The sequence below is a fragment of the Cryptomeria japonica genome, chromosome 7 (assembly GCF_030272615.1).
Source record: "Cryptomeria japonica chromosome 7, Sugi_1.0, whole genome shotgun sequence".
Taxonomy (NCBI): Eukaryota; Viridiplantae; Streptophyta; class Pinopsida; order Cupressales; family Cupressaceae; genus Cryptomeria; species Cryptomeria japonica.
In genome coordinates, this window is record NC_081411.1 from 559,604,390 (window position 1) to 559,748,568 (window position 144,179).

At 38.1% G+C, this 144,179-nt stretch overlaps 1 protein-coding gene across 1 annotated transcript; it reads left to right on the forward strand.

The window, feature by feature from the left end:
* The first annotated feature begins 27,779 nt into the window (after positions 1-27,779).
* Positions 27,780-112,267, forward strand: LOC131031136 (putative RNA polymerase II subunit B1 CTD phosphatase RPAP2 homolog). The gene is made up of 6 exons (XM_057962175.2): positions 27,780-28,536; positions 39,854-40,390; positions 40,482-40,675; positions 40,796-41,053; positions 67,798-67,956; positions 111,833-112,267. Exons 1-6 carry the CDS (start codon positions 27,927-27,929, stop codon positions 111,935-111,937), a joined length of 1,863 nt encoding a protein of 620 aa, XP_057818158.2. The 5' UTR covers positions 27,780-27,926; the 3' UTR covers positions 111,938-112,267.
* The last annotated feature ends 31,912 nt before the right edge of the window (positions 112,268-144,179 follow it).

The window sequence follows — 144,179 nt, forward strand, 5'->3', positions numbered from 1 at the left end:
AACATCTAAGTGCCAAAAATAGAATGTCAAAAACCAACAATCTCCCAAAATAGATCAATACAAGGTGTAGTCACACAAATCTGTCCAACTTAATTAAATAAATATTCGCTATTTATTTGATTAAAAATCCACTAGCCACTAGTTAATTAAATTTTAATTAATTCATCCCCAAACATTCTTCTATTAATTAAATAAATTATTCAATTTATTTTAATTAATTCATTAAATCAAATTCCAATCAATTAAATAAATAAAATCCATTTATTTAATTAAATCCCCTTTTTCCTCTTTTAAATAAATTAAATAAAACATTTATTTAAATCATTATCCCCCCCACTTGCATTTTCCTACAAATACAACTTGCACACATTTATTGAAATAAATGAATTTTTATCTTAATAAAATCCTATTTTCCCTCACCCACCAAATCCACTTGCAAAAATCTAAACCCCTTCTAGATTCGTCTAACCCCTTCCTAATTAGCCTAATCCATCCCCTACTTATTGTCACATTCCTAAGCAAAATGGAGTCACTTCTCAAAGACTCCAAAGTCTTTGAAAAGCATTTAATGCTTTGTGTGTTCAACAAATTAACCCCCAAAGTCTTCCAAGACCACTAATGGCTCTTACATGACCATTTATGGCTCTTACATAACCATTTATGGTTATTTCAAACTTGTCTCCCCAAACATTTATTGTTTTGACCATATTCATCCATTTCACATTTGCACAAGAGTTTATCCATTGGATAAAAGCTTTATTCTTTGAATAAAGAGTTTATTCATTCAACCAACCTTGACTTTAACTCCCAAGGTCATATCAAACATTTAATGCTTATTCCCTCCCCTCTCAACCTATCTCACATTGACACTTGTCATCCTGGGATTGGGTTGAAAGCCCTCACATGGATTTGAAATCATTCAATCCAGACCCTTGTTGAGATTACTCAATCTCAACCATCCATTGCTCCATTTTTCCTATAAATAGAGCCCATTTCTTCATAATCCAGATCCTGAAAACTTGTATGCATTTAAGCTATAGGCATTTTAAGAGAGCATTTTAGCATAATTAACTAATATCTTGTCATTTTGGATAAAATCAATCATTTTAGTATCAATAGCTTAATATTAGTTTTTCATTTTACATTTGAAGCAAAATACTCAAATCTCAATCCTCCATAAGCATCCATAGTGCAAAAAAGTTGCTGAGAGCTACACTATTTTGGAACTTGGAGAGGAGAGGAACAAGGGAGAAGGAGCTAAGAGCATGCTAAAAGGAATTTGGAGATGCCTCGTTATCTTTGTTTCATTGGTTAGATATATTAGCATGATTTTAGTGTCTCTCTTGATATGCCTGTTTAGATTAGTTTTTGATTGAATAACACTAACGGTTTCTTGTGTGTTTTGTGTTGTTTCTCTTAGACTAACCTTGTCCATTTTGTAGGGCATCATTTGGTGAACCCGACGTGAATCGAAACACCAAAAAATATCATTTTTTTAGCAAACTAACATGTCTGAATGTTGAAAGTGTCACACAGGTTGCACTTTGGCGCTATTGAACACGTTCTAGCGCTATCAACACTTATGTTTTTAGCGTTGTTGTTCTTACAATAGCGCTATTATCCAAATTTCAGCGCTTTTGGACTTGTTTTGGTGCATTTGTCATTATTTTGGCACTATTGCAATCTTTCAGTGTTTTTGCCTCTCTGTCTTTCCCATTCTTTCAGCGCTTTTGTGTTAAATAGTGCCTCTGTTCAAACATAGACTAGCGCTATTGTAACAAAATGTCGTAAAAATCACCTTGTAACCAAAAAAGTGGAAATTTTAGGCTTGTGGAAGACCCCCCTTGGACATCGATTTTACTAACACATTGTTGTTTGTGCAGGTTAAAACTCACCATTAAAAATCACAAACTTGTCTTTTGGTGCATTAAAACTTGAAAAAAAATAAAAAAATTCATTGCTTTCTAGTTAGGATCACTTGTCTTTTGGTGCTTAAAATCAACAAACAAATTTGATTTCCTTGCATCAAACTAAAAAGATTTACAATCCACACTTCCAATTTTGGTGCACATAAAATACACAATCCATTTGTTTTGATTTTTGCAAACAAATTTTACTTCAAGCAAACATGTTTTTCATCAAGTTGACCAGGATTTCCAAATTCTAGATTACAAAACACATTGCCTTTGAAGGTTAAAAAGAACACCATGACTACTGGAGCAACATCTCAAAATAGTTAGAACAAGTGTCTTTCGTGCTTGGCACACTTGTGCAAAAAGTCAGTTGAGTGGTCCTACCTCTAACACACACTATCCTCTCCCTTGGCTTTCGTGGTCCTAGGTGCAAGAGAAAAGTGTTAGTAACACTCAAATTTTATCTTTTTAAGAGAGGCCTGCCAAGGGATCGATACTCTTGGGAACGACCTCGAGCGGTAAATCCTTTGAGCCGCTATAGAAATCAGGTGAGAGGGAAAGCTGTAGCCTTGGATATAGCTGTTCCTACAGTGTAACTGGCCGAAAGGACAAATGGGCCCCACCACCAGTTACAAGGCTCTTAAGTGAGTCACTGCAGAATAAACTTATGTCCAAAAACATTGAACATGACTAAACACCTTTAAGTATTAGCCCACCCGTTCTATTGATTGAGGATATTTGCGATATAATTTAGTGCAAGAGCATAGATGGTTTTGCTCCCAAGATACTCATCATACATATTTCCTTGAGTAGAAACATAGCTTTTTGAAAAGTCACTTGTGGCTTGATAAAAGTGGTGACTCCCCCATCATAGGGATCATCTATTTGTTATGCTTGTGCAAGACTTAGTATATCACATCCTTACCTGCCACGGTGGGATTCATAAGGTATGTAGTACCAAAGTCGAAGAAATATCAAGATGTGGGCTAAATTTATCACAACTGACCATTTGACCTTAGGGATAAAAAGTGTTTGAAGTGTGTTCATTTTAAAGACCAAGTGCAAATTGAGCTGACTTCAGGCTTTGGAAATACACCTTAAAATACATCTAAAGGAAGGGTCATATACAAGTCCAAGGATTGGGTTGATCAAGACCCATACTCATTTGTGCCTTTGAGGCTACATTCTTGTGTTTGTGTATTTTCTTTGTTTTCTTGTCAAAGAAAAATCAAAAATCACTTTCAAAACAAAGTATTCATCCAACCAAACATTTTTCAAAACAACCAAAAATACCAAAAACAAAGTGCAAACAACAAAGAGTCAAAATTTTATGACCATTCTTCACATCTTGCAAAAGAAGAAGCGTCATTAGAATATCAACTTGAAAAGAAGACCATTAAGCTCAAAGGCTTTGATCAAAAGGAGGAAATTCTTTTATCTAAATAGACAAATCTTTGTCTCCCATAGAGTTTTTTTTGCGTCACATGCGTCTCTACCTTCAAGGCAAAACAAACGAATTTGATTCAGAATCATTGAACCACAGAGCTTTTATGCAATATAGAGCTCTGAGTTATCACAAAAACCAAGGAGGTAAGATTAATCCCAACTTTTTCCCAAACGTCTGTATCACATACAACGTAGCTCGAGAAATACCACCAACACCCGAAAGGGAAGAGGTAGAGTTTGTCCCATTTGTAACACAAAGTTTTTATTAAAGTTGAAAACATTTTCATCCATCATCTTATTCATACAACATCACTTCATCATCAATTCATTCCAACTCTCAAAACATTAAGAGGTTCTTGTCCCAAGTTCTCTTTTAGATATTGCTTGAATCAAACACTTCACGTCACTTTTTAGATTGTTTCTACATCTAGGATAAGCTCATCCTAAGAAACACATCTACGCAGGTTAAAACTAGTTCATGAGTGAATCCTCTCATTACTAGGTAGTTAAATCTGTAACACATCTCAGATTTCTCTACACCTCATCACATCAAAACTTATCAAACAAGCAAGCAATTCAAAGAAGGAATTTCGGTTACATCTACCTTAAAAGTGCTAGAGATCCACATGCAACACAATTCACCAATCATCAATCTCTCATTTCACCAAAAACTCATCATCATTTTCACACAACTTCAACAAAAGCTTGTAAACAAAATGGCTCAAACCCGATCACAGTCAAGGCAACGAGAAATAGAAATAGAAGAAGAAGAAGAAGAAGAAAATCTCAATGAATTTCAAGAAGCACTTGGAGGAAATGCGAATCATGAAAACCCAAGTACTCCCACTCCTGCAACAATAGAAAGGGCTCAGCATAACCCTCTCTTTAACAGACTGTTTGACGAAATACTCAGGAGCAATGCGGATGCTCGATTCTTAAAACTCACTCGAGAAGGAGCAAAACTCCCCTCTGACTTTGATCTTGCCCAATTAAGACAAGCATCAGAAAGACAAAGTCGCCATGAAGAGGACAGAGGAAGAGATCCCATCAGATATAACATTCCTCGAGGTAACCCACCACCTCCTCCTCCAAATGAAATGGAGATGTTGCGGCAACAAGTCGAGAATCTCGCCCAACAACTTCATAGTGGTGTCAAGACTAACCAATTCTCACTCAATGACATCTGTCCCTATCCTTTTGATAGAAATCTTTATATGCCACCCTTTCCCCAAGGATTCGAAACACCCAAATTTGAAAAATATAGAGGAAAGGGAGATCCTCGTGATCATGTCAGAGAATTTCATTCCGCTTGTCTCGAAGTGGCATATGAAGACACCTACCTAATGCGCCTTTTTCCCCAAAGCTTGGGAGGAACAACCACATCATGGTTTTCCCGACTACCAGGTGGCATTAGAACATTTGAGGAACTCATCCAGAAGTTCCTAGCTCATTACTCTCATAACATTGAACACGACATTACCATGGCTGATCTGTGCAACACCAAACAAAAACCAGGTGAACTATTCTCAGTATTCGTGCAACGATGGTGCCAAATGTCTAGCAGACGTTCTCTTCAGTTACCTGAACGAGAACTAGTGGAAATATTCATTTCCAACTTAAACGAAGAAATGGAATTTCACCTGAATGTCAAAGACACAGACTCTTTTAATGATATGATCACCAAGGGTTTGAAATGTGAAAGGGCACTTATCAAGAAAGGACTCATAAAAATCTTTAATGAACCAAAAGATGGTCCTCGCCCACGCTTCAATAGCGATAAACCAAACTTCTGGAATAAAAACAAGAATATCGTCAATGATGGGGTTGTGGATGCCCGGACTATCCAAAATGCACAACCTGTGGTTCGGTTTGCAGGACAAAATCCTCCACCTCAGAATACCACAAATGTTCCTTCCAATCAAGGTCGCATCACATCTCACGATGAACCAAGACCTCATCAGCAAAAATAGAAATGCACATACACTCCCTTAGGGGAACCCATTGAAACGGTATTGCGACAACTCATTTCTCAAAATTTGGTCACTCTACCTAAACTATCAAACTATGAGCCTCAGATCAAACCGGCATGGTGGAGAGATACTGAACATTGTGAATTCCATCAAGGAAGAGGACACAAGACAAGTAATTGTCACCGATTAAAAGATCTTATTCAGGATCTTATTGACCGAGGAGAAATTGAAATTGAAGGACATGACCCAAAAACAACAAATAATGATCATCTGATGTTCAAAAATCCACTTCCATCACAAGATCAAAGGGGTCCTTCCACTTCCAGGCAAGGCACTGATACCACTGATTATACACAAGCTGCGTATAATTACACTGTAAATCACCTGTATGATGCCAGTGAACAAATTGCAACAATAACCTTCAAAAATCCCAACTCAAATTGCAATGTTGTTACACGTCGTGGCAAGATCACCATAAAGGCAGCTCCACAAGGCACCACCTCCATCCCAAAGCAGTACAATCTTGTGGAACAATTAGACAAAACACCTGCGCTTATATCCATTTTAGAGCTATTGCGCCTATCACCCTCCCATAAAACTATCTTGGATCAAACACTCCAAGAGGCGTCAGTCCCTGCAAATCTGAATACAGACCAATTTCAAGCCATGGTTGGAAGTCTAAAGTCATCACCTTGTCTCACTTTTTCCGAAAGTGACAACTCTTCCTTCCAGCAACCTCATAACGCTTCACTCCACATCGAAGGATTTATTAACCAGCATAGGATCAAATGAGTCTTGATCGATAATGGAGCAGGCCTAAATATTTGTACACTACAGTTAGTCACAGCATTGGGATATGCAGTAGAATCAATGGATCCTCGTAAGATCACAATCAAAGCCTATGACGATGCAGAGCATTCATCCAAAGGAGCTGTGGTACTACCAATCCAAGTGGGGCCCGTGGTAAAGCACATCATCTGTCAGGTTCTGGACCTTCCTCTGCCATATAATCTTTTGTTAGGGAGACCCTGGATACATGCCATGCAAGTCGTTCCATCTACCTACCATCAATGTATCAAGTTCCCACATAACGGTGTAGAGATCACAATCCTGGGCGATGCAAATCCCTTTGCATATTGCCATAATATCAGCCATCAACCAGAGATTACCGTTCCTAATAATAGAGAAGCCATTTCCTCCACATCATATATAAGTCCCGCCTCTCTTGCCAGTTCGAACACCACTATACCAAAGCAAGAAAAGCTTAAGATGAAGATAGCAGAGGAAGGTCCTGGGGAATACAACTTGAGTGAACTCTTTTGTGTGGGACAAATGCCCATTTCTCCTAGAACACATGGTAAACCACAACAGTTACTCCAGCAACCACTAATCACACCAGCATGTGCTTTGACGCCTTTCATCCTTGGAAAGAGTCAAGAAGAAGAAACCCAAGATGAGGACTTAGCGGACTGGATCTATAAAGATCCCATCACCACTGATATACCGCAAGTTAGACTTCCTACAGATCAGTATGGCAAAGGCCTACTCATTATGTAAAGAATGGGATATGATGGTCAGAGTGCTTTGGGATATTGCAAACAAGGACGACATGAACCTCTGCTGCCGGAATTAAAGCCCAAAGGTAATACAGGCCTAGGCTTTGAAAAAGAGATCTTTCCTAAACTCAAATTCAAAGGAAAACCCAGCAAACCATTATGTCAGCCTATTGCAAAGAGGACACCTTTCATTATCAAAGTAGTATCAAGCACCATCCCAACTGCCCCACCGAGGCTCAGAATTCCAACACAACCATCACCAATGCCACTCATCCCACCAAACGAACCCGTAATCTCATTAGCAACACCATTAGCAGCAGCAACTGTATCAAAACCCGCAGCAACAACTATATCAGAACTAGCAGTTCCAGCAGAAGCCACTGAGTCAACACTACCGATACTCCCCGTACCAGATTCCTTGATCCCCATCAACCTTCCTGCAGCACCAATCACTACAAAGGTACATCAACCAATCACACCTGCAGTATTTAACTCCAAAGACATCCCAGTATGGTATAGTAATCGGATGCTGGAAAGTGACTCAGAGACTGACTCACATGAGTGGGAATTTGATTCTGTACAGCTTAATACTTCAGATGAGGAAGACACATCACCACCTCCACCACGCAAAGACATCCCTATTTACGGAGAAGCACAGATAAAGACCACTTGGGTTCCTGAACTGGAAACATCTTCCACAGACCCTACGTCTCATCCTACGCCTGATTCTGACAGCGAGAGTACCATTAACGACCTTCACCATAACATCTTAACCCTCACTGATACATCTAACACACTTAACCTAATCGATGAAGTAATGCCCATTATCCACCCTGAACTCATCGAATGGAACCAACCAAATCCCCCATGTCTTGACTTCTTCCAAAACGATGAGGCCATTGTTGACTTTTTGGAATTAAGGGATAACCTACCAAGCGGGGTTCACAAAGCTGGATTCGCCATCGAACTTAATAGCGCGACATACTTTGGGGTGGATGCCAAACCTTTCAGCTGCAAAAACATAACAATAAAACATGGATCTTCCAGTGAAAACCACACTGTGGCACTGTTTGATCCAACAAAAGTAAAAAGAAAGAGTGTATCCAACGATGAAAACCTCTCTGAGGCGCCTGAGGATGAAAGGTTTAACATTCTCCCTGCTAGTACACAACAAGAACGATCAACGATTCTCATCGAGGAAACCAAAGAATACAATGTGGGGACTCCTGAAAATCCTCACCTCATACATCTGGCATCTCTTCTCACTCCAGAAGAACAGCCTAAGTTTATAGAGTTCTTCCAGAAGCATCAGATCAACTTTGCATGGTCATATGCAGACATGCCTGGGCTTGATCCTGATTTAGTCATGCATCACCTCACTGTAGTAGAAGGAGCCAAACCTGTCAAGCAGAAGCTTCGTAAGATGCATCCTCAAATTGCAGTACTAGTCAAAACAGAACTCAAGAAACTCCTAGATGTTGATTTCATTAGACCAATTGATTATGCAGAATGGATCTCCAATATTGTGCCTATCGGCAAACCAAAAGGGGGCATCCGCATTTGTACTGACTTCAGAGATCTAAATAAGGCCTGTCCTAAGGATGACTTCCCCCTTCCAAATATCAACATCATAGTGGATCTAACAACAGGACATGCCATGCTTTCACTCATGGATGGCTTTTCAGGATACAATCAAATAAAGATCGCACCAGAAGATCAACATAAGACAACCTTCACTTGTCCATGGGGCATATATTGCTGGAATGTAATGCCTTTCGGTCTCAAGAATGCAGGAGCAACCTATCAAAGAGCAATGACCACCATCTTCCATGACATGATGCATACTATGATGGAAGATTATGTGGATGACTTACTAGCAAAATCACTCACCAGAGAAGGGCATCTCCACGTCTTAGATAAAATCTTTGATAGACTGGAACAATACCGTGTTCGACTCAACCCAAAGAAATGTGTCTTTGGAGTAACCTCCGGGAAGCTTCTAGGATACATTGTCTCAAGCAAAGGTATTGAGGTCGACCCAGCAAAGGTAAAAGCAATCATGGACATGCCACCTCCAAAGAATATCAGTCAGCTAAGGACATTACAAGGACGACTTCAATCCATCCGAAGATTCATTGCACAATTGGCTAATAAGTGTCACCCATTTACATACCTGCTACACAAGAACATCCACTTTCAGTGGGATGCCCGATGCCAACAAGCATTTCAGATGCTTAAAGACTATCTCATGAATCCACCATTGCTGATGCCACCAGATCCAAGTAGACCGTTGTTACTCTATATCTCAGCAACAAGTACAACATTGAGTGTACTACTGGCACAACATAATACAGAAGGAAAAGAGTGTGTTGTTTACTACATCTCTCTCACACTGGTGGGCTATGAACTCAATTACACACCTATTGAGTGAGCTTGCCTAGCAGTAATCCTGGCAGCCACTAAACTGAGGCATTATCTGTTAACACACAAAGTACAACTCATTGCAAAGATTGATCCACTCAAGTATTTACTCAGCAAAGCAGCATTGACAGGCCGCTTGGCCAAATGGGTGATGATTCTAAGTGAATTTGACATCGAGTATGTGGACCGTAAGGCTATCAAAGGGCAGGTCACTGCAGATCAGTTGGCCGATGCACCACTCATAGGCGAGCATCCTCTCATTTCCAATTTTCCAGATGAAGAGATATTCATGATCACAACAGCACAACCATGGAAACTATACTTTGATGGTTCATACACTAGGCATGGCTCGGGGGCAGGCCTTCTGTTTATCACACCTCAAGGTGACAGCATCTCGAAGTCTTACGGGCTCACATTTCCATGCACTAACAACATAGCAGAGTATGTGGCCTTGATCACAGGACTCAGGCTAGCCGTACAATGGAAATTACAAGAACTGCAAGTATATGGCGACTCACAACTGGTCATTCGACAAGAAACTGATGAATATCAGACCAAGGATGATAAACTCATGCCATATAAGCAAATGGTGGACACTCTAAAGACATAATTTACTACTATCACTTTTGAGCAGATACCAAGAGATCAGAATCGAGCTGCTAACGCCATGGCTACCATCGCATCTCTCTTAGATCTTCCACAGAATTCAACATGCTACGAGTTCTTGGTCGAACAACTTTGGATCCCCGCTTATGATATCCTCGAATCCGAAATGATATGTCGCCTTGTCGGTTCTGAATCCCCATGGTATGGTGAATTTTACACCTATCTCCGCGATCACACCCTTCCTCCCAACCAATCGAATAACCAATGTAAAACCTTCATTCGCCAAACTGCTCGATATACCATTATTGTCAAAACCCTATCCCGACGCAATCTTGATGGTACTCTCCTTCTATGTCTGGAACAAGGTGAGATAACAAAGGCTTTGGAAGAAGTCCACGAGGGAATTTGCGGGACTCACTCGAGTGGTCCGTCACTAGCCAAGAAACTCCTGTGCAATGGATACTATTGGCCATCTATGGAAAAGGATTCCTACTACTTTGTCAGAAAATGCAAGAAATGTCAAGTTCATGGCGACCTGATACATTCACCAGCCCAGGAACTGCAACCAATCACAACACCATGGCCTTTTTGTCAATGGGGCCTTGACCTTGTGGGTAAAATCCATCCATCTTCATCCAATGGCCATAAATTCATTATTACCACCACTAAATATTTCACAAAGTGGATCAAAGTTGTTCCACTTACCCAAGTCACCGGCAAGCAGATCGCCTCATTCATCCTCAACTACATCATCTACCGGTATGGTGTACCCATGTCCATCATCATAGATAACGGTCTTCCTTTCAAAAATCAGGATGTCTGTGAACTCTGTGAGAAATTGCATATCCAACATCGCTTTTCCACTCCCTACTACCCACAAGGCAATGGTCAGGCCGAAGCATCAAATAAAAACATATTGAGGATCCTCAAGAAGACCGTCAATGATGCCAGCCATGATTGGAATGTTCAACTAAATCCAGCGCTATGGGCATATCGAACTAGCATTCGAACCCCTATAGGTGCAACTCCTTATTCATTAGTCTATGGTGCCGAAGCTATCTTACCTATTGAGGTCGAAATACCATCATTGCAGGTTTCCTTGCACAATCTCATCGATGATGAAACATACAGAGTATCCCGTCTTTAGGACTTAGAGTTACTCGATGAGAAACGACAAGCTACATATAATCACCTCAAAGCCTATCAGCAGCGCATGAGCAGAAGATACAATCACCGAGTTAGACCTCATACGTTTGAGGTAGGTGATCTTGTTCTCTGAGAGAATCCTCGCAACCAACCAAACAGAGAACATCAGGGCAAGTTTGAATAAAACTAGCTGGGCCCATATATTGTCACTGCTATGTTCGGGTCTAGGGCATATCAGTTGGCTACATCAGAAGGAGAACCGCTTGCAGATCCAATCAACAACATGCACCTCAAACGGTTTTATACCTAAGTTGTACCGAGCATCAGGCTCCCCTGTATACCAGAAAATACCAAAAACATTCAGAAAAATGTCCTGAAGAAAATACAAAAACATTCAAAAAAAAAAAAAAAAGTAAAGAAAAATCATGCATCCAAATGGTGAACAACCACTCCGGTGACACCTTGGGTAAGTGCGATGGTGAAAACCTGGCAACCAGGCGCCACTCGTAAAGACAATGGCTCTAGTATCTTTCAGGCTCGTTGCGATCACATTCATACACACATCCATCCATCCAAAAACCATGGCTTGTTATTTGATCTGTAATCAAAGAAAGTACTTCATGCGTCTAGCATCCCGCTTTATCATAGTCATGTCTACACTTGGGGGCAATGCCCTTAAATCTAGTTGATGGAAGTGGATTCTACATTACTGGTGATTCATTGGGTAAAACATTCAAAAATGTCTCAACAAAATACCAAAAACATTCAAAACAATACAAAATCCAAAAACATCAGAAAACATTGAAAAATCCAACAAAAACATGGCAACACCTTGTACATACTCATCCGCGCAGATACAAAACAAAACATTGACATAATACTCACACAATGACTATTTGCCAATCGACCACACAATCAAACATCAACACTCAAAATTGTCTTCAACAAGGATGCATCCTTCCTTACCAAAACAAAGACAAAAAGTGACGTTTTCTTTGACAAGAAAATTATGTTAAGCTATCAAATACTTGGTTGATTTGTGAGTACAAACATTCATTTATCTATATCGGGATCTTTCAGCATTGTTTTGTATCGTTTGCACATTATTTTCGATGAAGTTCTGGGGCATGTACTAATGGTGTCTACGTGGGAAGTTCACCAAGCTACGTGATCTTATGCCAGATACAATCATGGATCATTACGGCTTGCTGACTACAGCGTATACCTTGACCATATGGGCATGAACCATTACCAAGGATCCTTATTCTTTATTCTTTATGTATATACTGTTTGTTTGCAGGTACAATGCTCATTCTTTGGTTCCTCCTCATCCAAATTGGATAAAGGTTTCTATCTCTTAGTACGGTATGCACTTGTCTCAGGATATGATCAACCTAAGATCAAGGAGGATGATCCAAGTCACGCATGAACGGAGATAATCATTGTCTGTTCCGCAAGCAATACTCTAGTCGACTTGACCCTTATATCAAGTCGTTTGTATTAACTTGCTATATAAAATCCATGTAAGGAATACTCAGGTCATCTTGAATCATTATGTCAAGATGCTTGTATTCTCTTCCAACATTTTAAAGCTCAATGATGAAAATAGAGCACTATGGATCGTCATTTCATCTCATCTGTTTATATATTGCATTCCGTTGCATATCACCCATCCATTCACTCATTCATATATAGGCTTTTTATGCAAAAAGTGACCATTAAAAGCTGGTCTTGGATACAATCACGACCGAGTACTCTGATACATCATCAATGCATCATGCAAAGTCTCAAAAACCTTGCATTCCTCATGGTCATATCATCATCGCATTTAGTTGCATCTTGCATTAAGTACATTCATGTCATTTTTAACTTAACATTGCATATAGTTCATTTTTTGACATTAATTTTTTCATTAAATCATTTTGCATCATTGCATCAATCATAAATAATTAGATTCATTCATGGGATCAAATTGTCTTTGATTATATTAAGCCATTTACTATGCATTCCTTTAAGTGTCGATTATCCATCATCATTTTATCATCCTTTATCATTTATTATTTGCATACATTCATTTATAGTTAAAAGGTGCATTCATTCATTACTAAGTATCTTATTATGCTCATTTTAGGATTCATTCACATTGCATTCATTATCCTCTTTTTTAATTGCATTAAGGTGCAGTTATTAAAACATAAGTTATAGTATCATCACATTATCATTTGTACTTACATCATATTTAAGCATTTAGAATCATAAATCCATTTGTTTACAAAAACATTGGTTCTTAACATTTTATATCCATTATGCATATGCATTCATTTAAAACATTATCATATAAACATTTGTACTTTACATTTTGTTTATCCATCTTACATTCATCTAAAAACATCTAGATGCATATCCATACATAAACATCATTCATTCAACCATTGCATTAACATCATCACATAAATCATCTCATCATTATATCAAAATAGGAAACACCAAAATCCTGTTCATAAATCATCATAAGCATACATCATCATCATGACATTACATATATAAAGCATTACATCAAAAATCAAAACAAATCATACATATATAAACCTGCATTCATATGTCAGTATCATCATCAAAAACATGCATATAAGAAACATCTCATCAATGCATACATATACACATATCCATCTAAGCAATAAACTCATCATCCTGCATAAACATCCATACATAATCAACTGCATATCATCCAAATATGGGATCTCCTCATATATATCTCATCTCATATATCATAGTGCAATGAAGTCTACAAAAATCGGCTACCAAGAGCCATCCAAGATACAGTCCAAAAAATAAACAATGATACAAATACATATATGCATGAATGCTCTCTCAAATGCCACTCTGGCCAGATGCTGTCCCAACACCTCCACCTGCTCCACCACTGCTTCTTGCACCACCTGATCCATCTCTCCGTGGAGGCCTCATCGAACCACCACTCACTCCTGCATCCCCTGATCTCTCCCTCCGCAGCGGACCCATCACACCCCCACTACTCTGCACCCTCTGCGATCGCTCTGATCTGGCCTGCCGCATCTGCGAATAGCTAAGAGCTCGCTGACTAACTGGCACCACCTGCTCATATAAACCCCGCCAGTACTCTATCTCCGCCTGTGCTCGTCGCATCTCCCTCATCACCTCCCCCGTAGGCCCCTGTGCTCCTACTCCAACCCGCACTCTCTCCTGCAGCTCCACCAATCTCTCCACTACACTATCCCTCTCCCGCAGCACCACCGCCAGCTCTGACTCTCGTGCAAATAGCTGCACATCTCTAGCTACCACCTCCGCCTCCAAATCCTCTATCTGAATCTGCAAACATACTATCATATGCTCTCACAGATCTCCAGTAGCTCCCTCCCCGGTATCCATGGCCACCTCACCTGCACCACCCTCTCCAGTAGTCCCCTCCCCTCTGTCCATCGGGATCTCCCTCTCCATCTCCCTCCCACTCAGCTGAACTCCTCCCTGTATCAATGGTCCCTATGATATCTGTAGAGGCAGTCCACCTCTCCCTCTTCGCTGACTCTGCATCCCCAACCCTCCTCCTCCTCCTCCTCCATCTCCTCCACCTCCTGCCCTCCTCCGTCTCCATCCCCTCTCATCCTCAAAAGCTGGGATCGACTCTGCTGGATCAGAGATCCGTAAGATCGGGTGCGCTACCCGGTACTGCGTGTACTCATCTGTAACACCTGCATCCACGACCCTCGGTCGTATGTCCCACGGTCTCGCCTGCAGTGTCCGGAACTCTGCGAGTGCTTGATCATATGGTAGCACTGGCCCCTATGCGTACCTCTCCCGAATAACTTGAGCATACTCTCCTAATCCCCTAGGCAATCCCTGCTGCCGCCCAAACTATCTTAGCACTCTCCCAAGCACCTGTCTCTCCACATGGTATGCGGTCCTCCCAATGAGGAATCGGGTCATAAAAACATACGGCAGTGCCTCTGCACCATCATCCCATGGCTCACACTCCAAGTATGGCCGCCATATAACTACATCCAGATCGTTCAACGCCCGCCGCCACCACTCTAACTTCCCCAGGTGGGGCTGACTCATCATACCGCTATACATGAACATGTACGACTCATCTACTACCCGGAATCTCAGACTCACCGGTCGCGTCACTAGTAGGTGCTCTCAAGCCCAAATATGCAGCAGCGTCATGCCCACTGCTAAGGAACCCCTCCCCCGGTAAACCACCTCATGGAGCTCCTGGTACAGGTGCGCCAGCACGCACGACCCCCACGCAAATCGGGTCCCCTCGGTCATCATCATCTCGATAACCTGTCCCCATCCGACGACCAAACCATGTGATCGCCTATCTGGACAAAGAAGTCCTCCCACAATACCTGACAAAACTACTGGTAGAGGCTCATATAAAACAACTATATCCTCCTAAGCAATGGAGCCATCATCAATAAACACATCCTCATCAAAAAACCTCTCCATTGCAAGAGTCCCCCAGGATCTATCATATGTGATCAGCTCCCCCCGAATCGGAATCCGTAGGATGCGCCACACATCCTCCAAGGTCACTGTCATCTCCCCCTATGCCAAATGGAAGGTGCACGTCTCACTGTGCCACCGCTCTACTAGTGCTATGATCAAACCGTGATTCATACGAATCACGGGCATGTGCATCACCTCATATAGTCCCGTCGAGGCAATGCAATCAATCTCCGCTTGTGTCAATCGATCCCGCAACCTCTGTGTCGCAGGATGGCGCTCGCGTAACTGCAATACGCGCAGCTCCTCCTGCACATGGACATTCATCAATCACCATCAGTTGTTTTGTTTTCAAACTTTCTTAAGTTTAAACCTAGACTATCAACAGATACTTTGATCAAGTATCTTCAGGTCTCAACAGGTAAGCAATCATGGCCACCTAGACTTCAACGGACATTTATCCTAACAAATGACCTAAGTCTCATCAGGCTGCTATGGTTCAAAAAAACTCCCACTTCACCTCGCCATCCATCCATCATTGGCATCGGGAGATTTTCTTCATCCAAACTAGGGCATCTCTTTATCCTAAGGCAAAAGCGCTATTTTACTATCAAAAGCGCTAGTTTCCCTAACACAAGCGCTACAACCCTAACACAAGCACTCAATAAGCTATACAAAAATGCTCAAACTACAATAGCGCTAAAACAACTACACAGTAGCGCTACTTGAAATCAATAGCGCTCAATTAAGCCCTCAATAGCGCTTCTTAATCAATAGCGCCCAAACTTGCATACAATAGCACTACAACAAAACAAAAGCGCTCAAACAATGAGGCAATAGTGCCATTGTGGAGCAAAAGTGCCAAAACCGTAGTTCCAACGCTCTTGCTCCAACTTGACTTGGACTCAGCTAAAAACCTATCCAAAATGCATAAAAATTAAATTTTTGAATTTGCGTACTGTTGGTCCATAATCGTCTGGGCGCTGGAACCGTCGAAATTGCTCAAATCTATGCTCGGTGATCGGTATCGGCATCCTGACTGCTGCTTGCTCCTCCAAACTGTCACTATCAGAGCTCTGATTTCCAACTGGTCGCGGTCACAAATGATCCTGTTTTCATCCCTTTCACCCCATTTATACCCTTCGTCGTCACCGTAACTTCTCCCCGCTCACTGCCGTGGTCCCCGTGAACTTCCCGAGCCCCCCATTTCTCCATTTTCCCCCGTTTTCTTCTATTTTTCACCCGTATGCCTAACTTCTTCTCTTCTACCACCTCGCCAATTTTCATTCTTTTTCGAGAGATCGCCCGATTTTTCGAAATTTTTCGGCCCATCTCTCGAGGGGGCATACCACCCATTAAATTTACATTTTATGGGGCATTTCTTCACACCAGTTTTTCTTTCTTTGAAACGACGTGATAAACTGCACCGTCTCAAAGAGGGGCAAATGTAGTCACACAAATCTGTCCAGCTTAATTAAATAAATATTCGCTATTTATTTGCCACTAGTTAATTAAATTAATATTTAATTAATTCATCCCCAAACATTCTTCTATTAATTAAATAAATTATTCAATTTATTTTAATTAATTCATTAAATCAAATTTCAATCAATTAAATAAATAAAATCCATTTATTTAATTAAATCCCCTTTTTCCTCTTTTAAATAAATTAAATAAAACATTTATTTAAATCATTATCCCCCCCACTTGCATTTTCCTACAAATACAACTTGCACACATTTATTGAAATAAATGAATTTTTATTTTAATAAAATCCTATTTTCCCTCACCCACCAAATCCACTTGCAAAAATCTAAACCCCTTCTAGATTCTTCTAACCCCTTCCTAATTAGCCTAATCCATCCCCTAATTATTGTCACATTCCTAAGCAAAATGGAGTCACTTCTCAAAGACTCCAAAGTCTTTGAAAAGCATTTAATGCTTTGTGTGTTCAACAAATTAACCCCCGAAGTCTTCCAAGACCACTAATGGCTCTTACATGACCATTTATGGCTCTTACATAACCATTTATGGTTATTTCAAACTTGTCTCCCCAAACATTTATTGTTTTGACCATATTCATCCATTTCACATTTGCACAAGAGTTTATCCATTGGATAAAAGCTTTATTCTTTGAATAAAGAGTTTATTCATTCAACCAACCTTGACTTTAACTTCCAAGGTCATATCAAGCATTTAATGCTTATTCCCTCCCCTCTCAACCTATCTCACATTGACACTTGTCATCCTGGGATTGGGTTGAAAGCCCTCACATGGATTTGAAATCATTCAATCCTGACCCTTGTTGAGATTACTCAATCTCAACCATCCATTGCTCCATTTTCCCTATAAATAGAGCCCATTTCTTCATAATCCAGATCCTGAAAACTTGTATGCATTTAAGCTATAGGCATTTTAAGAGAGCATTTTAGCATAATTAACTAATATCTTGTCATTTTGGATAAAATCAATCATTTTAGTATCAATAGCTTAATATTAGTTTTTCATTTTACATTTGAAGCAAAATACTCAAATCTCAATCCTCCATAAGCATCCATAGTGCAAAAAAGTTGCTGAGAGCTACACTATTTTGGAACTTGGAGAGGAGAGGAACAAGGGAGAAGGATCTAAGAGCATGCTAAGAGGCATTTGGAGATGCCTCATTATCTTTGTTTCATTGGTTAGATATATTAGCATGATTTTAGTGTCTCTCTTGATATGCCTGTTTAGATTAGTTTTTGATTGAATAACACTAACGGTTTCTTGTGTGTTTTGTGTTGTTTCTCTTAGACTAACCTTGTCTATTTTGCAGGGCATCACAAGGTTCTGTACCAAAAGCAGAAACAATACAATGAAAACTAAAAATACATCTTTCCTCAAGAATACATCTCTCCCCAAGGTACAATGTTTTTCCATAGACATCTCTCCCCCTTTGACATCAAATGCCAAATCAGTTAAGAATCAAAACATAACATAACATACAACTAACTACTCCCCCTGAGAAGTAGCTCTCTTTCATCAAGACCGGAAAAAGATTTTCTATTAGTCTCTGTCGGTTTGATGCCAGTCTTCATCATTCAAGTCTCTGTTGGTGGGGAAATTACCCCAAGCTGCTCTTTGAGATATTCAAATGTTTCCTTAGGCAAATGCTTTGTAAATATATCTGCAATTTTCTCTTTAGTATTCACATAAACCAATCTCACTTCATTTGCTTCAACATTCTCTTTCAGAAAATTGTACTTAATAGAAACATGCTTTGTTTTAGAGTGAAATACTGGATTCTTTGATATATCTATTGCTGTTGAATTATCATAATAAATAATTATCAGTTCTTTACATTTTACCTTGATATCCTTCAACATTTGCTTGATCCATTGAGTGCAATTAGTTGTTGCTACAACATATTTTGCTTCTATTGTAGATAATGATGTACAAGTCTGCTTCTTGTCAATCCATGAAATTAATCTTCTGCCAAGAAAGAATGCACCCTCAGTGGTACTCTTTCTGTCATCTACATCTCCTGCCCAATTTGCATCTATATATGCACATAACTCAAAATTTTCATCCTTACGATACCATAAACCAAGATTTTTTGTGCCTTGTAGGTATCGGAAAATCCTTTTTACTGCACTTTCATGATTTTCTTTAGGATTGCTTTGAAATCTAGAAACAATACACACTGCATTCATTATATCAAGTCTGGTTTGTGTTAAATACAATAATCCTCCAATCATATATTTGTACCTTGTCGGATTTATAGGAGCTGAATCATCGTTTAATGTCAATTTATCTGTTGTAGTCATAGGAGTGCTTACCGGTTTGGAGTTTTCCATTCCAAATTTCTTCAAAAGTTCCTTCAAGTATTTTGTTTGACATGTGAATATACCTTTATCTGTTTGAGAAATCTGCAAACCTAGAATTTTTTTTATCTCTCCAATCATAGACATTTCAAATTCTTTTTGCATCTTGTTAGTAAAGTCTTTACATAACTCTTCTTCTCCTCCAAAAATGATATCATCCACAAATACTTCAATAACCAAAATGTCATCATTGGTGATTTTGTAATACAAATTATTGTCAGCATTACCTTTTGTGTATCCAAGCTTTAAAAGATATTTATCCAATCTAGCATACCAAGCTCTGGGAGCTTGCTTCAATCCATATAAATCTTTCCTTAACCTGCAAACCATATCCTTAACATCTGTTAATGAAAATCCATCAGGTATTCAATGTAAACTTCCTCTTCAAGATCTTCATTTAAAATGCACATTTTACATCCATCTGATAAACTTTATAGTTCTTGTGAGCTGCAAATGCAAGAAATAGTCTTACTACTTCAATTTTGGCTATTGGTGCAAAGTTTTCATTATAATCAATTCCTTCTTTCTGTGAATAACCTTTACAAACTAATCTTGCTTTGTTTCTGATTACTTCACCATCTTCATTAAGTTTATTTCTATATACCCATTTAGTTCCAATTACATTTTTGTTTTTAGGTCGGGGAACTAATGTCCAAGTATTATTCTTTTCAATTTGTTCCAATTCTTCTTCTATTGCTTTTATCCAATGTTTATCCTGACATGCTTCAACAACTGATGTTGGTTCAACTTGAGAAATTAAACATACCTCTTCATTTGCCAATCTTCCTCTAGTCATAACACCTTGATTTTATTTCCAATTATCTGATTTTCTGAATGATGCAATCTTACATACCTGGGTTTATTCTAATTTCCACTTACAGGCTGTTGTTCTTCAGTCACGGTTGAGTTTTCTGATGATGCCGGTGTGACTGGTTCTTCATTCTATACCGGTGCAATATGTGTCGGTTCATTTATAATCATTTATATTGTCGGTTCTATAGATCTTGATTCTCCTCTAAAATGTTCATCTATCTTCACATTAGTACTTTCAATGATTTTCTGCAGTCTTTTATTATAACATCTATATGCTTTGCTTCTAGTTGAATAACCAAGAAATATTCCTTCATCACTTCTAGGATCAAATTTTCCAATAAACTCATCTCTTCTAATATAGCATTTGCTTCCAAATATTCCGAAGTATTTAAGAGTAGGAGTATGACCAAACCATAGTTCATAAGGGGTCTTACCGGTTTCACCTTTGATGTGAACTCTGTTGAAAGTATAAACCATTGTATTTACTGCTTCTCTCCAGTACACATGAGGTAGATTTGCTTCCATCATCATGGTTCTTGTTGCATCCAGTATAGTTATGATCTTCCTTTTCACAACTCCATTCTGTTGGGGTGTTCGAGGTGATGATAGTTGTCTTTTGATTCCATTCTCCTCACATAACACATTGAATTTCCTAGATGTAAATTCTCCTCCTTGATCAGATCTTAAACATTTGATTTTCTTGTCGGTTTCATTTTCTACCATTGCCTTGTATATCTTGAATCTTCCAAAAGCTTCTGATTTCTCCCTGAGAAAAGTAACCCAACACATTCTAGAATAATCATCAATTATTAGCATAAATTATCTATCACCCTGAAGACTTCTTGTTCTTGCTGGACCACATAAATCAATACGAATTAAATCAAGAATGTTATTGGATTTCTCATAAATGCTCTTAAATGTTGTTCTAACTTGCTTTCCCATTTGACATTCCTTACATACTGGATTATGAGGTTTCACAATCTTAGGTAAATCCCTTACTGTCTTAGTTGAACTTATCTTTACAATGCAATCAAAATTCACATGACAAAGTCTTTTATGCCATAACCAACTTTCATCAATGTGTGCAATCAAACATGTCTTATCGTTGGTATTCAAGTGAAAGATATTACCTTTAGTCTGATTACCGGTTGCAATCTCCAATCTAGTTATGTTCATGATTTTGCATTTTCTATTCTTGAATTGTAATTGAAATCCTTTTTCCACTAACTAACCTACACTCAAAAGATTATGCTTTAAACCTTCAACATAATAAACATTGTCAGTATTATTCTTACCATCCAAAGATACAATGCCTCTTCCTTTGATTAAACAAGCTTTGTCATCTCCAAATCTTACTAGACCTCCATGAATTTCCTATAAAGATAAGAATTTGCTTTTATCACCAGTCATATGATGCGAGCATCCACTATCAATGATCCATTCATATTTTTCTTCAATTTTTGCTGCTAATGCCTGCTCTAACGGTTTGACAATAGGTGTCGGTTGATCTTCTTTTAATGCAACAAATGCCCATCCACTATCTGCTCGATCTTCATCAAAGTCATCTGTAACACCTTCATCTGCATAGTAACATGACTTATCTCTATTTTTCTTAAATCTGTATCTTTGATATTCAGGGTTAGGTTTATATGTCCTTTTTGCTTCCTCTCTTAGTCTTGCATGTCTATCAGGACACCTAGACGCCATATGACCAACTTTATTGCAATTAAAACATTTGAAAGGTGCTTTACCTTCATACTTACTTCCTGCTGGACCTTTAGACATCTTCCTTGCAAATAGTGCTTCAAGTTCTTCAAGTTCTTCATTTTCTCTTTTGATATCTTCAAGTTCTTTTTCATAAAGTGCTTTCCAATCGGATTTGTTAGATGATGATGATGCTTTGAAAGCTATATCAATTTTGACAATACCAAATTCTTCAAGCTCAAATGCTGAAAGTTTTCCAACCAAAGTATCTCTAGAAACTGATGTATTAGGCATTGTTCTCAACTCATTAATAGCAGTCACTTTCATTTTGTAAGCCAGTGGCAAAGCTCTTAAAACTTTAGAAACAATTTCATCTTCACTTAAAGATCCTCCACAACATTCATCTTCACTTAAAGATCCTCCACAACATTCATTTTGTAAGTCGGTGGCAAAGCTCTTAAAACTTTAGAAACAATTTCATCTTCACTTAAAGATCCTCCACAACATTGTATTCCTAAAACAATTTCATTCTCTTTCCATAAATGCAGAAATTCTTTCATCCTCTTCCATTTTTAAATTTTCATACCTAACCCGATAACATTCTAGTTTTGCAATCTTGACAGTGGTATCTCCTTCATTCAATGTTTCCAATTTATCCCAAATAGCTTTTGCAGTAAATCTGTCTGATAATCCCATCATTTGTTGATATGATAATGAGCTTAGAAGTGCTTCTCTTGCTTTACAATTATTCTCCAAGTCTTTAGCCAATTTCGATGGATGAGGATTATTCGGAATAGGACCAACATAGCCATTTTTTGTAACATCCCATATATCTCTTCTAATGCAGTTCATATGTGTTTCCATTCTGATCTTCCATATACCATAGTTAGTTCCATCAAGTTTAGGATTGTCCTTCCTGAAAATATTTGTTGCCATAGGATCTCCTCAAGCTGTTAGGCTTCTGCAAAAAAAGGATTGTGCACTGATACCAATTGTTAGGAACCGGGAAGGACAAATGAGAGGGGGGGGGTGAATCAGTTGTCAATAAATTACAACCCAAAACAAATTATAGCAACTTAAAAATTAGTGCCGGTAGAACAAACTTAATGTCGGTAAAACATATTAATAGTTATAGCAGTACCAGTATAACTTAATGCATGAAACAAAAAGAGAAACAACATCCACAACACATGAAACATAGATTTTGACATGGAAACCCTGTAAGGGGAAAAACTACGGTGGGAAACCTTATCCACAATCAGATGATACTATTGCAGATAGTAAGTGAATACAATAATGGGGTCTGCACATGCAAAAAGGCCAACCGCCTAGAGCTCACTATTCAATCACAAAATAGGAGTCACACTGACTACAATTGGATGGTTAAATCCAATAACAATGTACTGCTTCAGTATAGCATCTGTAATGCTGGATTCAGTACCAGTTTAAGCTCTGACCATGAGTGCCAAACACCTTCAACCTTCAGATAATATCTGCATGAGTTGCACAAGGATCTGCTTATTTTTGCTCTTCAATGATCTTCAATATTCGCACACACTCATAAAATGATCTTCAATAAGATCTTACAATTATTTATACAAAACCCTAAGGCCTTATCATAAGGTTGGCTCACTAAAGATATTACATTTAAATCAATTACAAATAAGTCTTGATGTGATACAATATGTCTGCTCAATACATTTACACATTATCCAATCAATAAACCATTTCCAAAACATGTCGTGCTGATATGGAATATGATATCTTGTACCGGTCCATAACCTAGACCTATCTGTCGATAAAGGCAAATATGTGAACCCAATTAGACCAATAAGCAAAACACCAAATCCAAACATCCAATCCATGTCTTAGACATAACCAAATGATCTCTAAATGATAACAAGTCATCATCACTGCCTGAGTTGTCGATGAACCATATAACCTGTCGGTGAAGCATATACCGGTGACTGTGCTTAAGCCAATATCCATGCCGGGACCACAATGTGACGGTTCAACAATAAACCAATATAACCAGAGTGCCAAATCAATAATGTAGACCTCCAGAAGGATAAGTGTTGACATCAATGACAAAACCAATGCAACACATGACAAAGTCATCCATAATACCAACATAAGAGGCATGGATGGTGTCTGGAATCAGCTGCAGGCATCATGTCTGGAGTGAAGGAGAGCGAATCCGGTGGTTGGAGTGAGATTGGGTCCAAAATTGGGCGCCGATTGAGTAAAGAACATCCTCGACCATCGGGTCGACAACCACCCTGCATAGAGCATTCAAAACTTAACGACCACCGCAAATTCAAACGTCCACCGTCGATCTGAGAGATTCGCGCAAAGATGGACGCTTGAGATCTCTCCATATAGGCATCCAGCATGCCCAATGGAAGATTAAAACATGGTCATTGGATTGGGCCTTTATGAAGATCTGACAGCCGCAGATGTCCGATGTGGCACCCCGGGTCCACGTTTTCCTTACTGTGTTTGATTGCTAAATGGCCCTACATACCACGCGGGATAAGCTTTCATTGTTTCTACCTCACTTTCTTATCCTGCGGGCCTTGTTCACTCTCTTCTCTACCTCGCGGGATAAGCGTCCTTTTTTCCTGCTTGCTTTGCTTATCCCGTGGGTTGCCGTTGTTACCTTTCTAACTTCACGGGACAAGCCATGCATGCCTTTGCTTTACTTGCTTATCCTACAACATCATTCTTCACTCGGCTTCACCTCGCGGGATAAGAGAGGCTGACCCTCTTCCTTGTTTGCTTATCGCGCAAGACCTCCCTTGTCTTTGTTCTATTATGTGGGATAAGGGTCTCTTTTATTTACCCTTATTTCCTTATCCCGTGGGAATGCGCGGGATAAGAACCCTGGCTTCTTTGTTTGCTTATCCCACAACCCTTTTGCACTCTCTGTTGTCCTCTACAAGATAAGGGTTTCTTTGTTTCTGCTTTGTTTCTTATCCCATGGGTCTATCATGACCTCAATTTTACCCCATAGGATAAGACTCCTTCAGTTTGCCTTTTTTTCCTTATCCTGCGGGAATGCGCGAGATAAGGAAGTCCTTCATGCCCTTTGCTCTCTTATCCCATGACATCATCTGTGTGTTGTTCTAACCCCGTGGGATAAGGAGAAATCCTTTTGCTTTGTTATTTCTTATCCCGTGCCATCACTTTTGTCACCATTTTACCACATGAGATAAGAGAAAACATATTGTCTCATCACAAACTCTTATCCCGCGAGATGCCGTTGTGCTCCTCTTCATCCTGTGGGATAAGGGGAAAACTTCCTTGTCTTTGTTGTTTCTTATCCCGCATGATTTTCCTAATGTCTTTGAAAGCATGCGGGGTAGCGGGGCCCTTCGTATTTGAGAGAAAACCGCCATCGACCGGTAAGAGGAAATAATGGGGAACTAACCCATGAATGACAGGGAAACCCTCTAGGCAGTTAAACTTAAGTGAGTTGACCGACCGACCCCATCAACTCACTTATAGAATTGGAGCCCGAAAAGGATGCAAGGGAAAAAAGAGACCCCTTTGCTGCTTGTTGCTCTTATCTCGCGTGACCTTATCCCATGCAGTCAAAACCTCCCAAAGGCTGGCACAAAAATTGCGAATAGAACCATAAAAAAATAAAAGCCTAGTAGAGGGGCTTGAAGATTGCTTTCTTGAGTTTGACTTTTAGAAACATTGCATCTATGGTAGTAAAAATCATCTTATTTTTTAAAAAGTTCTCATAAGTCATTTGGGGTATTAGATATGGTACATTATGCTATCTTTGGTCTAATGAATTTTCCTTTATTTCTAAATTTGTGCATTTCATTTTATTCATCAATGACTAGGACATTTGTGTATTTCCTTAGGAGTAAGTCTAAAGTCTTTAATTGATTTAAGGAGTTTAATGCCTCGACTGAAAATTAGGCTACTAGAAAGGTTAACTGTTTGATGATTGATAATAGTGGTGAGTTATGTTTGGTAGAGTTCAACAAGTTTGTAAAGAGTAGGAGATTGAAAGACATAAGATAAATTCATACACTCCTCAGTAGGATGTAATTGTAGAGGGGGTGAACATGATGTTGATGGAGAGAGATAAGAGTATGTTGTGAGGTATTAGCCTTGAACAAAAGTCTTGGGATGAAGCTATAACCATTGCATGTTATTTGGTCAACATATCTCCTACATTAGCACTTGTTGAAAAGATACCCATGGAGGCATGGTCAAGAAAGATGCCTTTGATGAGACACATTAGAGTATTTGGTTGCAAGGCACATGCACATGTGCCAAGTCAAAAAAGGTCTAAGTTGGAGAACAAGGTACTCAAATGTATCTTAATTAGCTATGGTATCGATGTGAGGAGTACATGCTTTGGGATCCAGTGGTCGAGAAGGTTCTCTATAACAAAAATGCAAGTTTTAGAGAGTGAAACCTTCCTTTGTTGAATTATAGCCAAAGAAAGAAGATAAAGAAAATGAGGTAGTTAAGTTTCCACTTACTTGGATGAAGAATGAACTATGTACTCTATTGGACTCGATGATGATGAGAGCTCTAACAACTTTGTAAGTTTTAAAGAAGAGGAAGAAGAAGAACCTCAATATCAACCATTGAGGAGGTCTACAAGAGTCGGGCGCCAACTAGAAAGGTTTGGTTATTTATTGTTGGGTTCTAGCTATATTTTTTCTTTAATTACTAACACTGTTGAGCCTAAGACTATTAGCTGGGGTATGAGTATGGATGATGCAAATTCTTGGATGAAATTCATAAATGAAGAGATTATTGCTTTGAAGAAAAATAGACCATGAAATCTAGTGCTTTTGCTTAAAGGATGTAAACCTGTTGGTTATAAATGGGTGTTCAACACTATAAGAGATCATAAATTCATTGTTTCCTACAAAATGGTCGAGCCAAAATCTTTGAGGTAGATTGCAACTATCTCGAGGAGGAAGTAGAAATGTAGGTAGGAGCTTGTTCAAGACAGATGTTGAAGGCACAAAATGAGGCCATAATAAAGGTTATAGGTTTGATAAAGTGGTCTAATGGACACTTACATGATGAGAGAGTTTACCAGATATTTCTAACAAATAAAGTGCAACTATTGGGGAGGAAGAGCTAGGGATGAATGATGGCTAACAATTTGATTTATCCTTTCGAAAAGGAGGCAATAAGCAAGGCTATCCCCACAATAAACAAGTCGCCATATGTTGGCACCATTGTAGGCATTTTAAATGGCAATGCTATGTTAAAAATAAAATAACCATGTAGGCATTAGTTCTATTTAGGAAAAGGTTAGAGAAGAAGAACATGGAAACCTTCAAATTTAATACAAGCAACTTTGGGGACTTATTCTTCCCCCCAGATTGAGCATCTCTTAGAGGTCATCGAAGGCCTACTTTGTTTTTGTCTTTGAGATCTCAATGAACAATTCTATGCTTAGATTGAACTGATGTATCTTTTGATCTTTTCAATTTAATATAATGAAAACTACCAATAACAATACTTATCTATAAAAAAAATAGAATTTAGATCAGCAAAAATATTATTATAAAACTATATTCCTATCATTATATAATTTTTTCTTTAATATTTTTTATTTTTGTACTTAATACCTTTTATTTATTTATTTTATTTTTAAATAATTAAATTTATAATCCTACTCACTATTCTTTCCTCATCAATTAATACAACAAAATAAACACAATTAAATTAAAAAATTGTCTATCTTCATAAACTGCAAAAAAAATAATAAAGTATTAAAATTTACCTCTTACAACTGAAAAAGCCTCAATAACCGCAATGGATTAAATTAAAGGAAATAGGATTAAATTAAAGGAAATAAAGCTTGCAACAGTCATGGAGTTTATCGTGTCGGAGGCATCTCCACGGGGTCGTTTCTCGTTAAGATTCAAAAACCCAAAAATAGTTATTTTGTGGAAATCGAAGTATTATGTATTAGGGGTGTTGGGCTGTGTTTGATCTGATTTGTTCCAGTACAAAAACATGGAATTGTGGAGGGAGAGCGTATTCAAAGTGCAAAGCAGGCTGGTGGAGGGCATACAAGCAGAAGCCCAGCTGCAGGCGGCCGCATATCTTCTCTGTCAATCGGACTACGAAGCCGTTATAACAGAAAGAAGCATTGAAAATCTGTGTGGGTACCCTTTGTGTAATAACAAATTGCCGCCCCGTCAGAGGAAGGGTCGCTACAAAATTTCGCTCAAAGACCACAAAGTGTACGACTTGCAGGAGACTTGGCTCTTCTGTTGCTCGCAATGCCTCATTAACAGCCGCGCTTTTTCTGACGCCCTCCAACCAGATAAAGAATTCGTCTTTGAGCAGGATAAGGTTGCCAAGGTTCTCAACGAGCTCGCTTGTCTGTCTATTGATGGAAATAAAAAGCAGGAAAATGTTGCAGAAGAGGGAAATAAGATTTCAATCTTAAGCGCGGAGCAGGAAAAGTTTTCTTCACAGTTGTTAATACACGAGCAAGAAGATGGCGGGGGTAAAAAAATTGCAGTTTTTGACTATGCGAGGGATCCTTCGGATGCTATTGAAGGTTACGTTCCTCGAAAGGACAGGCAGCAAGAGCTACTGCGCACTTCTGAGAAAAAAGGCACGTCTACAATTAATCTGGCTTATTTGATTTCGTTAATTTCCATTGTAACCTTGGGCAGCATATGATGCTTTACATCTTATCCAATGCCAAGACTACTTTTGATAGGGATAAAAAGGATCCTTATAACAGCAAATAGCTGGGTAACGTAAATTGAACAATTCATAATTAGACAATCAACAAAAGCACGATACATAGTGCGTGCAAATATTTTTTGGAGTAAACTGTGTAAGTGCTTTTAACATTAATGTCTCCATCACACTTGGATCAACCTGTGATGGATCACAGAGTGTGATCCTATATGTTGCTGTTAAAATTACTTACACAGTTTACTCCAAAAATACTTGCACATATGACCATGGACTGTGAAAAACAAATGATCTCAATGATGCATGTTCAGTTACAACTCAATACAACTTCATTCTGTAGAGATCATGCCGACTGTTTCCAATTCCTTCCATCCATAAACTTCTCAACCCATTTTCTGAGATGAACTCTATTTTGATTTAACAAGGATCCACACTCATACCACTTATCGACAAAACGAATATGCGATGAATGTCAAATAGAAGGCCAAATTGGTTCCAATGCTGATACAAAAGATGTTTTCATGAATACATAATAGGCACTTGTATCCAAATTTCATAAATGCCATTAAGAAGAGTGAGTAAGGAGAGGTTTCAGAACATTGATACATAGTGTTAAAACTCTTTGACATAAACTTCACCTAAACAATAAGAGGACAGAGTTTAGACCAAACTGCCAGGTGGTTACATGGTACACTACACAGAGCCCATAGACAACAAGCAGGTTTGTTATTCAATCCCCACCAAATGTCCTTATTTATTGTATTCTGTCACATCTTAGTATTCTGCAGTAGCAGCAGCAATTGTCTGAAAACACCAGCCAAACAAAATTAGAAACAACATATATATGCTGACTTATTTATTATCTCACTAAGTACTGCCATTGTGCAATATTTGACAGCAACATCACCGTTCCTTGAAGAATAGAATATGATAATTTCACCAGTCATGTTTTTGTTTGAGCTATGTGTGCTATCAGCCTGCCCTCTTGTGCCTGAAGTGTTCTACTTAAGCAATTCAATGCACCTGAGCTTACTCGTCTTGTTATCTCCTCATGATCGATTGAATATTTCTCCGAGTTTCCAGGATGGGGGGACAAAGGGATTGTAGGGACATGGTTTCAGGGATGTCAAAATTTTCCCTAAATTTTTGAGATGGCAGGGGGATAGTAAGAGGACAGCTATTAAAATAACTTAAAAAAACTAAAAACAGAATTTATTAAAAGAAGTTAGTAATTCGGAATTTGCAATGACAGTCCTTCCTCTTTGAGCATTTTAGGGCTTTTTGGCATTTTTTCCTCCAAAATTAACCTTTTTAATCTTATGCAACAACAAACCAGCCTGTCTGGTCTTTAAAATAGGTGATGTTCCCTCCAAGCCCCCAAGTTGTCAGAACCCCTGGGGATATGCCCCTTTGTAACACTAGATCGTCCCTTCCACCCACATACTCTGACTATTATATATATTTTTGATGTCAGTGAGTACCAAAGCCAATATTTCTTCCCTCTCTTTTTCAATGACATTAGAACTTTCAATAATAACCTTCCCTGTGCTCTTTTTAAAATTTTTAAATGTTTATTATTGGCTGCTTTATTAGTTTCAATATAATGATTCTTCACTTGCATATGAGTACTCTTTGTTTCCATATGATGACTTTTGTCTTCATTCACTTCTTACAGTTGAAACTGATGCAATGCTTGTTATCGCAGAATAGAGAATGCAATTGTTGCATGTGTCATGCCATTGGAATCAATAATGGCATAGGTTCTCCAAGCCATCAATTGATGAAACTCTTATTGATCTGAACTTTCAATTTCATACAGAAATTAGTAATCGTGATTGCTGCTTATGACGGCAAGATCCATCATTGTAAAATATTCTGATCAGTTATGCTCCTGGACCAGATTTTGCAATAATTAGAGTGTGTTAGATGAAACCATGACTCACTTTAATTCATCACTTGCTGGAACTGCAACCAATGGAACCACAACCTTTGCAGTGCCTAAAAGTATTTTCAAACTATTTTGTTCTTTTAGCATTTGCTAATAGAACAATGTTTTATTTGCTGTTATTCACATCCTTTGTTTTCTCCGTTATTGAATCCCCTTGCAACTGTCTGTCATCTTTTCAGCTCCTAAAACTAGTGAATTCAAGCACTCATTTTTCCTTTCATTTTCATACTTGTAAGTGCATCTGCATTTTCTTTACAGAATTCCAGAGGAGCCTTTAATCCTGAATGCCCATTAGATGGAAAAGATCTCCATTCCCCATGTTGCTTGTGCTCTGAAGCTCATCCGACTTGACCAAATGCATCAGTGTCTATGACAGTAGCTCCGACATCTGCAGTTGCTGCAATTGTTTTTTTATAATGACTGCAACTGTCGCATATGACTTTCCAATGTTCTATAGTAACTGTGGAATTGCTGCGATGATTTTCCATAGCATTGTGTAACTGCTGTGATAGATTTTCCATAACAACTTAGTATCTGTAATGAGTGGCTTTCAGTAACATCTACGACTGTAGTGATATGATTTTCTACAGCATAGATGTTATTACTATGGAACAACTTTTGCAGCACTACAAGACAATTGCAGGACAACTTTTTGGAACAATTGTGTTGTTTTTATGAAATAGCTTTTGCAAAAGTACGTGGTTACTGTGGAATGTTGGCAGCAACAATGTGATTGCTACAGAAAAGTTCTGCAGCACTTGCAAGGTTGCTGCAGAACAGCTTCCACAGCAACAGATAGATTGCGATAAAACAACTTCCATCTCTAGCTGCCATTACACAGTTTGCCAATGCCTGAATCTACCTCGCCTTCCATTTAAATCCTTCATTTGTGCCCAACACAGCCTTTGATCAAGGAGAGCTCATCCTATTCTGCCTACATGTACCTAAGAATTACAAATTCGATTTGGGTGATCAAGATTCCAATGCCTTTGCGTCATACACCCTAGGAAAGAGTTTGTGTGCTGAGTGCTCACAAATTTGAGATAGATGGTAGAACTTCCTTTTGATCTTCTAAGGAGGTCTCGATTTGCACTTCCACCATGTGGGATATTTCAAAATCTTGTCTCTCTTTTTCTAGCCACCTGCTGGACCATAAGCCATCCACCTCTACCTAGCTCTGCTTCTCGTTTTCAGTTCCCATCCTTATGTGGGGTTTTTGATCACCTATATGTGTTTGCCTCCACCAATTTTTGTTCTTTCTTTTTCAAGTACTGATTTCCATCACTCTTTTCTTATGCCTGAGCTGATGATTTTGATTGCTTTCCACCCTTCACCTGCATATAATCTTTCCCTTTCTGTTCTTCTTCCTTCCTCCAATGTGTCACTTCGTCTATTGTAACACCACTCTTTTCTTCACTTGGTACCTTCTCAAGGTTCTCATCATGTGTATTCACTGGCACTTCACTCACCTCCACTTTCTTATCTTCTAAAGGACATATTACTGCTACTCCTTCAAACTCAACAACTAGCACCTCCGTATCCTCCTCTGTGAGGTTTCCTAGGATTTGTTCTTCTATGGGCTGCTCACATCCTTCCTTCTTCCCATTTGAATCAAACAAAGCTTCTATCACTATCATCTCATGTAAGAGATGGTTTCATCTTCAAATACTTGATCATATACTGCTGTCACAATTGGTAATTAAATCTCTTCTTCCTCATTTTCCACCTTTTGGGCTGCACCTTTTGCATCATTATTCATGATTGGCTTGATGCCCGCTTATTTCTTCTTTGCTGTCAAAATATAGCACCTATGCTAATTCTTGTTTTATCTCCTCTTCAATGGACTTGAGTATATCTTTGTCCATCCTTCTTGATATACAATGTGTTGATTTTTCCATTATACATCATCTCACTATCCAATTGCCAAGGCCTTCGTCTCAAAACATGCTGTGCACCCATTGGCAAGATATCACACAAGGCTATATTTATATCTTCCAGTTTTTATATCACCTTCTTAATGTTCCCACACAGTGATAACATGTTAAATTCAGCTTACTTACTGTGTTAAATTCAACTTACTTACCATTTCAATAGATACTAAGTTTTTTGTACTTATTTTATCAAGCATAACATTACAGTGCTTTCTTATGTTTTACATGTCTCGAGGATGTCTCTTTTTTCATAATTCTGTCTTCTTAGTCTTCAAGACCCATCTTCTCAACATCAGGTTCTCTCCTTGTTTGGGTACTTCAACATACTCCAGTGATGCCATGAACTTCATATATGCTTGCACTATTGCACAACTTGTGTACTCCTTATTGTTGTGAGCATAAAGACATGTCCTTGATTTCTCTTGAACGTTTCTGGGTTTTCTTTCACTCCATATGACTTAAGCTAAAACAATTTACCAATCTGCAAAGTCTGCAAATCATCCTTTTGAGCCTGACAGTGGTCAATATGGTGACAGGCTGTAAGATAGTATGCTAATGACGTGGATTGATTAACTTTCTTAGTAAGATTTTGCCAAAGGGATGAGGTGAGTTTATAGGTGGATGTTGGTTGGTGTTTACCTCAACTTTTATTCCTACAATGGGTGAGGATTCTTAATTTTCGTAGATTGGTATTGAGTCAATATTTTCCTGTTGACTGCAAACCAAACAAACTTAAGGACGTTGGAGTCAGCCATCCATATATTCATTCAGAATTGTTGTGGATCTTTGGAGTTATCTTTGTGTATTTTTAAACTTGCAGCTATTTTTAACACTGTACTTTCCTGATTTGGTAGTGCCCTAAACTCGAGTGTCCTTACCTATTTCACTAGGGTTTCTACACTTGATTAAGTGCTTGCAATTCCACAGGATCCACAAATTATCTTGTAGTTGGGGTTTAATCTAGCATTCAACTTCTGCCTGTCTTCACATATCCTTGACCCAGGATTCAATCATCCGTCAAACAGATACTGACGAAGGCCTCAGATGTTTACTGAAGGAGCCTCCTTTATTCAAAAAGGAATTGTCTCAGATCATATCCCGGTATGGTTTCCAATTCTAATATTCCATTGTAGGTGATATTTATGCCTCAAAACTTTTATTCTAAAGCTTATCTTTTCAGATTTTCTATATGTTTAACTTTCTATCTCAAGTTTCTCACTCAATTCCACCTCTGACATCCAAGCTATTAGAGGAACTTTGTTCTTCTTGTCTGTCCCTTACCAAAGGAACTTCCTTTGGATGCCTTCAATAGTTTTCTTGATTCATTCAAATGGGGGGGGTCTTGAGATTGGTAGGGTTGGAAAAACAGTAATCTAAAAATGAAGTCTACGTGCTGATTGTTGATTTTATTGTAGCTATGGTTGGAATCCACAGGCCTACTTAAATAACACAAAGCTTGTGATTATATTGATAATATAATATTATTAGTTGTAAGATAATATAATTAATGTAGTTATATTATAATTATTATATTATTAATTGTGATAATTATTGTGATATAATAATTATATTGATAGGCATTATAATTATTATATTGGGATAATATTTGTGATAATATAATTATTATGATATGATAATTATATTATTATTATTATTATTATTGAGGTTATATAATAATATAATTGTAATTATCTTATATTATTGAAGATTATATTATATTAGTATGATACAATAATATAACAATATAATTATGTTATATAATAACATAATATAATTATTGGGCCAAAAGTGGTGACTCCTAGTGAAGGGACACCACCAACATATATATAATTGAATTGATGAACACATACAATAAATGAATAGACAATACGTGTGTGAGCACCCAATTAACATATCTGATTGCTTACATCTCTGATCATCAAAATTCAACATGGTATCAGAGCAGGTTCCTTTGAAGATAGCCTTACAGCTTAAAGGAAGATCCTGAAAGGCACTATGACATGGATAGAGATCTTTGAAAAAAAACCAAAAACAACAAGCCTCCCAAGTGTCAAATCATGCCATATATAGTGCCGTCATAACTGCTGTAAATGGTGAGTCAGAGATGTCACTGTAACTGCATTCAAAGGTTCCCCAAATTGCCTTCAAACTGATCGAATCCCTACCAACGTACAACGCCTAACTCCTTAGGTGATCTTGGGCAATAATACACAACAAATGGTGAAGATCGATGGGCTTCAAGGAGGTTGGACCTGTCTCAGCTCGGCCCATCCAAAGAAATTAAATAGCCACCAAATCCTCCAATAAATGGTCAAAAATATCGCCTAAGTCTCCCATGCAGTTTGCAATCAGCAGCATTCAAAATCGATGCATATATGATGAGATATGAATCAAAACGTGGGAACCAGGGTCTGCAACCTTCTGAGGACAGCGTAATCATAAGCTCCAATTAGCCTCCAAAACTGAAATCACAAGTTAATTGGGATTTCGAGGGTGATCATTGTTGTGTTGCCTGTAATCTGAGTATCATAATCAGAATAAGGCATAAAATGAGGTGTGCTAAGGTACACACTGTCCATCGTTCATTCTTCGATCGGCTGATACTTCAGAGGGTTGAGCAATACGCCTTTAACCATGACCTCCAAGAGGCTCTCTACATTCATCGCAACGTTACCTAGGTTGACTGCAGCGATGCCGTGATCGTCAAAATGCGAGAGGACATTATGAAGAGCACTAAATGGAAGGTGGAAGGCATTCACTTGAAAATACCAGTTTTGTTGTATCAGGGGCAGTTCGATCTCAGGGATCGCGTTGTATCCACTGAAGATTGGATGCGCACTCTGGAATGGAATGCCTTGGCTGAGTTTTGGTGGGCAGAGAGAAAAGTATGGTGAGTGTCAAACGTGCAGGTTGGATATGTGCACGCTTATTCAAATATGACACATGAAACAAAACGGTTACTTGATTGCATGGCACTATGGTTGGGATCCTATCTTCTGCATCTGTTTGAAAAAAAGTATTGGTATATAATAATAATAATATCAAAAGCTGAATGTGTGACATTGGAATCAAGTTTTGCCATGTGCCATTTGTATTAAAATGTGGGGAAATAAACTTGGTGTAAAGACCAACCACTTCTGTGGACATTTCCAACTACCGTTAAGTTCCAGACTGAGTTGCCAATATTGGGAAAGCAGATTGGTGGTAATTTCAGGGGCCATCAATAATTCAGTGGATTAATTGAAGATCAAAACTCATAGCTGTTTGAAATAACAGAAGTCAAAATCAAACAAATAAAATATGGGAACAACTACACTACTGGGAGGTATAGTCATTAGTCATATCACTTAATGGATTCGATAGCGATAACCAGCAAGGCATATTGGTTGTACGCCAGTGATCAGGTCAATATGGTAAATTTTCTAATGGCCCCATTCAAGATATGAAGAGCCTCCATCAAGGACTAGCTTCTATGGAAGGAGCGAATAAAGCTCCTGTTGTGAAGCAACTTAGTGATATTGAGACATCTTTTATCAAGTTTGGTTTGATTGCACCAATTTTTGAAGATAGTTGTGCCCTATGTTCACATATATATATACAACTTGAGCAGTAGAGGCAAATTGCCTACCACATGCATATTAATCTTGAATTACTTGAAACTATTCATCTGATTTGTGCCATACTTTTGGAGGTGCCAAATATGGTTGCAAATGCACATGATGTTAGAAGAAAGGTGATAAGACGGACCAAGAAGCATAGGAGATTGCATTCAAGGAAGGCAAAACTTGATGCTTGCTGTCATGAGATTGAGTTGGTGTTTGGAATCGTTTCTTCGAAGAGGAGGAATCAACATTCAGAGGGAGTCTGAAAATCCATCAGAAACAACCTTGGGCAAGGAATCTTCCATGATTGGAACCTTGTGAAGTAGAGTATGCTTCCGCTTTAGAGGGAGCAGCTAGAGGATCTGCTTGAGTTAACTTCCAAGGATCTTGGTCCTATTGGTTCAGAGGGAGTGGACCATGTCTAGATGGTTTCTCTAGTGATTAGGAAATTGTAATAGTTAGAGGAATCTATGATTTACGAGATAGAGTTCCATGTGATATCCTTGGATGGATGGATACTTGGTGAGCTTGGGATTCACCAAGAGTGATGCAGACTCCAACCTTGTATTTTATGAAAGGTCAAGGCATGCGGAGATCAAGCGGAAAGGTATGTTATTCAATTGAGATATATTATTACAAATGAACAAACTACAGATACCCTCACCAAGCCTCTCTCTAGAATAAAGTTTGCATACTTTTGAGGCAAGCTTGGTATGGTAGAAAATGTAGCCCTAGCTGAGATTGAGTCTCAGCAATATTGATTTGTTTTCAATAGTACTAATATATTCTCTAAGATGTTTAATGTATAATCTGATATGGTTCATGATTATTGTCATGTGTGTGAGTCCATGACTTCATTGGTTAAGTGCTTGATGGGCCCCTGTGAACATCATTGGGAGGTGACGATCTCTCAATGATGAACACTTGTATATGTGATCTTTATTGTAAGGCGACGATCTTACAATATTGATTTTACCATCATGATGGATATCATGAGACGTGATATTTGTGGATATGTCATGATGGTCGATATCCCTTGAAGTAATATTTGCTGATGGTGGATATCATGAGAAATGATATCCGTGGATAAGCCATGATGGTTGATATTACATAAAGAGATATTCATGGTGGATATTATGTGACGTAATATCCGTGGACATGCCATGAAGTAGTATCCTTAAATGCCATAATGGTGGATATCATGAGACGTGATATCTGTGGATAAGCCATAATGGTGGATATTACATTATGTGGTTATGGTGGATATCATGTGACGTGATATCTGTGGATATGCCATAACCTCTAATATCACAGTGAGGTGATATCTTTCTCTCACACAATAAATGGAGCTATTGTGTTTACTATAAGGTGTTATTACTTATTGAAGATGTCAAGTAGGATTCCTCCCTAGCTAAGAGGGAGTGTTGATTTTATTGTAGCTATGGTTGGAATCCACATGCCTACTTAAATAACACAAAGTTTGTGATTATATTGATAATATAATATTATTAGTTGTAAGATAATATAATTAATGTAATTATATTATAATTATTATATTATTAATTGTGATAATTATTGTGATATAATAATTATATTGATAGGCATTATAATTATTATATTGGGATAATATTTGTGATAATATAATTATTATGACATAATAATTATATTATTATTATTATTATTGAGGTTATATAATAATATAATTGTAATTATCTTATATTATTGAAGATTATATTATATTAGTATGATACAATAATATAACAATATAATTATGTTATATAATAACATAATATAATTATTGGGCCAAAAGTGGTGACTCCTAGTGAAGGGACACCACCAACATATATATAATTGAATTGATGAACACATACAATTAATGAATAGACAATATATGTGTGAGCACCCAATTAACATATCTGATTGCTTACATCCCTGATCATCAAAATTCAACACTGATGACATCCAGTAGCCTTGCCACACCTGCAGTCTTATTCAATTTTTTTTGATTGAACTGCTGACATCATTTTTTTACTCTTCCTTGAACATAGGAGCTCCAAAGAATTTACTTAGAAGCTTGCCACATTCAAATTTTAAATCCCTATGACCTATCAAAATGGCATTGCAAAAAACTGTTGATGTACGAAGTTGTGAAGATAGTAACAGGAAGGCCTTGTATGACTACTAAAACCCTAAACAAATTCTTAGAAAAAGTTCAACTTACTTGATCATAGGTCTTTGTCATATCAAACTTTATATTCATTCCTTTCCTCTTGTTCTTGACTTTTGAGTGTTTAAGTTTGCAAATGAGTATGATTCCGCCTAAAAATTTTCTTCTTTCAATGAATTTTTTTCGCTCATTATAAATTAAGCAAGGCAAGTTAACTTTATGCCTTTTAGCCATGAATTTCACAAGGGTGTTATAGATATTATTGTAGATAGAGATGGGCCCAAAAGCTTTGAAGGACAATTCTCTGTTTTCATATTAGGATCAGGAAGGTTGAACTAATTGCTCTTTAAAGCATATTTGCTCTTCTCGACTCTTCAACAGCTTGAGTGATTTCATCTTTAGCATGTCCTAATATGGATGGAAGAAGCCAGCTGGAAAATCATTGGGTGTCCAGGTGTCTTATTGCCTTTGACACTAGAGACAAAGGTTGAAGCCTTGACTTTTTCTTCAATGACAAGAAATGTCAATTTCTCATTCTGAACCTCAGCGACCAATTTCTGAATGTTACCACAAAGAATGTCTTAGTTATTGCACTTCAATCTAGTCGAAGTTTTCCTTGTATGGTAGGGTTTTGAAACAAATTACAGTCTCTTATCTTTACCTGAATCCTGTAGCCTTGAACCATCAGGTTTAGATAATTTGAATTTCTTGATCCTATTCAAATTTCATCTAGCCACAATTGTCTTTTGAAAATTTTCGGTGTTCTGTTCTCCACAACGTCAGTCCTTCAATATGGATTTCAGTCTCTGACCTTAAATGCTTCTCTTTATCTAGTTTCAAATCTTTATCTGAACATATTTTAACTAATCTTAAACACTTCATCGTGAACCCATTTTTTCAAATAAAGAACTTCATGGTGCACATAGTTTACCCAGTTTCTTCATTTTAGGGTGGCCATATTTACCCAATTTTTTCACTTTGTTATCAAGACATTTTATTGTGGAATCTTCTATTCTAATCAAAATTATTTCTTGGAAGAAAAGTTAATATTCCTTCTCTTGCATTTTAAGTTTTTCAGAGGTTTTGGTTTACATTATGGAGATGGACTGAATCTGCAGCATGAAAGTATGCCAGTGATTTGGAGATAGTGCTAAGTTTAGAACTGTGAATGACTTCAATGGTCTATTAGAGAATCCACATGAAATTAAGTTATTTTCTGTGTCATGTAGGAATGGAAGGTTTACTCATTCATTCTTCAATGATTTTAAAATGCTTTTTACTGAAGAACTAAGCAGCTAGAACCAATTTTTAGTTCAATTTGACTGAAATAAAATATCTATATTTTTGTAGATGAAATTTAATAATTTCTTCTAAGATATAACATCGAGGCATTGATACCAACTTAGATGGAAGAACATGCTGTCATCATCTTGGGATTTGGACATAATTGAAGTACATTTTATTATGATACCATTCGGTTTCATGAGTGCAGTTTGACTGGTATGGTTCTTGTAGGAGTACATTATATGTCATGGTTGTTGTCCTTTTGTTTTATTGAAATATATGATATTTTCTTTCAGGGACCAAGAAAACTAAGAGCTCTCCAAAAGGAGTTCCAAAGAGTGAGGCTAATTTCACCAGCACCATAATATGTGGAGAACCATGTGCTGAGGTAGTTTCAGATTCTGCTACAAGTTTAACCTCTTTTAGAGGGCAGCTTTCAGATCAAAGAGATCAAAACTCATTAAGGAATGAGGATTTAGTCACGGAGAACAACTCAGAAGTGTCAAAGTTGAAATCTGCAATGAAGTCTGGAGCAATAAAACAATTGAACCGAAGTGTTACATGGGCTGATGAAAAGGAATTTGACAAATCACTTGAGAATGGCAGTATGTATGATTCAGAAAAGCCACTCACTATTGTTTCTCCCGGGTCAGATAGCAAAAAACAGTCTGATACATTTGATAAGGATGGCATGAGCATGGAATCTGTCAAACCAGAGTTGAGTGGGGAAAGTGATAGTGCTGGCCGGTTTGAATCAGCAGAGGCAATTGCACAGGCACTAACAGAAGCAGCAGATGCAGTTGTTTCAGGAGAGATCAGTGCTGATGAAGCAGGTAAACCTTGGCGTTTCTGTGAATAACTTCTTATATAATCTTTATATGGTACAAGTAAAAGACTCACACACTTGTGTCCTCTGCATATCAGTTGCCAATGCAGGAATTTGCATACTTCCTTGCACTGACCGTAGAAATCCTGAAGAATTGGAAGATGAAGTAGAAATGTTTGATTCATCGCAAACACACCAAATTTGGCCAAGCATACTTTCCAGTGGGGATGAAGAAAGTTACGAAGCACAAAACTGTTGGTATGATTCCCCGCCAGAAGGTTTTTGTTTGGAGGTGAGTGGACTTCTCTATTGGATAATTGCTGTTTTCATTTTCAGTTTTCCATAAAATATACCTAATAGAAGTTTTATAGACTACTTAGATCTATTCATTTTGCATGTCTACCATCTGCAGCTCTCTCCATTTGCAACAATGTGGATGGCTTTTGACAGATGGATTACAGCTTCTTCAGTGGCTTATCTCTATGGTAGAGAGGAAAGTGATGAAGATAATCCCTTAATAGTCAATGGACGAGAGTATCCTCGCAAGATTGTTTCTAGTTTGTCAGCTGAGATTGAGAGAACATTAGGAAGCTGGATTTCACGTGCATTGGCAGGAGTGGTTCAGACTCTAAGATTATCGACTTCAATTTCAACTTTGGAGCAAGCTCTGGTATGACCATTGAAAACTTTCAACTAGGATTTCCAAGTAGGATTGTTATCAAAGTAGCACTGAATGCATTATCACCAAAGGCACCATCTAATGCAACATCAAGGATGAATTAGTATTTTTGTAGCAGATAACAATTTCAGCTTTGGAATTGCTGGAGAAGAAAACTTTAAATAGAAATCCAGTAAGACGAGCTTTCTAGCAGGTCCAATTTAGTGTGATTCTTCAGTGGGATGCTCAATCTTGGATGGTAGAGTAGATGTTAAGTAAATAATTGTCATTGTGATTACAATTGCTCTCATTATACTTAACCACCAAACTTGGACCTTATACAAAATCATAGGAGCCTGATTGTTGCTATTATGTTGGCAATTGATATGTGAATTGAGAGGATATTAAGAAAAAGTAACTCTGTTGGTATTCAACACCATCCAAAAATGCCATTTAGAGGCAATATGAACTTGAAATGTTATTAATTGTGGCTACATTAGGCTTTAGCGAATGAAACATTTTTCTTATCTCGTGCCTTTAATCCCAAGGGGGAAGCACTTTTTAAAGAAATCCTCCCCTATATCTGCATATACAAATGGTGGAGTGCAACATGAATAAGAATATACTTGCAATTTTCTAAGATCTAGAGGGTCTAGAATATCTTAACAAAATCCTTAGGGTGTGGATTGAATTGCAGCCCTAATTAAGCTCACCATGCTTATATCTTCAGCTACTGCTAATGAATATTTTGAATCTAGAAACCCGCATTGATATGCAAATTGAAAGGATATTAAGAAATGCTATCTCCAGGTTGGTATTCAAAAGTATTGAATAAGGCCATTTAGAGCACAATATGAACTTGAACTTGTTATCAATTGTGGTTAAAATAGGCACCCCAGAGAAAGGGACATTTTTCTCATCCCCTCTGCCTTTAATTGAAAGGGGGAAACATTTTTCAAAGAAATCTTCCTCTATATATACATATACACATGGCAGAGAGCAACAAGAGTAATACACACATAAACACGCATACTTCTGCTAAGAAAACTTATGGAACTCTTTAAGATCTAGAAGGGTTATGAATATTTCAAGAAAATTATCAGTTGGGGATTGAATTATGGCCATCACTAAGCTCTCCCATGCTCATATTTGTAGTTACCGGCTTCACTGCCTGACATTTTGATATCATTTCAAATCGTTGTTCTATACCTCTAATCTGTGTCACAGGATTTGTCAAACCTCATGTATGAAGTTTGAATTTTTGCAAATTCCAACAAAATCTAAAAAATTTGTTTAAATTCGCCCTAGAGTTTGTACTGAACCATGCGCAGACTTTTATTAATGAAAGTTTGTAGGGTTCCAACTATCTAGTGGGTTGTACAAAGCAGAAATCAAGAGCTCACGCAGAATATATATATATAACGCAGAATATATATATATATATATATATATATATATATATATATATATATATATATATATATATATATATATATATATATATATATATATATATATATATATATATATATATATATATATAGTGATGTCCCATCTAAACAATCAAAACATAATAATGCTGCTTTAAAATATAATAATAGAATTAAAATATAAAAATAACCAAATAAATGAATGAACTAAATAAAATCTTAATAATAATAAACAAGATTTAATATATAATTTATATTTATTAAATATTAATTTCATATTTATCAAATAATAATATAAATTTTACAATATTTTTTCTGTTTTTAATCCTTGAGCTGATATTTACCTTTGGAGCCTTTGCCCAAGTCCTCGCGGGTCCCACTTCTCCCTTCTTAATGGCTGGTGGCTGAAGATAATAGAAGGACCCAAGAAAACACAAATAAAAATTTATCAACTCACCAGATTCTTTGAGCTTGAGTGCTGCTGCTATTTATAAATGTCCAGCATATTTGTGGCAGACCAGATCTGATGCATGTCAGAATGGTCTCCCTTGCAACAAAATAAAGTCCTTCCAAACTCTTTTAAAATGAAATACGAACCACACCATGAGCCCTTTGAAAATATGAAATACGAACCACACCATGAGCCCTTTGAAAATATGGAATAGAGAATCAGTCAATGCAAAGACAAGGTGTAACTAGCCTCGATCTATCTAAAGAAGGCACGATTAATAGCTATAGTAGTAAAAAGATTCAGAACGACTTGAGGGGATAATTATGAAAAACGACATAAACCAACTATCTCGTTAACCAAAGAAAGGATGCGATTAAGTTAGATCTTTGTTATGAAGAGGAGTGGTTGGAAGGGATATGTCTCTTCCGTATCCAAAGGCTGCAAACCTTTCACCCAGCAAGATATAACTAGGCAAATCGTATACATCAGAAAGGGGATATAGAATTGGATATGGGAAAACAAGAATTCATCGTTAGGAGGACATTAGCAAAAGTGAGAATGGTGTGCAGCATTCGATCTGTCATAGACATCAGAAGTAAAGTAAGGGACTTCAATAAAACTTTAGATTTGTTAGTATTGAAATAGCTTGCCTAAAGTGCTTCGTGGGCCCCAAACAATCAGCAGCTGAATACTTGTTTTTCTGATTCCTATAGTAGAGGGACCCTCAAACGGTGACTGCAGCATTAGGAAAGATTCCACAATTATTGTGTTTTTTTGCAACAGCTCCACTAAAATGGAATGGGACCCACTTGGGAGAGTTTGGAATATTGGTTGTCGTTTTTATTTCAGCCCTTCTGAAGTCTGCAGATTATTGGTTGTGATTTGAGCAATCAGCATTACCAAAAAGGTCAACAAAGGCTTAAGAGGAGTCAACAAACTGTTGAAGATTGAAGATTTTGTTTGGGAAAATTATTTGTGTTTTTTAACCATTCTCCACTAATTATGAGGTACCAATCAGATAAAGGCTGCAGGAAATCATGATCATCAGTAAGAGTCAACACATGGTTTAGAGGGCTGTTGGGAACAGTATGGAAGATCTATATTGAAGAAGAGAAGATGGATTAGATCACACACTCCTGAACATAAAGGATGAATATTAAGAAGACCAATGGAAGATCTATAAATAATTTTAGGATCAGACTTTTGAAGCATTTATAGAAGTTTTATAAAGAAGAATGTTTGCATATTAGAGCATAGCAGAATTCGACATTGCATAAGTCCATTGCCAAATTAGGAGATAAGTTCTATCCTCTAAACTACTCTTAGAATTTTAAGTTAAAAATTATGATGAGATGTATTCAGTTCTGATAAAATTATGTTTATTATTATATTACAACTCACTTTAAGTTAAAATTGTTGTCTCAGGACTACATTAAGGCAAAATTCCAAATGGGGACATTACGTATATACATACACACACACATGTATGTATATGTATATCTACGTATATGCATACACACACACACACATATATGTATGTATGTATGTATGCATATATGTATGTTTGCATGTATATATGCATATATGTATGTAGGTATATATATACATATATATATATGTATATATATACATATATATATATGTGTACATATTAATGTGAATGTATATATATGTGTGTGTGTGTGTGTACGTATTTATATATACATACATATGTATATATACAATTTCTTGGTTTGATCAAGTTTGCAATGTGAAGTTAGTATTATAGTACAATGGATTAGTGGCCAAACAAACTCATTCTCTAATGCAAATGTTGTTGCATACTCCTCATCGATAGAACTACTAAATCTCCTTTTTACTCCGAAATTCACAAGGCAGATTATTTTTTACCCATTTTAAGCTGGTATTTGATAAGAGATAACAAATGCAACAAAGCATATTCAAACGTACTAATCTTAAGTGATAAAAGTTACAATTTCTATGATTAGTGATATGTAGGTAGATTTTTTATTAAAAGGGGGTAAAACAGGTTTCCAAGGGGTCTTGAAAGTCTTTTACTGTTAAATTTGAACCAGAATAAATAGATAGCAGAAAACTAAACTTATGAACAACACAAACACAAGAACTTTATCCTGGGAAAACCCTCCACCTGAGGGTGAAAAACCCAGCCCACTCAAAAATGAATTTTATTATATCTTTGAAAATGAATACAACTATTGATAGTTTCAAGTTACTATCAATCACACTAAGATAAGTTTGATTCTCTACAACTCAATCATGACAATGAAGCCAAATGACACATCTCATATACATTCTGTAAAACTTCATAAGTCTGAAAACTCTGAACACAGAAAACATATAATATTGCTGATCTGACAGACTTCATACACAATACTCTCAACTTGCTACGAGACAAAATGAGAAGCCAACAACATGACTATCCATTTGCTAAAGAAGAAGACCCATGGAAATAGAAGAGTGATGTAGATTAAGAATCGAATAGCAAGTGAAGAGACTCCACAATGGTAGAGGAAGAGTCACCGACAACCACATAGATATTTCACCGACAGCCACATAGACATCTCACTGACAACCACCAAAGCGATCATATAAACAAAGAAGAATATCGAAAGGAAAACGGAAGCCAACGAAACGATGCAAGAAGATAAAGGTAACTGAAGCCACAAAATAAATAAGAGACGATGGAGAGGAGAATAGATATGCATCTTGAATCTCTATCGCAGCTATAACTCCAACACTCCCTCTTAGCAAGAGAGAGATCTTCATTTCGTCATCTCATGACATGTACATACAGCTGCAACCAAAGAAAGTCAACAGAGTCTCATCACAGATTTTATTCAATAAAATTGTTATCTTTGCATAACAATATTCACCATAGCTACTCCTAGAGGGTGAATGAAAACAGAAATAAAAATTATAAAGTCATACACATGACTTCCACCATAGCTACTCCTAGAGGGTGGAACAAGGGATTTCACCTCGAACTTCTCTCGCAGAGAAGAACTCATTAACAATAAGCAAAGAATCAATGAAGCTGAAACTCTCTCTCAGCAAGAGTTTCATTCTCCACAATGCCAAGCTTATCTCGAAAGTAACAAAACTTCACTCTCGGAAGTGGCTTGGTGAGAATGTCTACTGTCTGCTCTTCTGTAGAAATATACTTGAGTTCAACTGCTTTTCGCTGAACCATGTCTCTCAAGTAATGATATTTAATTTCTACATGTTTGGATCTATCATGAAATACTGGATTAGTTGAAAGCTTCACATAGCTTTGATTATCACACATAATCACACTAGGTTCCAAAGGCTGCCCAAACAAGCCTGCAAGTAATTTTCGAAGCCACACAGCGTCTCTTGCAGCCACACAGGTTGCAACATATTCCGCTTCAGTTGTACTCTGAGCAACACAAGATTGTTTCTTGCTGCACCAGGAAATCATAGCTGAACCTAGGCTGAAACAACATCCTGAAGTGCTCTTCCTGTCAAGCACACAACCTGCCCAATCTGAATCAGAGAACCCCTGTAAATTCAGCTCTACGCATGAGGAATATTTTAAACCATATCCCACTGTACCACGAACATATCTCAGTATGTGTTTGGCTGCCACAAGGTGAATCTGTCTTGGTTCACACATGAACTGACTTAAAGTGTTAACAACATAACATATATCAGGCCTTGTGTTAACCAAATGCATTAAAGAACCAATTAATTGCCGGTAAATAGTAGGATCTACTAAATCTGAAGTAGCTACAACCTCATGTAACTTTTTCAGATTTGCTTCCATAGGAGTCACCATAGATTTACATTCTAACATACCAAACATCTTCAAAATATCAATAGCATATTTACCTTGACTCAATATAATTCCATTTGAACTTTGCCATACCTCAAGTCCAAGGAAATAATGCAACAAACCAAGATCTTTCATTTCAAATTCTGAAGCTAACTCCTCCTTGCATTTGACAATGAGATCATCATTACCAGTGAGAAATAAATCATCAACATATAGCACGAAAATCAACACCTTGTCATCACATACCTTGAAGTATAAATTTGGATCAGCATCATTCTTTAGAAAGCCCAAGCTCAAAAGATAGTGATCTATCCTCTCATACCAAGCACGAGGGGCTTGTTTAAGACCATATAAGGCCTTTTTTAGCCTGCATACATGTGAGTTTCTATTATGAATAACAAAACCCTCTGGCTGCTCAATGTAAACCTCCTTTTCAATTTTACCATTCAAGAAGGCTGTTTTCACATCCATTTGATGAAATTTCCAACCCTTAACTGTTGAAATAATAGCTAGCTCGGATACCTATCTATTGTATTTTAATGTTGTCAATGACAATTAAAATACACATGTATTATCTATTATGTAAGTCGAACTTAGGGCTGGGCCCAAATACATGTAACTTGTAATTATGTCTTGCTTGGGCAAGACCTATATATAATGTAACTTGTGGATAGGATAGGTCCTATAAATGTAACTTGTAATTTGGTCTGACCCTAATTGGGCGATGTAACTTATGGTCCTATACTGAATGTATCTTGTAGATAGGGTAGGCCCAATACATATTTTGAGCGATTATGTAATTGGGCTGGGCCCAAACTCATGTAGCATGTGGTAAAGGCAATCAAGCAATAATGTCTTAATAGGTCAAGACCTCTTTGGACGATATACATAATATTATTATTAAATTAACAAGGCAGGCCGACTTGAGACTTGACACCACAAGTCAAGTATATAAGCAAGTCATTTGCATAGCATAATGAATCAATTTTTACATACAAGGCGAATCATTCTTAAGGCTGTCAACACATGTAATCTGCTCTCCAACATTTGGCGATCTCTCTCTCTCTCTTGTGCGAACTTGCTCCTCATCCATTGTGAGAAGGCTGGCTGTTAGGTGATGCTATCAAGATCTTGCGAAGCTAATGAAGACTTGCCTTGAGCGAATTTGATTCTGATGATAAGGGCTGCAATCTCCACTATCATATAAAAAGGAATTCAGATATGCTATCTTGCTGGTTGAACAACAATTTGAGATAAGCACACTTGCCTTGTAATTGCCTACATTTGAGATAATACACATTGCACTTTGTGGCTAGGTTTTTCACCTCCAAGAGGGAGGTTTTCCCAGGGTATTGGTGTGTCTTGTTTTGTGTTTTTATTGCTGTTACTATTCTGTTATAACCTGATTATTTAAGATTAACATCTGATTGCTTAAAATTAACATGGTATCAGAGCTTTAGGTTCATTCTAAATAATCAGATTATTAGTTGTCCTTCACTTTCAGTTTGTTGTTAGTTTTGCAAGATGGTTTCAGGTCTGAAAGTCGAGGATAGACTTGAAGGTGCCTTAAATTTTACATCATGGAAGGTCCGTTACAGTTTGTGAAAGATAAGGATCTGACCGAGCCTTCGGATCTGGATGAGGTAAAGCAATTCAAGAAGACTACCATGAATTAGAAAGTTCAACAACAATGTCTGCTTGACAAATTAAAGGCATTGATGGGACGATAGCAAGAATAAGATTTCGGGTGCTCTCATTCCTCTATTCTCAATTATAGGGTCCACCTGGTTGGAGATTTGCATCTAATTACCTTATTGTTATTGGTGTCTTATCTAGTGCACAAGGTTCTCTTGCTTGTTAACTACTTCATATGAGGGTGCTTTCATATGTCGGTTTGTGCACTTGTTTTCAGATCTTAGTATTGCCTAACTTTCTTCCTAAGGTTTGGAACAAGCACCCTAGTTCGAGCCTTGTTCTTGTGTTAAGAATTTGTTCTAATCCAGTTTGAACTATTGAAGATAGTTATGCCCTACTCTCTATTTTAAGTATGTTTAGCTCTCAAACTATTTGATGTGGTGATCCGAATTGATGCATTGATCTAAATACATCCTCGGCACTTAAGACTTCAACATGTGTATTCATATATAAATCTAGGAGTATCATGATGGATATAACAACAAGCACAAATAGAAAGATGAATAAATTTATAGGAGATTCAGAAACATGGAACCTCAGTCATTGGTGTGATAGACATCCTACTTAGTATCTATGCCCAATGTTGACCTTACTATCTTCATATTATGATCTGATCCCTTATGATACTTGCTGCATAGTTCTGATGCTCTGTATTCTATCTAAGTCTTGAAATGCTCAATAGTCTTGCTGCTCTGGAATTATATACTCTTATGGTGTGTGTCTCTTGATTTGCATCAAATCTCTTAACATCGTATGGATTGCATTTTCTTTCTATTTTATGTTTGGATAAGGTTGTCATGTAGGGCTGTGACTGTGTAACACTTGGTTCTCTTTAGCTCTTCATAATAGGCCCTCATGTTCTTTGTTATGCTGTTATTATAACTTGCTTTGCTCCTCTTGTGTAGATGATTCCCTTTAGCTCTAATGCATTTTCTGTCATGGCTTTCATCATCCTTACATAATATTCATTGCGACACTATCTCTTCAATTTAAGCATACTGCCTATTACATTCTTTGAAGTAAGTATTCTCTTGATGATGAAACCTAAGATGAATGAGGTATCTAACTTATTGAAGTTGGCTTTCGATCATACGCTTGTACTCAACTACAATGTGTATCCTTTTGAGTGGTTGATACTCATATCTGATTTTACGCTTTGGCTGGAAAGACATTTAGGCTTATATACATTGCTTATGTATTTTGTAAAATGTTTTCTGAAGTCATACACTTGCCTTAATTTTCTAATATAAGCTAACTCTCTATTATTCAACTATGGAAAACAATTTTAGAATGTTGTGTAGCTTTACACTATGGTTGAAGTTGATCATAGACTAGCAATATCCTTTTGAGCAATCTTGGCATATGTCGTCAATGGTGGAAGTCTAGATAAGTTACTTTACATTTTAATTCATTCTATTGGGATATTTTCTCTTCAAAGAGTTTCTTGAATTATCATGCCTTCAAGCTTAAGAGGGAGCTCTTGGTTTCTTCACTTGAAGGTATGCCTTGATCATAATGATTGTACTATAGGTCCATTTCATAAAAGTGAAGTAGGAAAAAGATTGGCATTTCTCATCTTTGATTTATGGCTGCCTTCCTTGATTGATTCTTAGTTTATGCAATCTTCATGAGACTTGATTACCACAATTTAATATTAAGAATCAAAAGAGAATTCTATATGAAAGTTTTTGAAAATATGAAGCTAGATGTAGTTAGAAGGAAACATTTGCTTTTGCTGCTAGATATACTAATATTATAACCACTATAGCTAATGTTGCAGGCTGGAAGTTAGATATAAAGACTGTTTTCTTAATGTTGTCTATATTGAACAACCTGAAGGTTATGAGATTCATGATAGAGAAACTCATGTGTGCAGACTGAAGAAAGCTCTCTACGGTCTCAAGCAAGCTCCTAGGGCTTAGTATGAAAGAATTGATAAGTACTTAGTTAGTTTAGGGTTTTATAAGAATGATGCTGATCCTAACATTTACTTTAAAGTATTTAATGGTGAAATGCTAATTCTGGTTTTATATGTGGATGATTTATTTCTAACTGGTGAAGATAGTCTCATCATTAGGTGTAAAAAAGAATTAGCTACTGAATTTGAAATGAAGAATCTAGGTCTAATGCATTACTTTCTAGGGTTAGAAGTGTGGCAAAGACCTAATGAAATTATTCTAAGTCAAGGAAAATGTACTATTGATATATTGAAAAGATTTGGTATGATGGATTGTAAACCAATGTCTACTCCTATGGAAACTAACTTGAAGAAGTTGAGTATTTCTGCAGCTAACTCTGATTTTGTAAATCCTTCAGAGTACAGGTAGTTGATTGGATCCTGGATGTATTTAGTCAACACTAATTTGCTATGCAGTGAGTGCACTTAGTCAATTCATGAACCAGCCAAAGCATGTTCACTCGGTGGTAGCCAAGCACATCCTGAGATACTCGCATGGAACAGTTGGCTATGGACTGAAGTATCCAATCAACACAATAATCAATTTGGAAGGCTACTCTGATTCTGATTGAGCCGGAAGTGTTACTGACAGGAAAAACACTTCAGGAATCTGTTTCAACTTGGGTTCCGCTATGATCTCTTGGGCCAGTAGGAAACAATCCTCAGTTGCATTGAGTACTGCAGAAGTTGAATACATTGCTTCAAGTGTGGCAACTAGAGAAGCAGTTTGGCTTCACAAGCTTCTTGGTGGGTTGTTTGGACAACCTTGGGAATCCACTGTTATTTATTATGATAATCGGAGTTCTATTAAAATGTCTAATAATCCCGTGTTTCATGACAGGTCAAAACATGTGGAAACTCATTATCACTATATTCGTGATATGGTACAAAGAGGTGCCATCCAGCTGAAATATATCAGCACTGATGAACAAGTTTCTGATGTTCTCACCAAGCCTCTAGCTTGAGTGAAGTTTGAGTACTTCAGAGAGAAGCTTGGAATTGTGGCGAACACAATATTGATTGAGAGGGAGTCTCAATCCTAGTGATGCAATTTAGACTGCATCTTTCACCCTTTGCGGGCAATGCAAGGTGGAGTCATCCTTTGCGGGCAATGCAAGGTGACAGTGTATCCTTCTCTGGGAGAAGGCTGAGGTGTAAGACCTCTTCCATCCTTTGTGGGCAATGCAAGGTGGATCCATCCTCTGCAGGCAATGCAAGATGGACATAACCAGTGATAACTAGTGATATGACGAGATGCTCCACTATCTATCAACCACATATCACTGTTAGTAGGAACATTGCTAGAAAGTGCAAAAATAAATAAGAATCCCTCAGAATTTTTACTTGACTCCCTTTGAGGAGAAGGATTCTCAACATTTGCAGCAGCTGCTTGAGGCTTTGACCTTGATACACAATCTCTGGCAAAGTGACCAAATTTGTCACACCTGAAACATTGAATTCTAGAAAGGTCTTTTTTCTTTTTCTTGACATCAGGAGCTAACTCAAAATTCTTGTCTCTAAATCTTTTGAAGTTACCTTTCTTTTCTTTCCCTTTAGATGTGTGAGCAGCTAGCACATGATCATCTTCATGATGAGATTTGCGACCATTGCCTCTTGCTTCTTGTCTGCATTTTTCCTGGATGCAATCTGCCCTCAACCTTGTTGAAATAGTAGCTAACTTGGATACCTATCTATTGTATTTTAATGTTGTCAATGACAATTAAAATACACATGTATTATTTATTATGTAAGTCAAATTTTGGGCTGGACCCAATCATGTAGCGTGGAGAAAATTAATTGTAACTTGTAACGTGGTGACACTAAATATGTTATTGGGCTGAACCCAAATGTAACATGGAAGGCAATTACATATGTTATTGGGCTGGACCCAAATGTAATGTGGGAGGCAATTACATATGTTATTGGGCTAGACCCAAATGTAATGTGGGAGCCAATTAAAATGACAATATAATATAATTCAATAATCAATGCAAGCCGACTTGAGGGTACAATAACTCAATGTAAGCCTACTTGAGGGTACAATAACTCAATGTAAGCCGACTTGAGGGTTGGCACTAAGATGGATATAAATATAACAACAAATGAAGCCATTAGTCAATCATCATTATGAAATGCTATCTGCTCTCCTAGCAGTGATCCTTCCTCATGCGAACTTGTATAAGGCAATTGTGCAAACTCTTCAAGGTTGATTGTGGCGAAGTTGTCAAAGATTCATAAGGTCTCTTGTGCAAATCTGATCTAGACATTTGCTGCTTCTCCTAATCATCTGCTGTTAATGAAGGGCTACATTTGTCACCGATATCTTGAACAACAATCTGAGATAAGTCATTACCTTGTAAATTGTCTACATTTGAGATAATACATATCATATTTAAAGGCTGGGTTTTTCACCTCCAAGAGGGAGGTTTTCCCAGGGTATTGTGTCTTGTGTCTTGTGTTTTATTGCTGTTACTGTTAATTCACAATCTAATTATAATCTAATTGTTAATTTAAAATTAACATGTTATCAGAGCTTTAGGTTCATTCTAAATAATCAGATTATTAGTTGCCCTTCACTTTCAGTTTGCTGTTAGTTTTGCAAGATGGTTACAGTTCTGAAAGTAGAGGATAGACTTGAAGGTGCTCTAAATTTTACATCATGGAAGGTTCGTTACAGTTTGTGAAAGATAAGGATCTGACTGAGTCTTCGGATCTGGATGAGCTAAAGCAATTCAAGAAGTCTACCGTGAATCATAAAGTTCAACAACAATGTCTGCTTGACAAATTGAATGCATCGATGGGACAATAGCAAGAATAAGATTTCAGGTGCTCTCATTCCTCTATTCTCAATTGTAGGGTCCACCTGGTTGGAGATTTGCATCTGATTACCTTATTGTTTGTTAACTACTTCATCAGAGGGTGCTTTCATATGACGGTTTGTGCACTTGTTTTCAAATCTCAGTACTCCTTTAAGGGTTGCATAACTATCTTCCTAGGGTTTGTAACAATCACCCTAGTTCGAGCTTTGTTCTTGTGTTAAGAATTTGTTCTAATCCAGTTTGAATTATTGAAGTTAGTTATGCCCTACTCTCTATTTTGAGTATGTTTATCTCTCAACCTATTTGATGTGGTTTATGCATTGATCTAAATACATCCTTGACACTTAAGACTTCAACATGTGTATTCAAATATAAATCTAGGAGTATTATGATGGATATAATAGCAAGCACAAATAGGAAGATGAATAAATTATAGGAGTTTCAGAAACATGGAACCTTAGTCATTGGTGTGGTAGGCATGTAAAGGTAATATGTTTTAGTCATCCTATTTAGTATCTATGCCCAATGATGACCTTACTATCTTCATATTATGATTTGATCTTCTATGATACTTGTTGCATAGTTCTGATACACCGTATTCTTTCTAAGTCTTGAAATGATCAATAGTCTTGCGGCTCTGGAATTATATACTCTTATGTTGTGTCCCTTGATTTGCATCAAATCTTTTATGGGCTATATCTTCTGTTCTATGAGTGTTTTATGTTTGGATAAAGCTGTCATGTAGGGCTGTGACTGTGGAACACTTGGTTCTCTTCAGCTCTTCATAATAGGTTCTCATGCTCTTTGTTACGCTGTTATTATAACCTTGCTCTGCTCCTCTTGTGTAGAGGATTGCTTTTAGCTCTAATGCATTTTCTGTCATGACTTTCATCATCCTTACATAATATTCATTGTGACACTATCTCTTCAATTTAAGCATACTGCCTATTACATTCTTTGAAGTAAGTATTCTCTTGATGATGAAACTTAAGATGAATGAGGTATCTAACTTATTGAAGTTGGCTTTCGATCATACGCTTGTGCTCAACTACAATATGTATCCTTTTGAGTGGTTGATACTCATATCTGATTTTATGCGTTGGCTGGAAAGACAATCAGGCTTATGGATTTTGTAAAATGTTTTCTGAAGTCATACACTTGCCTTAGTTTTCTGATATAGCTAACTCTCTGTTATTTAACTATGGAAAACAATTTTAGAATACTGTGTAGCTTTCCACTATGGTTGAAGTTGATCATAGACTGGCAATATCCTTTTGAACAATCTTGGCATATGTTGTCAATGGTGGAAGTCTAGATAAGTTACTTTACATGTTAATTCATTCTATTGGGATATTCAATCATGTTGATGCTTCTTTTCAGAGTTTCTTGAATTACCATGCCTTCAAGCTTAAGAGGGAGCTTGGTTTCTTCACTTGAAGGTATGCCTTGATCATAATGATTGTGCTATAGGTCCATTTCGTAAAAGTGAAAAGATTGGCATTTCTCATCTTTGATTTATGGCTGCCTTCCTTGATTGATTCTTATATTATGCAATCTTCATGAGACTTGATTACCACAATTTTATATTAAGAATCAAGAGGGAGTTCCATATGGAAGTTTTTGAAAATATGAAGCTAGATGTGTAGCTCATAGTTAGAAGGAAACATTTGCTCTTGCTGCTAGATGTAGTAATATTAGAACCTCTATAGCTAATGCTGCAGGCTGGAAGTTAGATATAAAGACTGTTTTTTTAAATGTTGTCTATATTGAATAACTAGAAGGTTATGAGAATCAAGATAGAGAATCTCATGTGTGCAGATTAAAGAAATGCTCTTTACGGCCTCAAGCAAACTTCTTGAGCTTGGTATGAGAATATTGTCAAGTATTTGATTAGTTTAGGATCTTGCAAGAATGATGCTGATTCTAATCCTCACTTTCAATAGTGAACTGCTAATTTTGTTTCTTATATATATGTGAATGATTTATTTCTAACTGTTGGAGATAGTCTTATCATTAGATGTAAGAAAGAATTAGCCATTGAATTTGGAATGAAGGATCTAGGCCTAATGCATTACTGTCTAGGACTAGAAGTATGGCAAAGATCTTAACCTTAGTCAAGAAAATATGTCATTGATATGATGGATTGTAAATCTATGTCTACTCCTATGAAAACTAACTTAAAGAAGTTGAGTATTTTTGCAGCTAATTCTGATTTTGCTGATCCTTCAGAGTATAGATAGTTGATTGGATCCTTGATGTATCTAGTTAACACTAGACCAAATATTTGCTATGTAGTGAGTGCACTTAGCCAAATTCATGAACCAACCAAAGCATGTTCACTTGGTGGCAGCCAAGCGCATCCTGAGATACTTGCATGGAACAGTTGGCTATGGGCTGAAGTATCCAATCGACACAATGATCAATTTGGAAGGCTACTTTGATTCTGATTGGGCTGGAAATGTTATTGACAGGAAAAGCACTTCAAGAATTTGTTTCATCTTGGGTTCCGCTATAATCTCTTGGGCCCGTATGCAACAGTCCTCAGTTGCATTGAGTACTGCAGAAGATGAATACATTGCTTCAAGAGTGGCAACTAGAGAAGTAGTTTGGCTTCGCAAACTTCTTGCTGGGTTGTTTGGACAACCTTGGGAATCCACTGTTATTTATTGTGATAATTAGAGTTGTATTAAAAATGTCTAATAATCCTGTGTTTCATGATAGGTCAAAACACGTGGAAACTCATTATCACTATGTTCGTGATATTGCATAAAGAGGTGCCATCCAGTTGAAATATATCAGCACCGTTGAACAAGTTTCAGATGTTCTCACCAAGTCTCTATCTCGAGTGAAGTTTGAGTACTTCAGAGAGAAGCTTGGAATTGTGGAGAACACAACATTGATTGAGAGGGAGTCTCAATCTTAGTGATGCAATTTAGACTACATCTTCCACCCTTTGTAGGCAATGCAAGGTGACATTGTATTCTTCTCTGGGAGAAGGTTGAGGTGTAAGACCTCTTCCACCCTCTGCGGGCAATGCAAGGTGACAGTGTATCCTTCTCTGGGAGAAGGCTGAGGTGTAAGACCTCTTCCACCCTCTGCGGGCAATGCAAGGTGGATCTATCCTCTGCGGGTAATGCAAGATGAACATCATGAAATGAGTTCATGATATTTATGTGTTTTATTGCAGGTATACTCTATGAAGCTTATACATTCATTCTTACAGGCAATGCAAGATGAAAGTCATGAATGGATCATGACAAGTGGCAGATATCCTCCCTAGCTAAGAGGGAGTGTTGAAATAGCAGCTAGCTCGGATACCTATCTATTGTATTTTAATGTTGTCAATGACAATTAAAATACACATTTATTATCTATTATGTAAATCGAATTTTGGGCTGGACCCAATCATGTAGCGTGGAGAAAATTAATTGTAACTTGTAACATGGTGACACTAAATATGTTATTGGGCTGGACCCAAATGTAACGTGGAAGGCAATTACATATGATATTGGGCTGGACCCAAATGTAACGTGGGAGGCAATTACATATGTTATTGGGCTAGACCCAAATGTAACGTGGGAGGCAATTACAATGACAATATAATATAATTCAATAATCAATGCAAGCCGACTTGAGGGTACAATAAATTAATGAAAGCCGACTTGAGGGTTGGCGCTAAGATGGATATAAATATAACATCAAATGAAGCCATTAGTCAATCATCATTATCAAATGCTATCTGCTCTCCTAGTAGTGATCCTTCCTCATGCGAACTTGTATAAGGCGATTGTGCAAACTCTTCAAGGTTGATTGTGGCGAAGTTGTCAAAGATCTTCATAAGGTCTCTTATGCAAATCTGATCTAGATATCTGCTGCTTCTCCTAATCATCTGCTGTTAATGAAGGGCCGCATTCGTCACTGATATCTTGAACAACAATCTGAGATAAGTCATTGCCTTGTAAATTGTCTACATTTGAGATAATACATATCATATTTAAAGGCTGGGTTTTTCACCTCCAAGAGGGAGGTTTTCCTAGGGTATTGGTGTCTTGTGTCTTGTGTTTTATTGCTGTTACTGTTTATTCACAGTCTGATTATAATCTAATTGCTTAAATTAACATTTGATTGCTTAAAATTAACAAACCTATCAAATTTAGGAAGTTCATCTCTTCCACTAATGCCTTGAATGAAGGATTACCAAGAGTTGGGAAGTCCATTCATAGCTAACATCAACAAGTCTTTATCAGCAAAAGTATCTCCAATTGCACTAAGCTGATCCTTTAACTCAGAAATCTTTATGAAATAAGAAGTAATAGATTCTCCTCTAGATATTTTCACATGCAACAGTTGACGCCTCAGGGCTAAAGCTCTGTTGGTGTTGTTGAATTCATAAAGGTCCTTTAGAGTCTAAAACATTTCCTTAGCTGAATCCAACTTAGAGATGATAGGTACCAAATGATCCTTAACAAAATCAATCAAAATTTTCTTAGCCATGATCCTATTCTTTCTCCAGTGAACTTTCTCTGCATCAACAGAAAGTTCTTCTACATCTTTCGAGACATAGTCAAGGAGATCATTCTCTTCTAGAGTAATCAAAATTCTAAATTTCCAAGAAGAGAAATTTGACGACCCATCTAGTATATCTTCTACTTTCATTCCGTTCACCATTATGAATAACTTAGGCAAACAAAAGAAAGAAATAAAGAACTTAAAGATTCTGGTTCTAGATCAATCTTCTAAACCCACTCTGACACCATGTTAAATTTGAACCAGAATAAATAGATAGCAGAAAACTAAACTTATGAACAACACAAACACAAGAACTTTATCCTGGGAAAACCCTCCACCTGAGGGTGAAAAACCCAGCCCACTCAAAAATGAATTTTATTATATCTCTGAAAATGAATACAACTATTGATAGTTTCAGGTTACTATCAATCACACTAAGATAAGTTTGATTCTCTACAACTCAATCATGACAATGAAGCCAAATGACACATCTTATATACATTCTGTAAAACTTCATAAGTCTGAAAACTCTGAACACAGAAAACATATAATATTGCTGATCTGACAGACTTCATACACAATACTCTCAACTTGCTACGAGACAAAATGAGAAGCCAACAACACGACTATCCATCTGCTAAAGAAGAAGACCCACGAAAATAGAAGAGCGATGTAGATAAAGAATCGAATAGCAAGTGAAGAGACTCCACAATGGTAGAGGAAGAGTCATCGACAACCACATAGATATTTCACCGACAACCACATAGACATCTCACCGACAACCACCAAAGCGATCATATAAACAAAGAAGAATATCAAAAGGAAAACGAAAGCCAACGAAACGATGCAAGAAGATAAAGGTAATTGGAGCCACAAAATAAATAAGAGACGATGGAGAGGAGAATAGATATGCATCTTGAATCTCTATCGCAGCTATAACTTCAACATTTACAACAAGCAATATGTCAGCAAACTAATAGCTGACCATCAACAAAAGTACAATTGAGCAACAACAAAATCCAGAAAACAAAACAAAAGACTAGGACAAAAGATTACAACCTTTTCAAACTATTAACAGCTTCCAACTCTTCCAGGTAGAAACCTTCATTGAGATCAACGCAATTGTGTAGCTCATTATTCTCCTCTTGACAACTCTTTTTTCTATTGCTCCACGTCCTAGAATTGGGACATACTCTATCACCTTTCCCAACCACCTTGGAAATAGATTTTGAATCTCTAGTTGTCCTTTGTAGTTTATCACTTAAAATATTTATACTTAGAGCACTATTTTTTATTATCATTTGCTGACATCCATGACCCTGTTTATATTTTCTTTTATAGTGCCTTACCTTGTTCAAGAGCCCACAATCTAGCATTATGCCATGTCCCCTTTTCAATAAATTTCTGTTTGTGGACCAAAGCTCATTTCCTCATTTTGGTGGGGTAAGCTTGATAGAGTCTAGCCTCATAGGTCTCAAATATTTTATGTGTGGAGGCTTTATTGTTCAAATTTATAAGGACATCATCACATAGAGCACACTAATGGTTTTATCACTGCCATGACCATATTTAAACAACTGTATGTTAATTTTAAGCAATCAGATGTTAATTTAACCAATTAGATTATAATCAAACTGTGCATAAACAGTAACAACAATAAAACACAAGACACAAGACACCAATACCCTGGGAAAACCTCCCTCTTGGAGGTGAAAAACCCAACCTTTAAATGTGATATGTATTATCTCAAATGTAGACAGTTTACAAGGCAATGACTTATCTTAGATTGCTGTTCAAGATATCGGTGATGAATGCAGCCCTTCATTAACATCAAATGATTAGGAGGAGCAACAGATGTCTAGATCAGATTCGCACAAGAGACCTTATGAAGAACTTTGACGACTTCACCACAATCGACCTTGAAGAGTTTGCACAATTACCTTATACAAGTTAGCATGAGGAAGGATCGCTGCTAGGAGAGTAGATAGCATTTGATAATAATTGTGTTCAAATGATTTCATCTTGAAGTGGTTATATATCAATCTTTTGGCGCCAATTATCCTTAAGTCGGCTTGCATGTTAATTAAATAATGTTATATTGTCATTGTACATTTCCCACGTTAGACATTTGGGTCTAGCCCAATAGTCATTGAATTGCCTTTCCACGTTACATTTGGGCCTAGCCCAATAACATATGTAATTGCCTTTACATGTTACATTTGGGTCTAGCCCAATAACAAATTTAATTGAGATAATACATTTGAATTTTAATTGTCATTTGACAACATTAAAATTCGATAATCAGGTATCCGAACAAGCTAACATTTTCAACACTCCCTCTTTGCTAGGTAGGATATCTGCCATATGTCATGATCCATTCATGACTTTCATCTTGCATTGTTTGCAAGGATGAATGTATAAGCTTTATAGAGTATACCTGCAATAAAAACACATAAATATCATGAACTCATTTCATGATGTCCATCTTGCATTGCCCGCAGAGGATGGATCCACCTTGCATTGCCCGCAGAGGGTGGAAGAGGTCTTACACCTCAGCCTTCTCCCAGAGAAGGACACACTGTCACCTTGCATTGCCCGCAGAGAGTGACTCCACCTTGCATTGCCTATAGAGGGTGGAAGATGCAGACTCGATTGCATCACTAAGATTAAGACTCCCTCTCAATCAATGCTGTGTTCTCCACCATTCCAAGCTTCTCTTTGAAGTACTCAAACTTCACCCGAGCTAGAGGCTTGGTGAGAACATCAGAAACCTGTTCATCAGTGCTAATATATTTCAGTTGGATGGCACCTCTTTGTGCCATATCACGAATATAGTGATAATGAGTTTCCACATGTTTTGACCTGTCATGGAACATAGGATTATTAGATATTTTAATACAACTCTGATTATCACAATAAATAAGAGTGGATTCCCAAGTTTGTCCAAACAACCCAGCAAGAAGCTTGCAGAGCCAAACTGCTTCTCTAGTTGCCACATTTGAAGCAATGTATTCAGCTTCTGCAGTACTTAATGCAACTGAGGACTATTTCCTACTAGCCCAAGAGATCATAGCGAAACCCAAGCTAAAACAGATTCGTGAAGTGCTTTTTCTGTCAGTAACACTTCCAGCCCAATCAAAATCAGAGTAGCCTTACAAATTGATTATTGTGTTGATTGGATACTTCAGCCCATAGCCAATTGTTCGATGCAAGTATCTCAGGATGTGGTTGGCTGCCACCAAGTGAACATGCTTTGGCTAGTTCATGAATTGGCTAAGTGCACTCACTGCATAGCAAATATCTGGTCTAGTGTTGACTAGATACATCAAGGATCCAATCAACTGCCTGTACTCTGAAGGATCTGCAAAATCAAAGTTAGCTACAGAAATACTCAACTTCTTCAAGTTAGTTTCCATAGGAGTAGACATAGGTTTACAATCCATCATACCAAATCTCTTCAATATATCAATAGTATATTTACCTTGACTTAGAATAATTTCATTAGGTCTTTGCCACACTTGTAGCCCTAGAAAGTAATGCATTAGACCTAGATCCTTCATTAGTAGCTAATTCTTTCTTACGCCTAATGATGAGACTATCTTCACCAGTTAGAAATAAATCATCACCATATAGAACCAGAATTAGCATTTCACCATTAAATACTTTTAAGGAAATGTTAGGGTCAACATTATTCTTATAAAATCCTAAACTGACTAAGTACTTATCAATTCTTTCATACCAAGCTCTAGGGGCTTGCTTGAGACCGTAGAGAGCTTTCTTCAATCTGCACACATGAGTCTCTCTATTATGAATCTCATAACCTTCAGGTTGTTCAATATAGACTTCTTCCTCAATAACACCATTAAGGAAGACAATCTTTACATCCATTTGCTGTAATTTCCAACCTTTGGCTGCAACAATAGCTATAATAGTTCTAATAGAAGTATATCTAGCAACAGGAGCAAATGTTTCTTTATAATCTATGCCTTCCTTTTGAGAAAAACCATGAGCTACAAATCTAGCTTTATATTTCTCTATACTACCATCAACAACATGTTTAATTTTAAACATCCATTTGGAAGAAACAACAGACTTACCTTTAGGTGTAGGCACAATATCTCAAACATCATTCTTGATGATGGATTGATACTCTTCGTCCATAGCTAACTTCCATGCTTGCTGGTTCATAGCTTCTTCTATGCTGGATGGTTCAACTTCAATGATGTTGCATATCATTGCAACATAGTTAGAGAGCTTTTGAGGTCTCTTACTTTCTTTGAAAGTGCCACTTGGAGCTGCAAATTTTTTTGCATCTTGAATTGTGCTTCTAACCCAAAGTGGTCTTTTCTTGCTAACTGCAATATCTCTAAGTCCATCAGTACCAGAGGCTCAGGAGGATCATCATGCTCGATAGGTTCAGGAGGCTCAATAGGCTCCCTCTGAATCTCAATGTTAGTATCAATATCCATATCTTAATTATCATTAACTTATTTATCATTTTCAATAAGAGAACCTTTAGATTTCTTGAAAGCAATATTTTCTTCAAAGGTGACATCCCTACTTACCTCAATGTACCTTTGACCAGGAATGTAGATGCGAAATGCCTTGGAAGATTCACTATATCCAACAAGGATACCCTTCTTCCCGGAAGGCTCTAACTTAGTCCTCTTTTCCTTTGGCACATGAACATAGACAGGACTTCCAAAGATCCTTAGGTGGCTGATATCTGGTTTGACTCCTGTGAAATCTTCCTCAGGAGTTATGTTCTTCAGGACACGGTGAGGACATCTATTCTGAATGTACACAACAGTCTTGGATGCTTTAGCCCATAAGAAGGTTTGTAGGTCTTGATCGTGAATCATAGCTTTGACAGCTTCAACAATGGTTCTATTATTTCGTTCAACTACACCATTTTGTTGAGGATTGTAGGGAACGTAAAAGTCCCTCTAAATTCCTGTTTCTACACAACAGTCATTTAAGCTACTTGAGGTGTATTCACCTCCATTGTCAGATCTTAACACTTTAATCCTTTTACCAGACATATTTTCAGCTAGAGCTTTAAATTCTATAAACCTACTTAACACTTCATCAGATTCTTTAGATTTTAGAAAGTAAATCCAAGTCTTTCTAGAAAAATCATCTATAAATGTAACATAGTATAGAAATCCGCTAGGTGAAGGAACAAACATGGGTCCACATAGATCAGAATGAACAAGTGCTAATTTTCCTTTAGCTCTACTTTCACTTTTATGAAATGGATTTTTAGTGTTCTTACCTAATGCACAACCTTTGCAAGCATCATCATGAGATTGATTAAGTTTAGGCATACCTTTAACCATCCTTTCAAGTGAAGGAAGTGCCTGATAGTGAAGATGACTGAGCCTTCTATGCCATAGCTCGCTAGATTCAAGAGCTTCATGAATGAGTGCTCGAATGGGGTTAGCTGAAAGCTTATACAAACTATCATATCTATTTCCAATAACACGAGCAGATTTAATACTAGATTTCTTAGGCCACGCAAGTACTTTACCCTTAGGTAAAGCTATTTGATAACCTTTATCTTCTAGAACAGAAATAGAAATTAAATTCCTATTAATTCCAGGTACAAATAAGATATCACTAAGATGCAAGGACATGCCAGATTCTAAATTTAAAGAAGTGCTGCCAAAACCTCTTACCGAATACTGAGCATCATCACCAATTACCACATGAAGGTTGGACTCTTTCTCCATCAAGTCTGAGAGATGCTCTCGATATCTCGTGATGTGTCTAGATGCACCACTGTCGATCAACCAAGTATTGCTATCGGTTAGCACATTGCTGGACAAGGCAAAAATGAAGAGGTAGTCTTCATTGTCGTCTAAGTTTGCAACTTCATTCAGGTTGGCCTCTCCTTGCATGGGCGGGTTCTGACATTCTTTAGCATAATGTCCAAACTTGTCGCATCTGAAGCAACGGACACGTGAAAGACCCCTTGGCTTCTTCCTTGAATCATAAGCAGGAGGTCTGAAGTCTCTATCTCTTTTGAAGTTGTTCTTCTTCCAATGACCTCACTTTCTTCTAACATGTTGAGATGCAAGCACATGTTGATCTCCTCCATGAGAGCCTTTATGCATTTCTCTGGCAACAAGGCGTGACTCCTCTTGAATGCAATCTGACCGGAGGCGATTGAAGGAAGGGAATTCAACTCTTCCACTTATGCTTTGAATAAAAGGGTCCCAAGAGTCAGGAAGACCATTCAAAGCAATCATGACAATATCCTTGTCCACAACCTCGCTTCCAATGGTGCTGAGTTGATCCTTCGATTCTGAAATCTTCATGAAGAAGGACATGACTGAATCACCTTTGCTCATTTTGACTTGAAGAAAATGCTGCCTCAATGTAATTGTCCGGCTGATGTTGTTGATCTCATATATCCCTTCTAGATGTTTAAACATCTCTCGAGCTGTCTTCAATTTGGAGATGACTGGAACAAGATGATCCTTTATGGAATCAATAAGGAACTTCTTTGCTTTGATAGCATTCTTCTTGAATTGCTTTAGTTCTTCCGGATTCGAAGGTTCAATCAGATTCATATCTTCCACAAACTGTAACAGCTCTAATTCTTCAAGAGCAAGGAGGACACAAACTTTCCATGATGTAAAATTGAGGGCACCTTCAAGTCTATCCTCTACTTTCAGACCTGTAACCATCTTGCAAAACTAAAACAACAAACTGAAAGTGAAGGGCAACTAATAATCTGAGTATTTGAATGATCCTAAAGCTCCGATACCATGTTAATTTTAAGCAATCAGATGTTAATTTAACCAATTAGATTATAATCAGACTGTGCATAAACAGTAACAACAATAAAACACAAGACACAAGACAACAATACCCCGGGAAAACCTCCCTCTTGGAGGTGAAAAACCCAGCCTTAAAATGTGATATGTATTATCTCAAATGTAGACAGTTTACAAGGCAATGACTCATCTCAGATTGCTATTCAAGATATCGGTGATGAATGCAGACCTTCATTAACAACAGATGATTAGGAGGAGCAACAGATGTCCAGATCAGATTCGCACAAGAGACCTTATGAAGAACTTTGACAACTTCGCCACAATCAACTTTGAAGAGTTTGCACAATTGCCTTATACAAGTTCGCATGAGGAAGGATCGCTGCTAGGAGAGCAGATAGCATTTGATAATAATTGTGTTCAAATGACTTCATCTTGAAGTGGTTATATATCAATCTTTTGGCGCCAATTATCCTAAAGTCGGCTTGCATGTTAATTAAATAATGTTATATTGTCATTGTACATTTCCCATGTTAGACATTTGGGTCCAGCCCAATAGTCATTGAACTGCTTTTCCACGTTACATTTGGGCCTAGCCCAATAACATATGTAATTGCCTTTACACGTTACATTTGGGTCTAGCCCAATAACAAATTTAATTGAGATGATACATGTGAATTTTAATTGTCATTTGACAACATTAAAATTCGATAATCAGGTATCCGAACTAGCTAACATTTTCAACACTGTATGGAGACTTGAACATCCAAGAGATTGTCATGTTCCCTTCGCACACCTGTGGATGAAGTAGAAACAATTGATCCTCTTGATGTCTTGTCTACATTCATTCATACTCATACCACTAATGAGTAGTTTTTGGGACGTGTAGTGTAGTCATTTTGACATGCATTGAGATTCCAATACCTCCTACAACTTTGCCACTTGTTTATACTCAAGCATTTGATGAGTACATCTTATGGAATGAGCTATGTAGTCACATGATATGCACTTTGATTCCACCACCACCTTCTACTGGCACTATAGAGTTCTGAGTAGCTTCATTGAGAGCTTCTAACAATTCTTCGTAGTAGGACATCTTGTGGAATGTGCAGTATAGTCAAATGACCTGCATTGATATTCCATCTTCACCCATTGCTTGTACAAAATTCATAGATGCTCTACTAAGGGCTTCCAAAAATTATTTGCAGCAAATAATCTTGTGGGATGTGTAGTGTAACTGTAGTTAAATGACATGCATCGAGATTCTACCTTCACCTGTTGCTCCTATATAGTTTAGGGATGCTTTACTGAGGGTTTCTAGGGATTCTTTGTAGAAGGACATCTCGTGGGATGAGCATTGTAGCCACATGGTGTGCATTGAGATTCCACATCCACACACTTCTTTGGCACTTGTTGCAAATTTATTTCCAAATGGTTTGGAGTAGACATCTTCTTCAATTAGGCTCGGGACTCTTGATTTGATCATGACATCACTCAACATCTACATGGGGGCCATTGTACAGATTCTGGAGAAGTACATCTTGTGTTTTCTTCCCACATTTTCCTTCATGGATTGGGAGGACCTTCTACATGCAACTTTGGGCCTACTTCTTCCTAAGGGAAGGAATGTTGTTCGGTTCGGAAAACATTGATCATTCTTTCTTCATTGGTGTAGAAGGCATCACATTTGGGGGGCTACCAAATCTCTCTTCACATTTCTCTTTCTTCTAGGGGGTTTCCCTCTCTCTCTCTCTCCTTTGGGGGGTATTGTTGTACATGGGTACCTAACATGACCTCATTGTTAGGACCTATTTCTATGTCCTCCTATGTTACACTTAAGGGACGGTGTTGGTGTAAATATTTTAGTTAACCTAGGATAGTGTCCATCCTAAGTTGAATATTGCACCTAGTTATTAAGTTTACTTAGGATAATAGGAATATTTAATTATTTTCACCTAGGTAGCTAATAACAATTTGTTCACCTTGACTTGAGGTACTTGAGTGCCACCTCTACTTCATCAATCCTTGATTGATGGTAGTTAGGTGCCACCTTTGTTTAGTTGAAGCTGCTTTTGTCTTAGTTAGACTGAGTTAACTCACCTCCCAATTGATAGTGATTTAGAGTTATACTCATACCTCTTGGACATGTCATTTCCTTGATTTATGCTTTGAAGAGGCCTATATATTTTTTTCTTACTCATTGTAATCTGCTTCATTATATTGAATATTTATATTCTATTCACCCAATTTTATGATTAGCTCATAGGCATCAGGTCCTAAGTAGAATTCTTGTTTATGGAAAATTCTTACAGAACAATTATGTATTTTTTCTTTTTTTAGGATAGGCATACTAAATTTGCTTGTCTAGGTACAAGATTTGTGATGAATCAACAGCCTTAGGAATAGAAAATACAAAATTTGTAATTGAATATTTGAGGCAGGTCTGACTGCATGAGGAAATAGGATAAGAAGAGTTAAATGGTCAAAGCTAACAGTTCACTGAAGTTGAAATAAGATGACCAGGCCATGAATGATATCATACTTGACATGAATGCACAAGTCAAGTTGGAATCGGTTAGCTTTCAGTTAATCTTCAATTTTTAAAATCAAGGTTAGTTAGCTTTCAGTTCGAATTTCATATATGTAGTTATGTTAGCAGATTGAGAGTGACTGATTAATCAAAGAAGATAACTGTGAGCAACCTCCTGGACTATTAATACAGCTGATTGTTATCATTTCTCATTGTGCATTTTAGATGAAAAAAGATTCCCTTGGTTCAATTTGGAGAAGTTGGTAGTTTATGTGTGTGAGAATGGTTCATTGAAGAGCTTGGGTTGATCTACGTACATTAGGCATCACCTTAACCCAGATTTTTTATATTTGCATGCTTTTGTCCCAATGTGTTAGACACGTTAATCTATTGTTGAAGATCACTTTGTTGTAGCCTAACTCAATAGCTAGTCACACTGTTGTATTGTCAACATGCAATTTCTGAGCTAATCATCTATACAATTGTGCAGTGAGTTTGCAGTTTGAACATTAGTGAATTTGCATATTTGTGCCATAGCATATTGCAACCTAACTGCTGATTTTTTTAGAATCTGACCTGAAGTGTTTATCCACAATAATTTTGTTTTTATTTTGCTGAAACAAGGCTTTCTTGAATTGAATTTTTTCAAATTTGATTCTAGAACAGCAGTTCATTTTAACAGTCATTTTGATTATGTCTGACAATAATGGTAATAGCATTTTTTTTCCATGAAGATGCTTTATACTGCATTAATTTTTTGTGCTTGCTACAGGGACATTTCTTGAAATCAATGACTCTTGTTGATGCAATACCAGCCTTTCGAATGAAGCATTGGCATCTTATTGTCACTCTGTTCTTAGATGCACTCTCTGTGCATCGCGTTCCCTCTCTTGGGAGACAAATGATGAACAAACGACCATTGATAGACAAGGTAAAGCAATTTTATTGTTGTCATTGAAGAATTTTTGACAACATGCCTATCAAACTGTTCACAAAATAATTATAATATCCAAAAATTTATTTCTGTATTAAATTTTGCTTTGGATGTGTGAAAAAGCAATCCAGGATCTTTACACATTTTCTTTGCATGCGGTGTGGCTTTATTTTGAGCTCTAACGGTCACCTATCAAGTTTCCATGTACTGATTCTTCTTGGATTTTGCATTTGAAATGTTAATTTCTTAGCTCACATTATTATTGACAAGTAGTCACTTCTTTATTTACCATGATTTTATTCTGCTTAGCAGCTATTTTATAGAATCCAATATTGTCGTATTGAGACTATTACTAGGTGGTTCTATTTTAAGCACTCATGGCCACCTATCAAGTTTCTATGTACTGGTTCTTCTTGATTTTGCATGTTAATTTCATAGCTTGCATTACTACCTATAACTGTTTCTTTATTTACTTTGATTTAATCTTTCTTGCTATCTTATGTTTCCCTTCTCTTTTGTTATCTTATATTTCCATGGATCTTAATTAGGACATCTTGTATGTGCAACTGATGCTGATGAAGTTTGTGTCAAATGGAAATCACTTTTTTTTTTCAAAATTTTGAATGCTGCATGTGACTTGGGGTCTTGGATTTAAGTTTTGGTATTGAGATATTTATGGTAAATTATATCTCACAGGTCTTCTAAGTTTGAACAAAGGATATTTGTCATTGACCTTTTATGCATCTATAAGATTGTCTTAGCATATGGTATCAAGATGTCACACAGCTAGGTGGAAGTGAGCAAACAGCATCAGACACAGATGGCCGAATGGTTATTGCTTTTCAATATTACTTAAATAAAAACCTTACAGGGCTTCTCTTACAATATGCAAATCAATTTTTTGATTCTTGAGATCGCACTAAGTGCACAAGAAGAACAAATGACTGCTTATAGACCAAAATATTTAAGAAGACTCTCTAATACTCAACACTTGATGCTCAAATGAGCTTGCGAGCCACATTTATATCAAATATTCTACCTATAGAACTAGTAAAGTACTACTAAGTAAACCGGTTAAACAAAAAGGAGTATTGTGTCAAATTGCCAACATTGTCGGTCTGTTTTCTTTATTATAAAGCTCCTAATTTATTCAAGTGATATGGTTTCATTACTATTGGGGGACAAAGGGTCGCATCTCTTGTTGAGGAAATTGATCCATCACATTTCAGCTTCATCAAAAAGATTGTCCTCACATTTCAGCTTCATCAAAAAGATTGTCCTCACTTATGGGTTGGCACATAGCTCAATATTGAAAATGGCCCTATAAATTTCAGTTTATGTGACCATCATTCAGTTGGTGATCGATAGTAAAGAAAGATTCTTAGCTTAATTTTTGTTGGATAATTGTGGCAACAGCCATTTATTGAAAAAACTCATGATCAGGATTAATCACTGGCAGACTTGCATTCTGTACAAATTTATATCGCTGATTGTGTGGTTAGCCTCCAGATAGATTCTCCATTTGAAGTTTGGCCTTACTACAAGACTAATAAATCTCAAGTATGAAAATAAGTCATTATCCTTAAGATTGTGAATTCTCATCTGTTTCTACTGAAATAAGTGGGATGAGAAATGTAAACGATAGATTCTAGATTGTGTGTAACTTGTTTAAAATATTTTGTGTAACAAGGAATAATCCCCATTTTGAGATTTTGAGACTACATGGGTCTTTGTATGGAATCATTGACCATCTTGAAACAATTAAATCCAGGAAGAGGGTTCAAAGAACTACATCTTCGCATGCTGGTTAATGGAAAATCTTCACTCAACTAGTTAGCAATGACATTATCTTTTCTTGGAATATGTTTGGCAATATAATTGAACTTGTTGGAATAATCCTGCCATCAGCATACTTTCCTACCATGGTTTATTTCTTTGAATGTAGGAAACTTGCTATTGTTGTTTTCGATGGCAAACTTTGGCGGGTGCATTAATTGCAAGACAAAATTTTCTAAACACTTTTTGACACCAAAGATTTCTAATACAGATGCAAAAGCATATGGATTTCAAAGAATTGATGTTGTTCAATTAATCAATGAGACAACTCCTTTAAATAGAGTTACAAAGACGATGTTTCTAAAAGAAACAATCGTTAACTAGAGGCGAAATTAGAAACGACTTAAATGACCATTAATAACACAAAGAGAAAGATATTATTCTAATACCCTCCCTTAATGGTCATCGTTCTAATTACCAAGAGAAATAACAGAGAAGGTTGCCCCCTTCTTCTCAGAACACGCTGCAACAGAAGACAAGAGTCTGCCACTAACTCTGCCACTTGAGATGAGTCTGCCACCAACCCTCCCAGAAACTGCAGAACTTCTGAAGATACAACAACACCAACCGTCCAACCTGATGTTGGAGAACTGTCCCTCCCTGTAACCAGAGACACACCAAGAACAACTGTCACGATTTTGAGGAAAAAATCGGCAAACCCTCCAAACTATTGCAGATGTTCACACAACAACTCCAGGTGCGACGAAAAACAGACTGCAGCAAAGTACAATTTTTGAGGAAAAAATCATAAACCCTCATGATTTTTTTTTTTTAATTTTTTTACAGGGACAAAAAATATTTAAAAATCCATAGATAATTTTTCAGGACAAAATTATTAAAACCCACATATTTTTTCAAGGGAAAAAAAATATTAAAACCCATCAGAATTTTTTTTAGGTAAAAAAATATTAAAAACCGAAACAAACATTGATGCCCATAAGCCATCTTCACGCTTTTCGAGGCACAAAAAATGAGGTACTGAGAAGATGCTAAGTGCACAAAACTTGACTGCCTTCCAACATCAAGCTGGTCAATGATGTCATCTTGCACGTTTCCCAATGCACAGAAAACGAAAAAAAACTGAGAAGAGGTGTTGGCACAGAATTCAAAAAAATTGAATCCCACTGCAGAAATAGAGGCAGATGCAGGTAGATTTCAAAAAATGAAGTACGGTTGGCACGAATTTCAAGAAAAAATTTCCGGTTGACCCCAAAAAATCTAAAGACAACCCAGAAATCCTTGTGAAAAACTCAGAAGGAATCTGTTGTCGGAATCTGGATCCGTTGGCTCGAAAATCGAGGCACAAAAATCGAGGCACCCAGAAAATTCTGACGACGACCTAGTTGAGGTCTCGAAAAACCCACCACGAATTTGTGCTCAGAAAAAATTTTTCGACTGAATCTGGAGGGTCAAAACTCTAGCCGAAAATGCAGATTTCCGTCCAAAAATGGCAGAAAAAAATCTGCAGGTGGGAAAAAAACGCGTTGCGTGGTTGCGCGAAATGCAGGAGAGACGGGTCACGGGAGAGGGCAGAAAATAGCGAGAAAACCCTAGTAGTTGCAGCCAAAACGAACTGCCAAAGTAGCAATTTCGAATAAACAAATAAATTTTTCAAAAAAACTGTTAAAAATTCATGACGAATTTTTAATTGAAAAATTATTTCGAAAATAACCAAAGCTCTTATACCATAATACAGATGCAAAAGCATATGGATTTTAAAGAATTGATGTTGTTCAATTAATCAAGGAGACAAAGCTCCTTTAAATAGAGTTACAAAGACGATGTTTCTAAAAGAAACAATCGTTAACTAGAGGCGAAATTAGAAACAACTTAAATGATCATTAATGTTGGTGTAAATAATTATTCATCATGGATATTACTACACTATACTTAAGTTTACTTAGGAAATGCATTTCATAGTAGTTTGGGTATGAGACACTTGGGTGTTTGTGCCACATTGGGATAGTGTGTGTAGGAGAATTTCCACCTTTTATGGTGTTGATCTTGTTGTTACACTCCACATTCAGTGGGTGATCCACCTCATGTGGACTATTATAATGTTTCTCCTACCTACCCACACCTATTTCCTACCTACCCTTGTTTCTTATTGAGCCACATGTCATGTTTGTGTGCTCACATATCCATATGGCCTTGTCTATATAAGCAGGCTTATATTCATTGTATGTAATGCTTAATGATCCAGTTGATCATATTTTTCATCTTGATAGAATACAGTTTATTTCTATCATCTATTTTGCTCTCTTATTTGTGCTTTCCATTGCCTCTTGATCTTGGCAAAATCTCACAATTAATAACACAAAGAGAAAGATATTATTCTAATAATTTCTTTATGAGAAGAAATACATTTTTAGACATAATCTGGGAAGACACCATTGGCATATTTTGCAACATATTCCTTATTATCTGTTACAAAACATAGGACACTGCCCCAAAAGCATAATTAGATGCATTAGTATAAAGAATAAAATTAGAGATGGATGGCACATGTAAAGTAGGAACATTACTAGTCTTTTGTTTTATCTTCTTGGTGGTTGTTGTATGCTGCTCATCCCATAGGATGATGATAGCAGTCATCTAAAATTTGACTAAAAACAAGAATGTCATCAATATAAATACATAAAAATTAAAAATCAGAAGTTCCTTTACATTTTTTATCAATGTGCCTCTAGAAATAAATAGGAGCATTCATTAGGCCAAAGGGCACGATTGTCCATTCATAATGGCCAAAAGAAAAACTAAAAATTATCTTTGGATGGTCTTCCCCCTTTACTTGTATTTGATCAAAACCACATTTACAGTCAAATTGTGAGAAAACTTTGAATTAGCAACCTTCTGCAACAAATATGTTTTGTTTGGATTTGTATAGGGGAATGACTTAGTTGTAGCATTTAATGGTTGATAATTGATGGCCATTCTCTTTTTGCCTCTTTCTACTCTAAATGTTTATTTACCATAAAAGCATAACAATAGAAAGGAGATTTAAAAGGCTTGATTAATTTTGTTGATTTTTTTACTCTAAATTCTTATTTACCATAAAAGCATACCAATACAAAGGAGATTTAGAAGGCTTGATTAGTTTTGCTGATTCTAATTCCTGAACAGCCTTTTCCATTTTTGGATAGTCTATAGCAGAAACAGGAACTTTTTTAACAATTTTCATTTGTTTGCCTTTTTTGATTTTGATCTCCATGGTATGCATCATTTTATTCCAAAATTTTTAAGGGTCCTCTAAGCATATCTATTCTTCTATTTGCTTCTTTGGCTCAGTGAATTGCAAAGCGTTATCTGATTGGATTACCATAGTAGATCGAAACCTTTCAGATGCATATACTAACTGGCAAACTCTTATTCTCTTTTCACTTAGAGTGAACAAGACATGCTTATTATTAATACCATATGGAGAATATGTATCTGTAAAATTTCCTCCTAAAATAACATGTGTTGGCATCTATTTCAATTCAAAGCGATCACATTTAAATTTCTTTCCTTCAATTATAAGCATCTCTTGATGCTTATATTTATCACAAGGAAACTTGTTACCTTGAACATGTTGCAAGGTGTGCGCCCTTGGTCTCCTTGTGTTGTGCAGTGCAAGCGATGGGTTTGCGACATGGCTTAACTGCCTCCCTTGGATTCTATGTGTCACATAGTTGTATCGGGCATTAACAGGGCGATCTTTTGGTGCAACGACAACCGTGTTTCCAACAAGTGGTATCAGAGCTTGGTCATGGGTTCAAACCCCCCACTTACGTTGGGGGGGATTGTTGCAAGGTGTGCGCCCTTGGTGTCCTTGTGTTGTGCAGCGCAAGCGACAGGTTTGCGACATACTTAACCGCCTCCTGTGGATTCTATGTGTCACGTGGTTGTATCGGGCATTAACAGGTCGATCTTTTGGTGCAACGACAACCGTGTTTCCGACAGAACATCCATACTTTTGTATTCTCGATTTTGTAGGATAGGAAACTTGCAGAATGATAAAGATACTCTAATGTCTATCTGTGCATTGTAATATTTGCCATTTTTATAAGTTATAACATAAATAAATTGAGCATACCTTCTGTGTATCAATCAAAGAAACGGGACTCGGACTCGGCTCGGACTCGAACTCGGGACTTGGCATCAGACTCGGCTCCAAACTCGGCTGGACCCGGGAAAGTGAAAAACTCAAGAAATTTAGAGATTTTTAAAGATTTAAAACTTGTTTCAAGCACCCTTTATTGAATACACCTTAAAGACACAATAGCATCATCAAACTCGGCTCATTTGATTACATACACAAGTATACATCAATCACATAAGCATAAACGCAAATTGTAGCTGAAGGAAATAACAAACATAGATATATAAATATTGTCAAATGTATACAATATTACAAAACTCATGGAATAAAAAATCCATGTCATCATATGATCATCATCAAATGTTTCATACAAATACCAAAGGTAAATACAACTACAAGCCTATGGCTCAGAGGAGCCTGCACCCTCCGGCCCCGGCCCCCTGCGAAGGCGTCTGAGGTAGGTCCTGGATGATTCGACAGCCATAGCCGCTCCCCATGACACCATGCCATGCTCACCAACATCAGGAACATCCGTGTCACTATCTGCCTCTGAATCTCCTGTCTGTGCTCGTGCTCTCCGCTCCTCCTCTGCCATGGCTACAGTCTCAGCCTCTATATCTACCTGGTCACGCAGCCCCTTGCGTGCTCCCTTGTAGTGAACAAAGACGATACCATTCATTTAAAAAAAACTTTTTAAAATGTATTTTTTTTTGTCATTTTACTAACCCAGCCAGTAGCCGAGTTTGAGGCTTGGGACTCACCAAGTTTGGCGAGTTTGAGCCAAACTCACCAACTCGGCGAGTCTAGCGAGTTTGCTCGCCAGACTCGGACGAGTCCGAGTCCGAGCCCCAGAGACTCGGCGAGCATGAACTCGGACTCGGACTCACCGAGTTTAGGCGAGTCCGGGCGAGTCCCGTTTTTATGGTATCAATGCTGTTATGTGTTTAGGCTTCGATTGAGGTTCTGGAGGCAGCAGACTGGACATTACTAATTTGCAATTTGTCAGATCAGGTGTATGAAATTGTTCAGGTTTTGAGAGGAAATTTTCTTCTTTGTTGATGTGGACAATCTTTGGCTTTTCCCTTACTGATTGTTTTCTAGGATTGCTTTGATACAATTATCTAATTTCTGGAGGGACTTCTATTGGTTTTCTTTCTTCAAAATTTAAAAAAATTGCAAGCTGGCTAGTGCTGCATCTAACATTAAATTCTCTGCATATGTCTTCCTCATCATATTCTAATCTTTTGTTCCATTTGGGAGGTTCATAGGTTGGATGCTGAAATGCATCCTACCTCTTGGATTAGAGATTTCAATAGGCCTAAGATTTATTGAAGCTGTAGGCATGGAGGGCTGAGGATTAAATTGAGGAATATATGAATCAAAAGAGAAAATAAGAGATCTACCTCTTCTTGAGAATGCATTCTATGGATAAGGGGATTCTCTTCCTCTTTGCCCCCCATATTGCCACAGGATGTTCATCATTGTTGTTGGCAGCTTTCCTTCAAGTTCATCTACTAGGCTATCCAGTCCATCAAGCTTTCTGTCCAAATAGTCACTGATTACTTCAAAAATTGGCTCATAGATGTCATCCTGCATTTACAAGTCTTCATCTTCATCTATATCATCCCACTACGCTGCTGTGTTAGTGGTGGAAGGAGCTTTGACTGCCTTGTTCTTTACAAGAGCATTTAGGAGCAATGTGATTAGGCTTATTGCACATATAACAAATAATTATTTTTTTAGGTGGTCTAGGTCAAGTTTGAAAAACTCGGACTCGGAAGCCCAAATTTTTTTAAAAACTCGGGCTCGGAAGCCCAAATTTTTTTAAAAACTCGGGACTCGCCAAAACTCAGGGAAAAACTTGGCAATACTTGGCAACTTTATCAAACATTTGAAAATACATTTTTTTAAAATATTATTCAAAAAACACATTTACACCAATTTTGTATAACATATACTGATTTCCATGATATATAAATCAAAGTTTGAGTTAAATACATAGCATAAACCAAAAAACAAGTGCAACATATGAATAAGAGTTCAATACATATCAATGTATCATAGTGACATAGAGTCATAGACCACAAAACAACAACCTCTGAAATTCTGATTACATATCAAGTTCAAGTTTTGGTATCAATGAAAATGAGAAATCATAAATTGCGTCTACAACTAAAGCTCAAAACAGATTGTTGCTGCTGGGGGGGTGGTGCTAAAGTAGTGGCAACATCCTCAACAAGTGCCTCTGCTGCATGATCAACCTCGTGCTCCTCCTCACATGCTGCCACTTCCGCATCCCATTCCTCTTCTGCCCTCTCCAACTCACTTAGCTGCTCATCAGTAAGGAATGGATCCAAATCATTATCAACATCATTAGGAGCAGCAACCCATTCGGCTGCATATGGATCAATGTCATCCAAGTCAAGTGTTTCATGTGAATCTTGCCCTTGCACCTTCTTCTCATGCAATCGAATGTTGTATTGTGCAAGAACCCTACTGGTTCTAACTTCTCTGACAAACTATTGCTGGTTTATTTTGGTGTTTTTCAAGGGTTTTAGAAAATTAAAACAAAAAAAATAACACTTTTGCCAGGCAAGAAATGCACATAAAACTGAACTGGAAAAGAATTGAGAGCAACTGCAACTATATTATGAATAAGATAACTGCTACAATAATTCCTACTGCTAATAGCGTACCTGTAGGTCCTTAGCTTATTTTAAATGAAGAAATTTGGTGTTTGCCAACCAAAACTAAGAAATTGACCAAAATGGACATAAAGACTGGAATGCAATTTCTCTGAGCCAGAAAGTAGCCACATCAACTTGTCAGGGCTAGGCGTTGTGAAATGTATCTTCAAACTGTAGGAAAGGGAGGCGTTTCAGCCTCCAGCCAAAAATGCCTTGTCTGGAACCCCACGTGCCAGGCTGAAACAGTACGGCCAACAAAGAACTTGTACGACTGGTTATTGGAATTGTAAAATGCTGCTAATGAGGATTCTAACTTGTAATGCCTCCTTCGTTATTCAAAATCTGCAAATAACTGAATCAATTAACCTCTGATGAAGCACATGCAAACTCCTGAATGAAGCCCTTCCAATTTGCAATAATTCAGCTGATCATTCATAGCCTCAGAATCACAGATCCATGAAGAATGAACGTTCTTCAATAGCAAACCCTCTGAAACCCTTGTCTCAGAAAATACACAGAGCAAAGAAAAGCAATTTCAAATAATCAATAATGGAGTTTGAATTGCTCTTTTTCCCTTATATCCCCAAAAGCACAAATTCCAAGAAAGTACGCCCAAATACAATTTTAAATACATTAAATGTATTTAAATCACTTTTCAATAGTTTAAATTCATCTTGGACGCACTTTTGCATTTAAATGATTTAAAATCACTTTTAATATTTTAAGTGACCTTTTAACTTTTTATAAAGTCACTTTATAATATTTAAGTGGCTTATAATTTTAATAAAGTCACTTTATGACTTTATAATATCCATATAAGCTAATTAAATAACTTAACCACTAAAATATTAATATCTCCCTCAATATTCAGTCTTTTGACGTGCCGTCAGAAGCTGGGGTCAACACTAAATAACCCCCATGTGTCTAGGTGCCTTGACTAAAAATATCACAACTTCCAGATTGACTTACTATAAATAGTAAGTCCCTCAACTAAGCCCATACACTGGCTGCAAAGGCCCTGGAATTGAAACCAAGACTGAATTGAAGAAGTGGAACTGCCACTGAGTCTCTCTATCCTAAATGTTAGCCTATGAGAGTCCAAATAATAGGCTAATCCCTCGAACTCTGATGCTCACGAAAACGGGGACATTACAATCCTCCCTCCCTGAAATTGCTTGTCCTCAAGCAATCTCTATTGCGAAGCAACTTCACTCCACCAGATGTCTAAAAGATGAACTGTGAAATGTCCCACACATCTCCAATCGACTCCTATAGCACCAACACAAACACAACTACGCAGGGACAAACATCATGCCAACTATCCAACCCCTGCGCACAAGAATAGTGCATCAAAAATAGAACATGTTCAAGAAGGCCAAGGATGAACTGGTATACTCTCAACACATTGAACATGCTGCAATGCTCAACTGTAAACCCTGTCTGGAATCTCAATGTACCCAAAGAATCCCAAACTCTATACTCAATGCTCGGTTGAATGCGAGGATCCCAAATCACTCTATAGAGTACTCCCTCCAAACCATGTGGCATCAACATGATACCATTGTATAGTGCAACTAAGTCAACCCCAACAAAAGGAAGAAGCAATCCACCAGCTAGAACAATCCCTGGATCCCATAGCCAGTATTGAAGTCTGCCATGAGAAACACTCCCAGACCTCCGCTGCTCAAATCTGATTTCAACTTCACCATGCCAGAAGTGGTGAAGCCAACCAATGGGACCCATCCAAACCGCAGTGCCAACCTTGTCAACACCCAAGTCCCAATGCAAACAATACACACATCCATCTGCTCTGTCGAGATAGGAATAACTAAGAGTACCCACAACACAACAACAATCTCCACCCTTTGCAGAATTGTCCTGGATGTGCCAAATCCCCCCCATAGGTGTTGAATAACATGTAATCTCCCCTCTTATGTTGCTGATGTGAAACCAAATAGCACCCTCAAAACTGCAAGACCAACGTGAGGGGATGCTAAGGATACTAACAGGTATATAGGATGATAGAGTATCATCCCCATGCTGCTCTCGTATGATGAGGAAATGATCTAACTCTTTTCCAGCCTCATGTGTAGCAATGACATTAGTGGCTGATCCACTAAGTGTGTATTCAACGTGGTCACACATCTCTAAGGCTTGAACATTTAATGGCCTCTCAACCAAAGATAACTCATGGGTCTCAAGATGCAAGTTATGTGTACCAATAGAATTTTCTGAATCATACCTCTTCTCTTGTTCATACATAATTGCATATTCTTCATGCTTGCTTACCTCGAGAAGCTCCTCCTTTGTATGCCCAACTTTAATATGTTCTTCCCTTGGAAGAATTAGAGATCTAAGGTGTGACTCCCCTTGCTTCTTTGCTTGATCTAGCTGGTTGCAACGTTCTTCGATTTCTTGCAAACGCTGTTTCACTTGGGCAGCCAATAACCTTGCCTTTTTAGCTCTTTACAACCATCTATCACACATGACCTGTGTCTTGTTCACCTCTTCCAAAGTCTGATATACAAAATCAGGCTTGTTGTGACTTGAATTTTTAACGCATAAATCATTTTTAACACCCAAATCTTGAGTGTCATTGCTAGGAATCTTCATACAACCCTCTTCCACACATGGAATGGCTGTTACCTCATGATAGTGCAAAGAATTGTGACTGCTGCTACAAAAATCAGAACTGTTAGAGCTTGTATCCTTTGCACATTTCTCATCTTTGACACTTCCAACTTGCGTGCCAACATTGGTAGATCCTTCCACAACATTTTCGTCATTTACTAACACATCTACATTATAATTATGCTCAAAAGTTTGGCTACAGTTGCAAAAATCAGAATTATTGTCATACCTTTGTGTCATGTTTTCAACATCTCCAAGGACTTCCTCCTTCCCTAATGCATCTTTTGTATTGGTAAAATCATTTGCATTAGCATGTGTTTTCCTTTCTTTTGCAAACAAAGGATCCAATATCTCCGGATGTTGTAGAAGCCTTGTTAGATTCTTATCATAGTTTTGAAAAGCCTGCATGAGCTCTGGCATGAGATTCTGTATAGATTTCATTTTACCCATACTGAAACAATGCAAGAGTGCTGGCCAGTCAAATGTCAACCGAGTGAGCTCAATAATTCCCAATGGAATCTCTACAAATTGATCCTGGTTTACCTATAAACCAAGCCTCCTGCGTGTGTAAAAACCTGTGAGGCCCAAACTGACGCTGATGAATAAGAACTTCTAACCCTCCAGGAAGGCAGGATCAGAGCTCTGATACCACTGTAAGAACCCTGCTGGTTCTAACTTCTTTGACAAACTATTGTTGGTTCGTTTTGGTGTTTTTCAAGGGTTTTAGAAAATTAAAACAAAAAAAATAACACTTTTGCCAGGCAAGAAATGCACATAAAACTGAACTGGAAAAGAATTGAGAGCAATTGCAACTATATTATGAATAAGATAACTGTTACAATAATTTCTACTGCTAATAGCATACCTGTAGGTCCTTAACTTATTTTAAATGAAGAAATTTGGTGTTTGCCAACCAAAACTGAGAAATTGACCAAAATGGACGTATAAGACTGGAATGCAATTTCTCCGAGGCAGAAAGTAGCCACATCAACTTGTCAGGGCTAGGCGTTGGGAAATGTATCTTCAAACTGTAGGAAAGGGAGGCGTTTCAACCTCCAACCAAAAATGCCTTGTCTGGAACCCCACGTGCCAGGCTGAAACAGTACGGCCAACAAAGAACTTGTACGACTGGTTATTGGAATTGTAAAATGCTGCTAATGAGGATTCTAACTTGTAATGCCTCCTTCGTTATTCAAAATCTGCAAATAACTGAATCAATTAACCTTTGATGAAGCACATGAAGACTCCTGAATGAAGCCCTTCCAATTTGCAATAATTAAGTTGATCTTTCATAGCCTCAGAATCACAGATCCATGAAGAATGAACGTTCTTCAATAGCAAACCCTCTGAAACCCTTGTCTCAGAAAATACACAGGGCAAAGAAAAACAATTTCAAATAATCAATAATGGAGTTTGAATTGCTCTTTTTCCCCTATATCCCCAAAAGCACAAATTCCAAGAAAGTACACTCAAATGCAATTTTAATTACATTAAATGTATTTAAATCACTTTTCAATAGTTTAAATTCATCTTGGACGCACTTTTGCATTTAAATGATTTAAAATCACTTTTAATTTTTTATAAAGTCACTTTATAATATTTAAGTGGCTTATAATTTTAATAAAGTCACTTTATGACTTTATAATATCCATAAAAGTTAATTAAATAACTTAATCACTAAAATATTAATATCTCCCTCAATATTCAGTCTTTTGACGTGCCGTCAGAAGCTGGGGTCAACACTAAATAACCCCCATGTGTCCACGTGCCTTAACTAAAAATATCACAACTACCAGATTGACTTACTATAAGTCCCTCAACTAAGCCTATACACTGACTGCAAAGGCCCTGGAATTGAAATCAAGATTGAGTTGAAGAAGTGGAACTGCCACTGTCTCTCTCTATCCTAAATGTTAGCCTACGAGAGTCCAAATAATAGGCTAATCCCTCGAACTCTGATGCTCACGAAAACGGGGACATTACATATCGCACATAGACAAGATCATTCAAGCATTGTTGAGTCAACCTATTGCGCTTTTTTGTGTGGATGGCCTCAAAAACACTCTAGTTGCACTCACAACTAGAAGCACTACAAGGCTGCGATAATATGCGGATGGCAAGCTTTTGAAGATTAGGCGTTGTGGCACCATAATCTTCCCACCACAAATCTGCAAGGATAAAAAATGTTATTTATAACTTGTAAAGATTTTAATAATCTTAAAGAGAGAAATAAATGGTAAAATAAAATTAAGCATATGTTTTTTTTACCTAGTCGTAAGGTGTCTCTCTTACGTTTGCAATCAGGTGAAGAAAACAATGGCCCTGTGGCCTTCTTATAGCCCTGCAACTCATCATGTATCAAGTCTCGAAAGTTCTCATCATCAACAAATCTCCGAATGCATGTGTCAAGGCCAATTCTAACCTCTGCATTTGCTCTGAAACTCGGGGAGTAAAAAAACTTGGGATTCAAGAAGTAGGCAGCAGCATGAATGTGTTGGTGGAGTTGATGGTTCCATCTCCGATTAATTATGCGCCATATGGGTTCATACTTGGTCTTGTTTGATGCATACAAGTGTTGAATCGCCTTTTTGGCCTTATCCATAGCCTCATATAGATACCCCATGGAGTTATGATCCCCATCCACCATTCGTAGCACCCTCACCAACAATTCTGACACCTAGATATAAAAAAATTAACAAAATCAGCAGATTGTAATATTAGAAAATTAAATAATAAATCATCAATTAAAGTTTCAAAACTTACATTGATTATCTCCTCCACCATCTTGGCAAAATTAGAATAAAAAATGGCAACCACAACCTTCTCTTCTTCAGGCTTTGTAGCATAAGGACTCCCCAACCATCTTTCACTCACGAACATTTGTTTCAGGTTGGGCAATGTAGCAAGTATGCTCTGTAAGGTGAGGAAATTGGTAGCAAAGCGTGTTACCCCCGACCGCACAAGATCCTTACCATCAGTGTTCTCTCTCATAAGATTCAAGACCCATATGTGATTGTAGATGTATTTGGTGATATTCCTTCCATCTTCAACCACTTTCTTTACTCAGCTTATGTTAGAGTAATCAGGTCTTTACTTGATTAATTAAATGACATTTGTTTAATTAATTCAGTTCCCCTTTATCTCTTTTACATTTAAGCTAACATTAGGTGCATAATAATTAATTCTTTTATTAATTATTATGTGCAAGCCTAGGGTTTTCCCTTTTAGGGTTACTTGACCTATTAGAGGTTAAAATCTTTCCTTTTGTATTATCATTCTATTACACATTTTGGTGAATGTAAAGCTCTCATCTTTTTTTGAGCATTTCCTGTGTATTTTGGTTTTTCTCTGTTGCTTCCTTGCTTCTCCTTGTAACAGGTTTATTCAGCTTGCAGAGATCATTTGGGCTCCTGTAGTGTTGTATTTATCAACTCTCACATGGTATCAGAGCTTCAGATCTGCAGCTACCTGTTCTTGTTTTGAGTGTTTTGCATTGGAAGCAGATCTGGGGTTTTTCATAAGTTTTTTTTGTGCACCTAGGGATAGGCCTTTTTTCTGAGCACTTTGGGCCTAAACGGACCTCACCATCGTGCTCAGAAGGCCCAAAAACTCCTATGGTCATATAAAATTTGACCATTTTTTACTCCTGAGCCTCTGGGGGTATTTTTTGTTTTGTACATGTCGTACAACCTTGGCATGCAGTTCGAGAAATTAAAAAAAATAATTTTTTTTGCCTTTTTATGACATGCAGGCCGAAATTTGATTTTTTGAAAAAAAAACATAAAAAAAAAATAAAAAATCATCTTTCAAAAATTTTTTTTTTGGCGTGGGTGGATTTGTTTTAAAAAACAGGGGGGCATTTATGACAAGGTACCTGTGGGTCCCTTTGTCCCCTGGCCCCGTGCACCTGCTGCCGTTGTCGGCCTCCTCCGGCCCCCGGCCACCGCCTGCTTCCCAGCCCTGCCGACGCTTCTCGGCCCCTCCGGCTGCCTACCGACGCTTCCTGGCCCCACCGACCTCCACCCGCCGGCGCTTCCCGGCCTCGCCCACCGCCCACCGCCTACGGCCGCCTCTCCTCTGGCCGTTGCCGGCCTCCATTGACTGCAACCTGGCCGTCGCCCTAGAGCCGCCTGCCCGCCACCGCAGCCCCGCCGCTCCACCGCTCTGCCACCGGAGCGCAGCCCACGGGCCACCTCCGCTTGGCCCTGCCACCAGACAACCTCCCTCTTGCCTTTTTAGGGGGGGGGTTGGTTTTTTTGCCATAACTTGAGCATACGGAGTCGTTTTTTCAAAAACAAATAGGCGTCGGAAAGCTGGTTCCGAGCCGGATCTCATGGTGTTGGAATTTTTTTTCAACTTTGCTGTTTGACTGTACTTTTTTCCAGTCAAAATGGGGTCACTTTTCTGCCCTTCCAGGGCCGTAGAATGAGCATCCAAACTCCGTTTTTTGAAAACTTTATATTGTTGGAAAGCTTGTTCTATGTACTTTCTAATCATATGAGTTTTCTTTCCAGATTCTGCTCCAGGACTATTTTATTCAGTTTTTTGCTTTTCAGCACTGGTAAATATCTTGGATGTTTCAGGTCCTGGGATCTCTTTCTCTAAGTAGAATGTGTCGGTTTTGGCTGTTCTTTCTGTTTCCAGTCTTCTTATCATTGTAGCTTTTTATTTATGCAAACGCATTGAGATAAAGTGTCATCATGCATTGTTTACTTGGGATCTTGCACATCTTGTGCCTTATTGTACATGCACTACTTATAAAGTGTCATGGGGGGGTTGATGTTTGCCTTTTGTTTGCCATCTACCTTTGTCCAATGAGTGTTCCTTCCACGACATTCGCCTCATGATGTGTGTCAAGCGAGTGTTCCTTCCACGACACTATGTACTTTCTCAACACCTTTGATGTTTCTGGTTCTTCATCATGCAGTTCTTGTTGGCCGTTCTTTTCAGTGTACCTGTCCCTCTCCCTTTTTAGCATTATGGGGAGGTTTGTCCTGTTGGTTCTAATGCTTCTGTGGTTCGATTGATCAGCTCTTCAGGCTTTGGTTTCTCATGCCATCTGTATCTTCGAGTTCAGTTGTTTGCCTTTGTTTGCCACCTGATTCGAGTAGTGTCATTTAAGGGCACTCATGCAGATTACAGTCTTCTCTACCTGGTCATGTTCTATTTCAGTGGAGGATCTTTAGATCAACAGTTACTCTTCGACAGTGTTTGCAGCTATTTCTTGCTTCAGTGGTGTTCTTCTTGCTTTTCCATCTCTGTTTGGAGTAGAGTTTTTTCCCACGTGGTTTTCTCTATTTCTCTGGTTCATAGAGATTTGATTGTATTTGCGTACCTGATTAGGCTTTGTTGTCGGGACCCATCTTTCTTGCTTTCAGTAGCTGTTCTAGGTTTTAGCTTCTCCCTAAGTCTATCTTAAGGGGGGGGGTGTTAGAGTAATTGGGTCTTTACTTGATTAATTAAACAACATTTGTTTAATTAATTAAGTTCCCCTTTATCTCTTTTATACTTAAGCTAACATTAGGTGTGCAAGCCTAGGGTTTTCCCTTTTAGGGTTTCTTGACCTATTAGAGGTTGAATTCTTTTCTTTGTATTGATTATTCTATTACAAATTTTTGTGAATACAGAGCTCTCATATTCTTGAGCATTTTTCTGTGTTTATTATTTTCTCTGTTGCTTCTTTGCTTCTCCTTGTAACAAGTTTATTCAGCTTGCAGAGATCATTTGGGCTCCTGTGGTGTTGTATTTCTCAACTCTCACAACTTAAGTCAAGACAATGGACAGCACAAGGGCTCCAAAATAGTGTCGGATGTCTAGCCATTAGAAGTTTGCTGACTGCCACATATGCAACTGCATTATCAGTCACAACCTGTATGACATTCTACACTCCCACATCCATCACCACCTCATCCAACATGTTGCACAAGGTCTCTGCATTCTTCACTTCATTGGAGGCATCAATTGATTTTAAAAATACTAATTGTCCCCTTGAAGTAACTAGAAAGTTGATGAGTGTCCTATTCCTACTATCCGTCCACCCATCTGAAAGAATGGTGCAGCCATTCTTTTCCCAAATACTCCTTTTCTCTTCCACTAATGCGTGAGTGTTTTGGACCTCATCCTGCAATAACGGTCCACTAATCTCATAACGGCTTGGGGACTTGAACCCCTTACCTGCCACAGTCAATGCGGTGACCAATTGGTCCCAAGATGGACCAGAAACAACATTGAACGAAATATCGTTGTAGATCCAAAATCTAGCACACGCCACCTTTGCTTGTTGGTGAGCCTCTTTATTCCATGCAGTGCCTAGCAATCCAAGTTGTGCACCAGGAGTGTTACGTGGAACAAAGTAGTTTTCCATATGGCTGCCCACTCTTCCCATTCCTTGTATCTGTGGCCCAAGGGAAGAACTAGATGCCCCCACATCTGTATGTGACCCTATAGAAGTCAAATCTGCCCTTGGGGCTGCCATTGCCTCTACTATTCTCTTTTTTGTTGCCTTCCTTTGATCATATGCTTCAAGTCTTGCTATTGCATCCCTTGTAGCCTCTTCAAGACATTCCTTACATTTTCTAGTATCTCGGCATTCAATCTGTGCAAGGTGATATTTGAACCTATTAATGCCACCTTTTATAATCTTAGTGCAATGGTTACAAAAAACATCTCGTTTTGGATCTGGTGTCCCATGTTTCCAACAAGGGTCTCTCTTTTTGCCACCATTTTTAATTGTAGATCTAGAAGCCATTTTATTTCAAAAAATTTTTGGAAAAGAACCTAGCAAAAGAGAGAGACGACATTTAGAAAACAATAACACTGTTATTCAATTATTACATTCCTATAAATCCTATCAATTAACTATTAAGTTTATTACTGTTTGATAATAAGTTTATACTGTTATTTAAAAATAACAGTCACTGTTATTTAACAGTGATAATAAGTTTATTATCACTGTTATTTTGATAATAAGTTTATTACCACTGTTATTTAAAAAACCAGTGATAAATTGTTAATATTATCACTGTTTTTTTAAATAACAGTGGTAATAAACTTATTATCACTGCTATTTTTAAATAACAGTAGAATAAACTTAAAAAAACTTAATATAATAAACTTAAAAAAAAAACAATAATATCCTTACTCTTAAAACTTAGAAGATAAAAATTTAAAAATGAGAGAATCATATTAAAAAAAAAACCAGAATCGTATTAAAAAAAAATGAAATGCTTATTTGAATCGGGATTTTTTTGTAAAAACCTGCTATCGTGCTCCAAAACGCCTAGATTTCCCCTGCAAGCCTGCGATTTGTGCCCTAAATGAGCCGTTTTTTGCATGCGATTCCCTAATCTCAGTTGCGTCGTTTTTTTGGCTCCCGTCACGGCGTGCAGAGAAATAAAATACGACGCGTGTAGTAATACCTAAACTCAGATTTGACTTTTTACCGCCGGTTTATTGGTCGCGTTTTGGCGTTATTTGGCGTTTTTCATGCAGTTAACTCACCGCGATTTTTTCATAAACCCGTCGCCGAGTATATGCACGAGTGACTCACGCCTGGCTAGGGCACGCGATTACTCGCAATTTTTTCCAAAAATCGCAGAGTTTTACAAGCTTGGTCTAGGTGTCTTGTGCTTGTGTGTATAAGTGTGCTTGGGAACATAACTACAACACTTGTTAAAGGAGCGGTGCTGGAAAGATTGCTTATGCTTCTTTTGCTTACGCAAGGGTTGCAGCCATAAGCCTCAGTCTCAGGAAATTGAGGTACAATATGCTAGACCTGATGCTTAATAAACCTTTGCTATATGACATTGTTCATTGATGAAAGCTAAGATTTGTGATCTCTCAAAGTCTATGAGATCAGAAACACCGCAGGCATAAACATTACTATTTTTTGCATCAAGATATTCAGTGAATTTATCTTATATCTGTTGTGACCATTTCACACATCGCCCCATCGCAAATGGGGACCCCCTCTTTTTGCTTGTTTTTGTTCGTTTTCGCTTTCGTTTTTAGGGTTTTGTTAGTTAGTTAGTTGTCTGGATTTAGGGCCAAGCCTTAGGGTTTTAAATTTTGCCTTTTCAAGCCAAAATCCAGTCATTTTTGAGAGCTTTTGAGCTTTCTTTTCTAGAATGCAAATTTTGAATGCAATAAATTCGCCAAAATGGTCTAATTTTCAATTGGAATGTTCATGCAGAGCTTAAACTTGTCTAAATGATGACCGTCAATGTGAATTTTTGTCTGATTGAATATTTTGACCAAATTTTGACTTTTTTGAAGTTTGATCCTGGGCATTGGAATTGATTTGTTTTCGCCTCGTGAAGTGTTAAAATGTGAAAAATCTTGTTATTTTGGCCTGTAGGAGCAAAATCGCTCCTGTCCCTCAGTGAAGGACGGGAGCTCATTTCCAAATATCTCATTGTCCTTGCAGAGTCCAGACGAATTTTACGTTTGAAGTGATAGAGAACGACAAGATCTTTCATTTGAATATAAATTGGAGATTTTCATGAGCACAGAAAGGCCTCCAGGAGGAAAATCGCTCCTGTCCCTCAGTGAAGGACCGGAGCTACAATTCAAATTTCGCCATGTCCATGCAAGATTTTGATAACTCAGCAATTGGAGGACGTCCGAAGGAAGATACTTTGCCAAATGAATATAATTTGAGATGCAAAAAATGAAGGAAAATGACCTATATTGACTAAATCGCTCCTGTCCCTCTCCAAGGGACCAGGGCGAGGTACCTTGTAGCTCTCGTCCCTCTCCCAGGGACCAGAGCGATTTCCTCCATTTTGCAAAATCCAGACAAGGGTCAAGGCAAGTTTACGTTCAAAAACAAGGGAAAACATGAGATGAACGCATTGAATATAAATTGAAGATTTTTGGGACGCCCATAACAGTGCTAAATGCCTAGTTCGCTCCTGTCCCTCAGGAAGGGACCAGAGCGATTTTTGATATAATTACCTCTTTTTGCAAAATTCCAAACAATGACAAGGCATGGGTGGATAGAGTGAAGAAGGACGAATCCGTTGGATATAAACTCAGAGCATGGCAAAGTAAGATGAAAGCCACAAGGAAAAAATCGCTCCTGTCCCTCTCCAAGGGACCAGGGCGATACAATGGTGAAGATACGTCCCTCTCAAGTTCAAGGTCGTCCCTCCAAGGTTCAAGACCGATCCAAGCCAGGACAAAAGGTGGCGAGGACATTTCAAGGCGCTTTCATCATGCGTAAACACTTAAAGGACGTTAAAATGAAGAAATTGACACCCTATAACATAGATCGCTCCTGTCCCTCAGGAAGGGACCAGGGCGATGTTAGATGCATTGGCCATTTCATGCAAAATTTACGTAAGGACAAGACGTTGCAATATTTTAGAGGGTCCATGGTACGACAACAAGATGATAAACAAGAGTTTTGAACGTGAAATGATCATTATTTTGAGCATGGAGACTATATCGCTCCTGTCCCTCTCCAAGGGACCAGGGCGATTTGCTTTGGATTCCTTGTTTTGCTTCAAGATCAAGCTAAGTCAAGACGTCTTAAGATAGCATATGGTCCAAGGCATCGTTTGAAGATAATTTGCAAAAGTGTTGAACGTCCAAACATCGCCAAATAATGTAAAAGCCTCACATCGCTCCTGTCCTTTGGACAAGGACCAGGGCGATCCTATCAAAAACGCTCATATTCCTCCAAAATCGAAACAAGGCGAGGTTAAGCAAGACAAAGGGCGGCGTTTGGAAAACATCACAATGAAGGATCGAAGGTCAAAAATGCAAGGTGAACGCAAAAACATGGAGATCGCTCCTGTCCCTCTCCAAGGGACCAGGGCGATAATGGTCATGGGACGCACTTGCTCGCACAAGAGAGGCATTCAAATTCGAAGGACCACCAGATGATCGATTTGGGACGTGAAAATGAAGGAGTTGAACGTTGAAAACGCAAGAATCATGCCAAAGATGGTGAATCGCTCCTGTCCCTCTCCAAGGGACCAGAGCGATGAGGTACGTCCCTCTATTTACATATTTTTTGGCGCCAAATTAAATAATTTGAATTTTCTTTAAATGCTAAATCAATTTAAAAAATTGAAAATCCATTTTTTATTGGCATTTAATGTGGCGTTAAACATTTATTAGTTATTTTTGCCTTATTTAAAAAATCGAAATTTGCAATTAAAAAACGCAAGGCATTAGTAATTAATTAATTAATTAATAAAAAAAATCGATTTGAGCGCTCATATATGGAAGTCGGCCTTGTTATGTCATTGCAAATCATTTAAAAATCGTTTGAAATTGTTATATTTCATCAAGTCGGCCAAAGAGATAAATCGATGAGAGCGCTATATATATAGGGGGGTGAAAACTATTATTTTCACATCATTATTTCACCTCTCTACATGCGAATCAAGGAAGACAAAGGAAAGTGTTAAGTGTGTTTAAAGATAGTGCGAATATTATCCAAGGTGGTGCGAGTTTCATTCATCCAAGGGTGGCGCGCTTAGCTATCAAAGGTGGTGCGATTCCAAACCAAAGGTGGTGCGAATTTGAAGATCACGCCTAAGGCGAATTTGCTAAAGACTTGGAGATTTATTTGTGCGAATTTGAAGATCCATTTGAGACCACGTCCAAGGCGATAAGTGAAGATCACATTCTATCCAGAGGTGGCGAAGTCAATCTTGAGGGGATCATATTGAAGATTATTTATACCTCAATTTTGCCTAGGCAAATTTTGTTTTTGCATTCTAGAGTTAGCTCTCTGTCGAGGTATGGCGATTTAATTATTATTGTTTTATTCATTCATCGTCATATTTCAAATTTTGAATTTTAAATCTCTTAGCTCAATCGTTGTATTTTAGGAAATGATAACTCTAGGGACTTATCATGAGGTTTCCTAAAATCTATCTCTCTTATCTACGTTATTTATTGCAAAATCTATTTCTTATAATGAAATGTTGTGTAGGTATGGCGACCCCAAAGGCGGGAGCATCCACCAGTCGCTCGGCTCTCATGAAAGAAGATCAGAAGACTGAAGAAGTGGAGACCAAGATCGTGTCCAAGTGGAGCAACATTGGAGATACAAACTTGGGGAACTTTAGCACGAAGAAGTTCCGAGAGGTCCCTTACATCGGCAAGCCATCACCTGTCGCCCGGAGAATAATAGAAAGTGGCATCATTAAGGCGGCCGGTTTTCCTCCAGCCATTCAGTGTCACGAGTTGATGATCGAGTGTGCCCGTCATTACAATCCACAGTCCAGGACCATTGTGTCCAATGAGGGAAACATTTTGGCGTACCTTTCAGAGGAGGCCATAAGTGAAGCCTTCCATCTTCCAGAGCACAGGGACATGATATACAAGAGCATTGAAGGAGCTAGATCAGTGTACGATGATGATCCAGATGCTTGTCTAAGCATAATCAACAAGAACTGGCTACTCAAGAGTCGTCCCCGTCTGAGCAAAGTACCGAACACACCACACCGGATCGATTTCCAAGAGGAGTACAGAGATTTGATCACCATGCTCAACAGAGTTACAGGAGCACCTCATGCCTTCTATTTTGAGAAATGGATGTTTTATTTCATCCAGGTGATTGTTCAAGGGAAGGGTACAATACATTGGGCTAGGATAATTAGCCATCACTTAGACGTACAGTTGAGAAGACTCAGGGCTACTAAGTCCTTCCACATGAGTTCATACGTCATTTATGCCTTAACCAGGAGCGTTGAGTACGCAGGACTACCTCACAGAGGAGTGATTGGAAGAGGACCCGGCGAGGTCAGAGTTTGTGAATCCTATACCTACTTGCATCATCCACCAGGGAAGAACTACAAGTTAATCAATGATACTTTCACGATGAACATCACAAGGACGTTGCAAGGAGGGATTCACAACAGATTATCTCAGGATGCCCAGGAGTTAATCAAGAGGTACGGTGCTTGGTTCATTCAGTTTCCCAAGTTCACTTACATTAGAGTGCATGGATGTCCTTTACCTCCATACATGTTGCCAAGGTACCCGACAGACAGGATTGTGTTACTTGAAGTAACAAGGCAGTTGGCAGCATATGTGAAGGCATTCAGACACAGACATCAGAATGGAGTTCAGGTACCTATTATTTTGGGTAATTCAGTTGAGGTATGTCCCAATGTCTCAGCCATGGATGACGCAGAGAGGGAGTTAGCCTTGTATCCTTTTTCATCTTTTGCTTGGAGGAATAGTTTTGATCCTCATGGACATTTAGAAGAGACAGTCGGTAGAAGATTTAGACATGAATACCAAATGGAAGATTTTATGATGAATCTCCTAGATGATCTTGAAGTGAAACGAAAGATACATTCTAGATTGCCTCTGGATTTCATCAGGAAATGTAAGATTTACAGAGTAGCCGACCAAGCTCAGGACAACGGCAGGCACATCCAATCTTCATATGATAGAGAAAGCAAAACAATAAGTTTGAATTGGAATGAGCCCGAGGCCGTGGATTTAGATGAATTGATGGCACCAGTCTTGTCTTGTACTCGCAGATGGGTAGACATTCAACATCAGAAGTTGAGAGAACAAGGCATAGCCATGTCTTTTACTTTGGAAGAAAAGCCAGCCGAAGGAGGAGCCAGCGTTAGTGAAGGCAATCCTAATCCTAGGAATTCAGGTGAAGGTAACCTTCGATGTGCCAGTGAGGGCAATCTCCATTCGAGAGGTTCAAAGAGAAAGGAAAGATCAGAAAAGAAAGAGCCTTCCAAGAAAAAGCAAGGTGCTAACAAAGATCAAACACTAGGTACTTCTTCCAGGCCAGAAGATAGAACAGTTCGAGTGGAAGAATCCATGGAATCGATGGTACAGAATGACAGGCAGGAGGAAGAACAGGCACAGCATGTTTCATCCGATGGATCTCTCCAAGACTATGATTTAGAAGAAAATAATGAAGTAACATCTCCTCCCAGACAAGAAGAAGTAGTACACAAAGAAATTCAAGTTCAAGAGACAAGATCAAATATCCCAGATTGGTTGAAGGAAAGATTGACTAAGGTGATCGTAATTGAGGACGAGGACAGTGCAATCGATCTAGAGAGCCTTGTTGGACGCTCACATATGACAACAGAGAAGAAGAAGGCTACAAAGATGTCCAAGATGATTCGAGATGAGACTGGATCTAGAAAACTGCAGATAGCTACACCGGCGGCAAACAAATATGAGGGTGAGATCCTAGCAGAAGACTATCATATACAGACTATTGAGTTAGGACCATCCACAGCAGAGCAGACTTTAGATGATGCCACCGACACATTTGAGGCATTGAAGGATAAATTTAGAGAAGAAGTAGAGAAGAATAGAAAGCTTGAGAAAGAGGTCGGTGCATGGAGAACATATTTCAGTCACATCAATGAACCTTTGGGACGTCAGGATCCAGTTAGATCACCATTGCAGGCATTGCCCCTTCAATCAATCAATGAAGCAGAGAGATTTAGGAATATGGTCCAGCGTACATGTAATTGGATGGATAGATCTCACACGGTGGCCATTGAGTTTATTACAAGGATGTCGAAGATCACCCATCAGGCTAACCAAGTCCTTGAGATAATCCACAGACTGATGGCAACAGTAGATGCATTTGCCCATACCAAGGACGTTGTCATTCCTGTCTTGAAAGTTATAAGACATACATCCAGAAGAATTTTAGCACAAGAGAAGATCTTGGAGGGCGATTCTCACAGTTTGTTTCAGTGGTCAACCTTACTCCATATAAAGAGTGTTCTCTTTGAGGACATCAGTATTAGATGTGGTCAAGTTGAGGAGGTGATCAATCCGATCCAGGACAGAGTATTTGAGGTACTTCGTACCATTCTTGGCAGAAGGATCGAGGTCGAGACAGATGTGGATTTACAAGAATTTGAAGATAGAATCAAGATCATCTTTCGCAAGGACGCAGATGTTACAGATGAGCAGTATGATCAGATGTATGCCACCATGCTCCTAATTGATAGAACTAAGGAACTTGAACCTACTTGGGACACAGCTCTTTTAGATGCATTTGATCAGGTTATCCACTTAGAAGAGAGTATCAAGAATCTTCCCGAGATTCCAAGCACAGAAATCGAAGGAATTGTGACAAAATTCATTGCATATGCTAAGAAAGAGAATTGGAAGGGGAATAAGATTCTAGATGAAAGGTTGTTACAGATGACATGACATCTTAATTCTCATTGGCTGATACCTCCTAGATTTTTGTGCCAAATTTAATATTTGGCTATGTATTTAATGTTGTTCAGTAAAAAGGAGGTCATTTGTAACAAACCCTAATTAGGGTTTAGGTGTCATGATCTTGTCCATTGATTTACTTTCAATCTGGACCTTTCATTGTAACTGGGGATGCTATTTATACCCCCATTTTTCATTTCATTTATAACAGAATAGTCAATAGAGAAATAGAGAATAGAGTTGTAAGCAATTTTTATGTTGTAGCAAGATTGAGTCTTGAAGAGAGAAGTTCAAGCAATTGTTGTATATGATGACTTGGAAATCAATAAAATATTGAAGTTATGGTGTTTTGTTGCAAGTTTCTTGAGTTATCTTCATGGTTGTTGGATGTACTTGAATCACGCTCAATCAAAGTAGTTTGTTAATTTGAAAGACTAAGTGTGAGATTTGATATTTGGTAGGATTCGCAATCCAAACCACTAGCTTCTTGCTGATTGTAGGAACGCCTTGCGTGGTCGACTGGAGAACACCTTGAGTCCTTAACCTTCAAGCATTTTCGTATCTAGGATATGTACCTTCGTAGTAGTGTCCTTGGTCTTTGATGCATTGAACATCATTATTACCTTAGAAGATCGCACTAATTTCAGTTGAGTTGTTATCTTATGGCAAAATTGAAATTGGTTGAGTCTTGCCAAATCTCATTCATGCTAAGTCGTTCATAGGATTAGACTAGATTAGATTTACTCAAACCCTGTCCTTTTTCCTTTTTTTGAAAGTTCCTTTTAGATTAGTAAAACCTTCGAACTATTGAATCCGTAAGAAGCCTTGAAGGAAACAGCAAATCACATCATACCACTAAAAAAGCTTGTCCACACGTGGAGACCCCACTAAAAGAACCTTGGAGTCCACCTAACTGATCCTTTTTGCAGATCTTCAGCAGTTAGAGACTATTTTCTCAAGAGAGGATAAGATGCCTAATGGTATTTTATTCTGTGTATGATCGTGTACAAAATACACGTCAACAGAATTGGCGCTAGAAGGAGGGCTCTCTTCCGTTTCAAAGTTCGAAGTCCGAAGATTTTGAAAAGAGAAAAATATTGCAAACATGATCATGAAGTACGATGGTGTTGCCAGATGAAGGACGGAATCAAGTGGTGCAACCCAATTTGCAAGTAGGCAATACCCAAGAAGACATCATTTCCCAATTGAATCAAGTAGCCTGGAACGCAAGGAGAAGCCAAGTCGAATATAACAGAGTCAGAATCATCTTAGAGCAAGAGGAAGACATAGCCGAAGAACATCAAAGGGTCATAGCTAGGAATCTTCGCAATCAAAGAAACGTACAATAATCCTTGCAAGACTTCACGCTGGATCGCATTGGTTCATTCTCGCCCGAGAAACATCAAAGGTTGTTGAGGTCCACACCAGGCATCAAAGATCTAAGTGAACTTCAGTTTACTTCCAAAGCAAAGCGAGTTAAGAAAGAGGACACCCCCAAAGAGTTCGAACTAAGATTGGAAGGATCTCCTGAGTCATCACAAGTTCTCCAAGAACAAGTCCAAGCGGCGATCCAATCTAGTATCCAAGCAATTTCACAAACAAAAAGCCAAGCTAGTTCATCAAGTTCAGTTTCAAGGAATACAATGGCTCATCGTGCTCCACCTCCACCTCCTCCTCCTCATGTACTTAATGGTGCGACGTGGCTAGTCAACAATCCATCACCGTTGGAATTTGCAGTTTATCATGATATGCCGAAGAATCCAGAACACTTTTGTTCCAAGTTCAATGTTAGTGATTTCCATCGCACAGCAGAAGATCACATCAAGATGTTCGAGGACCTTCTTCGTAACAGACAAATTGAATATGGAGATGTGGCATGTAGGCTTTTTCCCTACTCATTGGGAGAAGAGGCATACTTTTGGTTTATTCATTTGCCTACAGGGTCCATCAGGACTTGGGACGCGATGAAAGATGCATTCATTGCTAAATTTGGCATCCCAACTACACCAGCGGAGTTATATAGACAGTTTGTTGAGGTTCGAAGGAGAGAGCATGAACCTATTACTTCCTTCAACGACAGATTTCACCGAGCATACACAATGCTACGTCCTCCTTATCTTATTGCAGATCCAAGGGAAATTTACTATGGAGCCTTAGATCATCTCACGGCCATGTTCGTAAGGACACATCCAACTCCGAATGATCTAAATGCGGCCTATACTAGAGCCATTGAAGTGAGTAAGCACATGGGACAAAACATCACTGGACCACTACTACACATGGGATCCGTCGCAGCACCTAACCAGATGCAAGCAGTTGGCACGGCTTTAGCCAACCAAACTCCAGTCATGAATCCAATTCCGCAAGCGACATATCCCAACGTACAGCCAGCGAATCAGTTGGTCCTTCACCCAGGAGCTCCAATTTCTCAAGCCCCACCCGCTCAACCTGTGTACCTGCAAAATGCTACAAATTCGTCAAGGACACAAGAAGAGAAAGATGAAATGAAAGAGCTGATTGAGCAAGTCAAGAAGTTATCAACTGAGGTCACCCACCTGAGGAACCAGAATAATCAACTCCAGAGCATGCAGAGGGCCAACCACGGCCAACACGCGAACAACCAGAATTTCCAAGGCAATAATAATCAAGGATTCAGAAACAATTATCAAGGAAATAACAATCAAGGTTTCCAAAGAAGACCATGGAACACGGCTCCAAACAATGGAAATGTGGTGACGCCCTTGGACAATCCACCAAACGCGCAAAGTCAAGAGAACCCCTCTTCGAGCAAAGTGTTTTTAGCCGAAGCAGCCTTGTCTAGTTGGTGCAGACTCCACAACACGAACCAACATTCCGAGTTGCAGTGTCCTGAGTTCAAGATTGCGGCTGACATTTTCCAACAAGAGATGCGTACTACCAATCCACCTGAAAATCCTCCCACCACAGGGTACGAAATTGTTCCAACCACGCAGTATGGTCAAGCCATGATCGTTGAAACCTGCAGATCTTCACAAGAAGAAATTAGTCCAGTACAAAATGGGAGATTTCCTCCAGAATCGGCCAATGGACCAATGGTGCCACCAGGATCTCAGTTTCCGCCAGCATCTGCAAATGGACCTGTAGAGGATTCAGAATACTATTTCCCACCATTGAACGACAGTGTTTTAGTAGAAGGAATCAAGGAAGTGTTCCACCAATCGTCAGGAGGTGCAAACCAAAGAGTTTATCACAGGAATCAGAGAAATCCCGAACCATTAACAACATCGATTCCTCCAAACAATTTTTCAACCCCGCCGGATCCCCAAGCTAGTAACGTCCCTGAATATCCACAAAACACTCAAGAATACAGACAAAGAAATATTTTACCTCCTGCGGGAAATGAAATGAAAAGATTGACCGCCATGGTGTTAGATGAACTCAAGAAAGTCAAGGTAAGTTTACCACTCTATGAGTTGCTCAAAGTGTCTGAAATTAAAGAGGCAGTGATCAATAGTTTAAGTGAACCTAGTGCAACAAGGTCAAATGTTCAAGCCACTATCAATGTGACTCAAGAGGAAGCCGATTCTCAAGAACAACCCGAGCAAAATGAGTGCATGGTTCAAACTATAACCTTCCCAGCTAAAAAGGAAGATATGTTAGAAGGAAAAATATTACTCAAAAGAGGCGAAACCAAGAAAGCTCAGCCTACAGTCAAAGAAAACCTCACTACTAACTTGATTCTTCCCGAAAAGGAAGTTACAATCAAGAAAGATGTGGTTAAAAAAGGAAAATCTGCAAACCAAGCCAGTCACTCAAAAGAGGAGAGCCCAGCAAAGGAAGATCACTCAAAGATCAATCAAATTAAACATCAAGGACCAAGTGAAGAAAATTCAGGGCCTTCTCAAGGAAAGGACGAACCGGCCCCGTTCCTACTATCAGTCAGAATATTTGGAAAATTATTACACAATTGCCTTATGATTCCGGAGCCTCAAGCAATGTCATGCCCTTAGCCGTTTGTCAAAGACTGGGAATAACTCCCGCACCTACCAAAAGAAAAGTCACTCAGCTTGACAAGACAGAAGTTCCAGTCATGGGAGAATTGAACAACATTCACATGCAATTGGCCGCAGACCCAAGAGTCCAGAATTTTATAGATATATCAGTAGTGGATATTCCAGATTCATATGGAATGCTCCTGAGTCGAGATTGGTCCCGAAAATTGAATGGGTATGTATCAACCGATTTCGCACACATGTGGCTACCATGGAGAGGAGTCCCGAACCAGATTAAAATTGATAGCACCCCAAGGTTGAGATTGATGATAACTGAATATGGAGAGGACAATGAAGTCCTATTTTTAGAATCCGACCTAGGAACATATAAACCCAAAGTAGAGGAGATCTTAATGATACAAGATATACAAGATGAAAATACCCAACAAAAGGTCATGGAGTCAACTGAGATCGTCATTGAAAGCGATCAAGGATCCGACCAAGAGGACGAAGGGATGTTTGAAAATTTCAGAAGATTTGTACAAAGAAACATCCAGCAAAGTGTACAACTTGGCAATATAGCATCCGTTCGAGAGTTGCTCCTTCCGAATTGGTGTAGAATTCACAATGCCGTCCACTCAGAATTATCTTGTGCTTTATGCCAGACTGCAGTGGAACAAGTATACAAAAGGGTCCCACAGACACCAACTATAGAAGAAATTCAAGACTCAGAGAATGAAAGCTATACAGACACCGAAAGTTCTGTGGAAGATGAAGTTTCGTCCGATACAACAGATGAAAGTCATGAAAGTCCAGAAACAGACAATCAAGAAAATCAGATATGGACACTAAGGTTCGACGGATCTAAGTCCAAACAAGGATCCGGAGCCGGATATGAATTAATTAGTCCTAAAGGAGAAACATACCTTGCCGCTCACAGATTACAGTTCCCTTGCACCAACAACGTAGCAGAATATGAATCTTTGGTTCATGGATTACTGTTAGCCATCCAAAAGGGGGCAAAGATACTGCAAGTATATGGAGACTCAGAAATCGCCATAAGACAAATCAGGAAGCAATATGTCTGCCATGACAAAAGGCTAACCAAGTATAGAAATCGAGTCTGGGATCTAATTGAAAGTTTTGATGCTTTCAATATCAATTCAATTTATAGACATCAGAATCAAGTGGCCAATTCACTTGCACAGGCCGCGAGCTCATTGATTCCATTAGCAATGGAAGGATTAAAGAAGTTTACCATCGAGTTGATATCAGTTCCTTCAGTCCCAGATAACATCACCAATTTCCAAGTTTTCGAAGATGACAAGCACATTCTAGACTTCCTAACCAGCACGGACGTCTTCTTAACACAGATCATAGATGAAGATGAAGTGGGTGAAGCTGAGTTCGATGCCGAAGGAGTCCTGAACTTAAAAACAAACACTATTCCGAAAGGAATGGTCGAATTAGAAAGGATTTTTGATCCTGACAAGTTGAAAGAAAAGAAGAATCACAGTGTAGAAGGCAATATGTGCGACGCGATCAATCTAGGTGACGAGACACAAGTTAAGAATGTTTTCATTGGAAAGTCTTGCACAGCAATTGAAAAGGATGGAATCCTAAAGAACATGAGGGACTTCCCAGATGTCATTGCATGGAGCTATGAAGATCTCAAGACCTACGACACTGCGATTATCACTCACACAATCCCGTTGAAGCTAGGAAGCAAACCGTTCAGGCAAAGACAGAGACCCGTCAATCCTTTGCTGGAACCATTGATATACCAAGAAGTGAAGAAGTTACTCACTGCTAAAATCATCTTCCCAGTAAGACACTCGACGTGGGTCGCCAACCTGGTACCTGTTAGAAAGAAAAATGGAGAGATCAGATTGTGTGTTGATTTTAGAAATCTCAACAGAGCATCAGAGAAAGATAACTATCCGCTCCCATCATTAGATGAAGTACTGCAGATCGTCAATGGATCACAGATGATGTCCTTCCTAGACGGATATTCAGGATACAATCAAGTCCTAGTCGAACCTGAAGATCGAATAAAGACTGCTTTCACCACCAAATGGGGGACATTTGCTTATAAGAGAATGCCTTTTGGACTCATAAACGCCGGAGCCACATTCCAGAGAGCTATGGATATCGCTTTCAGAGATTTAATTGGTAAAAGCATTATTATATATATGGATGATATCACAGTTTTCTCTAGACAGAGAGAAGATCATGTGGACGATTTGAGAAGAGTCTTCCAGAGATGTAGAAGATACGGTGTCTCCCTTAATCCAAAGAAATGCATATTTGGAGTCACAGAAGGAAAGCTTTTAGGACATGTCATTTCAGAGAAAGGAATATCTATTGATCCTGAAAGGGTGAAGGCCATATCTACTATCAATTTGCCAGCAAGTAAGAAAGAGCTCAAATCATTTTTCGGCAAAATCAACTTCGTCCGAAAATTCATTACCGGATTTGCCGAGATTGTCAGGCCATTGAATGAAATGTTAAAGAAAGATGCAAAGGTCGAGTGGACTCCACAAGCCAGAAGAGCATTTGAAGAAATAAAGGCCGCCATCATGGAAGCACCAGTTTTGATTAGTCCTGATTATCTCAAACCATTTTATTTATATTCCTTCGCTTCCGAATACACTTGTGCCGCCATTCTCACCCAAAGAAGTGAAGAGAGGGATGAAAATCCCATTGCTTTCATGAGCACCCCGTTGAAAGATGCAGAATTGAGGTATCCAAATGTTGAAAAGCAAGCATACGCATTAGTGAAGGCAGTTAAAAAATTCAGACATTACCTCCTGAGAGCCAAGATTTATGCAATAGTGCCTGATGCGGCAGTCAAGACTCTTCTCATGCAAAATGAATTAGGAGAGAGAAGAGGAAAGTGGGTCGCCATCATCCAAGAATTTGATATTGAGATACAACCCATGAAACTTGTCCGAGGACAAGCTTTGGCACAGACATTAGCGATAGATGGGCCAGGATTAGTCCAACAAATTTATGAATTAGAAGATGTCACACCTGATGAATGGTACAAAGACATTGTGACATATTTGCTTAATCACAGATGTCCTGCTCAGATGACACCTACACAAAAGAGAGCATTAAGGTTAAAGTGTCAACATTACGTGCTTCAAGGATCTGTTCTATACCGGAAAAATTATGAAGGAGTATACCTGAGGTGTGTTGGCAAAGACGAAGCAAAGCAGATAATTGAACATTTCCATTCCAAGTTTGGAACCGGACATGGAGCCAACCTCGCCACAGCTCACCAGATCCTAAGAGCAGGATATTACTGGCCTACGCTTTTTAAAGATACATTCAATCACATTAAGACTTGCCACACATGTCAAGTCGCAGCTATAAGAGAGAGAAATCCTGCCATGCCACTGAATCCCGTGATTGAAGCCAGACCATTTGCGAAATGGGGAATGGACTTTATTGGTGTTATCAACCCCGCATCCTCAGCGCAACACAAGTACATCATTACAGCTACAGATTATTGTACCAGATGGTCAGAGGCACAGGCACTTAAGGTTTGTTCTACTGAAGTTGTAATCAAATTTCTAGAGGAGAACATAATCACAAGGTTTGGATGTCCCTATGCGTTGGTTTGCGACAATGGATCGGCATTCACATCATTGAGATTCTCAAATTGGGCTTTTGAGTACGGGATAACCCTCAAGTTTTCATCAAACTATTATCCTCAGGGTAATGGATTAGCAGAATCTACAAACAAAAATTTGCTCAGTGTTATCAAGAAATTAATAGAGAGAAGCCCCAGAGAATGGCATACCCAGTTGAGATTTGCTTTATGGGCAGACAGAATCAGAACAAAGAACGCATTAGGCATTTCGCCTTATTTTCTAGTCTATGGTCAGGACCCAGTCTTCCCCATGCAACTCAGGATTCCAACCTTGAGATTCATTCAGGAGTACATGGAAGACACTGATGCAGTGCAGGCCAGATTGACACAGTTGATGAACCTAGAAGAGAAAAGAGATCAAGCACTGGATAACTTTGCTAAACACCAAGGAGTGGTGAAGAGATGGTTTGATCGACAAGCAAGAGTCAAGGCGTTCCGAATTTCGGATCTCGTCCTGTATTGGGACAAAGCGCATGAGAAAAGAGGAGAACATGATAAGTTTGATAAGCTTTGGAAAGGTCCTTATCAAATTTCAGAGATATTGGGAGAAAATGCATTTAGGTTGCAGACTTTAACTGGAGAGGACATTCCGTTGCCTGTCAATGGGAGATATCTCAAACACTATTTCCAATCCTAAAATGCCAAGGCCTTCCCTTGTACATAGCTAGTTTAGTTTGCTTTCGTCGTTTTCCGTTTGTTTGTTTTTCTCGCGTGGGTTTGCCTCTTGTTTTGCGTTCTTAGTTTAGGTGTTTTTGTTTTTAGGTTAGTTGTTTTGTCCTGAGGGGTATCCATTTGACATTGGGTGATTTTGTTATATTACGCTCTGACTTCCTGCTGGATTGTTAGATGCATTTGGAAAATCATGAGGTCTTTTGGAATTACTAAGGGAGTTTCTTTTAATGAAGCTTTGAGTCAGGACGTATTTGCATTGAAGTAGGTTAGCTTATTGAACTCACGTATTTTGTCCTTCAGTTATTATATTTTCATATACTTATAATCTCCGAGTCGTTATGGTTTACAGGCGAAGCTGTGATCAGTGAAAAATCTAAAGTCTAGCTTCAGCGCCACCGCAATCCTCAAACCCTAGTGAGTTTCACTACTCACGAGCCAAAGAATTGACAGAACTAAAAAGCAGTATCAAAAGAAAAGATGAAAAATGAGAAAAATCAAAAGAAAAGAAATGAGCTAAGAGGAAATATCAAATTGGCTAAAGGGAATATGCGAGTAACTCCATCGGGGCTATAGACGCCTGACTGGCAATGGAGCAATATTCGTGAGCTTGTGGCGATAACCTCGTCGGGACTATAGACGTCTGACTGGCAGCGAGGCTCTATCCAGGATGCTTTTGGAGTTTAGACGAACCATGTAGCTTATCACAGGGGAACCTGGAGATCATGATTGTCTTGTTGAGGGGAATTAACGCATTTGCACACACATGGGTAACTGTGGACTTGATACTTTGTCTCAATATGATGGTCTCTTCTTGTAAGTGTTTCTTAACTCCTGGTTTTGTTGAGGGAGGTTTTCTGAGTCTTCCTTTAGAAAGATTGATTCCCAAATGTTTTGCAACATTTCTCAGTGGTGTCGCCAGATGTTGTGACCATTTCACACATCGCCCCATCGCAAATGGGGACCCCCTCTTTTTGCTTGTTTTTGTTCGTTTTCGCTTTCGTTTTTAGGGTTTTGTTAGTTAGTTAGTTGTCTGGATTTAGGGCCAAGCCTTAGGGTTTTAAATTTTGCCTTTTCAAGCCAAAATCCAGTCATTTTTGAGAGCTTTTGAGCTTTCTTTTCTAGAATGCAAATTTTGAATGCAATAAATTCGCCAAAATGGTCTAATTTTCAATTGGAATGTTCATGCAGAGCTTAAACTTGTCTAAATGATGACCGTCAATGTGAATTTTTGTCTGATTGAATATTTTGACCAAATTTTGACTTTTTTGAAGTTTGATCCTGGGCATTGGAATTGATTTGTTTTCGCCTCGTGAAGTGTTAAAATGTGAAAAATCTTGTTATTTTGGCCTGTAGGAGCAAAATCGCTCCTGTCCCTCAGTGAAGGACGGGAGCTCATTTCCAAATATCTCATTGTCCTTGCAGAGTCCAGACGAATTTTACGTTTGAAGTGATAGAGAACGACAAGATCTTTCATTTGAATATAAATTGGAGATTTTCATGAGCACAGAAAGGCCTCCAGGAGGAAAATCGCTCCTGTCCCTCAGTGAAGGACCGGAGCTACAATTCAAATTTCGCCATGTCCATGCAAGATTTTGATAACTCAGCAATTGGAGGACGTCCGAAGGAAGATACTTTGCCAAATGAATATAATTTGAGATGCAAAAAATGAAGGAAAATGACCTATATTGACTAAATCGCTCCTGTCCCTCTCCAAGGGACCAGGGCGAGGTACCTTGTAGCTCTCGTCCCTCTCCCAGGGACCAGAGCGATTTCCTCCATTTTGCAAAATCCAGACAAGGGTCAAGGCAAGTTTACGTTCAAAAACAAGGGAAAACATGAGATGAACGCATTGAATATAAATTGAAGATTTTTGGGACGCCCATAACAGTGCTAAATGCCTAGTTCGCTCCTGTCCCTCAGGAAGGGACCAGAGCGATTTTTGATATAATTACCTCTTTTTGCAAAATTCCAAACAATGACAAGGCATGGGTGGATAGAGTGAAGAAGGACGAATCCGTTGGATATAAACTCAGAGCATGGCAAAGTAAGATGAAAGCCACAAGGAAAAAATCGCTCCTGTCCCTCTCCAAGGGACCAGGGCGATACAATGGTGAAGATACGTCCCTCTCAAGTTCAAGGTCGTCCCTCCAAGGTTCAAGACCGATCCAAGCCAGGACAAAAGGTGGCGAGGACATTTCAAGGCGCTTTCATCATGCGTAAACACTTAAAGGACGTTAAAATGAAGAAATTGACACCCTATAACATAGATCGCTCCTGTCCCTCAGGAAGGGACCAGGGCGATGTTAGATGCATTGGCCATTTCATGCAAAATTTACGTAAGGACAAGACGTTGCAATATTTTAGAGGGTCCATGGTACGACAACAAGATGATAAACAAGAGTTTTGAACGTGAAATGATCATTATTTTGAGCATGGAGACTATATCGCTCCTGTCCCTCTCCAAGGGACCAGGGCGATTTGCTTTGGATTCCTTGTTTTGCTTCAAGATCAAGCTAAGTCAAGACGTCTTAAGATAGCATATGGTCCAAGGCATCGTTTGAAGATAATTTGCAAAAGTGTTGAACGTCCAAACATCGCCAAATAATGTAAAAGCCTCACATCGCTCCTGTCCTTTGGACAAGGACCAGGGCGATCCTATCAAAAACGCTCATATTCCTCCAAAATCGAAACAAGGCGAGGTTAAGCAAGACAAAGGGCGGCGTTTGGAAAACATCACAATGAAGGATCGAAGGTCAAAAATGCAAGGTGAACGCAAAAACATGGAGATCGCTCCTGTCCCTCTCCAAGGGACCAGGGCGATAATGGTCATGGGACGCACTTGCTCGCACAAGAGAGGCATTCAAATTCGAAGGACCACCAGATGATCGATTTGGGACGTGAAAATGAAGGAGTTGAACGTTGAAAACGCAAGAATCATGCCAAAGATGGTGAATCGCTCCTGTCCCTCTCCAAGGGACCAGAGCGATGAGGTACGTCCCTCTATTTACATATTTTTTGGCGCCAAATTAAATAATTTGAATTTTCTTTAAATGCTAAATCAATTTAAAAAATTGAAAATCCATTTTTTATTGGCATTTAATGTGGCGTTAAACATTTATTAGTTATTTTTGCCTTATTTAAAAAATCGAAATTTGCAATTAAAAAACGCAAGGCATTAGTAATTAATTAATTAATTAATAAAAAAAATCGATTTGAGCGCTCATATATGGAAGTCGGCCTTGTTATGTCATTGCAAATCATTTAAAAATCGTTTGAAATTGTTATATTTCATCAAGTCGGCCAAAGAGATAAATCGATGAGAGCGCTATATATATAGGGGGGTGAAAACTATTATTTTCACATCATTATTTCACCTCTCTACATGCGAATCAAGGAAGACAAAGGAAAGTGTTAAGTGTGTTTAAAGATAGTGCGAATATTATCCAAGGTGGTGCGAGTTTCATTCATCCAAGGGTGGCGCGCTTAGCTATCAAAGGTGGTGCGATTCCAAACCAAAGGTGGTGCGAATTTGAAGATCACGCCTAAGGCGAATTTGCTAAAGACTTGGAGATTTATTTGTGCGAATTTGAAGATCCATTTGAGACCACGTCCAAGGCGATAAGTGAAGATCACATTCTATCCAGAGGTGGCGAAGTCAATCTTGAGGGGATCATATTGAAGATTATTTATACCTCAATTTTGCCTAGGCAAATTTTGTTTTTGCATTCTAGAGTTAGCTCTCTGTCGAGGTATGGCGATTTAATTATTATTGTTTTATTCATTCATCGTCATATTTCAAATTTTGAATTTTAAATCTCTTAGCTCAATCGTTGTATTTTAGGAAATGATAACTCTAGGGACTTATCATGAGGTTTCCTAAAATCTATCTCTCTTATCTACGTTATTTATTGCAAAATCTATTTCTTATAATGAAATGTTGTGTAGGTATGGCGACCCCAAAGGCGGGAGCATCCACCAGTCGCTCGGCTCTCATGAAAGAAGATCAGAAGACTGAAGAAGTGGAGACCAAGATCGTGTCCAAGTGGAGCAACATTGGAGATACAAACTTGGGGAACTTTAGCACGAAGAAGTTCCGAGAGGTCCCTTACATCGGCAAGCCATCACCTGTTGCCCGGAGAATAATAGAAAGTGGCATCATTAAGGCGGCCGGTTTTCCTCCAGCCATTCAGTGTCACGAGTTGATGATCGAGTGTGCCCGTCATTACAATCCACAGTCCAGGACCATTGTGTCCAATGAGGGAAACATTTTGGCGTACCTTTCAGAGGAGGCCATAAGTGAAGCCTTCCATCTTCCAGAGCACAGGGACATGATATACAAGAGCATTGAAGGAGCTAGATCAGTGTACGATGATGATCCAGATGCTTGTCTAAGCATAATCAACAAGAACTGGCTACTCAAGAGTCGTCCCCGTCTGAGCAAAGTACCGAACACACCACACCGGATCGATTTCCAAGAGGAGTACAGAGATTTGATCACCATGCTCAACAGAGTTACAGGAGCACCTCATGCCTTCTATTTTGAGAAATGGATGTTTTATTTCATCCAGGTGATTGTTCAAGGGAAGGGTACAATACATTGGGCTAGGATAATTAGCCATCACTTAGACGTACAGTTGAGAAGACTCAGGGCTACTAAGTCCTTCCACATGAGTTCATACGTCATTTATGCCTTAACCAGGAGCGTTGAGTACGCAGGACTACCTCACAGAGGAGTGATTGGAAGAGGACCCGGCAAGGTCAGAGTTTGTGAATCCTATACCTACTTGCATCATCCACCAGGGAAGAACTACAAGTTAATCAATGATACTTTCACGATGAACATCACAAGGACGTTGCAAGGAGGGATTCACAACAGATTATCTCAGGATGCCCAGGAGTTAATCAAGAGGTACGGTGCTTGGTTCATTCAGTTTCCCAAGTTCACTTACATTAGAGTGCATGGATGTCCTTTACCTCCATACATGTTGCCAAGGTACCCGACAGACAGGATTGTGTTACTTGAAGTAACAAGGCAGTTGGCAGCATATGTGAAGGCATTCAGACACAGACATCAGAATGGAGTTCAGGTACCTATTATTTTGGGTAATTCAGTTGAGGTATGTCCCAATGTCTCAGCCATGGATGACGCAGAGAGGGAGTTAGCCTTGTATCCTTTTTCATCTTTTGCTTGGAGGAATAGTTTTGATCCTCATGGACATTTAGAAGAGACAGTCGGTAGAAGATTTAGACATGAATACCAAATGGAAGATTTTATGATGAATCTCCTAGATGATCTTGAAGTGAAACGAAAGATACATTCTAGATTGCCTCTGGATTTCATCAGGAAATGTAAGATTTACAGAGTAGCCGACCAAGCTCAGGACAACGGCAGGCACATCCAATCTTCATATGATAGAGAAAGCAAAACAATAAGTTTGAATTGGAATGAGCCCGAGGCCGTGGATTTAGATGAATTGATGGCACCAGTCTTGTCTTGTACTCGTAGATGGGTAGACATTCAACATCAGAAGTTGAGAGAACAAGGCATAGCCATGTCTTTTACTTTGGAAGAAAAGCCAGCCGAAGGAGGAGCCAGCGTTAGTGAAGGCAATCCTAATCCTAGGAATTCAGGTGAAGGTAACCTTCGATGTGCCAGTGAGGGCAATCTCCATTCGAGAGGTTCAAAGAGAAAGGAAAGATCAGAAAAGAAAGAGCCTTCCAAGAAAAAGCAAGGTGCTAACAAAGATCAAACACTAGGTACTTCTTCCAGGCCAGAAGATAGAACAGTTCGAGTGGAAGAATCCATGGAATCGATGGTACAGAATGACAGGCAGGAGGAAGAACAGGCACAGCATGTTTCATCCGATGGATCTCTCCAAGACTATGATTTAGAAGAAAATAATGAAGTAACATCTCCTCCCAGACAAGAAGAAGTAGTACACAAAGAAATTCAAGTTCAAGAGACAAGATCAAATATCCCAGATTGGTTGAAGGAAAGATTGACTAAGGTGATCGTAATTGAGGACGAGGACAGTGCAATCGATCTAGAGAGCCTTGTTGGACGCTCACATATGACAACAGAGAAGAAGAAGGCTACAAAGATGTCCAAGATGATTCGAGATGAGACTGGATCTAGAAAACTGCAGATAGCTACACCGGCGGCAGACAAATATGAGGGTGAGATCCTAGCAGAAGACTATCATATACAGACTATTGAGTTAGGACCATCCACAGCAGAGCAGACTTTAGATGATGCCACCGACACATTTGAGGCATTGAAGGATAAATTTAGAGAAGAAGTAGAGAAGAATAGAAAGCTTGAGAAAGAGGTCGGTGCATGGAGAACATATTTCAGTCACATCAATGAACCTTTGGGACGTCAGGATCCAGTTAGATCACCATTGCAGGCATTGCCCCTTCAATCAATCAATGAAGCAGAGAGATTTAGGAATATGGTCCAGCGTACATGTAATTGGATGGATAGATCTCACACGGTGGCCATTGAGTTTATTACAAGGATGTCGAAGATCACCCATCAGGCTAACCAAGTCCTTGAGATAATCCACAGACTGATGGCAACAGTAGATGCATTTGCCCATACCAAGGACGTTGTCATTCCTGTCTTGAAAGTTATAAGACATACATCCAGAAGAATTTTAGCACAAGAGAAGATCTTGGAGGGCGATTCTCACAGTTTGTTTCAGTGGTCAACCTTACTCCATATAAAGAGTGTTCTCTTTGAGGACATCAGTATTAGATGTGGTCAAGTTGAGGAGGTGATCAATCCGATCCAGGACAGAGTATTTGAGGTACTTCGTACCATTCTTGGCAGAAGGATCGAGGTCGAGACAGATGTGGATTTACAAGAATTTGAAGATAGAATCAAGATCATCTTTCGCAAGGACGCAGATGTTACAGATGAGCAGTATGATCAGATGTATGCCACCATGCTCCTAATTGATAGAACTAAGGAACTTGAACCTACTTGGGACACAGCTCTTCTAGATGCATTTGATCAGGTTATCCACTTAGAAGAGAGTATCAAGAATCTTCCCGAGATTCCAAGCACAGAAATCGAAGGAATTGTGACAAAATTCATTGCATATGCTAAGAAAGAGAATTGGAAGGGGAATAAGATTCTAGATGAAAGGTTGTTACAGATGACATGACATCTTAATTCTCATTGGCTGATACCTCCTAGATTTTTGTGCCAAATTTAATATTTGGCTATGTATTTAATGTTGTTCAGTAAAAAGGAGGTCATTTGTAACAAACCCTAATTAGGGTTTAGGTGTCATGATCTTGTCCATTGATTTACTTTCAATCTGGACCTTTCATTGTAACTGGGGATGCTATTTATACCCCCATTTTTCATTTCATTTATAACAGAATAGTCAATAGAGAAATAGAGAATAGAGTTGTAAGCAATTTTTATGTTGTAGCAAGATTGAGTCTTGAAGAGAGAAGTTCAAGCAATTGTTGTATATGATGACTTGGAAATCAATAAAATATTGAAGTTATGGTGTTTTGTTGCAAGTTTCTTGAGTTATCTTCATGGTTGTTGGATGTACTTGAATCACGCTCAATCAAAGTAGTTTGTTAATTTGAAAGACTAAGTGTGAGATTTGATATTTGGTAGGATTCGCAATCCAAACCACTAGCTTCTTGCTGATTGTAGGAACGCCTTGCGTGGTCGACTGGAGAACACCTTGAGTCCTTAACCTTCAAGCATTTTCGTATCTAGGATATGTACCTTCGTAGTAGTGTCCTTGGTCTTTGATGCATTGAACATCATTATTACCTTAGAAGATCGCACTAATTTCAGTTGAGTTGTTATCTTATGGCAAAATTGAAATTGGTTGAGTCTTGCCAAATCTCATTCATGCTAAGTCGTTCATAGGATTAGACTAGATTAGATTTACTCAAACCCTGTCCTTTTTCCTTTTTTTGAAAGTTCCTTTTAGATTAGTAAAACCTTCGAACTATTGAATCCGTAAGAAGCCTTGAAGGAAACAGCAAATCACATCATACCACTAAAAAAGCTTGTCCACACGTGGAGACCCCACTAAAAGAACCTTGGAGTCCACCTAACTGATCCTTTTTGCAGATCTTCAGCAGTTAGAGACTATTTTCTCAAGAGAGGATAAGATGCCTAATGGTATTTTATTCTGTGTATGATCGTGTACAAAATACACGTCAACAATATCCCATATGGAAGACCTAAATTTTTTTTTTGTCAAAATGTTTCTTGCACATTTTGATCTATAACAGAACTTTCTAAAGCACTTGAAGCATTCTTCAAATTGGGCCAAATTACAAAGTTTCATTTGACAAAGGTCTTTATATTTGTAGCATCTTTGTTGGCAGCTGGAGGACAAAACTCATCTATCAATAACTGTGTGAGAGGCTTTATGGAATTAGGAGTAAAATAGACCTGGGCATTTTTCTCATTAAGAGTTTTGTCATGCCATCACTGTGCTGTAATTCCCCATAGATACTGCACTGCAAGGATAGCACCTTGTTCTTCAGTTAGTATACAGACATTTTGGATTGTGGAAAAGGTATTACATCATGACCATTTATGTTCCACAGGATCCAGTTCGTTATCAATATCCAAATACCATGGCTGAACAGGGATACTTGCTCCTACCATCATGGTATATGGTAAGTCTGAAGATGCTGTCTTCAGTTTCTTATCCAGCTTTTGATTCTTGTTCTTCAAGGCTGCAAACATTGGAAGAACTGGTGCCAATTCTTTTTCTTCTTTTGACTCTGATTGAATTTTCTTCTCCTCTTCTGCCTCAAGCCAGTTTAGGCTTACTTCCAGCACTGCTAACTTGTTTTCCATATTTTGCAATTTATTGTTTTTATTCTGTACATTGTCACCCAATGAAAGTAAATTATTTAGAGACTGATCTGTACATGTCTTTTTCTCACTGCAATCTTTCCTAATCAGCTGTAGAATATTGCTGTTTTTGGATATATTGGTATGGTTCTTGCTTCCTGGTTTATAAGATATTAGAAGATTATCTTGGCAGAAACAAGGACAATCACAAGGATGGCTTTTTCACTCTTGGAGAGTTAAAGGCCGTGGAAAATAAGAAATAAAGTCAAGAGCATCTCCAACGATACATTGTACAATGAAGTTAAAAACAATCTGGATTGCTTATAGCAGAATGGAGTCATCATCATCATCAAAAATATTGATGCATAAGTTATATGGAGAAAAAATACCATAGAAGTTAATCAATGAAAGTTATTGGGTTCTCTGTGGTTTAGGGAGCTAGTTAGAAACTAGCATAATCGTTGATATTAAGGTTTGCAAGGTTTCAGGAACATAGAAGTGGCAAGCTTGTCCTGTCCCTTGTATAGGCAGATTGTTGCTTTGCCTTTCCCTGAGCTTGGGCTTCCTAGTCTAAAAACCAAATTAGGTACTGCATTAGACAGACACACGTCTAACATTTCTTCTGGTCATGCTGCCCTGTTGAATTTGTTATTCCAATCCTGAATGCATGCATATTTAAGGTAGGTAAATAAGATGGGCTTTTGGCCAAGATACATTTGTTGACTTTTCAACCATATCTCCATGCCCAAGGATATCATTCACAATGCTTGATAGTGTTACTTGAGTTTTAGTGTTATTTGCATCTCTCCTTAGTTCAAAAATCTCTGAAAGAACATTTTAATAAAACATGGTTGCCTCTTAGCCCCCATATATTCTTGAAGCTTTGGTCAATGAGCTCAAGTTAGAAAATAATTGTCTTTATTCCTCATTATGGATATTGAATTCAATAGTTTGACATTAATAAGGCTAAGTGCCTCTTCATATTGGACCCCGTGTAAAATATTATTTCTATATTTTTAAGCACAGAGGACTTGTATCACCCTCATAGAAAAAACATGGAACAACAGTTCGAAGCGAAACCTATGATTATGTATTAAAAAATCTATCTCCTTACCATGGAACTACTTTATCTGCTCTACAATGTTCTTTATGTAAACAAATAAGCTTTCTTTGCCATACTGAGTAGTTCTTGCGAACTTTGCATTAGCAGATTGGAAATATAAAAGTTGATATTTATTTTAGTTAAATAAATTCCATTATGTTTGAAGTTTGATGAAGTAACTGAAGATTCTCGTGATGTCAAATATTCAGGTTCTTAATGCTGCTGAATTTTCATATGAGGAATATGAGGCCATAAAAGAGCTTCTGCTACCACTTGGTCGCAATCCTCAATTTTCCTCTCAGAGTGGTGGCTAGATACGTCTGTTGAGCTCAATAATTTTACCATTTTCATGAGCAAATGAATGCCATCATAAGAATTACATGGCCTTTGTTAAATGTTTTAGTTGGAAAAAAATAGGTAAATGTGAGGGACTAGGGCTATTGGAAATATTATCATCAGAGAATATAGATTACAGAAAAATTGTAAATATTTGTAAATTGGTTGCAACTCAGGAATGCACTCTTGTTATGTTGAAATAGTGCGTATTGGGATGATTGCACTCTTTTGAAATTGTTGAATATTTTTCTGTTGTTTTTATAGTCGTCTTAGTAAATATGAGCCTTTGACTTTTCTTTGTTTCGTTACTTACACTTTAATCACAGGCGGATAATATAAAGAAACAATAATAAGGCTAAGTGCCTCTTTATATGGGATATTTTTTGTAAACAAACAAATGATGAAAGTTTTATGATATCCCCATATTCGTTGTTCTGGCAAAACATCGAGTGGCAAGAATTCAGTGAACTTGTTAATATTGGGAATGCATGTACTTTCTGTACATTGTACAGTATAGCTGTGTTGGATGAAATTTCATTTACAAGTCAATTGGAAAGGATAAAATCCAGCAAATCACCAGTCAGTTACGAGACCTTCCTACTTGCTGTCAACTAATATTTAATCCAAAAATATAGTGATGATGACGCAGTTTAATTCAAACAAGTTAGTGGGAAACCTTCTTTTGAGAAGTGGGTTCTATTTTATTTATTTCATTTGGTGGACCTATCTACATGTTAAATTCATATCAACCGAAACGAATATTTATCTGCCATCAAACTTTTCCAACTGCAAGTAGAAGTCTATATGATAAATGGGTATTGCAACATTTGATGGAAATTTGAACATGGTATTTTTATTTTTATGGTTATCGGTTTGGTCGGATCCATTTGGATGTGGTTGTTTTTAATTATAAAAGCAGTGTTAACAAGGGTGCCGACCCTTAAACATAGTCACAGACTATCAAAAACTAAAAGCCCGCAGGCAGTACAATACAAAAGCATATGGGAGCAAGCCCCAACTAAACAACTATCAGACCTTCAACAACCCAAACCCAGCGCAAGGGCGGGGGTGGGGAGGACTTCCCCTTCCGCCTGCGACAAACAACCGTCCAGGCGATACTATCGTTGGAACCATCAAAAGAATGCTCAAGCAGTGAGGAACCAGCTTGGGAACCATCACTAGAGCCAACGTTATGCTGCTGCAGGGCAGAAGCCAGCTGACGCGATGCAACAGGGGGCTGCAGGGGATCGATAGCAAGCTGCTGCAGAGGAGTGGCATCAATTTGATTGATAGACAAGACATCACCGGGCTAAATTTTATACGTAGCACTTCTTATTTTATTGTTTTTGGAATCGCCAAGCCTCTTATTCTTGGTCAGAGGGTTGAATTCTATGGAACATAGATCCTCACAATAGCATTTTGTTTGACATGGTGATCTGATTTTACAAAGCTCCTGAATTCCATTATTTTTGAAAAAATTACTTTCATTCTCTTCAACCTGGAGACTGCATCTATTATCAGTTTAAATAATCATGAAATGAAATTTTTAAAAATTACGACAAAATTTTGCTTGTGAAAGGTTGAAATATATATATTTTGTGATGTGACAAAGGAAAATGTTCATGGGATAAGCTTTTTACTAATCATGCAATTGAACCCTGTTATGATAACCAGTAAACGAAACAGCCCGAGCTTACAATAGGGGCACTCCCATTCTTGAAGGCAGCCAATCTTCAATTAGGTGTGAAATCACATGATTTTGTTCCAAAATATTCTTCTTACGTCTTGCTTTATTTATAGAGATGAAGAACCTACCAAAACAAGCCCATTATCTTAAAGCAAGATTTACTTTAGTCTTTTATAGTAGATGAACTATGCATTGTAAATCTATCTATAGTTTTCATGGGTTTATTCTGATTTCTTAGTATAGACTTGTGTTTTTCTATTTCTGTTATATTAAAGAATTTAGCCATATTTGGGATCATGACGAAAAAGTTTATTTAAGATCAACGAACAGCAGAAAGGCTAAAATTTTTATTGCTCAGTTGAGGACTGGATCTCATCATTTGAGATGCGAAACTGGTAGGTGGAAGCTTTCAAAGAAGACTGAGAAGAAAGGATGTACATTTTCTGCAGCAAGAGTGCGGTAGAAACAGAATGACATTTCATCAGGAGTGTGTGGCATATGAAAATATTCGCAGTCAGTTTGAGAACGAATTAAAGGTGGACAGTTTGAATGAACTTTTTGAGGAGGCAAGGCTTCACAAAACAAGTTTCTTACTCAAAATCTATAATAGAAGAACCAGCATGGAAAAGAGCTTGAAAATGGATTAATTTTGTTTCTTGGTCCCTTAGACCGCTGGGTCTTGTGGACGTCATTAAAATTCCTTCATTATTCATATTTAATATCGAGAGCCATTTTACAATGGCAACAAGGTGTGGAGTGAAATAGTGTGAGTGTGTTTAACGTTAACTTTTACTTTTTATTTTAGATTTGACAACCATTCACATGTCAAAATATTTTTAAAATAAACGTCATATAAAACAAAATATACTGTCATCATAAGTTTTAAATAGATATATAAATACAAAATAAAAACAAAGATATTTTAAAAAAATCTATCATTTTATAATTACATTAAAAAATATATATATATTTTTGATGATTTTTTGAACAATGATAAGAAATTTAAAATTTAAATATAAAAAACTAGATCTTAATTATAGAATACAAAACCTGTATCAAGGAAAAATAAACAATGAAGATGTAATACAATTTAAATGTTTTTGTATGTAGTAAATATAATTTAAAGTGATATAAATTAATTTTAAGGTAAATGAAGTATATTTAGTTGATCTCTTTCGACATTTCTTTAGAAAGATGTATTTAAGATATCTATACTAGTTATAATATAGATGATTCAAGTTTCTTCATTCTATTTTTCTAGAATAGTTTTTTTCTTATCTTTTGTATAGGACAATGTCATTAATGTTTTCTCTATTTGAACTGGTTAGTTCAGAATCACCATGAATAATAAAAGATAGTGGGTTATGGTAGGTTCCTTCCAAGAGGTCTACAAACATATCTTTCAATTGCAACAAGTATTTTTTCAATTTTCAATCTACATCAATGGAAGCAAAGATGATAAACCTGTCATTTTTGACCAATTATCCTTTTTAATGAAACACATGAGAACAATAATGTATTAGGTGGTTTATCCAACTCTTAGAATAACAGTGAAATGACTTCATACCAGGGAGAGTTTTTTTGATGACATCTTCTTAAAGAGTAGTTTGTTTATAAAACCGTAAGAGGAGAAGAAAATGATCTCCAATTGCTAATTACCAATGTTCCATGGGGATGCGTCCCCCCCCCAAAAACAAAACAAACTCTTATCCCCTATAGGGGGACGTTTTGGAGACTTGGAGATTTGGGGGAAATGTCCCCCCACACCACCACCACTTTTGCCACCTCAACCACCTCTACTAGTGACATCGTCGGGTTGCTTGCTATATGGCACATGCCATTACATACAGATTGCAACCTTTAAGTTTGTGAAAACTAGTTGGCCTTTCAGGGTACTCACAAAGATGCTATTTTGCAAATTTTGCCTTAAAGATTTCATATTTTTATATCAGCACCACCCCCAACACTGCTCCACTGTCGTCCCCTCACCATCCCCTCACCATCCCCAAATTTAGGCCCTTGGCCCCCTGGTCCTCGAAACCCGTCCTTGCATCCCTTCGTAAGGAAACTTTGTGGAACTATGATAATTACCTTTCTAAGCAGTATATTTTTTCTCGAGACTTAATTCCTTCATCAGTAGGTTTTAAGATTATACTATCTTAGGATTTTCAAGCTTTGTTCACTTTAGAATGAAGTCTTGGTTGGTGGTACTTTGGTGACTTAACCATGCTAATCTTTAAATTAAATGAAAGTACACCACACCCAAGAAAAGCTTTGAATGGAGTCTCATTTGGAATTTGATGGGTGGTAACTAGTGTCTATGGTGTTATATCATTTTTGGGCTAATGCAATAATGGCCACCATGTTTTTGATTAAAAAGAAGCCTTAACTAGGGCGCCAACCCTTTACACAGTTAGAGACTATCAAAAAGAAAAAACCTAACCAAGGAAGAAAGACCCCCAACAACTAGGTCGGACAAGCAAACATGAAAGCTAGTTTGACCAAAAAACTAACCAAGTCCAACTCAAGGAGGGGTAGAGACACCCAAGCCTTGACAGGGGGAGGTTTGAACAAGGGGGGAGGACCTCCCCTTCCGCCCGTGACGAACCATGGTCCAGGCAATACAATCATTAGGACCATTAAGAGAGAGATAAAGTGGGAGTGATTCCATAGGGTTGTAATTAGAAGCAGCGATAGAGTGTTGTTGAAGAATCACAACAGGGTGCTATGAAACAACAATAGACTGCTGCAAAGAAACAACAATAGGAGCAGAGATAGTAGAAGTAGCGACATCAAGAGCAGGTGCAGTTATAGGCTGTCGAGGCAAAGCAATGCCAAAAGAAGGTTCAACAAAAGTAGAACAGGGCTGCAGAACAGGAGTAACAACATCAACAACGAGAGAATCAGTAGAAGGTTCAACAACAGTGAAAGGCACTTCATCTTGGGAGGATACATCATCCTCACGAGGAGCTAGCATAATCTAAGTCTGAAGCATTGACAATCAAATGGTCAATAGTAGCATCTTTCCACTTAGTAACAACACCCCTATGATGAGGAAGAGAACAATCTGAAGCAAGATGTCCAGTTGAGAAGCATTTTTGGCAGTGAAAGGGGAGGCCCTCATAATCCAATGGCTGAGTTCTTGACATATCCCCAAGCATGAGAACAACATCCCTTGGGAGAGGCAAGGAGATGTCAATGTCGATTAAAATGCGGGAAAAGGTAGAGTGCCCCATAGAATACGTGGCCTCATCCACCTTCAAGAAACAACCTATGGAGTTGCCAATAGCCTCGTAGTAGGAAAGTTCCAAAAAATGGAGAGGGATAATAGGAAGGCAAACCCATACTAGACTCACGGACAATGATTCAGTAAGGGGATTAAAAGAGGTTGTCCAGGGCTTGACAAAGAGAGAGTGACCTCCCCAAGCCAACAACCTGTCCAACACCAAGTCTTTATCCAAGGAAGTAGAGGATGCAATGAAACAACCTTTTGCATAAGGAAATAGCTCTATGCTATGAGCAACTAGGGGTTTCCAAGAGACTCACCCAACGATGGAGGTCTGGAAGAGAAGGCCAGAACCTAGAAAACTTGCACATCAATGCAATGCTCTGATAGGAATCAACATTATACACAACATCCTAGCCACATACCACGACAGGGAGGATTTGGCACAGGGAAGGGGACAAACCCCCTTAATAGTGGCAGACTTAGCCGCATGAGCATAACTTCGTCCACCAGTAAGACGAGGAGGTCTGGGAGGGACCATAACCGAGGCATCCACACCCCCACCAACAACACTAGCAACCGAAGTACACCCAACAACAATGCCCTCAGCAGTGGAGAGACCCCTGACCCAGCCCCCAAGGGAGGAGGGGGAAGGCTAGAACCAACCACATTTGTGCCAGGAGAGAGGCCAACATCAGGCACAACTGCGCCAAGAGGGCACACATAAGTGGATACAAGAGAAGAGAGAATCAGAGGGATCGCAGAGCAGGAGGGCGTGGAAAGGAGGCCCACGCAACCATCAGAACCACCACCATGGGGAGGAACAATGCAGGGGGAAGAACTCTAAACCGCAAGGGGGCCGTAATGTCGGATCCCCATCGACAAGCATAGCAGCCTGCGAACAGGGAGAGCAAGAGTGCTATCGTTTGAAAAGCCAGGGGCGGGAATAGGAGTCGTTGCAAGGAGCGCCATCGTTTTCATAATGGCCACCATATTACACACCACATTGAATGTGTTTTGACATTAGATTTAGGTTATTCCTGTACACTTAAGTCAGGGTCATCTCAAATTCATATTTATCGATGCAGTTTATGAGGGTATGACATATGCAAGCAATGTAAATTTGTTCTAAACTTGACATATATGTCTTGAGCTGCTCTAAATCTATCTCAAACATAACCTAGATTTCATGTTGACGACTACATACAAGCACCCCATACCTAGCATTGCATTTTTCTTGTTCACCCACCTAGTTGTCTATTGCTTTCCTTTAAAAAAATCTTGACATAAGGGGAGGATTTGGATCTAGTTCTCAATTATGGAAGAAAAGTTGAGATATCAAGGAGATTGTCTCATAAGAGGTCAAGAATGATACAATGTTCAAAACCAAGTTTTTTTAAGTGGGTCTAGAGGGGCAACCACCACTCTTTGGATTTTGGTTACTAAGAGGTAATTTTTGGCTTTTGTTTTAAAAAATAATTATATTGGAAATATAAGATTTATTAAATTAAAAATATAGAAAAGTAGTTGGATGTATATTTGCTAAAGTTTCTAATTTGGAGACAATTTAATATTAGGGCTTTATGTACTATCTCAAATTAATTAATTAATTTTGTTAATAATTTTAATTTAATTATGATGTGGAATTTTTTATTAATTTTATCTTTATTGATTATTAATATCAAAATAATACATTTTAAGCTTATCTTAATGTGGAGATCAATATCTTCTTTTTTTGGTAGAAAATTGACAATATATTTTTGTAAGAACATTTTCTAGATATCTTCTATCCTATGCCTTCAATATATAGGCTTAAGGAGGCCACCAAAAAATAATATGGGTCTAAATAGTGTCCAAAAATACCATGGTATGAATTCTCAAAAACTTTCATATGTTTGGAGTTGTTCCAAAATAGAAAATAACTCTTACATAAGCATCTTTGACCTTCATCATACAAGTTGGCATACATAACTCCTAAGCACTCCACTATGAAGCATTAATTATATCCTCTACCTAGCTAACAATAGAAAATGCTCTGATAAGTCTTTTATGTAACTTTGTAATCAATACTCTTATGCATCATAATGTCACTTATACTACTATTTTTGTCATAAATGATCTTACACATTCTTCATGACAAGTTATTCTTTTACACATGCAATACTAATAATTACACATGGCATGATGGCCAAGGCATAAAGTAGGGCATACCATTTGATGAGGACACACAAAATAATTAATCAATTAAATAATTTGAATATTGAGATTTGTATGGTGTATGTAGTAAAGTTCAAAATAATAAGTTCATTTATTTATGTTATCTAGTTCACTATCCTATAATGGATCATGGAGTATGATCTGAAACGTTGATTCAAAAAGACGGAAGCAATTAAATCCATAAGCCTTCAAGAATATTAATATGGATTGTGGAAACTTAATGTCCCTGATTATTATTGATATTATTTACTAGTTTGATAAATAAATAATTATTTGTTCTTTTTTAGAGTACTTACTATAAAAAAATGTTATTTTTGTTTTGAGAGTGAGTCGAATCATCTTTTAATTAAATTCATTTGTTTTAAAGATATTTTTACTATTAATATTTTTAATTGAAGTAACTTCTATCTTATAATTGAAAATTTTAAAATAAAGCTCTCCATTTAAGAAACCGGGGCCCAAGATGAAATAGTGCTAAAAAAAATAACACTTTTCTCAAAGGGTATCATCCCTGTTGACATCACATGATTTTTGCTTGGAGTGATCTTAGTTAAGCCCTCATAAAATTAGTTGAGGATTGAACTCTTTTGATATTCAAAATCTAATATCATCTAGCCTTGTGTGACTAAAAGTCTACTTAATTAGTGCCAAAGGGTCAACGTTGTAATGTTGATAGATAATTTCATGAGTCTCGATGCCATGGATAATTTAAAACTTGTTCTTTGTACTAGTATAAAATCTGAATAAAGTTCTAAAATGAACTTCCTTAGCCAACACCATGACATCATACAACTACCCTTCCAAAGAATAAGTTGCAAACTTGCATCATTCATCTTATTGATAGTTATTAGAGTTTTAGCTACAAAACACTAGAAAAAGTTTTGACTGTCCAATCTCTAATCATCAATTTGATCTTTCCACAAGCAATGATCTTGTGAGACGTATTATTTCCCAAGAAGACTTCACCTCCATTGTAACTTTCATACACGAAAAAAATTATTCACTAGAGGCTTGGTTTTATATAACAATCCAATCTTTTGTTACAAGCTAGGGTTGTCGTTGCACCAAAAGATCGACTTGTCAATGCCTGATACAACCACTAGACTTATAGAATCCACAGGAGGTTGTTAAACTATGTTGTGAATCCCCGCGAGGGACGCTGGCCCATTGCCAACAATCCCCCTCCCAACGTCACTTGTCGCGGCCTGCATGATTCGAACCTGTGACCAAGCTTTGATACCACTTGTTACAAGATAGGGTTGTCATTGCACCAAAAGATCGACCTGTCAATGTCTGATACAACCACTAGACTTATAGAATCCACAGGAGGTCGTTAAACCATGTCACGAATCCCCATGAGGGATGCTAGCCCACTGCCAACATCTTTTCCCACAACTTGTGAGTGGTCTCTGCACGAAATAATCAACAATTATTGTATTTGAAAATCAAGGATGAATAAAGGATCTAATCTTTTGTTAAGTTTATCCTTGTCTTCAATCACCATTGATATGAGCTTTCAACAAACCACAACAATCCATTGATTTGGATACAAGAAGATTTTCCATTTCAATCTTCCAAAGCCCAAATTTCTATCTTTCAAATCCTAAAGTGTTTACCATTTTTTATACCCGAAATTTTGATTTACCTATGTGTACCTACCTCTCAAACAAAGATTATTGCAAGGCCTAACATTCTCATGGATGTAAAACAAATAGTAAGCTTTGATACCAAATGAAAGAAATGTAGATAACTAATAGAGAATAACTATGCTAAATAGGTTACATAATTCAAACAAAATTCAACATAATAATGAGACAATCACATAATGAAAATGAGATTTATGTTGGTAAACTCTTTTGGGGAAATCCTATCAAGCTCACATCACCATGTTGCAATATAAAATCACAAAAAATGAATACGAATCCCAAGAATGAAAAGGAGAAAGTTTGAAAGGAGGCCCCTTCTTCATGGAGGGATATGGTTTCTATATCAAGGGTTGGACCCAATTTGTGACCCACAAGCATAGTGTTTCAAAAGCTCCAATGTGAAATAAGCTTAAAAATTTTCCTTCTAAATATTGTATTGCCTCAATACTTGTCGCAACTGGTAACTCTATTGGGACTTTATTTTATCAAATGAAAATACATTAGAGAAAGATTTTGGATTGGATACACACATTTGAATCTTTTTAATTTGGTTTGAACAACATCCCTCCTCTATCCCAATCCAAAAACATTGAGGATGCTAGGATCAAAAGCTAGAGGTATAAGCCTTGATAGATTTATGTCATAAATGTTCCAAATATGGGCATGCCTAACAAATCAAAATAAAACTATTAATATTGGCCACTTGAAAGATCTTCCTCCTAGAGACAAGGAGCAAACACATTGGAATGATGAGTAGAAACAAAACGAGGAGGAGCTTTGGGAGGAGAATAGCATAGGTAGTGCAACCTAAAAAAATGAGAACATCTACGCAAAATTGGCCTTTTAAATGGTGTTCGAGATTTATGGAATAACAAATGAAATTAGGAACTTCCTCCATATTAGGAGAAATCAATGGGAAAGCATTAACAAACAAGGACCAATGAAGTGGACGAAGGGCTAAATACAAACAATTCTGAAGGCCTTAAGATCCAAAAGTGCAACATGGAGAAAGCAATGAAAGAAGAAGAATTGGAGGAATTCCAAGAAGTAAAGTTTCTTGAGGAAAGGGCAATAAGATAGTCAACCTCCAAAATTGATAAGCTAGACTATGGGTAATAAAAGAAGAAAAGAAGGGAAATTAACAAACACTTATTATTCAAAGAACGAGAGATTGAATGCCATTTAGAAATGGACATGAAATTGACATCTGAGAAGTGAATATACCTTTCCAATGATCAATGAAGATAATCATATATATTGTTAGGGACATTAATGGACCTACCAAAAGACATTCAATAAAGTGTTAAATGGATATATCAAATATAGATATACTATTGATACATTTTATAAAATTGATTAAAATAGTAGATATCATGTTCACAAATGGGAATAATTGGAAAAGTCACTTTGTGGAATGTCTTGGAGCTTTGGATAGTTTGAGTATTTCGTAGGTACTATAACATCATAAATTGTATCCGAATACAATTTTGTCCTCGCCTAGACCTCACCTTGGTACTTCATCTTTTGATGCTCGATGACTGTTTTGATTTTGCTTACACCACCTACCAAACCTGCAATTTCATCGCCTTCCTTGCCTTCTCCCCAAATCCGAGTCTTGATTCTTAGGACCATGACATTGGGAACCTTGGTCCTCACAATGGTCACCTCATCTAACCCCATGTTAGCCTCGAGCAGTCAAGTATAAAAGGAAATCTACCCCTCTCATTTGAAGACCTAATATAAGAAATTCTAAGAGCCTCATTCAAGATTTCAAATTCAATTCAAGTGAGCAAGCAATTAAACATTGGAGAAGAAGTGAAGTCAAGTTCAAGCATTCAATATGGCATCCATGATCAACCTTCTATGAAAACATTCTACAAGACATCCTAAAACCCTTGAATGATGACACAAACAAGCTTCATCAAGGTATACATTTCAATTACAATCATTTCATTTTAGATTTGGCCTTTCCCTCAAAAGAAAAGCATCTTGCTACAATTTCCATTTCAATTATTACTTCATTTTCCAGGTTAATTCTTAGGCTATGGTTTGACCCAAGGCAAACCCCTATCCACAACACTTTATTCTCTCTTTCTATGTTCAGGGTATTGACTCAAGAGTTGTACTTAGAGATTCCGACAGGGTTGACGGTGATGAATAGGTTCACCTTTTGACGAAGCAAAATTTCTGAGGACCAGGGCAAATCTCTACTACTTGCTCTTAAAAAATTTGGCCGAACTTTTGGGTATAGATTCTAAATATCTTATTTTGCCAAGATACCTATCTATAGCTCTGTTGGACATCTGATAAATTTAGGTCATTTCTTAGTTTGTAAAGCATAACTTGTGAAACCCTAATTTTCTCACCATTACATTTTGGCGAACTTGACTTCTTTCATGCTTGTTTTTTATTTATTATCTCAAATCTGATTTGTATGCACTTTATCATTCATGTTTGCACTCATTAATCATATTTGCAATTTAATTACATAAATTTAGTGGTTGATTCATAAAAAACCCTAATTTATTATTCTAAAATTGACTTGTGGGTTGCATAATTTTTCAATAGTGTTTTCAGATCTAATTATTATGACATGCTATGTTTAGATTTAGATGCATCTAACATCCAATATTATACTTCACATTATTTAATTTATTGGTTAATCAATCATTTTTACAAAGAATTGCATTCCTTAATCATAGTTTCCAATCTATGTATCCAATTTCCCCTCCTTGTGCATGAGTTTTGTTACCCTTAATCTTACATACAATATTCTAGTGAGAAGAATCTGTAGACATAACTTACCAAAGTTTAAATTCTAGGTATATGGAGCTTTAGCTGGATAACTTGTTCCATGTGAATGTTGGCGCTTCGTCTAATCCAACAAATGATATCACTTATCCCCATTCTCCTCATACTTCTCATGAAGTGGATGAATAACTAACTTGACCAATTGGAGAATATTGATAATGAATTTGAGAATCTTCAATAATGGATGGATCACCAATACCCTATAATGAATTGGAGAAACTTTATGTAGTGATTTTTTTCATGACCAAAGACTTGTGGCTAAATTGTTTACTAGAACCTTTAGAGATAAAGCCTTGCAATGGTATTGTTCTTTGTATCCTTATTATATTACTTATTTTCAACAACTGGCTAATGCTTTCATTCAACAATTTCAAAATAATATTGGTCCTAAGATTACTTTAACTGATTTGATTCATTGTAAGCAAGGAGTCAAATGAAAAGTGACTGGTTTTCTCGGTTGATATAAACATTTGCATTCACAGATTGCTTATCTTGTGCCTGATCACGATGTTCAAAGAATTTTTATTGCTAATTTACAATAATATATTAGAGATAAGCTTCTAATTTCAGAGTTTACTTCTTTTACGCAATTGTGTGCAATGCTTCATAATTATCATCTTCAAGTGAGTCAATTTGAATCATCCTCTTCAATGGCTTCGGTTGATAAGAATGAGAGTGCTCAACAATTTTTTAATGAATCTCAAACCAAACAAAGGTTTCATCAAGATAAATGATAACATCAACACTCAAGTGGTAGCCATGGCATCAGTTGCGGTCCCTTTATCTAAAATACTTTAGAAAAGAATTAACTCCTCTTTTGAGTCTTTCAAAGTATAATGTTGAGGTTGATGAATTCTAATGTGTTGCAACTTCTCCCATCAAACCAATTGACAATTCTAAACCATTGTCATCTTACCATGATCCTAAAACTTTTTGTTAATATCACTATCAACCTAGCTATGATACTAAGAAATGTTACTAGTTGAAAATAAGATCCAATACTTTATTGATAATAATACTATATCTATAGTTGGTGCTAATGACAAAGGGAATAAATCCATAGCTCCTCCTAATCAAAACCTCCAAATCTTTACTAATCCATTGCCTTCTCATTCTACCAATATTGTTGAGTTCGAGTCTCTTTCTTTTTCTCCTAATGACCTTGGTATAGAATCTAATAATGTTGTGAACCTCATAGACAAAACTACACCTCCAAAAGGCACATGTGTTACTTTTGATCCTAGTGAGACTATTGTTGCACCTGAGGGTCCATTATATATCATTGCAAAGATAAAAGACAAACTCTCACGAGGGGTGCTCATTGATGTAGTGTGTATGGTGAATGTGATTACTAAATGACATCTTTATACTCAATAATTGCATCAACTAACATATTATAAATCTGATGTTATGGTTAACGTGTATGATGATTTCTCTTGCCCTATTATTGGTTCCATCACCCTTCCCATTGAGGTTGCTACTAAGTGCTTAGATGCCACTTTTGTTATTATTCCTACATCAAATCAATTTCATGTGAAGTATGTGTTGGAAATATGAGTTGATGTGTTGTTGTGGTTGTCATTAATATCAAACTTGTTGTTCCAGTTTGGTTGATATTGTGGTTGTCATTGATGTCAAATTTGTTGTTCTGGTTTGGTCTGGAATGTCTGTGGTGCAGAGTTATCTTGTTGTGTTGATGGTGCAGTTGTTGTGTTGGTTGTTCTGAAAGTGCTTGGGTCTGGAATCTACCATTGTTGTTGAATATTATTTCTATCTTCATCATATATTGTTTCGGTATCGTGCATATGATGGTTTTGAGGTTCCAAAACATCTTTGTGTTCGCTGGGTGTTGTCGTATTGTTTGTTGTTGATTGTGAGATTATATGTTTGACCTATCCTTAGGTCTAGATATGATTTTTGGAAGCGTGTTTAATGTTTTATGGGTCTCACTGTAGCGTGTGGAGATCCAAATTTAAGTTATTTTCTTTGGAGAGTATGTTTTGATCGGTAATTTCTTATATGGTTGTGTAGAATGTGGATATGTTGTTGGTTATATTTTGGTGATTGCAAATCGATGAATTAATATTTGGAAGATGTGTTTTGGTCCTTTCTTTCTCTTGGAGTGGATCATCGTGTGTGTTTTTGGTTCGAAAAGTATATTTTGTTCCAAGCTGACTTGTTTTATGCTTTGATGATCTATCTTGTATATAAGCCATTTGAATGTGTGAGTTAGTGGCAATCAGAATGAGAGAGTGTAGATGATGTGGTGAAGTGAAAAAATCAGAGAAAGTGTGAACAACGAAGAAGAGTTGTGTTGTGATTGTGATAGAGAGTTGAGACAGAGTGTTGGTAGTTGAGATCAAAGTTGTGTGTGTTGATGTTGATTGCTTGATGTATATTTCAAGAACAACTTCATGATCAGGAGATCCTTCTTTTTAGATTATTTTTCTATATCTTGCCCTGAGTGTGGTTAGCTTCAATTTTTGCAAGTTCTAATTGTATCTTTGTCCTATGAGTAGTTAGCCTTGGTGTACAAGTCTAGAGCAATGAGCTCTATCTTTGTAATCATTTCATATATAGTGGATTATCTTGTGGGTTGACTCCCACCATGGCTTTTCCTGTTGGAATCCAAGAACACTGAGAGGGGGGGTGAATCAATGTTCTACCAGAATGATCAATTTTAACCTTATTAAAACATGCATTCACCAACTGGTATACCGGTACATATAGAATTGAAAGAAGCAAAGCAACCAATAAGCCAATCACACAAATGAATACCATAACACACAAAATTATACGTGGAAAACCTCAAAGAGGAAAAACCATGGTGGGATTAGTGACCCACAATATCAATCCGCTGGCCATATGAAGAGATATTACAAACTTTAGGGGCCTGCATTTACAGGAAGGCTTACAACCCAGAGCACACTGCGCAATCATAAAAGGAGCCTCACTGACTACATACAAATCCAGACTACAATCCAGAGAAATGATTGAACTGTAATGATAACATCTTCTATGTCTGAATACAGTTCTGGTTAATCTCTGTCTGTTCTAGTCTGAAACCCTAAACCCTAATCGGAATACCCCTTACATAAACTTCACATTACAAAACATTATCACATTCTCCTATTCCTCCATATTACAAAATCATCTAACCAACTAACCTATACACCCTTTTACAATCCATCATGCCTTATGCCGGCTTACAAAGATAATTACAATATGAATATACATGTCGGCTCAATAAGATAAACACATGAATATCAAAAACAATTGCTGATGCTAGATCTCCCAAATGATGTCGGCCTCCAATACCGATAACTTGAATGTGAACCATGTCGACCTATAATGCCGATACCCAAAGAATTCCTTCCAACCTGCCAGTGTCAGTGTCGGTGAAGTGTCTGTCGGTACACAACTAAACCAAAATATGAAGCCGGAACATGTTGCCATGTTGCCATCAATGATAACATATTGAAACCAACCAATTGAGTGTCAATTGCCAACAATCTCCCCCTTTGGCATTGATGGCAACACTCATGTGAAAAATGATCATGGTTTCCATTTGCCAGTTTCACCTGAGCTTACTCCCCCTAAGCTTAATATTCCTCTATAATCATAATAAAAAATACTCCATATCTCTCGAATATTTTTCACCTATACTCCCCCTTTGACATCAATGCCAAAAATACCAAAAACCAAGATGAAGAATGAAAGACTGTACAATGAATGTCCCAAAATACCTTACTAGAGCTGAATGTATTTGAAAATATCTGGATAGGCCTTCTCCAAAAGCTCTAGATAGGTATCCCAACCTGATTTGAAAGTGTCGGAAATAGATACAAGTCCATTTAGCATATGGGCAAATGACCCTTTCTCATTAAGCTCTGCCGGTGTGGGCTTACCAACCATATCTATACACTCCTTCTTATGTACACTTAATGAATCCAACTAGGGACTCACCAATCCTCTAAGACCTCTGGCTCTCCTTATGATTTTATCTTTTTAACTCTCAAGAGCTAAAACTCGGGCTTCCAAAACCAAAATCTAACCATCTATAGATGTAGTTAAAGTATTTGATCCATCGAAAGAATTAACTATACCTACAATCTCCTCCTAAATATCCTTAATCCTTTAATCTGTCTCAGATGTGAGTAAAAATTGTTAAAACATACTCTATAAATATTAGTACACTGCCTTAAAGAGTTATCTATCAACTTCAACTTATCATTAATCTCCTTCCTCGTGTAAACCTCTCCAGTGCCTATTAGTTTGATATTTGTTGTAAAGATTGAAAAAATCCTTTGAAATGTGCTATGTGATTGTCTTAAGCTTTCTGGATGGGCTCGCTTCTTTGTCAAACTTGCACTCTAGGACAAGTCTATACAAAACAGTGATAGACTGGTCAATAACCCTTTATCCATAGATCCTTCCTTCATCATTTTATGTGCAACCATAATCATGAGTTCAGTAGAACTCATCTCCGTCATTCTTTTCTTTTCAACCTGCGAGGTGTCAATTGACAACAATGATGGACTCACTACCAGTTCCCTTCTGGATTCCCCTTTCTTCTCCTCTAATGGTTTAACCTTTATAGCTTCCTCACTTGCACTAGTGGCTTCGCCACTTGGTGCAATCTCAGTTACTATCGGTTCCTCCCTAGGAACTGTATCCTCATCCTGTACATTTGGATCCGAAGGATTGTTGTCCTCAACATTAGTAATCTATACATTTGCAACCTTTACATTCTCTGTATCTGTCGGTATATCAATATTTGCCTGTACATTAGTCTCTACCAGGGGCTCAATATCCACTATCTTAATATTTTTCAAAATTGAGGGTGAAGTACCCACAATACCTTTACCTTTCTCTTCAATCGAGATGTCTGTAGTATTTGTCTTAGGTTCCGGTGAAGTATAAAACCATGGTTTTCTTCAAAGAACTTAACCCATGCCTTGTGGGTCTCATTGATTATCTCATTGACCCTACCTAACATAAGACTGCTTATTCTATGCTTGTTGTTAAAGATTTTCCTATCTGCAACTTCAAGTATCTTGTCCATCTCCTCTGGAGTAATAGAAACACAAACAGATAACAATTATTGAATCTTTATATGCCTGTCCTCTTGCATTGCTGATAGTCTTTTAGCATCAAAAATGTCATATAATTGTGTCGGTATTTGGTCTTCAATTTATGAAAAGGCTTTCTTATAAATATCCAAATACAACAAAACTGATTCCTCTACTTCTCTTTGTTCAACATCATCCAAATTCTCATAATAAAATTGCACATTCTTTAACATACTATCTTTAGTTATTTCATTAACTAATTCTGCATAAGTCTTGGGTGGAATAACAGTTACATTACCAGATACAAGTGCAAGATTGGTGTCATCCTTCTTCTTCCTTCTTCCAGTACCGGATGGGCTTGAAGGTGTTTATTTTGGTGCTCTTTTTTGTGTCAGTACCCTGATAGTAACTTTCCTAACTGGTTGCTTCTTTGCTTCTACCTTAGTCTCTTCAGTTTTCTTCCTCAATACCCTCTTGAATGCTAAGGGTGTATCATCATCAAATCCAGATTCAGCTGCAATTGTCTCAATGAATATTTCTGGCTCTTTCCTTTCTCTCACTTTCTCCGGAACAACATCAATTAATGCCTTGATGTCCTATGAAACCTTTTCAACAAATTTACTTGCCTTTCCCTCCCATTTCTCTCTCTTATTCTGGTTGAACTCAGTTTCAATCTCTTGCTTCTTTTGTTTAGCAGTACCAAAGGTTTGTACAAATTCATCAATAGGTACATCAATTAGCATCTATGCATAAGCATCTAGGATCTGTGCATCAACTTCATAACCCATTTCCTCAAACCAAATCTTCTGGGGCTTGACTGCCTCTATCAAAGTTTCATCTTTCTTGACCATGAAGCATATCTCGGTTGAGTACTTCTCAACAATGTGCTTTGGAACCCTCTCCCTAGAATTTATAGCCTTCTGAAATGCTTTAAAGTAACCCCACACTTTTTCATCTCTCTGACTACCCAATGTAGCAATTGATTGTTTTAGTTGCCTCCCTACCGAGATATCAAATGCCCATTGTCTTTTCCCAAAATGGGAGCATCATTGATGAAAAACAACATTAAACAAACAATTAGGTTTCCATACCGGAATGTTCCTTTCTTCTCTCCTTTAATCTTTCCCAGGTTAATCAACAATTCATCCAACATCCAACCACATAGATCTAACTTCTCATTCTCCCTCATCATTTTATGAGCTACATAAATGGAGGAGCTAAAAACAAAATTCAATTGGTTTGATTGTGTTACCTTATAACCAATGACCATGCTTCTGAATCTGATATCTCTGTCGGTGATAGTACTAATCCTCATTGATCGATTGTCTGATGTTGCACCGGTGATCTTGTTGACCTGATCATTAGAAACTTTCTTCTCAGGACGTTGTCCAACCTACGGTAAACCAATGATTTCCTTGATGGCCTCCTTCAAAATCTTATATGGTCTATCCAACCAAATAAATTATCCATGCACTCTACTCAAAACATATCTAACAATCTCATCTTCAAATTCTGGAATATCCAGAATGTCGGTGAACCCTAGATCCTCAATATGCTGGTACTCGAGCTTAATCTTTCCAAAATCTCCCATTAACTCATTCATATACATTCTCTTAATATCACTCATTCCTAAATCCTCAATGTGATAGTGAATGTAAGCTCTAACATCTTCAACATACACGACTCCTTTCGGGACACGAGAAAATGCACCAACCGAATCATTCAGGGTAGCAATATGCAGATATTGCTTGAAAATAGGTCTGCGACAACCCTTGACCTCAACAATAGTAGGATTTGCAATAAACATAGGTTCAAATGATGATCCTACTTCCATGACGAAAGATAAATACCTATGAATAGCTGTTGGTGAAAAACCCTAAAGAACTCTTTCGATCGCTCGTGAAATCGCTCAAGAAGATATCGATCGCACTGAATCACCTTAGACTTCCTCTAAATTGCTCTAAATGCAAAGTGATCAGACATGAAGTGAATTCATCATTTTAACCTCTAAGAAACCCTAATTCGTCATTGATATGAATGACTTCCGGTGGAAGATACCAAATGTCTATCAAACATCTCCATGCCGGATAAGCATCTCCAATGTCTGGAACATCTTCCAGAACCTCTTTCCGGGGCATATGCACTATCTTCATGAATTTTACTTACCCCTAAGGTATCTACCTTAGTTACCGGATGAGCTTCCCCCCAATGCTGGAGCGACCTCCTCTATCGGTTGAGTAACTGATTCATTTCCATTTGTTGATTGTTCTTCTGACTTCCTGACCAATATTTGGGTATGATCTTGCCAGATTTCATTAACCTTCTCTTTCCCTTTCTTATTTGATCCTTCATTACCAACCAATGGATTTATGCTTCTACAAGACTTAGCAATATGTCCAACCTCATTACATGCATAACATGTAACATTGTTCTTTTGAATTGCTTTGCTAAAACCGGTATAATTGCCTGACCTGCACTGATTAGCCATATGTCCAAATTTTCCACATACATAACATTTAACATTCATTTTGCAATCTTCTGTCTTATGACAATACTTATTACAATTAGAACATTGGTTATGAGCAGAATCAGGGTTCTAATCTTCTCTATTTCTACATTTCCTAGCCATGCGACCAAATTTATTACAAACAAAGCATATACCATTAAATTTATAAGCATTGAACTACCTTACCGGTGCCTTATGGTTTTGATCTTCATTTGCAGTACCAGAATTCTGACCTTGTTTAAATCCAAGTCCACTGGAATCTCCATTTTGCCTTTGTCTTTTCAATAACTCATCAAGTTGTGCTAAACTAATCTTGAATTTTTCTTTATACTCACTTGCAATAGTCAGATCATCTCTCAGAATTATTATTTGTCTCTCAAGCTCTTATTCATTACTCTGGGTTTGCACTAAATTAGTTCTCAGCATATCCTTTTCATGAACCAACCTTCCACATTCTTCAAATTTATTCTTTAGAGATACAACAAGATTTTATTTCTTTTTCTTCCGGTCCTCAATCTATTTAGACATCCTCATAGTTATAGCTTGCATTTCATTTCTCATAACCATGTTCTCCTAACTTAGCTTCATACATCTCTCATTAAGTGCATCTTTCTCTTCATTATACTTATTCTACAAAAGTTCCTTCGTCCTAGCCTGAACAGATGACACTCTGTCATGTAGGACAAGAATGAATTCCTGAGCAAAATTAAATTATCTTGTAACTTCAAGTTCTTCAATCTTTCAACATCATAATATTCAAGTGCTACCTCAAGTTGCTTCTCCAAACTCATATCCATGGATTCCAGATTCAGGATCTACCTCAAGCTGTTAAACTTCCTCTGAGGAACAAGGCTCTGATACCAATTGTTGGAATCCAAGAACACTGAGAGGGGGGCGAGGGGGGAATGAATCAGTTTTCTACCGGAATGATCAATTTTAACCTTATTAAAATATGCATTCACCAACCGGTATACCGGTACATATATAATTGAAATAAGTGAAGCAACCAATAAGCCAATCACACAAATGAATACCATAACACACATAATTATACGTGGAAAACCTCAAAGAGAAAAAACTAGGGTGGGATTAGTGACCCACAATATCAATCTGTTGACCATATGAAGAGATATTACAAAATATAGGGGTCTACACTTGCAGGAAGGCTTACAGCCTAAAGCACACTTCTCAATCACAAAAGGAGTCTCACTTACTACAATCCGAAGAAATGATTGAACTGCAATGATAGCATCTTCTATGCCTAAATACAGTTCCAGTTAAGCTCTGTCTGTTCTGGTCTGAAACCCTAAATTCTTACTGGAATACCCCTTAAATAAACTTCGCATTACAAAACATTATCACATTCTCCTATTCCTCCATATTACAAAATGATCTAACCAACTAACCTATATACCCTTTTAGAATCCATCATGTCTTTTATCGGCTTACAAAGATAATTACAATATGAATATACATGTCGGCTCAATAACATAAACACATGAATATCAAAAACAATTATCGATGTCGGATCTCCCAAATGATGTCGGCCTTCAATATTGAGAACCTGAATGTGAACCATGTCGGCCTGCAATGCCGATACCCAAAGAATTCCTTCCAACCTGTCGATGTCGGTGTCGGTGTCGGTGAAGTGTCTGTCGGTACACAACTAAACCAAAATATGAAGCCATAACATGTTCCCATGTTTCCATCAATGACAACATATTGAAACCAACCAATTGAGTGTCAACTGCCAACAATCTCCCCCTTTGGCATTGATGGCAACACTCATGTGAAAAAGATCATAGTTTCCATCTGTCGGTTTCATCTTGAGCCTGATCCCCCTGTATTGAATATTCATCTATGATCATAATAAAAAATACTCCATATCTCCCAAATATTTTTCACCTATACTCCCCCTTTGACATCAATGCCAAAAATACCAAAAACCAGGACGAAGAATGAAAGAATGTACAGTGAATGTCCCAAAATACCTTACCGGAGCTGAATGTATTTGAAAATATCCAGATAGGCCTTCTCGAAAAGCTCTAGATAGGTATCCGAACCTGATTTGAAAGTGTCGGAAATAGATACAAGTCCATTTAGCATATGGTCAAATGACTCTTTCTCATTAAGCTCTGCCGGTGTGGGCTTACCAACCATATCTATAAACTCCTTCTTATGTACACTTAATGAATCCAACTGGGGACTCACCAATCCTCTAAGACCTCTAGCTCTCCTTATGATTTTATCTTTTCCCCTCTCAAGAGATAAAACTTGGGCTTCCAAAACCAAAATTTGACCATCTATAGATGTAGTTAAAGAATTTGATCCATCAAAAGAATTAACTATACCTACAATCTCCTCCTGAATATCCTTAATCCTTTTATCTGTCTCAACTGTGAGTAAACCTGTATTACAACATACTTTGGATATATTGAGCCACAGGGTGGTGCTAACACTCTGGATGAGATAAAGTCGAAGGAAGCTAATGCAAATTCTAGAGCTATAATTCTGAGTTGCATAAGTGATTCAGTGTTTGGAAGAGTAAAAGGATCGAAGGAAGACAAAGTTGTGTGGAACAAGTTGTGTTTGACATATAAAGGTGATGCAAAGACAAAACAGGCTAGGCTGATGAATTTGAAGTAGAAGTATGAGTACCTGAGAATGCTTGAAGATGGAGGAGTTGAGAAGTATATTCATAGAGTGACTAATCTTGTTGATGGCATTAGAGTTGCCAAAGGACGTTTGGAGGAACGTGATGTTGTGCATAAGATCTTGTTGACCTTGTCTAAATCCTACAAGCTGAAGAGATGTTCTATACAAGAGAGTAACGATCTGAGCAAATATTCTATCGATTAGATTATTGGTACCTTAGCAGCCTACGAGATTTCAAAAATGGAGGAAGAAAAAAGAGAAAAGAGAGAAGCAACATTTAATGTTTTAAGGTATGATGATTCGGAAAAAAATGGAGACCTAGATGAAGTTGAAGCAAATTTTATGAGAAGATTGTAGCGAGGCACTAGGAAATATAAAGGTGAGTTACCTCTGAAACACTTCTCTTGTGGTAAAATTGGGCATTATGCTTCTAATTGAAAGTACAAAGAAGATTATAAGAAACTGGATGAAGATAAGAAGAAGAACAAGTTTAGAAGATGTAGTTTCAACAAAAAAGAGAAGAAAAGATTATGCTCTATTGAAGAACATACATCTGAAGATGAAGTTGATGATGAATCGAATGAAGAATATTTTTTTTAAGAAATTGAGGATAAGGAGAATGCTTTGGAGGAATTGGAAAATGAGAAAACTGTTAAGACTGCATCGCATGCTAAGATAGAACCGAATGCATGGTTTATAGAGTCTGGATGTTCAAATCATATGACTAATGACAAAGACATGTTTATTAATCTGAAGAAATACTATGGAGGATCTATGAAGTTTGCTATAAAATATGATGCAACTATTTGAGGTATTGGGAGCATTTCAATTGATGGTAAGCATAAGATTGATGATGCTTATTATGTTGAAGGATTGAGACATACTATGTTAAGTGTTAGTCAAATGTGTAGAAAAGGGTATGAAGTTTTATTTAGTAGTACCATATGTGTGATTAGAAAGGAGAATACTTTGAAAACAGTTGCAAAAGGAATTAGAACAAGTGGAAATGTTTACTACATTAAAGATAAAGATGAGAATAAATATTGTCTAGAACACAAGATTGAGATTGTTCTCGTAGTTCTAGAGAAAACAAGAGAGATATAAGAAAGCAAAGAGAAAGAATCAAATAAAAATAAAGAAGAAGAAGAAGAAGATTCAATGAAAGTTCTTGCTAAGTATGTTCAAAAACATCATTTAGAGAATCAGATAATTGGAGATAAAGAAAAAGGTGTTTAGACAAGAAGGAAGATTGTAGAAGCTCAAGATCAATCTAATTACTATTGTCTACCAATGAATAAGCCAAAGACTCAGAAGAACAAGACTTGGGAGCTAAATCAAGTCAATGGAAGAAGAGATAAATCAGATTCAGAAGAACAAGACTTGGGAGCTGGTACGTAGACCGGTGGACAAGAATGTAATTGGAACTAAGTGGGTATTCAGAAATAAGTTGAATGGATGAGGACAAGTGACAAGGAATAAAGCGAGTATGGTATTTAAATGACATTATCAAGTAGAAGGTATAGAATTTGAAGAAACTTTTTCTCTTGTAGCAAGGATGGAAGTTATATGCATGTTTCTTGCATTTTCCGCTTACAAGAACTCTAAGTTTTATCAAATAAATGTCAAATCAGCATTTTTGAATGGAGATATAGAAGAAGAAGTTTACATTGAGAAACCAGATGGATTTAGATAATATGGTGTGCAGATTGAAGAAAGCTTTGTATGAACTTAAATGGGCACCTAGAGCCTAGTATGCAAGATTGGACAGGTATTTACTTTAATAGAATTTTAGGAAAGGTACAACAGACAGTAATCTTTATTTCAAATTAATGAAAATAAGTTGTTTGTTATAGTTTATGTTGATAATATTATTTTTGGAGGTAATGATGATCTATGTAAAGAATTTGCTAAGGAGATGCACAATGAATTTGAGATGTCAATGATTGGTGAGTTGTCTTTCTTTCTTGGGTTGCAAGTTATTCAATCAGAAGAAGTATAGGTCGATGATTGGAGGATTGTTGTATTTGACTGCGTCCAGACCATATGTCGACCATATATCATGCAAGTTGTTTGTCTAATAGCGAGATTTCAAGAGAATCCGAAGGTGACACATGAGCAAGCAATGAAAATAATTTTCAAATACTTGAAAGGAATAGTGGACTTTGGACTTTGGACTTTGGTAGAAGAAAGCTGGAGATTCTCATGTTGAAAGCCTATATTGATGTAGATTGGGCTGGAAGTATTGATGACCGAAAGAGTACTACTGGTGGTGCATTCTTTTTAGGTGACAGATTGGTTTCTTGGTTTAGTAAGAAACAAGATTCAGTTTTCTTATCTATTGTTAAAGCAAAGTATATTGCAACAACATCTTGTTGTACTCAGGTGATGTGGATGAGAGAGAATCTTAAGGATATCAAGGTAACATATGATGAAGCAATTCCTATTTTGTGTGATAATACAAGTGCAATAAACGTTTCGAAGAATCTTGTTATGCATTCAATATCAAAGCATATTTCAATTAGATATCATTATTTAAGGTAGAAAGTGGCTGAGAAGGAAGTTCACTTGGGATACATTTCTACGAAGGATCAAGTCACATATATTTTCACTAAGGCATTGGCGAAGGATTCATTTGAGTTTCTTCGGGAGAATCTCAGGGTCGTTGCTCCTCCTTCTTCTAGCTAGGTGCATTATGGGGATTAATATTTCCATGGTGGAGCTTTCATGCCTATTTTTGTTCTTGGATCGATGTCGTGGCTGCTCTTTGGGGGAGAAGTGGTGTGCAATGTTGAGGAGTGATGTGCAATGGTGAGTAGTGGCGTGCAGTGTTGCTATAACCTTTGTCCTTGATGGAAAGAGGGAGAGGTTGAGTTGTTGACTAAGAGAGATTTAGTTGTAATCATTTCATATATAGTGGATTATCTTGTGGGTTGACTCCCATCATGGTTTTTCCCTATTTGGGTTTTCCATGTATAAATATTGGTGTTCATGTATTGGGTATGTGTTATTCATTAATTGTTTATGTGTTGTTGTAATTATTTGTTTAGATTGATTCTCTACCCCTCTTAGTCTCGCCTTAGGTTCAACAGTTGGGACATCCTTGTCTCTCTTCCATGAAAGCTATCCCTTCTAAAATTCTTAAATATTTAAAATTCCCTCGTAATGGCATTGTTATAACAATTAATCATAGCCTTGGTGGATATGCAACCATTTTTAGGAATCCTTCCCCCTACCCCTAAAAAAAAATCCTATGTGATTGATACCCACAAATGAAACTAATTCTTTTGAGAACATAGGGTGATGGCGTTCACACGAGGGTTTGTAGGTGGCCGAGCTAGGGTTTCGCGACCCTAGCTCGCAGGTGGTTCTGGAGCGGTTTCGCGTTGGGGGGGGGGGGAAGTGCAGGGTGTCGGGGGAAGGCTATGGCAGAAGGGGCTAGTAGGGCTTGGCTGTGGGGGTCCAGGTGGTCATCGGGACATGTGGAGACTACGCAGGGGTGTTGTTTTTGCCTGTTGCAGCCGTGGATATCCCGTGTGATAGGGATTTTCAGTAGGTTTCATTTCGGTGGTGCGGGTGAGGGGAGGTGCCTTGGGCGTCGAGCCTTTATGGGGGGCTCTTTGGGGTGGGGGCCCTTGCCCTTTGGTCTTTGTTATTTTTTAATTTTTTTTGTGTGGCCCGATGGCAAATTTGGGTGTGGAGACCTCGCAAGTTGCTCCAGCCATGGATTTCCATGCTGCGGTGGGCTCAAAACCCCCACTTCAGAGTGTGAAGATGTTTAACAATAATCTCTTGTCTTCTGATTGGGGATCTGGGAATGTGGGTAGCTCTCGCATGGTGAAGATTAATGGTTGTCTAGAGAGATGCAATGAGAGGCCGAAGCTGATCATTCCTCCAGAGATAATAGCTAAAGACATTGAATATTTTTCAAATCACTCGCTATACTGTAAGTTTTTGGGAATGAGGGTTTCCCTACAGTTTTTGGAAAACTAGGCGTAGCGGACTTGGGCACCAGAAGGGGAAATGGAGATTATGCTTATGGCAAATAACTACTTCATGGTTACTTTCAACTACATGGAGGATCGCAATAGGGTCTTTTAAGGAGGCCCATATTTTTACAACCAGGTGGGACTATTCATTAAACCATGGCATGCGGGGTTTAATCCTTCAGAGGAGCTCCCAAATAGGGTTCCAGTGTGGGTTTGGTTACCACGTCTTCTAGTGGAATGTTATCGGGAGGATGTACTATGGATGCTTGTCGCTCTGCTTGGGAGGCCAGTGGGATCTTCTTCGCAAACTCTAGGGTGAAAGGTAATGACCTTTGCTCGTATCTGTGTTTAAATAGATCTTAGTAAACCCTTGCCAGATGCTATAGATATGTGTGCAAGCTCTTATTCTTGGGTTCAACAATTAGATTATGAGACTTTACCTTTTTGATGTCGTCTGTGTAATGAGTATGGTCATTTACAGCGTAAGTGTCCTAGATACAAACCGGTGGTGTGACAACCTCAGCAGTCACAACCGAGCCTTGCTAGGGCTGAGAAAGGGAAAGCAGCCATGTCAGTTGTGGTAGAGGGTGCTGATGGTTTTGTCTTAGTTAAGACAAAGAACAGGATCAGAGGACAAAAGAGGCCCTTACAGGAGAGACGTGAGGAGGATACCTTTAATAGATTTGAGGCCTTGGTTGACCTGAGCCATCAGGAAATAAATCCGGAGCTAACCCATCTAGATCAAGGAGCATCAAAAGGGGTCCCAGAAAGTGTAATGGAGGACTCTACCCAGTCCCTGCTAGGGGTTGGAAGCCAACAGATGGAGATGGAATAGACAGTAGGGGTACAGTTGGACCTGGTTCCTGGTATTGAGGTGAATTTGGCTGAGGGGGAGGGGTCTCCGATAGCTCAGAAATTGGAACCGGTTGGGGTTAAAAGTAATAAGTCTTCCGTTCACCTGGGTCTACATCAGAAAGATATTAAGAAAACTGCTTCAGAGAAGAGCTCAAAGGTTGGCAGAAAGAAGGATCTAGATAAGATCAAATTGATGGGGGAGAATTTGGTTGAGTCAGGGTCAATAAAGACTCTGGATTCGCACTTTTCCAATCCTCCTAAATGATTGTGCTCTCATGGAATGTAAGGGGCTTGAACAGTGGCCCTAGACAGAAAGTTGTTTAGGATTTGATTAGGAATCATTCACTTGATGTCCTATTCTTCCAAGAAACTAAACTTTCAGTGGAGAGTATGATGGGTATCATGCCAAAGCTGTGGGGGAGAGGCGAGTGTCAGTGTATTGGGGCAACTGGTTCCTTGGGAGGGGTGGCTTGTCTTCTCCCTATCTGGTGGGCTGCCTCCAGATCCTCATTATCTGGGGTGCTATCTAGTCTTGAGACTGGAGAATTCATATTGTTTTTGAACATCTATGCTCCCACTGATCTTCAGGGTAAACAAAACTTATGGTCTCATGTTTCTGGTTTGTGAAGGTTGGTCCCCTTTCATCCTTGGATTATGGCAGGAGACTTCAATCCCATCCTAGAGTTGAGTGAAAAGAAGGGGGGTGAAATGCAGTTGGAACCTTCTTCTTTCCTTTTTCAGGATAGTATCTCAATGTTGCAGCTAGTTGACATTAAGCCTGGCAATGGTTTGTTCACTTGGAACAACAGGAGGGTGGGAGAGTATTGGATTGTAGAACAGTTGAATTATTTTCTGGTTTCTAGCTTTTGGATTGGTGGGGGGTGATCCACAAGGTCTGAGATTCTTGACTGGAGAGGGTCAGATCACTGGCCCATCAAGCTAGTTTCTTCTTTGGCTCGGGTTGCCCGCTTGCCTTCATTTAAATTCCAACTTATGTGGCTTCAGAACCCTTCTTTGTAGGCCCTTGTTGTGGATTGGTGGACGAAAGGGAGGCCAGCCTTTGGCACTGCCATGTACTCTTTTGCCAAGCAACTAAAATTTGTTAAGCTTGAGCTTAAATAGTGGAACCGACAAAGTTTTGGGAACATTTTTCATGAGAAGAAAGCTGCTCAAATTGTGCTGAATGAGATCACCAGTGAAATCAGAGAGCATGGTTTGTCTGAGGACCTGCTTAGAGAGGAAGACAGGGCTATCAAGGTGGTTGAGGAATGGGAGCTTAGGGAAGAAATTTATTGGAAGCAGAGAGCTCGTATTGATTGGCTGAAGAAGGGGGACAAGAACACTGTTTTCTTCTTCAACTATGTGAAAGCAAGGAGACATGGAAATACCATCCCTGTTCTGGTTAATGATAGAGGTGAGCAGTGCTTATCCTTGCAGGAGATGTCTAGGGAGTCACTTCAGTTTTTCCAGACCCTCTTTAGGGAGGACTAATAGGGGGAAACAGTGGAGGAGAATCAGGTTCTGGCTTACATTCCTTCTATTGTCTCATGGGAGATGAATGAACAACTTTTGTGTCCTATTTTGCTAGAAGAACTTGAGAGGATTGTCTTCCACATGAGGAAAGGAAAGGCTCCAGGACCGGATGGGTTCCCGGTTGAATTATTTCAAGAGTTCTAGGATATTATCAAGCTGGATTTATTGGAAGTGGTCCAGGAGTCCCATAGGAATAAGCAGATGCTTCAGGCATTGAATGTGACCTTCATTGCTCTAATCCCCAAGTGTGAAGGGGCCGACCGGCTAGGCCAGTTCCGCCCTATCTCTCTCTGTAATGTGATTTATAAGATCATCTCTAAGTTGATAGCGGATACATTGAAGAAGTACCTGGGGAATATTATTTTTGAGGAGCAGAGTGGGTTTGTGGAAGGGTGCCAAATTCTGGATGGGGTGGTCATTGCTACGGAGACTATTCATCCTATGGCAACCTCCAAGGAAAAAGCTATGTTTATCAAGCTAGATATGGCTAAGGCATACGATAGAGTTCGGTGGTCCTTCCTTCAGAAGATCCTCAGGGATTTTGGTTTTGCTGATGAGTGGATCCAGTGGGTTATGAGTTGTGCTACATCCACTTCTTTCCCTGTGCTTATCAGTGGGGACCATACTAAGTTGTTCGGTGCTTCTAGGGGTCTCCGCCAAGGGGATCCCCTATCCCCTTATTTATTCATTCTTCTTGTTGAGCGTCTGGGGAGATTGATTAAGCATAATGTGGGCCTGGGTATTATTCAAGGTTGGAGATGGGGTAATGACCTGCAGCTGCAGTCTCATTTGTAGTTTGTGGATGACACAACCCTTATGGGGCTGGCTCAGATCAACGAAGCTACTAATTTGCGCAAGATCTTGGATGTTTATCTTGCAGCGTTAGGCCAGTTGATCAATGAGGATAAATCTTATATCCTCTTTTTCAACACTCCTGAATCTATTCAAAGGAGGATTGCTCTTATCTTGAGATTCCAAGTTGGCTCCCCGCCCTTGACTTATTTGGGTATTCCTATTTCTCCTAGCAACCCTCCTAGGGAATCGTGGTAAGGGATCTTGGATAAATTCTACTCGAAGGTTGATCACTGGACTCATAGATGGTTATCCTTTGCTGCAAGGGTTCAACTGATTCAGTCAGTCGTTCAGGATCTTCCGATCTATCGGTGTATGCTTCAGGTGGCTCCTAAGTGGTTCTTGAAGGGTTTGGATTCTCTAGCTAGGCAATTCTTATGGGCAGGTAATCTCTCTTCTTCCAAATGGAGCCTTGTCAATTGGGACCTGGTGTGTAGCCCAAAGCAGTCGGGCGGGCTTGGGTTAAGGTAGTCTATTCTTTTTGGGGAAGTACTTGCAGCTAAATTATATTGGAGGTGGTGCGTTGAGCAGGATCGAGGTTGGGCTAGGAGTTTGGCCAACAAGTATATGCAGAGGATCCCGATGGAGGAAATCCCTAGATATTTGCTTGAAGGAAAGGGCTCATCAATCTGGTATACTCTCAAGAGGGAGGCTTCTCTCATTAAGGAAGGCCTTTTTTGGATTTGCAGAAGGGGGGAAGATGTCCTTTTTTGGAATGACTCTTGGGATGGATACCCTCCCATCCTTGATCACTTTCCTAACCTTGGGAACCTGTGTCAGAGGTTTTTGGAAGCGTGATGATCAAGGGTGAGTGACTTTAAGGCTGTTGATTGGTGCGGTCGGCTGGACTTGGAGCGGTGGAAGACTCCTAATGAATGGCCGGTTGTTGGGATGGAGGAAGAGTGCACCGAGTTGAAGGGAATATTGGCGAGTAGACATTGTAGCTCCCTCAAGGGTAGGGATGGGCTCACTTGGTCTCCAAACCCTAAGGGTGTTTTTTATGTGGCTAATGGGTACCGGGAATTGCTGAGCCGAAGACTTGAGGGAAGAGAAGTGAACTGGTAGAAACAGGTGTGGAATAATGTTTCTTGGCTGAAGTGTAACTGCTTTGCTTGGAATAGATGTCTAACTTGGGACAATATCCGCAAGCGGGTATTCTTAGGGCCTTCTATCTATGTCTTGTGTGGTAACGGAGAGGAAGATACCCCACACCTATTCTTCAGATGCCCCTTCTCGATGCTTATCTGGCACTGTTGGTGGGGGGTGTGGAAGCATCCTTGTGTCCATGCAGATTCTCTGGTGGAGTTTTGGAGTAGTTTGGGCAGACCTCCTATCCCAGCCTGTTTCCTCTAAACTATCTGGTACATTGGGCCCATCTTCATTTTGTGGCAGATCTGGCTCAAAAGGAACAAGAGGATCTTTCGTGAGGCTAAAATGTTTGTTCAACAAGTTTGGAATAAGATCACTGCTATGATTCAGGAGATAGTGGAAGCTAAGTGTGAGGTGAATTTCCTGCTAGGTAGAGATGAGGCAGATATTGTGAGTAGGCTTGGCTTGCAGGAGTTGTCTCCTGCCTCTGCTTGTGTCAGGAGAGGTCGATGGGCTAGGAAGAAGGTGCATAGGGTGGGAAGGTGGATACCCCCTCAGGATGAGTTTATCAAGATTAACACTGATGGCTAATCTAGGGGTAACCCAGGCCCTGCTGGAATAGGTGGTGTTGGCAGGACTAGTAGGGGGAGGTTGTTTTCTTCTTTTCGGTGCATAAAGGATGGCAGTCTAATAATTTTATGGAGGATTTTGTGATTCTTTATGCACTTGAGCGGGCTTTGGCATTGGGTCGTAGGAAGGTGATTTGTGAATCAAATTCACAAATTATTGTTAACTTGTTGTCTGAGCAGAAGGTGAGTGGGATTCAGTGGCAGTTGGCAGGGATTGTTCGACAGATTCTCTAAATTAGCTCTTTAATGGAGCAAGTGTCCTTCATCCACATCCCTCGTGAATGGAATGGAGCGACTGACTGTTTGGCCAAGTGGGCCTCGGATAATGATAGTGATAGGAAAGTGGAAGGTTGGGAGAATCTCTTTGGGGATTACTGTCAGGAATTGCAGAAGATTTTCACTGAGGACATGGATGGTTTTGAAGCTAGATGATCGGTGGCTGGGTTGGTGGTTCTTCTCTGGGGCCTGAGGGCTCTAGTTCTCTTTGTAATTCTTGTGACTGATTTTCAATAAAGTTTTTACCCTTTTTGTCAAAACAAAAAACAAAAAAACAAAAAAACAAACAATTAATCATAGCCTTTACCAACCCACTGCGAAGCGTGGAAATTTCGCTCTTGATTACTTTTGGCCTAAACAACTTAAGGCTCTTAAGCCTCAAAATGACATCCTTTTCTTATCTTATCAAAAATAAAAAAATGAGATGATCATGGCCTTGAGTAAACCTAGAGACCCTACACCCATGGATATTCCTCCTCCTCACATTGGAACTGGTATTCTTCCTACTCCTATTCCTCCTATATATTCCTTAGCCCCACCTCCTACTTCCTATAAAGGAAAGCGCTTGGCATCATGTATATCTCAACCTAATGGGATTTCTTTGTTCCTCCCTCTATAAGGGGAGAAAAGAAGCCTATGACAATCGATCCTCAACCTTCACAAGTTTCGACTAAAACTAAAAGGAATTGTTGTGCGAGAGAACATCAATGAAGACACCACATCAAGGCTCGTGACCTTGCTTCCCAAACCATTTCCTCCTTGAAGACACCAAATGTTGACTTGGTAAAACCTTCACCTAACCCTAGGGAGAAAGTTCAACTCAAATCACCTAAATTAAAAATTCTTAAGCAAAATGATGGCTCAACTTCTTTTCGTGTTAAAGATCTTATTTTTATTAATCTACAAGATAATATGGATGATGATAATGTTGTTCATGCTAACTGTAGTCACATAAAATTTTCCACTTAATTAAATGAATATTTGCTATTTATTTGATTATATAGCCATCAATAATCAGTTAATTAAATTAATATTTAATTAATTCATCCTCAATCCCTTCTCCTATTAATTAATAAATTATTCAATTTATTTAAATTAATTCATTAAACCACACTCAAAATCAATTAAATGAATAAATCATATTTATTTAATTTAACCCCCTTTCCTCTTTTAAATAAAT

What these genes read in the sequence shown, in the direction of transcription:
- LOC131031136 (XM_057962175.2), top strand. Translation starts at nt 27,927, where the DNA reads ATGGAATTGTGGAGGGAGAGCGTATTCAAAGTGCAAAGCAGGCTGGTG. An exon ending in CAACTTTGGAGCAAGCTCTG is followed by an intron (nt 41,054 to 67,797) that starts GTATGACCATTG and finishes TGCTTGCTACAG; the next exon opens with GGACATTTCTTGAAATCAAT. An exon ending in AACGACCATTGATAGACAAG is followed by an intron (nt 67,957 to 111,832) that starts GTAAAGCAATTT and finishes TCAAATATTCAG; the next exon opens with GTTCTTAATGCTGCTGAATT.